General features: G+C 45.1%; 1 protein-coding gene across 4 annotated transcripts; it reads right to left on the minus strand.

The window, feature by feature from the left end:
- Positions 1–11,297: 11,297 nt before the first annotated feature.
- On the minus strand, positions 11,298–83,114 carry SLC29A1 (solute carrier family 29 member 1 (Augustine blood group)). Of its 4 annotated transcripts, none has more exons than XM_063124205.1 (15): positions 83,032–83,114; positions 42,177–42,295; positions 30,767–30,868; positions 28,109–28,190; positions 27,264–27,350; positions 26,218–26,369; positions 25,335–25,474; positions 23,993–24,127; positions 23,380–23,477; positions 23,005–23,101; positions 21,728–21,819; positions 21,479–21,584; positions 18,365–18,450; positions 13,191–13,390; positions 11,298–12,596 (listed from the first exon to the last, which is right to left on the minus strand). In XM_063124205.1, exons 3-15 carry the CDS (start codon positions 30,790–30,792, stop codon positions 12,485–12,487), a joined length of 1,413 nt encoding a protein of 470 aa, XP_062980275.1. In that variant the 5' UTR covers positions 30,793–30,868; positions 42,177–42,295; positions 83,032–83,114; the 3' UTR covers positions 11,298–12,484. The 4 variants fall into 4 exon arrangements, with proteins under 4 accessions (XP_062980275.1, XP_062980276.1, XP_062980278.1 ...); XM_063124206.1 differs by having other exon boundaries at positions 83,047–83,105; XM_063124208.1 differs by lacking the exons at positions 42,177–42,295; positions 83,032–83,114 and adding an exon at positions 73,422–73,535.
- Between the last annotated feature and the right edge of the window lie 29,972 nt (positions 83,115–113,086).

A 113,086-nucleotide genomic window follows, 5' to 3' on the forward strand; every position in this document is an offset into this window, starting at 1 on the left:
AGTTGTAAGCATTTCCAGCTCTTTGCACATGTGAATGCTTTAGCACAGTGGTTCCCAAAGTGGGCGGTACTGCCCCCTTGGGGGCGGTGGGATTGCATAGGGGGGCATTAAGAGGCAGAGGGGCAGCAGGGGGGTGTTCGGAGGTGGTCTTTTCCGAGAAGTGCCTCTCCAGAAGTTCTTAAAACCCAGGGACATTTTTATGGGAGAAGGTAGTTTGGTCCCAAGCCATATAGAGGAAGAATCCACGCATGTATTAATACCGTTTAAGAAGAGTCCTTTTAACGGTGAATTGAAATGTTTCAAAAGCACAAAAATGCTAATGAAGAGACATACCCTGCTTGGTGTGCCCTGCTATACTGCACTATGGAGAGTGGTTCAGAAGCTCCTGGTTGCATTTCCAACATCATATTTGGTGGAATGTGGTTTTAGTGTGGTCTGCCTACTTCTCTCCAAGCAAAGAAATCAACTCCAGATTATTAAACGCGGTGATTTAAGACTCATGTTAAGTGACTTTAAACCAGACGTTATGAAGCCCATCCATCACATTAAGAATTTACAGAATAGTGAGGTACTCTACCCTAGTTACTAAATGTGATATCTAATATTCTTGCTAAATTACTATCAGACTTTGAAAAGATGATATCACTGGATCACGTTAAATTGAATAAACTAAAAAATGTAATTAGATTTTGAATAAATATTCAATTAATTGTTACTGGTTTGAATGTTATTGTTATTATCTTCCTTAGTGGGTCATTGAAAACCACTGTTCTGAATAAAGATTTTTATAGTGTAGGGTAGGGGGCACTGGGCATGAGTTTGTGGAACCAAGGGGGCGGTTACCTGAAAAAGTTTGGGAACCTCTGCTTTAGCATGTGTCCATGTCTTGGTTAAACCCACCTTTCAAAACTTTCCAGCACTTTGATGGATTGCAATGCAGAGGACTCAAGTTGAAGCATTCACAAGAATATGCAAACTGGGTTTAAAAAAATAATAATCTGAAAATGTTTAAAATTAGACGCATGAAATGGTGTTAAGTCTGTTTTATATGCTTTTTATATATCAGTGTTGTAAAATGTGCTTCTTAATGACTAACAAATTTATTCTGCCATAAATTTTCGTGGTCAGTGTGGACAGAAGTTTATGCCAGAATAAATTTGTTAGCCTTGAAGATGCCACAAGACTCTTCGTTGTTCTAATTTATGTTGCTTAAATTGTGGGACCCACAAGATCATTCCCACTTAAGCGAAAAAGAAATCGATGGGCGGAAACGTGCAGGCGAGATGGACGATTGTCCCGCCTCCCTTTCCCCATCTTTTAATAGCCACATTACTAGAAATTCCCGGTGGCGGCCGCTGGGGATAGGCAAGAAGGAGCCTAGAGCTCTCACGACCTGAAAGCGCAAGGCAAGGAGGGGATCGGGGTCCATTTCGCTTTCAAATCACATCCTCTGCTTTGGAAACCGTGTTCCCATATTTCCAGGCAGGTATAAGCCCCGTCACGACTGATAAGGCATTCTGCACATGCTCCGGAGTGCTCGTATCGCTTCATACGCTTCAGGTTTGAACCCAATTATCTCCCAGGACCGGCTCACTGACCTGGTTGAGAAAACACGCTAAAACATCCTGCTTAACCACAAAATGGTTAATGGAATGCTTAATATATTCCCTTAAACATGTTGTGGTTAAGCAGCATGGTTTAGCGTGTTGTCTCAACCAAGCCACTGTGAAACATCCTCCTTCGCCCTGGTGCCTTCCAGCTGGGGTTGGACTGCAGCTCTGGAAGGTACCGGGCTGGGCAAGGCTGGCATAGGTCCTAGGAGTGGGGGCGGGGGAGCAGTACAAGACCAAAGCGGTTCTAGAAAGTGCTGCTCCGGAGAACCATTGATTTTGCCCGTCTAGCTTAGCGTCGCAAAAACGTAGCCCTTCTACGCACGCGCATTACCTCGAGCTGCGAGGAGGAGCCGCGGCGGCCGCTTCCGATTGGCGCGAGGCGTGGGGGACTATTTCCTGAGGTACTTTGTATAGCGGCGTAGGGAGACGGCTGTCTGTGCTGCGTCTCCTTCCAGTAGTTTCTACCGGAGGCTTCTTGTCCCCGCCTTCCCTGCTGGTGTCGTTTCATCTCCCGCCGGCTTTCGCGCCTTCCTTGTAGGAACGCAATGACGCAGCAGAGGTTTATGGCTCCAAGAGGAACTTAATCTGTCCCGTCCCCCCCACACCAAATCTTTTTCTTTCTCCCATAATAGTCCTGAGTCCACATTAGTAGCATTCCTCTCTGGCCCACCCAAAGATAACCAAAAAATGTGCAAGCTTTTGAGATCACCAGAGGTCTTGGTCAGAAATGTAACAAAAATGTTTTGTGGGAGGCGGGAGGCAGAAAAATCTGAGTTGATGGTGAAGTCACAGCGCCTGCATGACCGCAGTCCCCAAGATGAATGTGGAAGGGAGGGTCTGTCGACATAAAAAATAGGCTCTGCAGGTCATGTGGTGTTTACAGGTTGCACCTGCAGCTGCCTTAATAGAATCCTCCTGGGAACCAGAAAGAGGAAAATGTTGGCTTCCCCTGTAAATTGCTCACAAGCCAGGTATAAACATCCCACAATCCTTCGATTTTTGCTGTCCAGGTGGAACTGAAAACAAGAGGACTGGTTTGACATCTCAGTGGCCCTGAAACTCACCTGCATGGGCAAGTCATGCAGGTGCCCAGGATTGTTGTGAGGATGACATGGGACAACTGTACCCAGTCATGCACCTTCTGGCTACCCTGCAGTGGCTGGAGCAAGGGTGGGATATAGGGCCAAAACAGACATTTCTTTAAATGTGTGCTGGCAGCTATGTCTTCATTTTTTACTCTATAGTAGGTACAGTGGTCGCAGTCCAGAACATTAAAAAAACAACTTGCCTGCCATGCTAGGGTCCTGATCCAGATTTGGGGGTGGTGGTGGTGGTGGCTGTACCTACTCTACAGTAAAAATGAAGGAAAAAAGTAGCTTTTAAAGGTAGTGACTGGGTTCAGATGATCATTGGGGAAAACAACACAGTATGGGTGGTTTCCCCCACTCCTGGGTATACTAGTTGTGCAGCTGGCATTTCCCTTATTACCCCCACCATGTTGCAGGTTGCTGTGTCATCTGAACCCGTGGAGGGGGTGGTTTCCTATCCACCATACAACCCATGTCTTACAGTAGGGTTGGTGGGGTGGGTGAGAAGTCGTCCCTGCCGTATTGCATGCCAGGTTCGGATGACATGGTAACTAGCTATGGTGCGTGGCTAATTAGGGAAATGCAGGTCATACAACCAGCAGGAGTGGTGGAAACAACCCATTCTATGTTGTTTCCTCTGCTGATCATCCAAACAAGGCCAATGTCTATTTTGGCTCATAGATATTAGAAATAAAATATGCTGTTAGTGGCTGTGTTTGGCTTAATGTGTTCTGCAGGAGTGAGGGAAAATCTGTCTTCTCACTGCCATCCCCTAAGGCTTAGAGCTTAAGCTTTATATAACTTGAACTGGCATCTCAGAGACCCTAACAAAGTAAAAGGCAGGAGTGAGGCAGATGTGCTTTTTTGTTGTGCTTGTGCCCTTCAGAGAGCTCAGAAGAGTTTACAAAAATAATCCCAGTTGTATTTAGCCAGGTGCAGCAAGCTAGTCTGGCCCGGCAGGCCTGGCACATAAAAATCCTCGCAAGCGGCACCTGCTGAAATTCCCTCTTCAATATGGTACAGGCAGGAGCGTTGTTCTCTTTTGCATCTGGTGCCCGACCTCTTACTCATGAAGTATAATTATGAAAGTATGAAGATGGTAGAAGGAAGACACACAGCCATGGGGAACTGCTACTAAGTTTGTAGATTGACGCTGCCATTCCAGGCCTCCCAAAGAACACTCTATTGAACCCAATAGGACCTCCTTTTGAGTAAACACGCATAGATTGCTGGCCAAATATCGTAAAAATAGCTTTAAGCCCGATTCCATTGACATTCGTTGTCATAAAGCAGGGCCGGCCCAAGACATTTTGCTTCCTGAGGCAAAGAACAAGATGGTGCTTCTCCATTCCACCTACAGGAGCCAACTGGACTGGCAGTTGAGTATCTTACTTCAACACTGGGGGTGGAACAACGTCCTCTATCTCTTTTGAGGACAACAGCTAACTTAGGGGTGTTGGGCAGGCTGCCTGGAACACACAGCTAGCTCTGTTCTCCAAGCGAGAGGAATCGTCAGGGGGCTGCCCGCTGCTGCTGCTGCCACCCTCTCCACAGCATTCAGCATACGTGAGGTGACCGTCTCACTCTGCCTCATAGTAGACTATTTATTTATTTATTACATTTTTATACCGCCCAACAGCCGAAGCTCTCTGGGCGATTCACAAAAATTAAAATCATGAAGAGCATAAAAACAACCAACAATCTAAAAACACAAATACAAAATACAATATAAAAAGCACAACCAGGATAAAACCACACAGCAAAAATTGATACAGGTTAAAATATGGAATTTAAACAGCAAAGTTTAAAATGTAAGTTAATAGGTGTTAAAATACTGAGAAAATTACAGTGTAGGCGCCAGCCGAACCTCTCTGGGGAGCTCATTCCACAGCCAGGGTACCACAGCAGAGAAAGCCCTCCTCCTAGTAGCCACCTGCCTCACTTCCTTTGGCAGGGGCTCACGGAGAAGGACCCCTATGGATGATCTTAAGGTCCAGGCAGGCACATATGGGAGGAGGTGTTCCATCAAATAACCTGGCCCCAAACCGTTTAGGGCTTTGAATGTTAGTACCAGCACTTTGAACTAGCACTGTTGGAAAGCATAGTTGTGTGGCTCCTTTTTTCCTGACAAATACTTTTTATACTTTAACAGTTGCATGACAGATGCAGTTTTTCCCAGCACAGAAATGCAGCAATATGGAAATATGTAGTGGTTAGATTTCTGCCTGTCATGTAAAACCTACAACATTTAGTCTGGCAAATGGCAAGCTATGCAATTGATTGTGTCACAAGCTCTTGTCAGCAAGACTCGGTTCATCAGATGCCTACAACTGCTCTGCTACAGCCCAATCCTAGACATGCCTACTTAGAAGTAAATCACACTGAACTCAGTGAGACTTACTCTCAGGTGGATGGGTATAGGATTGCAGGCTACAAGTGGCTTGAGTGGTGTTGGGGTGTAATTCTGGAGTTGCGAATTGAGAGCACATTGAAGCACCTCCCATAAACCTCCATGATTGGCATGAGTTCCAGGGAATACAGATCTCACAAGAAGTGGTGTGATTCTGTGTTACTTATTTGTAAGGGTTAAACCAGGGACGTAGAGCGTTTTTTTCAGCCAACGGGCCAAATTGTATTTCAGAGCAGCTTTCTGGTGCCATCGGGGGAAACTCAGAGGGCTGCATTGGGACCCGAGGAGGGCTGGATTTGGCCCCCAGGTGTGAAGTTCTGCACCCCTGGGTTAAACGAAGAAGTGCCCAAAATTTATGGGAAGTTAGTGGGAAAATATGTTGCCCTTTTCCTTGCTCAGAAATCTTTTGTGCTCCAATTAGCTGTTGTCTTTTATTGTTTGTAGAGTCAGATTAGCGAGTTGAGAGGCTCTAGGGTGGGAAGAGAAAAGTAATTGCGAAGGGAGTAAATTGCTGCATGAAAAGAATCCAAACTACTGTTTTTTGTTATTATTGTTTTTTTTTACGAAGTCATCCCACCAACACCATGAGAGTAGATGAGCAGGCTTTTTATTTTTTCAGCTAATTCCAAACAAGATCTTTAGGTCATCCTTCCCTCCTGAAGCAACATAGGGCAAAGCGGGGGTGGGGGGGTATGAGAGAGTTGGAAACTTATATGGATGTGTGGCATTGGTGTTAAAGAAGAGGGGTGTGGGTGTGCGGACCTGCATGGGACAGTTATGTATTTGTCTTAGTGAATGAGAGAGATCTTGTAAATGATGATCTATCACTTTCCCATGAAAGACACCACGGGCAAGATTTTTGCATGGGAGACATTTTCTGGCGAGAAGGGTCATTTGCCTTGTGCTTGCAGTCTGATCATGGACATTACTGGGTGCTATCAGTATCATGGTACAGCACCACTTAGCTGCAATCAGACAACAATGGTCCACTGCTCAGACACAGTGCATTTAAATCCTTCTTGTTTGTAGGCATGTTTGTTAAACACAAAACAGAGGTGTCATGTTGTGTTTAGGTCTTGACCCAGCTCTTTGTCTCTCATTCCTGCTCTTCCTCCTCCTCCTCCTTTTGCCTTTCTCTTTTCCTTGCTGATTTTAACTATAAGCTGGAATTCCCAGCGGACTAGGATATTGATGGTGGGATATTTGGATTACGACCCTGTGCACCCTCACAGCATTCTTTTGCTAGGGAAATGCTTCCATTCATCTTGGGAGCCTTTTACAAGCATGCAGGGCCTTTCTTTTTCTTTCCTCTTCACTTGTGGTATATTAGAGCAAGGGTGGACAGAAAATGGATTGCTAGTTATTTTGGGCTTAACTCCCAGCACTTCCTGACCATTGGCCATGCTGGCAGAGGCTTCTGGGAGTTGAAGTCCAAAATCCTCTGGAGATCTATACCTTCGGCCCATACATGGATTATAGAGGCTACTGGGAGATAGGACTTTCTCCTCCCCTGGTCACAGCCTGCCCTCTTCCTTGTCCCGATCTGCTCTGGAGGGTCCCTCAAACCCTCCGGTGCAGATATTATCCCCACCTCGTTCCACTGATGGAAGCACTTTTATTGAAAGTCAACTGGATACAACCCAATGTGTGAACTTGACCAATATTGAAAATTTGTGTTCATAGATAATCCTATTTTGTATGTTTGATTACATGTGTGACTTCTGCTGGGGGAATCAAACCAAGGTCACATTTATTTATTTATTGCATTTATATACCGCCCCATAGCCGAAGCTATAAGAGAAAACATTTAAAAACAGTATACAAAAATTAAAAGCCACAAAAACATGCAACATTACTCTTAGCATGAATCTTTCATATGCTTTACCAAATTGTTTTTCCAGTGGTAACTTTTTCCACTGAAAGGGCTTCTCCCTGGTGTGGACTCGCTGGTGTATGAGGAGCTCCCTCTCCGTCCGTAGCTGCTTCCTGCACTCGAAGCACATTGGCCAATCCCCCATGTGGACTTCTTCGTGCCTCTGGCACCGCCGGTTCTTCCAGTAGCTTTTCCCACTGTACCTGCACTTGAACAGTTTCTTGCCCGTGTGGGTTTTCTGATGGGACTGGAGGTTGCACTTAGTGGTAAAATTTCTCTCACACTCGACACAGGAAAAGGGCTTCTCACCCATGTGAGTCCGCATATGTTTTGTGAGGGTTTTCTTGTAGCAGAAGCTGCTCCCGCACTTGGTACATTTATGGGGCCGTTCCCCAGTACGGATCCTCTGACTTGCACCAGAAACTCTTGTCACAGTTGCTGCACTGGTAGAGCCGTTCTTTCGAGTGGAATGTCAGCAAGTGGTATCTCAGTTTGCCACTGGTGGTGTGTTTTCCACACTTGGCGCATGCAAGTGGTTTCTCCCCTGTGTGAATGACCTGGTGTCTCTTCAAGTCCACCTGGGACTTGAACTTCTTCCCACATTCGAGACACGGGTAAGGGCCCAGGTGACACTTTTGGTGGTTCCGGAGAACTTTCGTGGAAATGAAACGTTTCCCACGTGTCGCATTGAAACGTCTTCTCTTCCCTGTGGAGTTTCTCATGCAGAATGAGGTACTGTTTCTGGCTGAATGCCTTCCCACATTTGGAACATGTGAAGGGCTTTTCCCCGTAGTGGGTGGTGGAGTGCGTGTGGAGGTTGGCCCGCTGGCTGAACCGCTTCCCACAGACCTTACATGGGAAGGGCTTCTCCCCTGTATGGGTTCTCACGTGCACTGTCAAGTGTTCGCTACGACTGAACTTCTTCCCGCATTCTCGGCACTCAAAGGGCCTTATTCCCTTGTGAATCTTCTTGTGAGTCAACAGGCTTTTCCGACTGCCTAGGATTTTCCCACAATATTTACATTTGCAGCCTCCCTTTTCCGTTAACTGGAATTCCTCTTGCTCTGGATCCTTTCTGAGTTGGCTGGACCATTTCCCATGCCTGCAACTCTCCTCCTCCTCCAAACTTTTAGGGTGGGTCTCTTGAGATCCTGGACTTTGAGAAGGTCCTGCTCCTTCCCCAGCAAAGGAGGGGCTCTGAGCACCCCCGGGTGGGTCCTCGTTGTACAACTCCTGCCCTTGTTCAAGCTTGGAAATGAGCTGAGGTTTGGCAGCCATGAGGCCTAGGAAAGCGAGGCTGGCGTAATTTTCACCCAACACATCTTGGTACAGATCCTTCTGGGAGGCCGACAGCATCTCCCACTCCTCACGAGAAAAAAGGACGGTGATGTCAGCAAAGCTCACTGCAACCTGCGCAGGGGGTCCTGGGCCAGGCTTCCTCACCCCCGTCCTCCTCCTCTCCATTTTGCAGGGGGTGGCAGGCAGTTGTGATGCTGCGCAGGTCTCGATCCGGGCCGGGGAGCAGGAGAAGCCCGGCGGCTCAAGTGCGGCCTTTGTGCTCCGCAGCCCGAGCAAGCTCCGGGGGGCAACTCTTGGCCGCTCCGGGACATGTGAGGCTACCTGACGAAGCCCAGCGCGCAAACTCAGCCCCCACATCTCCAGGCCCCGAGCTGGCATGGCGCTTGTTCCAGAGGAAGCTGGCAGGGCTGCGGCTGAGACGGCAGCCGGACGCAAAAGAGGCAGCTCCTTCCTGTCTAAAAGCTGTTTGTCAGGATCCTTTGGGGGTGGAATCCCCCAAATATAGCAATGATCTACGGACTCTAGGGAACCCCCTCTCCTTTGTCTATTGACTCCTACTAAAGGGATTTTTAGTTGAGGCAATGTGATGCTTAACCTGTCCTATAGCCTTTCTCTAATAGAAATCTCCAATGCCATTGCATTTATTATTTAGAAAAATAGTATTTGATGAATGGTCAGAATCTGATAATCCTGTGAAAGATGATTTGTTGCTGGAACAACAGTTGACCATGTTGAGTGGTGGTGTTTGTTTTTTGGAGATATCTTTTGGACTCCTGGTTCTTGGGGATCTTGCAAGCTGAACATTCATTCTCCATTCCTACATTGCGCTTCTCTCCGTCAGATCCTCATATTACATAAGACTGTCCCAGCTGCTTCTACCGTGTCTACAACTTGCTAAGCCCATCCACAGTACTCACTGGCCACTGAGAGGCTTGTGTACATGTAAAAGCACCAGTCATTTGTGTCAATAATGAATGTAGCCTGTGTGTTTTGAAGAGCGCAGGGCAAACACTGAGGGAAAGACAGTCTACTTTGCCAGAGATTGTGGCCGCTAATGGGAAGGAAAATGACCTCATCATTCTTCAGTTTCAGGTATTTTAAATCTACGCACTGCTGCTGTGCTTTATTTTGGTTTTATTTTATCTTTTATACAGTGGTTTTAAACATTTTATCGTGTATCATGCTGCATTTTATGGTTTTAATTGCTGTGAACCTCCCAGAGAGCTTCAGCTATTGGGCGGTATAGAAATGTTAGAACTAACTAACATACCTTTGGAACAGGAGGTGAAAATAGAATAATATGTCCAGGCAGCCTTGGGACAAGAAGAAGCAAAACTAACCAAACAAGCAAAAAGCAGAGGTTTCAGAGATAAGTAGCATTGGAAGAAATGATCAGGAACCAGAGTAAGGCCTGTTTCAATGTGGGGAAACCTATTGGAAGGAAGCCATGAAGACAGCAACATCCATTAACCCACAGCTACTAGATGCCATGTTGATACCCCCCCCCTTTTCTGGCTTACTTTTGAGCAAGTGGCTGAGGCTTGCCAGTCAAATGACAAGTAATGGAGGTGTAAACTGTCTTGCTAGCCTTTTTAAAAAATGAGTGTACCTGTAGTAGATAGAAGAGCTAGCTTGGCCTTGCAATATACACATGTGGCCAGTAGGTGGCACTCTAGCTCCATCATTACTTTAGAAGAGAAAAAATTCATAAAGGTTTTGTGGCTGAAAAGGGCTTTGCTTCTCATGGCATAGAGGCATTTATTTTGTCCCAACTGTCAACTGTGAGCCTTCCTGCTTCCTCCTGCCAAATACCGTACACCTCCCACCGCAGGCTCCAGGTTTTTGAGGGCCTTTGGGCAAGATACACCCTCAATGGGTGTCTCACCCTCAGTGATATGGGGAAAAATATTTTCCAGTGCTTTATTTTTCCTTGGGGGGAAAAATCGTTTCATAAATACATTAGTAATAACGAATGGATGGCAGTTGCAAATATTATATTAGGCAATCTTGGTAGCTTCAAAGCTGTGATTAACATTTTTCAGGTGATTATCCCTAGCAGGTATGTGAGAGAATATGTATATGTCATTGAAACACATGTATGGCTCAGAGTGAAAAGGAATAATAAATAGTGATAGTGAGTGGAAGAAAGTTCAAACTCTGTTGAAATAGATGAGCGGATGTCAGCATATCATGCACAGTCCTTTGGGTTAAAATTAATGGTTGCAGCCTTTCCCAATCTAGTGCCTTCCAAATGTGTTAGACTGCAACTCCTAACATCCCCAGCTTGCTGGACTGGCTGTAGGATGCTGGGAGTTATAGTTCAACATATTTGGAAGGCACCAGGTTCGAGAAGGCTGAAAGTCAGGTTGCTTACCTGTAACTGGAGTTCTTTGAGTGGTCATCTGTGCATTCACACGTTCTGCGCCTGCGTGGAGCATCAAATCGGGAAACTTCTATAGCTGAGCAAGTTTTGGCGGGATCCCTCCCCCACCGTCCCACTGGGCATGTTCAGGGGGCTCCTGCCCATTCCCTCAGTTTTTTCTCGACTGCCATTGTGGCGGGATTTGTTTCGAGACTCCTCCAACTTTTTGGCCTGCTGAGCTTAATCTTTCTCTTCTAGAAGACCTATTTTCTGCTTCCTTTTATTGTTTCATTTGTTTAAAATACTTGCTCCGCTATAGAAGTTTCCCAGTTCGATGCTCTGTGCAGGCGCAGAGACCATATGTGTGATGCACAGAGACCATGAAGAAGAATTAGGGGTGGGTACACAGCACCAGGTTGGCACCGCGTCCCTCAGAAACCCCAACGTCTCAGAGTCCGTCTTGCAGTTCCGTGCTTCCACCCCATCTTCCTTTTACCGTATCCAGCCATTTCTTCTTAGTAGTGTTGCCTTGTGCTTTTGTCCAAGTATAGGCTACTATTCAGGCAGCTCTTTTCATAAATTCCTCTATGCGACGGGCCTTTGGAAGTTAACTGCATTACATCTCAAGGTAACATTTCAAGTTCCAGGCATATTTAAAAAGTCCTACTTTTTAATTTGTCACCTTATTTTTTTTTTTATAATACAGGTCTCCTCCATACCCTGGAGGACTACAAGCTTTCTCTCTCTTAAAAATAATAATAATAATACTACATCACAAGCGTTACCATTTTTATACAGAGTACAAATAAAATAACTAAAATCCTGAGATTTATAATTCAAGGAGCGCAGAAGGCGAGCGGAGAAGTGATTGCAAGTGCCCCGGGCCTTTTCTCGCAACAACCAGGGATGGTAGTGTGGTGTGAATCCTCCCACCCCCGGGTCCACTTTAGCATTAGCTGAACTCCAAGCATAATATTGAAGAACGCATGATCTCCTCCGATGCTGCCACCTAGTGATTACCAGGGGCATGGTCAGCCTGTATACAAAACGGCACATGTACACGCACAACACACATTTACAATGGCAAAGTAATGGGGAGCAGTTCAAGGCGCTTTACCAATTAGAGCCCTTCAATGTCTTGACCGCTTCTACTTACACAAGCGCACACCCCCACAGTTCCACCAGTTATGGGCCTGGGCCCTCCTCTCCAGCTGGTGCTTATCTGATTTCTGTCCGTGAACTAGGCATGTCTTGGAAACAAGGTGGCTTGGGTGCACCAGATGTGCACCCCAAGTGAAGGACTACCTTCCAGAGGTAGGGCATGCCATCTGATGGATGGGGCTCTGGCTATTATCAATCCTTCTGATACCAAAGCAGATACTGATGATGTCTGGGGCGCATGGAGTGGATCCATATAACCCACAACAGGGTTGAGAAGCTGGGCTGAGGCAGAAGTGGCAGTGATGGGGGACAAATCCCTTTTGTGTGGCAGTGGAGAGTGCAACAATGTAAACACCCTCGAGCAGAAAGTCTTACACAGTCCCAGCTTAAGAGAACACACCGCGTGAATGATACTGAGTTTGGGAGGCAGAGCACAAAGATCCTGACTGCAATGGGAGAAGACAGCTGGCATAATGGCGTATTGGTGGAGGTGATTCCTAGCTGGTCAGTCTGTGCAGCGAGTGAGGCGAAGCCCCCCCCCCCCCCCAATTCCTTCAAGCCAAGAGGTACGCAAGTCAGCTAAGGCAGTGAGTTCCTGGGAAGCAGGCAAAAAATCCTCAACGGTGCTACGGGCTCTGAACAGGTTGGTGGCTCTGCTCCTCTGCCAATTGTTTGCGGTTAGACTGAATGTTTGAATGCGAAGGAGAAGATGGCCCCCATGGCCAGGCCCAAGGAGAGGAAGAAGGCCATGATGGTTCCAGCGGTCTCTGCTTCGTGGGACAGCACCTTCCTAGTCAGGAGGAGAAGAACAGCTGGTCAGCTCAGCAGCACCATCCCAGCGCTTGGCTGCACCCCTCGCCCAAGCCCTGCACTTGCTCGCATTCTTCCCTTCCCTTTCCTTGTTTTTTCCCTCTGAAATTTAGGAGTGTGAGCCATCTTGCATTCCCTTCTACCACACAATGGTCTAGCATTTTGCAGAGCGTGGATAATAGAGATGCGCCCAGATTGACTTAACCCTTGGGAAGCAACCTGAAGTAGATCCAGATAACTGGAAGCCAGGTCCGCTTAAAACACCCTAGATTTCCAAGTGGATTGTTGGGTGTGTGTGCGTGTAACACTAGTGTACATCATATGATCGGATAGTACAGACGCTCTCTTGCTATGCAGAATTCCCTGAAGCCATAGATAACCAAAAGAAATGGCTGCAGCCCCAGATGGCAAATGCTAGCCAACTGGTTCAGCAGCAGCCGCAGCCGCTCGCCCCAGCCTCCCACAAGCCCCATGCCAGTTCCCTTGGAGCGGAGGCAGAGGCTGGGAGAACAGGGCTCCAGCTGGACTTCCGCTGTGCCTTGCCCTCCTCCTCTTCCTCTCAAGTGATACTCACTTGGGTCCTAAGCACATGCAGAGGCTGGCCAGATAGCCGTTGGAGATGGCGAAGAAGATCATGAAGATGATGTACCACGCATCATGTCCAAAGAAGACAGGCAGGTTGTGGCGCGGCTGCACGTTACACAGCATGAAGAGAGGGATAAAGACCACACGGGCAACCACCATGCAGGGCAGCAGTCGGCTGTCCTTTCCGGGCTGCAGGAGACGAGGGAAGGAGAGAACCATTAGGAGCTGCCAAGGGGGTCCCCCTGAGGCAAACTGCAATTTCAGAGGAGAACGGCCATTCCTTCTTCAGGAGGGAAAGCCGGAGCCCTGCCCTGTACAGCTTTGCTTGGTTCGGTATAAGAGGGCTTCCTGCCTCCCTAAAGGTCTAAAAGTAATGAGGGGAACAAAGCACGATCTTCAGAGCCAAAGTTTGGTACGGGCTTTATCTGAAGATCTGTGGGAGCTGTCCCACAGGAAACATGGAAGGGCACTTCTATTACTATTTATATAGCAGTGTCCCCAGTAACGTAAGGGGGAGAGAGAGAGACAGAGAAATCCTGCCTCAAAGATCTTTGGCTGTTCATCTCTCTGAGGGCGCAGAATTTTCAGAGGGTTTCCCACATGTTCAGCTAAGTTTACTGATTTGCTCCTGTGGGCTTTATGTTTCTGGAACTACTTTTGGTATCTAATTCAAATTACACTTCCCAGAGAACAGTTTGTTCCTCTGACGTATTTCTTGGCTTTCTGTAGCCACAAAGCTGGGTCTGTCAGCCAAAATCCCATTGGCAACACCCGGAAATCACAGTGGTGGCAGGGCTGTTTCTGGCTATGCCACAGAGGTCGTAGAGGTCACCTGGTGGTTGAGGGCTTCCCCTCTTCCTTATTGATGAGAAAATTTCTCCCACCAATATGGAAAGGATCACATAGATCTCCTTCCTCCTTTTACCTGAGTAAAAATGACGGACTGACTGGAAGAACAGGCCCCCACCCACCCCCGCTCCGTCACTTGGGTCACTGGCAAAGGCAAAATGCTGAGCAATGATTCCACAAAGGCAATACAACTGAACAACTGGAGAGAAAAACATCCCAAAGAAAACAGCTGGAAAAGCCACCCATGCAAACATAGCGCAATGAGGAACAACATACCCTCTCCTCAGCTTTGGCAAGAGGACCTGGCAAAAGCTCCTCAGGTGTTGCAACATCCACAGAATATTCCAGAGAACTTGCTAGCCACTCTCCTTACCCTGCCTAGGTACATTTCAGCTAGTTCAAACATTTCCAAGAGAGTATTTCAAACCCCAGCTGGCAACAGCTCATCCACGGTCTAAATGTGAGGCACTTCCCAGCCTAGTTCTCAAGGGACGCTTTCATGGGGTGCGTCAGGGCTGAATGTGGCCCTTTGGGGAGGGTCAATTGCATGCAAAAGGCAGGGCTGGGAAAGATCTCTGCTGGGGACAATGGAAAACTGCTGCCAGTCAGAGCAGACGAAACTGGGCTAAATGGTCCAATTCGCAGCATAAAGTAGCTTCCTATGTCAACATGGGGCTTATTCCAGCCTCTTCACATCACGCAGGATTGAAATGGGTCAGATGACTCTTGTATTGCCGTCTTGTTTACAATCATTTGCAGAAAACACACACATTTTCCTTCTGGTCAGGGCTGTCATCTTGAGTGTGGAAGTGTTTTTTTGCCTCCTGCTCGGCTCCGTCGCTCAGGTCATTTACAGCTATCTGCTCTAGCGGCATCTTTCTGTGGGGTGGGAAACCTAAATATGCCTCAAGAAATTATTTAGGCTGATTTGGGTAGACGGTCCATCTCTTGTTTCAGTAGAGGTTGGAATAGGGGGTGCTTTTATTGTGTCCCTCACCTTTCAATCTCTGTAAGACTTACCATTTTATTTATTATTTTCTAACTTACTTAAAAGATTTTTAATCCACCTTTCAGAATGCATTGCCCTAACAAGGTGGCTTACAATATTAGAAAAGCATGAATATACAAATTTCAATTACACACATAGGACTAGCAGCAGCAGCAGCTAATGCTGACTGGTATTTATGTATCTCCAGGGTCTTTAAACAGCCAGCAGTGAGGAGGCCATATGTATTTCCCTGGGAAGGGAGTTCCAAAGGTATGTGTTCCTATCCCTAGTATCAATAACCCTACGGCTCTCGCTGGTAAGAGCTTGATCGAGTGAAACCATTCTTATGACCCCACTAGAATGTCCCAATTTCTCCAAAAAGGAGAAAATAACCACCCACAAAGGCAGAGTGACACAACGAAACAGGTCAGATTCTTAGCTCTGGGGAAATTTCCATTGATTGGGCAATGACATGACTGAGAACAGAATAAGATGTTTGGAGGATCGAGCTACTCCCTGGTTGCCAAATTAGCTCTGGTGCACTGGGACCTGGGCAGGCTTCTATCTAGATGTTAGCAACCTCAGTGTTGACCCTGCTGTGGTGCACAGACAAAACAAGCCTTCCTTTTGCCAAGTGAGGAGGCAGCAGGGAAATGGACCAGTCAGAGGAAAGGAAGGTGGTTCACCAGGCTCAAACCACACACACAGCCTGTGGAGTCAAACTTTCCACAAAGCTATTTTGGAAACATTCTTCTGCAAGTTCATCCTTCCACTTGGGATATGGGTGAGCAGCCAACATAGCTGATCCCAGCACAAAGGGAGAAGCAGAAAGTAGCACTGGGCTTGGCTTCCTACCGAGGCCTTTTGGTTCAGACTAGCATAAGGCTTCAGAGAATTGTACACTGTGACACACCTCTGCAAACAGTCTTACTCATATAATGGGGGAAGCAGGAAAGTCAGGGCTAACATATTGGCCTAAAGTGGTGAGCTGTTTCAAGGGGAGGCTAGGAGGAAGTGTATTGCTCACCATCCCCAAGAGAGCAGGTTTTCTTTGGCTTCTCTATACCCTCAGTCACAGACCTGGACCTGGACTGCTACAGGCCTTTCTCTGTTGACTGGCTCCTGTCACAACACCAGACAGGCCACTAATTGTGAGACTGAGCGTGGGCTTATTTAACTAGGGGTTTATAATTCACGAGGTGTCTTCAGCCAAGCCGCGTGGATGAGAGGAAAAACACGGGAGGGGTGTGTGTGCGTTTTATTTGGGCCAAGAAAAACAATTTAGTATCCTTGCGTCTTTTCTTCCCACTGCTGTGTTTCTCCTTCCTTCCACTGTTGCTCATGTCTTTAGTTAACCAGACGACCAAGTTTCAACTCCGGTTCCCTTCCCCACCCCTCTCTCCTCTCTTCCTCACTCCACAAACAAATCTGTCTGGTCAAGTTTCCTCTCCACAGTCTATGGCACCTTAAAGATCATGCAATGCTCACCTCCTTTTATCATTATCTGAGGATGATGGCCTCCCTCTGTTGTTCAGCCCCAGCATTTGGTATTCAGAGGTATACTGCCTTTGTCCATGGGGGTTCTATTTAGCTGTCATGACTAATAGACTTGGTAGACCCTTTTTTTATTACCTCTAGCCTTTGCTTGAATACCTCCAGCGAAAGAGAGCTCAGCACCTCCCCAAGGCATTTCGTTCCACTGTCAAACAGCTCTTCCGTTTAGGACATTTCTCTTAACGTTTAGCTGAAATCTACTTCCCAATAATTTCCTCCCACTGGCTCTACTCCTACCCTTTGGAGCAACAGAAAATAAGTGCACTATCTTCTGCATGGCAGCCATTCAGGTACCTGAAGACGGTTATCATGTCTCCCCTTAATCTTCTCTTCTGCAGGCTAAAAATACTCAGAGCTCATGGGTTTTCTCCTTCCATCTGCCCTGCCCTGTTCCACTGAAGGACAGTAAGATTCTTCATGGATGTGACATCCTAAACTGATGTCACTTAAAGAGATTCCCAAGACAGACTAACTCTTTGGTTAGGCCAGTGACAACTTTAGCAAGTTTTCCTTGGCCTATAAATGATTATCATGAAGCTGCCACATTTTATTGCTTCATCTTCATTCATTCATTCTATCTATCTATCTATCTATCTATCTATCTATCTATCTATCTATCGGTTTAGTTGTAATTGTTTATTAGTGATTTTAACAGTGATTTTTAAAATATTTCTGCATGTAAACCACTTAAAGAGATTTTATTCTATTAAACACCATACAGGTATTACTAACAAACAAACAGCAAAGACAATGAATGGGAAATGATAAGAAATAAAAGTTTAAATTTAAGCTGGTGGTGTTGTTATTATTAGGAACTGTGTTTATGTTGTTGTTTTTATTTCTGTGCCTTGCCTTTGCTTAACTCCACCTTACCTGAATGCCCCCATTCTTCTGTATTTTCTGCAATAAGTGCCTTTGCTGACTTTATTGTAATTTGGGCCCCACTTGCTTTTAAGATGAATGGAGGAAAACTGTTGTGTCTTTTGACCCCACAGAGCTAAGTGGGCCTGAATATTTCTGACAGATCCAATGGGTCCTGGGGTTCAGTCTGCCCTTTCTGGTACTGGGACAACTGAGGCATCTTAAGAGCTGCTTGAGGTTTTAAAAAAAACGTTTAAACACCAGTGAAAGCGGGCTGCTCAGAGGTCTGGGGCTGAAGGAATCGATTGCCCTGCAACTGGGCAGTTAATTCTAGACACTGAACCACCTGGTTACACTTGTCCCTCAGGATATAAAAAGACACGTGCCAGTCTGATAAGCAGTAGGGCTCAAAAAGGACTGTGAAGTAGAATTGGCTGCCTTCAGAAGCACCCTAAATATACACCACAATAGCAAGAGGCACAACGAAGTGCTGTGCGTTCTTCCTTCAACTCCTCATTTGTGATGCATTTTCTCTACAGGACTTTTTCTTGGTCTCTAATACAGCTATTCTTCCCTACTCTCTGCACGCAATGATAGATTCAGCTGCCTTTATTGGGAGGCAAAGTCTCTGGAGAAACAATACCACCCTTCCTCAGATGGAAAGGCAGGGGGTTTCTCTGCAGCCTGGCACAAAATGGAGGGAGGCGCTAGGAAGTGAAAAGGGAAATTCTGACTCTTGGTGCCTGGCTTCGGCCCAGTATCCCCCTTCACGTCTTTCACAGAACTCTAATTCACAAGAAGCTGCTCTTTTCATGATCTCTCTCCAAAAATGTGCCTGTCGTGGTGATGACTCCTTTTATGAGCTTTAGGGAAGGCGGCCTCTGCTTGGATATCGCAAACAGCTTACTCACCCACATAGTGACCGTGGTAAGGCTCCGGCCTGCCCAGTCGAAGACATTAAACATCAGGAAACAGGAGACTGGAGTGAAATATTTAGCTGAGGAGAGAAAGCAATGAAGAAGACATGTTAGCACCAGGATCTCTGTCTTCTGTAGTACTGAATAGAGCAATAAAGAGGGACAGGGGCTAGGCCCAGGCGAAGGGTACTGCAGTTCTATGAGGCGCATAACCTACACTCTCCCATCTTCCTCAAACATGTAAGTAGAGTCCTGCGGCCAGGGCAGAGTTTGTCACTTCGCACATTACTGTACTGAAGCAACTATGAGTCTGAAGTTAGTGACAAAAACCCAGCCCTTAAAGTCACAGGCAAATAAATAAATGAGTAAATCGGTAAGTTCAAACTGGGAACAGTGATAACGTGATGGCAAATGCAGGAATACAAAGGGCATCAGCTTACTGCCATCTTGGCCCTGTGGGGAAGAAGAAGGACTGAGGAGACAGGAGCAGGCAGAAGTAACATTGGGGCCTGCTCCTGCTGGACTCTTCCCCCCCCCACACACAGGGCAAACTGCCATCTTGGCCCTGTGGGGAAGAAGAAGGACTGAGGGGACAGGAGCAGGCAGAAGTAACATCGGGGCCTACTCCTGCTGGACTCTTCCCCCCCCCCACAGGGCAAACTGCCATCTTGGCCCTGTGGGGAAGAAGAAGGACCGAGGGGACAGGAGCAGGCAGAAGTAACATTGGGGCCTGCTCCTGCTGGACTCTTCCCCCCCCCCCCCCAGGGCAAACTGCCATCTTGGCCCTGTGGGGAAGAAGAAGGACTGAGGGGACAGGAGCAGGCAGAAGTAACATCGGGGCCTACTCCTGCTGGACTCTTCCTCCCCCCCACAGGGCAAACTGCCATCTTGGCCCTGTGGGGAAGAAGAAGGACCAAGGGGACAGGAGCAGGCAGAAGTAACATTGGGGCCTGCTCCTGCTGGACTCTTCCCCCCACACACACACAGGGCAAACTGCCATCTTGGCCCTGTGGGGAAGAAGAAGGACTGAGGGGACAGGAGCAGGCAGAAGTAACATCGGGGCCTGCTCCTGCTGGACTCTTCCCCCACCCCCCACACAGGGCAAACTGCCATCTTGGCCCTGTGGGGAAGAAGAAGGACCAAGGGGACAGGAGCAGGCAGAAGTAACATTGGGGCCTGCTCCTGCTGGACTCTTCCCCCCCCCCACAGGGCAAACTGCCATCTTGGCCCTGTGGGGAAGAAGAAGGACCGAGGGGACAGGAGCAGGCAGAAGTAACATCGGGGCCTGCTCCTGCTGGACTCTTCCCCCCCCCCCCCACAGGGCAAACTGCCATCTTGGCCCTGTGGGGAAGAAGAAGGACCGAGGGGACAGGAGCAGGCAGAAGTAACATCGGGGCCTGCTCCTGCTGGACTCTTCCCCCCCCCCCCCACAGGGCAAACTGCCATCTTGGCCCTGTGGGGAAGAAGAAGGACCGAGGGGACAGGAGCAGGCAGAAGTAACATCGGGGCCTGCTCCTGCTGGACTCTTCCCCCCCCCCACAGGGCAAACTGCCATCTTGGCCCTGTGGGGAAGAAGAAGGACCAAGGGGACAGGAGCAGGCAGAAGTAACATTGGGGCCTGCTCCTGCTGGACTCTTCCCCCCCCCCCCCACACACAGGGCAAACTGCCATCTTGGCCCTGTGGGGAAGAAGAAGGACTGAGGGGACAGGAGCAGGCAGAAGTAACATCGGGGCCTGCTCCTGCTGGACTCTCTCTCTCTCTCTCTCTCTCTCTTTTTCTTTCTCTCTCCTCCCTCCCTCCCTCCTTGACTCCTTTTCCTTGTGTGTCATGTCTTTATTAGATTGTAAGCCTGAGGGCAGGGACTGTCTTTTTTGCTAAGTGTAAGCCGCTCCGAGAGCCTTTTTTGGCTGAGGAGCAGGGTATAAGTATGATAAATAAATAAATAGTGACAGAGCGCATATATTTCCAGGCAGATGTCCCAAGTTTAACCCCCACAGAGGGATGGAGAAAAACTCCTGCTTGAAACCCTGGGGAGCCATTGCCAGTCTGTGTTGATAATACCGGGCTAGATGGACCAGTGATTTAACTCAGTGACTCTGTTCAGACGACACAGTAAGCCACGGTGGTTAAGCATTTTGAGCTAAACATTATGGCTTAGCGTGTCGCTAATCATGGTGGCTACATAACCAGGGTTTAAACATGCTCACTAACCATTTGCTGCAAAAAGGTTAGTGGCCTAACCCCGGCTTAGCATGTTGTCTGAACAGGCCCAGTATAAGGCAGTTTCTTATGTTCCTATGCAGGACTGGGTGGTTAAATAGTTTGCTCTATTCTTCCCCTTTTGTTCTGCATTTCCACAGCTTTCCATCACAGTTCTTCCCTCACAGACCCGCGCCCTCTCCTGAATTCTTCTCCACACGCCCCTGTGCCCTCACACCCTTTCTCTAGCCCACCTGGCTGTACCGTGACTACTTCTCATTGGTGCCGTTCACAATGGCCAGTCTATATAACACAGACCGATTATGACGGCTGCTGGTGATTTCCTTCTGCACAAATAAAGACTCTGATACGTTTGTAGAGTCTGGTGTAAAATAATGCATAATGTAAATGCAGATGGGTGTGGGCATAGACAAAAGGAACAGGACAACATGCAAGTTCTGTCCAAATAGGATGTGGAAAGCTAAATAGGAAGGGACTATTTAGTTTCCAGACCCCTGTTTCCTACCCTAGCCCCTGTCAGAGATCCAACTACTATTTTTCCCACAGACTCGCCTCCCTTCCAAACCCTCCCACTCTTGAGATTAAACCTGCCCGTTCTCTAACTAATTCTCTCTTTCTCACAGCAAATCTCCTACCCACAGCTTCTAGGGTTCCATCTCCAAGCACATGATGATGTTAATATTTGTTCAAGCGAAACAGATGTCAGCCAAGCCAGTTCCTGATGGGAAACTACCTGGGCGCCGCCATATAACTGTCTCCAGTTTTCCCGGAGGAAGAGTGTGTTACTCATCGGATGCAGTGAAAACCACGACCTGTCCACATCTCTCAGGGCTCAGGTGCCACGAGCCTTAGAGCCAAGCCACTTACGAGAGTGAGATTTCACTTACCCCAGGTCAGTCCTGCAATGGTCGGCTTCACAGCAACAGTGACAGATGGGAAGACCCCAATAGTGACGGTGAAGACTAAGCTGACGGAAAGAGCCATGACCCAGATCTGGAGAAAAAGGACAGAGTAAGTCTATGTCAGAACAAATCCAGCCAAAGAATCCCAGGAACCCTTCTCTAAAAAACAAACAGCCCCACCACATTTGGATGCAGAAAAGACCCATTTCAAAGCTTGATTGACAGCTTATGTACCTTTTTGAAGATGCTGAGGACTGAGGTGCTGTGGCCGGATGCATGGGAGGCCCCATTTGCAGCATGTTTGGATTCTACTCCATTGAGCTCCTCTGCAAAAAAGGAAGTACATATTTATTTATTTATTACATTTTTATACCGCCCAATAGCCAAAGCTCTCTGGGTGGTTCACAAAAATTAAAACCATAATAAAACAACCAACAGGTTAAAAGCACAAATACAAAATACAATATAAAAAGCACAACCAGGATAAAACCACGCAGCAAAATTGATATAAGATTAAAATACAGAGTTAGAACAGTAACATTTAAATTTAAGTTAAAATTAAGTGTTAAAATACTGAGAGAATAAAAAGGTCTTCAGCTGGCAACGAAAGGAGTACAGTGTAGGCGCCAGGCGGACCTCTCTGGGGAGCTCATTCCACAACCGGGATGCCACAGCGGAGAAAGCCCTCTTCCTAGTAGCCACCTGCCTCACTTCCTTTGGCAGGGGCTCACGGAGAAGGGCCCCTGTAGATGATCTTAAGGTCTGGGCAGGTATATATGGGAGGAGGCGTTCCTTCAAATAACCTGGCCCCAAACCGTTTAGGGCTTTAAATGGCAATAAAATGGTACATAAAAACATGAGGTTGACAAGAATAATCTCTTTCACAAATATTCTAACCCAGACTGGAACTGGACATTACAAGCATCTTACACCAGAATTGTACCTTCACTAGTTCTTGGGTCGTTGCCAGGCTTAATTCAAAGTACTTCTTTTAACCTATAAATCCTTTTATGGCTCGGGGTCCGCAGTGTCTAAAGTGCTCTTCCTATATATTCCTACTGTGCCGTTACATTATCATCAGAGGCCCTGCTCTGTGTGTGGCAAGTGGCTTCTTGTGAGCAGGCCTTCTCAGTGGTAGCCCCCCAGTTATGCAATATCTTCCCCAGAGAGGTTTACCTAGTGCCTATCCTAATGTATTCTCAGTGTCTGGCAAATACCATTTTTATTCTTACAGGCTTGTTAATGGTTGTATATTATTGCTGCTTCATTTGTATTCTTAGTGGTCACTGCCTGTTATGTTTAAATCCCTGCTGGTTTTAAATAGGTGTGTGTATGTGTGTGTGTGTGTGTGTGTGTGTGTGTGTGTGTGTGTGTTGCTTTTGATATAGTTCTTATATAGGTGGACACTGAATGAATAAATAAATATGAATAAAGGGAGGTTTTGATTGCTACTAAGTGCTGGGACCCACCAGCATTTAATTAGCTGCACGTACATCCTGTCTGGCTTTTACCTTTCTTGATGAGATCAACCTTGGTTTCCATCTCAGAGTGTATCTCATGGACCCGATATTCTGTCTTGTCCTTCATGGAGTAATAACGGAAGAAGTCCTGCGAAGACATCAGAGCACAGAGCTTATGTTGGTGTGGAAGGTAAAAACTACCATCCATCACAAGAAGGTGGCAAATGTGTTGGATGGTGGGAACTCTTCTGAAACAAAAACAGAGACTCCTTTTGGCTTGACCATACTGGTGGATCACTGACGGTGGGACGAAGAGTCCTCCTTCTTTTGCAAAATGGTACCCACAGGTCAGGAATGCAAGGATGTTTCCCTCTTGCCCACTCCATCCATCCATCCCAATGCCTTCAGAGGCAAGAGAAGACTTACCAGACGAGGCAACATAATATAGGAGCCAATGGCCACCAGGATCACCACGCAGGCTGTGATAAAGTAACCAAAGGCACTGTCTTCCAATTCAGAGCCACCTGGAAGGGGTTTGGAGAGGAGCAGTCACTGGGGGAGCTTCCCTCCCACATTTAACCTAGAATGGAGCAGAGGCAGCCACCTGGCCCTCCCCGGAAATTGTGTTTCTATTAGCCTTGAGATTCCTCTTTTGAACCAGGCGCTGTCTAGTTCAAACCTTTGCACAAACATAGGTCCAATTATAGACGAATTCCCAGAATCCAGGCCACCACCACTGTGGATGCCTGCAGAGCCAAGAGGTCTGAAGGCACCACAACCTCTGCCCTTGCCCTTCACAGGGACCACATCAATCAGCAGAGGCAGGTAGATGAGGGGTTTTCTAAGCTGCAGCAACTATGCTGCAGAGAAGAGAAGGTCCCTTGGGCACCGCTTTCCTTTGCCGGAACCAATATCAAGGGTTCCTTCTGACTTGACTGTTCACCCTTCCACCCATCATGTATGTGGCCCAGGCTGCCCTGCTGAAAGGAGACGGGTGTTTGCGCAGCGACACTCCGTGGAAATAGAGAGGATTACTTACTGGCAATAGCGCAGATCATGGCCAGGGCTGCAAACGTCCCTGCAAGGCCCTGTCCGCTCATAATCGGTGCTGTGTAGCTGGCAGGGAGGAGCCCTGCGAGTCCAAAGAGGCTGCCCTGGAGAATGGCACCAAAAGCTGTCAGGAGAAAAGGCAGACAGAAGAGCTTTTGCAAGGCAAGGGCAGGCCCGTCTGGTGCAGAGGAAGGTGTCCCCACCCAGGGCTGAGGGACAAGAGACTGTCTCAATATGGGTTGTATCATCAGAGTCTGTACACCACATTCAGCAGTGCCTGGGAAGAACAGATGCTTCCACATGCGCTTACAGTACGTCCTGCTGGCAAAAGCTGGAGCTGTAAGGGCAATGCTCTTCCCACTTTGACACTATTTCTGCCCGGGCCCTTCCCCATTTCCTGCTGGGTGGGAATTTTTCCACTCTCCGAAAAGTACCGGGATGGATACAGTCTCACACAGTACAGCAGAGGTGGGCAGACTTTGGGCTTGCAAGAGCTACATTATTCTTCACTAGAAACCCAAGGTCCATAAAGTGGAGCCAGATGCAAAATAGCGGCTCAGGAAGGTGAACACATAATTAGGGAACAAGGTGCTGCTAACCATACTCAATCCAGGAATTCGTTCTCAGTACCAGAACTGAAACTTGCATGCAAATCCTTTCATAATCAAATCTATTCCTGTTTTCTCCCTAGCTTTCTTGAGTTCAGCAGCCTAATTTAGGAATGGGGGGGATTTGTTGTTGTTGTTTCTAATGTTAAACCACTGAGAGTCAGAAATTGTAGATGATATTTTGCAAATCATCGATATATATACTAGTAGATCCCAATTTGCCTTCTGCCCACCCCTGGAGTAGAGTTCTGAGTACTCATCTCCTAGAAGCGGACAATTCTAAAACTACCTTTTCTCAGAATTTTGGTGATGGTGAAGGGTGTATGTGAAATGATTAGTTAAACACAAACAACCCAGAAAGAGAACGCATAGTTTGTTGTTGGGTTGTCAGTGCTGGATGGGTTGTTTAAACCACGTGTGTGAACTCAGAACTGTGGGTTGTTCATGGGTTATTTTGCCAGGTTACAGAGGCGGCAGCAAGAGCGGTTAAAAAACCAAAAATCTCCAGCTATTTGAGATACAGGGAGGGAGCGGTGAAGGAGGAGGGAAACAACCCTGGGATTGAGAAAACAAAGCATGGTTTGTTCAGTCAACTTCCAGACTAACCTTGTATTGGGAAACAAACCATGGGTTAAATAAACTATGGGTTAACCAGGCCAATGTGTATGTATGAATCTCCCTCCCACCCATACCAAGGCCACCTTACAATAGATCCCCACTTACAATTGATGAAGACAATCTTGACCATGGTAACAATGAAGAAAGGCAAAGGCTCCATGGAGATCTTGACTAAGATAGCAGTTATCATGAAGACCAAGAAGATGGCAGCCAGGCTGCATAGGATCCGTACCTGCTGAGGGATCCTAACAAGTGGAAAGGGATGGAGAGAAAAATAAAATAAAACCTCACTGTAGAAAACCAAAAAACCCACAGAGTTGTCAAAAACCTCTTCATGTGAAAGGATGGGCTATTTGCAGATCTAACAGAATTCAGAAAACGTGGCTCCCATTTCAATTCTGAAAGCATAATGAAACCTATTTAGTACTACTGAGGTGAATGAACTAAGGGGTTTGGTAGCCTCTATTTACATATAAAAACACCATCCAGCATGATCCATGTTGAATCAGTGAGTACTATTGCAGAGAATAGTTCTTATGGGCCTAGGAGGTCTGGGTGCAAATCCTTACTCAGTCAAGGTGAACCAGTGCTGACAAGTATTTATCTCCCCATTTCAGTTCCCTTTTATGTAAAACTGCAACAATGACTACCTACATCACAAGGCTGAAATCAATAAAGACAAGCAAATAACAGTGCTAATTTATTTATGATACCCTTGTTAGTATATAATTTTTACATTTAAATAAGGTGCGCCTACAACTTTGCTAAGTCACTTGTACAACGGGAAAACCAAAGGGGTATTGGGAGCTCTCATGACGCTCTTGAATTAGCTCATCTTGGCAGGGACGGAAAGGAGAGACTCCTTTCCGTTGAGAAGGCTCAGGTTGGCCTGGCCTGGATGCTACCAAACTATTGGGCTTGTGGGGGAATAGGGACAAAGTAGGAAGGAGAAGCGTGTGGGGCTCTTTTTTGGAGAAGATCATCTCACCTCTGGTGGATGAAGGAGTTGAGGCAGGTGAAGACGAGTAGAGGCAGCATGGCGCAGAGCGTCATCATGTTGTCGAATATGGATTGCAGGTATGAGGGGTGAGGTTTCTCATTTCCTGTAATGTTCACGTTAGCATGGCTGGTGTGGGAATCCTGCAGGTGATTAGATGGCAGGTAGAATCTGTCAGATGCTTTATGCGCAAATGGGCGCAAACTACAGAAAGTTGGTTGCACAAGTCCCACTGAAACAAAAGGGACTACAGTGTTTTGAACAAGGGTCAACACAGTGTTCCTGTGTCTTTTACTCTGGTCTTGCACGTAATCAAAGACTCTGGCTATAGCAGATCATCTTGCCAGAATTTCTGAAATGTTTGATACATGTGGCACAATTTTTCAGGAATAAAATGAAAGGCAACCTTTGTTCTTGTTTCTACCTATCTGTCTGCCCATCTACCTATCTCGTTCCTTATCCCTTTCTCAGCAGCATCCTTCCTGCAACAGTCAGATAGCCTCTCAGCATCCTGTCCTCCCATTTGCCAAGTCAGTCAGGGCTCAGGAGCTGGACTGTGCTTTCTGGGCAGTGATGATGCTTCTGTAATTTGTCATATCTCAGTTACAACGCAGGCAGCATCAGGGAACCCTGCTGCATTTCTACTCCCTCAGGATCTGGGAGGGTGCTGTTGCACTCCATGTCCTGCTTGTGAGCTTCCCGTGGTCAGCTAATTGGCCACTGTGTGAACAGAACTCCGGACTAGATGGACCCTTGGACTGATCCAGCAGGGCTCTTCTTATGTTCTTAGGATGTTGTCACTGACTATATATGGGCATCAGTGTTGCCTCAGGCATTCCCACTCCAATGGGCATAAAGTAGTGGATACATTCAAGGTACAGCTTAGGTTTTCAAGGCACACTTCAATCCGTCTCGCAGCAGGCTCATGTGCCTTGGCACAAGGTTACTGATCTAGGCCAATCCCCTGCCCTGATGAAGGCATCCAGCCCCAAACACATCTCCGACACCCTAATTGCTCACACATCCCCTGAACTTACATTAGCGGATATGAATTTCTCCATCCCTGTGACATTCATGTTGGCTGAACTGAGGGAGGGATCGTCCTTCAGGCGGCTGTTAAAGTACTGCAGAGAGTGGGCACAGAAGCGAGGGGGACAACGTGAAGCAAACCAACTCTGAGGTCAAGCAGTTGACTGCATTTTGCCAAGTTTCGCATAGAATAGGGCTTTGCCCCTCCCACTGTTATCGACACAATCACAGCACTGCCCCGAATTCCTGATCTCACAAATGCTTTCCACTTAAACTGCCCGGCCTTCCTTCATAGCCTCACTGTTGCACTTCTCCAACCCCTTCGATCTTTCAGCAGTTAGGATGTGGGAAGAATTTTTGGGATGCCAGTTGCACATGGCTAATGGGTGCACACCAGAGAAAGCTGGTTGCAATTACATGCCCCTGAAATTGAAGGGGCTACTAAGAACCATTTTGGTGCAATGACTGAAGTGATCCAGCATGGCTCTTCTTACGTTCTTATGATTTAGAGTTCACTACCCTCGATGGCCTTGTAGGCCCCTTCCAACTCTGCTATTCTATGATTCTATCAGGAGATTCTGGTGCATTTTTACTTCCTCCCTCAGGAAGATGCCACTGACCATATATGGACAGTAGCCTTGGGCCTCCTCACTCCAGTGAGTGTAGAGTGGTGGTTACATCTCAAGGTAGCTTAGCTTACCCTTAATTTCTCAAGGCACATTTCAACCCCTCTTGCAGCATGCTAGTGTGCCTTGGCGCACGGTTTGGGAATCATTGACCTGGGGCACTCCCTTGTCCCAATCACTAAACACATCTCCAACACACAAGTTGCACACACCTCCTCTGAACTTACCATTGTAGCTGTCATGAAAAAATTCCATGGCAAAAGTGTCCCAAGGCCGAGAATGAAAAAGATAAGCCAAACAGCCTTATACCTGCAAAGAACAGGGGCAATTAATGGGGACAAAGCTGGAGTCCAAGAAGGAGGATGATTTGTTACTTATTCATTTATTCATGGCATTTACAAACTGCCCATAATATATATCCCTGGGTGGTTTACAATACAAATTAAAAACAAAGACACAATAAAATCAGAAAGAAGTGCAAATATAAAAAACACCAAAAGCACTTTTAAAAACATCAGAGTAAATTACACAGTAAACCTACCAGTGTTTTAAAAGGAAATCAAAATGTCTGGGAGAACAGAAATGTTTTTGTTCAGGCCCTAGAAGAGTTGTAGTCAAGCAACATCTGGAGGGCCACATGGTCCCCACCCCTGCAGTAAAATGTCTTGATAGCATAGCAGGTTGATGTGGGTGTAGGAGTCCCTTGGATGTCAAGAATCGGGATTAGTGACCCCTGCTGCAGTGCTAGAATCAGAGACCTCAAAGTGGAGCAAGAGGCTGATCTCGGCCATTGCCAACACAAAATGTGGGGCATGTGCTCTGCCAGCCGACTCTTTTCTGTAGACAGCACATGGCAGGATCTTCCAAGTAGGTTATAAGTGGAGATGTCCAGGTGTGGAAAAAGAATCAGAAAAAATTCCAGTGGAAAAATAGGGCTGGGTGGGGGGAAACCCTCCTATGAAAAATTTTATCCTTTGGAATGATTAAATATTTTTTAAGCCAAGTTTCTACTCACTCAAAATGTGTAGTATGTACGACAATCTCCAGCATTATTGACTGATAATTCCTGTGTACATTGCAGACATATACAACATTCAAATCCAATATGCCTTTCTGCTCTTGGGCAGGGGTTGGCAACCTGTGACCCTCCAGATGTTGTGGCCTACAACTCCCATCAGCCCTAGCCTGAACAGCCAATGATAAGGGATGAGGGAAGTTGTAGGTCAAAACAGCTGAGGGCCACAAGTTGCCCACCCCTGTGCTAGAGCATGCCGCCATCTTCATGAGAGGAGTATACAAGGCCGTCAACTTCTATCTTTTTCCCTACTTCTGAGATGACAAAGCTAAAATATATGTGCTTAGGTAGCTTAGGGTGCAGCTGTTCGTAGAGGTGGTGTGGTGTAGTGGCTAAAGTGTTGGACTGGGAGTTGGGAGATCTGGGTTCTAATCCCCACTCAGCCATGGAAACCCACTGGGTGACTTTGGGCCAGTCACAGACTCTCAGCCCAGCCTACCTCACAGGGTTGTTGTTGTGAGGATAAAAATGGAAAGGAGGATTATGTATGCCGCCTTGGGTTCCTTGGAGGAAAAAAGGCAGGATATAAATGCAATAATAAATAAATAAATAAATACATTTCCCCTCCCCCCTCTCTCTAGTGATACGTATATGTGCAATTGCCTTTGCATAAAACTAAGGCGTTCATACTTTTGAGGCTGCAATCCTATGTTTGCTTCCCTGGGATTAAGCTCCACTAAACAAAGCAGTTCTTAATTCTGAGTAAACACGTATCTGTAAATTTAATAAAATACTGCAGCACTAAAAATTGTATATGCTAAGTTATAAATAACACATTTTATGTTGTTAAAGCATAAGTTTAGATTTGACATGGGATAGAACTGATTTTCCTGGCCCTAATTTGTGTCCTTGAAGAGCACAACGTTCAGCAATCACCTCTCTGTTTTGGAAAACCAGACTCCCAGGAGGCGGCATCCCGCTGCAATGGGCTCCTGCCCCCTGGATGTGCCCTTCAGGCCTTATATGGCCTCAACTTGTGGGGCCCTATTAGGAGCTCATGCGTTGTATAAAACACTTTGATATTTATTTACAATCTTTACAGACACGGTGATGTAAATTCAGTATTACTCTCCTTTCACTGCCGCCATACCCTTCCAATTTGATTTGTGAGCTTGCAGGGGGACATGAGTTGGCCTCGTACACAAGCAATTCCTGTGCTTCAGGGCTGGGAAATCTCTTTCAGCTCAAGGGGCCATTTCAATTTCAGAGAAGCTCTTGGGGGCTGCATGCAAGTGGCAGGCACAAAGGCAAAAGGCGTGGGTTCCCTTCAAAAAACAAAAACACCAGCATATTTTAGCTTAAAGCGCTTACTGCCAGTACTGTAGCCTTAGGAGAGGCATTTCAACCTTTTAGAAAAAGAAAAAGCAGATGATTGGCAGTCGGGGGAAAGGAGGTGGGGCCAGGGGAAGGAGGGATGGCCCACTGGGGTCCCTGGAGGGCCACATTTGGCCTGCGAGCCTGAGGTTCCCCACCCCTGCTGTACGTAGAAAACGTAGCAGTGGGGGAATGCCTGTGTAGCACCTGCCCCTATATAGAATCAACATCTTTCTTTCTGTCCCACTATGTCTGAGCCAGTGTGGTGTGATGGCTAAGATGTTGGACTGGGAGTCGGGAGAGCCAGGTTCTAGTTCCCACTTGGCCATGGAAACCCACTGGGTGACTTTGGGCCAGTCTCATACTCTCAGCCCAACCTACCGCAGAGGGTTGTTGTTGTGAGGATAACATGGAGAGGAGGAGGATTATGTATGCCGCTTTGGGTTCCTTAAGGAGGAAAAAAGGCGGGATATAAATGTAATAAATAAATAAATACCTGTCCTGGGGGCTACTGCCTGTCATTATGGCACCTGGGGCAAGCTTGTAGGACTCTCTTGAGTGTAGTAAATTCCCACTGCTTGATGTCACAGCTAGCTCCCTGTAGAGTCAAAGAAAAGAAAAACCAGTTAATGAGTGTTAGCAGAGAGCTAAGGGGAGCACAACTGCGTAGTTTGAAGGAAAATGTATTTCAGATTTTATTTGTTTTAGATGTTTCTAGTCCTCATGATCACAAGCATTAATATGCTGTTCCCTTGTTGACTTTTGGAAAGGTATATAATGATAAATGAAGATATATATATATATATATATATATATATATATATATATATATTGTACAGTTATTTTTTAAAAATGGTATTTGCTCGTGTATATTGGAACAGTGTTCTCAGCAGGGCTTGCTGTGGACCCGTCCCTTTAACTCTTTAAAGTTTCATCTTACTACCTGACCTGGATTTGATCCTTACGTACTTTCGTAAACTGCACATAACAGACTGATACCAGGCTGTTACACTTCCAGGCAAAACTCTGTATTCCCTTTCAGTGCCTTCCATCCCACATGCTCTACGGATCAAAAGCTCAGCATTGAATCAATAACAGGGGGAAAAGTGAGGTATAAAGTCTAAAAAGCTCTAAACAAATACAGCAATGGAAACATGAGTAAACAGAACCAAGAGTGGGGAAGGCCCAAGGTGGAGAAACCAGCACAAAGATGTCGAATCTGTGCTCAACAAGTGATCAGATAAGCTAAGTAGAGGTCAGGGAACAAAGTGGAGAAAAGCCACCATCTGACATGATATGACCTGGGAGAATAATCATCACGATGCAGCTAAGATAGATAAGTAGACACCAAATTCTCTTCCACCCTTGCAATATTTTTGGGTGAAGAGTTATGATGGAGATTTCTTCTAATCCATTTGTAGGTCTGAATCTGCCATTACTGTTCATAAATCCATGGTACTCACAGCCTATACACATCACAACGTTGTTACACTTTCCCATGCACAAGATGAAATCTGAGAACAGGAGGCATAGGGAGACAAGGGTCTGGCATTTTAAGGTATTTTTAATTTCTGCTCCTAACAAGATATAGCTGTTGTCCATTAGAACATAAGAATATGCTGGATCTGCACTCTGTTCACACAGTGGCCAACCAGCTATCCACCAGGAACCCACAAGCAGGACACAGGTGAAACAGCACCCTCCCGCCCATGTTTCCCAGCAACTGGTGTACATGGGCATGCTGCCTCTGATACTGGAGGTAGCAAGCACATAGCCATCAGGACTAGTAGCTACTGATAGCCTTCTCTTCCAGGAATTTATCCAACCCCCTTTTATTGGTAGCCATCCCATTCAACTTGATTTACTCCATCATTAAAAGTTGTTCAGAGAATTGTGTAAGTTGGATAACTTCTCATCTACCTTATCAAATCTTGAGATGCAGAAAGGCACCTCAGGAGATTATGAACAAGAGATTATGAAATCTATGATAATAAAGGGGGGATACCAAAATATTAGCTATGAAATGAGATTCTGCACTTGTGGTACAGGTAATATTGATAACCTTCCACATTGTGTGTGAATGTGTCCTTTTTATGCAGATGTAAGAGACAAACGCCTTCCCATTGTTCTTTACAATATTCATTTTTTTTCTGTCCCACAATATTTTTTTTTCATATTTCATAGGCTATAACCACATCTCCTCAGGTGGTGCACACACTAGCGATAGGTAATATGCAAATACCAGTTTTGCAAGAATGGATTTTAAATGGTTACATCTGAAAGCTGTTTGACTTCTATTTATGCCCAGCCCTATCTTGAGAATGTTTTAAAACATCTCTTACATGTAATCTATCTTACATGTTTTTATTACACTAGCAGAATGGACCCGGGTTTGCATGGGTGGGAATAGCCTTTAGGTTGATACACTGAAGCCTTCAAGCAAACTTACACAGCTGTCAGAGCTGGGCACATTGTGCCCACTCAGCTGAAGTGAAGCCACGCCCACTGACACCCCTCGGCACGGCCCCTGAGGAAAAAACATGCCAGTGGCAGTGGGCAAAATGGAATAACAGGCAGCGTTAGTGTCAGTTGGGAAAGTCCGTTATTGAGTAGATGCTTAGGCAGTTGTTTGGTAAGTAGGGATGGATGGATTCACCTCTGTCCCCACCACTGGGTGTTGCTGACTCCCACCCTCACCCCACCCCATAGCCGCCTGTGCCGCTGCACGGCCACTCGTCCCTTTATCGAGCCACCATTTTGCATAAAAATAGTGGCTCATTGTTCTTCGTAAAAAGGATAGTGGTTAGTGAGTTCACAAAAATTAGGTTAGGTTATTAGAACCATTCATTAGTATTCTTTATCAGATGAGTACTTGTTCTGGATGTAATTTGATACAGCAAAGCGTTCGAAGATATGCATCTGCCAGAGCTGGACACATGTATGCCTGGTGTAGCCCCTGGGAACAGCTCCGGCCATGACAACCCCCACAGCCCATTGAGGGAGGGGTCTGTCCACTACATTGCCCTGAGGGGGGAGGGCTGCCTAGCAGAAGAGGGGAGGCGCAGACATATAATTCTTTCCCTCACATTGCTTCCTCCTGGCTTCTAACTGTCTGAACTGCAGGGCTACGTCCTGGTTAAGAATATCTGCCTAAGTATGGTACTGCAGACTTCAACCTCACAGACACATTTAAATTAATTATAAGTAATGCATTTTAAGAACAAATAACCCTGAGGTGTATACACGTAAGGTCATCTTAGTCTGCATGGCAAGTTTCAGTTGTGTAGTTTTCATGGTCTTGGAAGACATACAAACAGTTACATGGAAGCAGAACCCTTTTAAAAAAATCGATTGACCAGGATTTTGTTTCAAGACAGTGAAAATTTTAACCCCTATACCCCCAAAACAATCCCAGATGGAGGTAGAACAAATCCTGAAAGTTTCAGAAAAATCGGATGTACGTTTTTTCTAGTCTATCAAGGACCTACAGACCAACACTTCCTTTTAAGAAGATAGAGAATAGGTATGCACTGCATTTCTGTGATTCTGGCAAGGCTTGTGCAATAAATACATATTTCATTTTATTATGGCATTTTTAGTGTACAAAGTGCTTTCCAGCCTTTATCTATCTCACCCTTATCTTGTTTATATGGCCCCATTAGCGGCTGTGCGTAATCTCTTCTTCCCCCTTCTTCTGCAAGAATAGCCAAGCCTCTCTTGGAACCAAGACTCCCATTGGCCTGATACAGTCCCACTAGAGATTCCAAGGCTATTGTTCTACTGCCTGACGAATGAGCACCTGTTACTCCTTTTCTTCAAGTAACCCAGACATCCCTCACCTCCTCCACCTAAATGCAATTTCTCTGCAAACACCAGCATTTTGTTGGAAAAATGGAAAGGATACTTTCAGCAAGTATCCTTGTTCCCATTTGCAATGTGATAGACTACAGTGGTGCAATGGTCACATTGGCCTGTACCCATGTCATCATAGGCAGCAATGGTATGCTTCTTTTCCTGTTCTACGCTATTTTTTAAAACTTTAAATGTTTCATTTTATAAAATAGGGGATGAACTTTTCTGCAAGTTAGCTTTCCCACAATTGTAATGTGTAATGCTACCCATGCTTATCTAAGTACTCCACGATAATGTGAGTAGGGTTTTCTTAAGCATCTGAACACTCTCTGTGGGAGAGAACACAAGTAGCCCTTTAAAATGTTACATGTGCTGAACACCCATGAGTCTATTTCTTATCCCAGCAGCAATGTCCCACCATTTTATTCTTTATGTTAAATAATTGTAGTTCTTTAAAACATTGGGTAGTATCCAAAATTAGTCTTACATAGAGTAGACCCATTGAAATGAACAAGATGTACGTTAGTCAAGACTAACTGATGATGATATTATTGTTGTTATTATTTTAGGCAGCCTTTCAGGGCAGGAGCCCTTCTAAATGTCACATTGTAGCCCTGAAATATACATCTCCTGTTGTTTGCTTGGGCTGTATCTACCACTAGTCCTAATTGGAGAATACCCATTGAAATGAATAGGACTTAAATTAGCCTAACATTGGAAACAGTAATTGTGTTTTAACCTGTTGGGTGTTTTATTGTGGTTTTAATTTTTGTGAACCGCCCAGAGAGCTTCGGCTATTGGGCGGTATAAAAATGTAATAAAATAAATAAATAAATAAATAAATAAACAAAAACAGACTTTTGGTTTTAAGCAGGCAATTTCATGCCCAGCCTCCCAACTCCCTGAGAAAACAGGCTATTACCCCAAGGCAAAAATATATTTCCCCCATCACTACCTTGCATTACATGAGTATGGTACAACACCCCACTGGTGCTAGATTTGGGCTGGTATTAGTAAAGTTCTAGGTATATATCCATTTTCCTCTATCTTGTGGAAACGACTTTCATTTTCAAGGAGAAGAAACGGCAGTCTTGGTATAGCAATGCAAAATGATACCACTGATCTCTTCCATGTCTCCAGCCCTAACATTCCTATATCTGAAGGTTGAAATTTCATAATTCTACAGGGCGTCAAGCAAAAAGTCAAGTCCCTCGGAAGCCAAAGAATGTTTCCCCTTGCTTTAACTAGATGTAAACAATAATATATGCCATGAATCACACACAAGCCTTCAGGCACTCCTGCAGAAGGCAAAGGTTGTTGATAAACTTGAAATGTGATTGCATTTCAGGGGAAAGCAAAAGGGACACGGACACACTGTTTTTCAGCTTTCTTTTCTTTGCTAAAAGTACAGATCAAGGGTACCCAAAATCTGACTCAAACGTTTCTCATTTGTGAGTAAGCATTCTAAAAAAAAAAAGCCACAGGGAAACAGCATAAGGGCCAAAGCAGTTTCAAGGAACCGTAAACACTGTTTGGATGAGACATAGGGCTTTCACATGTTATTGAAAGGATTTCATAGTAGGCACCACCAAGTGTTTCTGGACATGTATTTAAATGGAAAACCATAGTGTCGGAACCACACCACCCAGAGATATAGGTGCAGCATCCCCATGACAGATCCTGTGAATGTATACCAGTTGAAAAATATGCGGCCATGCTCATGGGAATTACTGCCAGGAAATTGCATCCATATCCGTGAACAGTCAGGCTGTATGTTTTTATGCAAAAGTACTAACCAAAGGCAGTTGGCGGAACTATCTAGAGCCCCTTCTGTAACTTGGGAGCTGGCATTTAATTTACCCAGCCTGGTTCTGATGCTTTTCCCTCTTTGACTGCTTCATATATTCCAGTGTGTTCCTCTAAAATCAGATCCTACGGTATCTCTCGTTCCGCACTCTCTCAAACATTGCTTCAAGCTATACTTGTATGTGTATATTGTATGTTTTTGTGGGTTTTAATTTTTGTATATTGTTTTTAAGTATCTTAATATTATGCAAAGCGCCCAGAGAGCTTCGGCTATAGGGCGGTATACAAATGCTAATGCTAATAATAATAATAATAATAATAATAATAATAATAAGTAGTAGTAGTAGTATTTCACAGGGGAAAACAATCAACCAGCCATCATGACCTGACCAGCTTATGAGCATAACACCCCATGACCCCATGACTGCTAAGAGTGTTTCTCCACTCTATCTACAATGCTGCCCCCACCTCCGTTGCAGAAAGAGATTCCAAATGCAGACCAAGCACAAGCGGACTTCTGTTTCACAGTCACACTAGCTAATGAGATGAACAGACGCAGATGAGAAACTGTAAAAAATGGTAACTGTAAAAAAATGTTCTGTCAGAGCATGCTACAAACGGGGGCTGATCAAAACTTATAGCACAGAGAAAAGTTTGCAAAAGGCTCTTCCTTTGCTATGTTGTTTGCAAACATCAGCACACCTGTGCCTTAAACGGAGCACACATGAGAAAAGCAAACACTGCACGTACCTGAGTATAGACAGCTGGTCGTGTCTCAGGTTGCTGAGCCTAATCCTGCGCTAGGAGGCATATATTTGAAGGAGGCAGGACTGTGCTCTGCCGTCCTCTTTTGGGGAGTGGCGGGGACCAAGCCCATGTCAAGAGTCACAGCAGCTGGAGGGCTTGTCCTGGCGTCTGCGGTCAGAGCAGTGTCCGGTTGCCACATCTGGTGGGTGGCTTGAGGTCACTGCTGAAGTAAGAAAATCAGATTTTCCAGACGGGACCGGAACTTCAGCCGCAGCAAAGGCTGCCAGGGATTATATGGGAATGGAGGAAGTGTGGTTCTGTCAGGAAGGATAAGCAGGGTTGCAGGATCAGCTGGGGCGGGGCGCGGGGGAGCTAGCCTTTGCTCATCCCTAATAGCCTCCTCTTCTCTCTTTCCCTATCAAAGAGGAGAGAAGCTGCATTTGCTACATGTGACTTGCGCTGCTCTGACGTGGCAAACCCCGTTCCCTTTTAGAAAGGCTTCTTTGCCCCTCTGCTTCGTTACACTCCTCGCCCCCAACTTGCACCTCTTCTACTGCCCCAGATTTCAACAAGGCCATGAGTGCGAAACTAAGTCACAGGCGAGAGGATAAAAAAACTCAAAATCATCATCAGCCACACAAGTGAAATAGTTCTGTGGGCATAAATCCAGAACCAAACCCTCTTTGGAAAGGGTGCCCATGGGTAAAAGGCAATAACAGACCTACACCATGTGCTCTTCCTGATTGCATTCGTCACACACCTCTGTAAAGTTTTTCCAAAGAAAGCTGTGTTTTGTTCATAAGAAATGAGGCAAAGTTAACAACCGGAGAGCGGGCTGTGGTGTGTGTGCGGTGGTGGTGGTGAGGGGGGAGGGATCCATTTTTTACAAGCAACGCTACAATAAACATGAGTAATCCAACTATCACAAGAGTAGGGTAAAATAAGCCAAGGGCACACAGCCCCCAGAATTCTGGTAGTTGTTCAATAGCAAATGGCTGTATACAATCCTGAACTTTTGGGTGACTCTACAAAATAACCAAGTAATTCGATAAGTCTTTAGAACAACAAACTATCCTCTTCGGAATTGGAAGTCAATGGATAGAGCCAGCTTTCTCAAACAATTCTGCAATCAGCAGCTGGGGGAAGCTGGTTCTCTTTCAGCAAAGGAGTTTGCAAAGCCCGTTTGCCAGTAAGTTAGTTTGTGGAAATTTATAGTGCTGTCATAACATCAATGTAGTAATTCTGGAACATTTGATTGGCCTTCCCGAGGCCATGCCTGGGCCTGTATGAAGAGGAACTACAAAACCCCTTGCAGGACCTTCAGGAGAATGGGGTATCAGGGGACTCCGGCAATCAGGGCCTTGTCCCTTCCCCAAACCAGTAAAAAATAACCATTTCTCTTCCCTAAACAACATATCAAAAATAGGTATCTTGCATGGAACAGATAACATTTTTCAAAGCATCAAAATGTTTTCTAGCTTCTCTTCTGAATAGGAAGCCAAAGAGAAGGAGAACATCAACAGTGCAGGAAGAAAAATGTTTTGATGTTCAGAAGCAATTCAGGATAGTAATGAACATCTCCTGGTATTTGTCCCCAACGTCTGGTATATCCTACTGGTTCCGTCATGGCTAAGAGCCACCAACAGATGCAACCCTGGCCTGGAGAGCTTACGTTTAAAGGCCCAGCTACACCATTACATGAGTAACGAGGCCCTGATGGCTACTTTTTGTAAAGTAAAATAGCTTTTGGAGAGGGCAAATTTGACCACAGAAATGTGAGTGTGTGCATGCATGTATGATTAGCCCTTGGCTCACTATCCATTGTTCTACTCCAAATTGCACTCCCAAGAGCTGTGGGGTTCTAGATGTGTGTTTCCCCACGAAATAGATGTTCACCCACAGAAAGCAGCAGGAAGGGAGGTAATCTGGAGTAAAAACATGGGTAGTTGGAAAAGTGGTGTGTGTGCATACTGTATATGTGTATTTATTTATTTAGAATATTTTTGGTTCATCACTTCACTCAATGACTGGTTCAGACAGCACGATAACCAATGGTGGTTTAAATAGTTGACGGTTGGTTGTTTAATCCACCTTGGTTATCGTGTTGTATAGAGGGAGTTTTTAACCAACGGATGGTTATTTGGCTGAAATAACCAATGCAAATAACAGACACTGTGCAGAGTTGGCTATTTGAACCACCATTGGTTATCGTGTTGTGTGGAGGGCACGTTGATTATTTCCTTGGCCATCGTTGGTTATTTCACCAGCCACAGAGTCACAAAGCAAGAGTGGTCAAGGCAGTAGCTGCCACTCTAGTCCAGCTGGCAGGATAGATTTTTGGCAGCAATAGCTGATGGGATACTAGTGGGAGGACCATGGAGGAGGAGAGAGGGCAGGGATGAGTGAGTCAACTCAGCATGGACGAATAGTCAACTCAAGGCTGATCCTAATCTATACCACGGTTGATTATTATCATGTTGCATGGGGAGTACCTCCTAGATAAACAACTGTCAAGTTATTACCATGCTGTTGACTATCGTGTGTCTGAACGCAGCCAATGACTGCTCCAGGCAATGGTGAATAAAAATACAAAGGTACATAAAAATACAAAAATTTGAAAACATATTTTAAAACCAAGGATTAAATTATAAAAACAGAGAGCAGCATTAACTATTAAAAGATCAGCATATATGTAATTATATCCATGGGTTGGATTCATGATCTGGCTTCCGTGGGCAGGAGTGCTCTGCCTCTGCCCAATTTGGGGGGTGTTCTTCTCCCCCTACATCATAGCTCCTCTTAATCTGCAGGATCCCCTGACCCTCTTGTAGCATTGTCAGAGATTTCAAACCAGGCAGAATGGAAACTGAGGCCACAGCTAGACCTAAGGTTTATCCTGGGATCATCCAGGGTTCACCCCTGCCTGAGCACTGGATCCCCTGTGTGTCACCTAGATGAACAGGTTTGACCCCTGGACGATCCAGGGATAAACCTTAGGCCTAGCTATGGCCTGAGACTTACTAAAACCTGTGTTTTTCTACATAGCCCTACCCTGGTTTCTGTTTCATGACCATGTTAGCCAATATGACCAGCAGACACAACCCAAGAACAGGCTTACTGGCAACAAGACACAACAATAATATAACATACTGTGACACTATCCTAGAGATGTTGTGTTTTATAGGCCAGCCTTCCCCAACTTGATGCCCTCCAGATGTTTTGGGTTTCAACTCCCACCAAACCTAGCTAACATGGCCAATGGTCAGGAATGCTGGGAGATGTAGTCCAAAACATCTGGGCCCCCCGCAAAGTTGGGAAAGACTGCTGCAGACCATCTCATCAGATGAAGGAGGTGAATTGTATAAAACGCTAGATATTTATTATGAGGACAACATTTAGCTGATTACTCAGTGACATAAAAAAGAACCCCTTATCAAGCAGACAACCGTACCTTTAATTTTACATTATTTTTAACATAGATAACAGGTGTATAACCTCAGGCCCAGGGGCCAAATCCAGCCTGCCCAGATTGCCATGGCTTTCCCCCCCCAACTACTGATTGGGGGGGGGGAAACATTTGTGTTTTTGTGCAGTGTTTTTGTGTAGTGTTTTTCCCCTGCTAAAGGTTGAAATGCCTCACCTAAGGCAGTAAGGGGTTTAAGTAACTTTCTCTAGTGTTTCTAGGGTTTTGACCCTGACACTTTTCCCTTTGGCCCCGGCATGCAGTCCCTGAGTGCTTCTCTTAAATGGAGCGCTGCCATTGGGCTGAAAGAGGGTTTGCATTCCTGATACTTATAAAAGCTGCAGGCGTTAGATGAAACTTTGGACAAGGCATTCCCTCTTCTCTCACGTAAGCCTCTGCTAAGATTGTGCTTGTTGCAACACCATTAAAAAACAAGGGTTTTGTCTTTGAAAACAATCATTTCAATCATACGCAGATTCAGTCTGCAAATTAATCAACTAACATATTTTAACTCATGCACCTAATTGACTAAGCTTTCTATAATCAGGTGACAGTCCTAGCAGTGTCACACACAGGGGATGAGGTACACCAGAAGACAAATCAAGGTAGCAAGGTAAGAAGCAGCAGTGAATCCTGTACACATCTACTCAAGAGAAATTCCCACTAAGTTCAATGAAGCTTGTTCCCAGGTAAAGTGGGTACAGTACTGCAGCTAAAGACTGCCCAAAAAAGAAGAAGGGAAGAAATGTCATTGTCAGCTAGTGAGCTAGGGGTGAAAATCATTGGCATGAAGATAATAAAAATTGACATAGTTAGAACACTACCCTTACTATTGTGCCTTACTTCAGGAGTAAGCAGAAAGTAGATCTCTAGAAGTTTTGGCTCAGTGTTCCTGACCGTTGACCTTGCTGGCTGGAGCTTCTGGGAGTTGATGTCCAAATTGTCTGGAGATGTACCTTCAGCCCATCCTGGCCTTACTTGAACTTACTATGTTCACCCCTTATGCCCACCCCTGCCTTACTATGAACTTACTATTATTACTAATCCATAAATTACTTGACAGCTAAGGTAACAAAGCAGCTTTAAATTGTGAGCTGGAAGGGAATGGCAGTGCCACCACCAGAAGAAGACGGGAAAGCTGAACTCCTGACCAATGTGCAGCAAATTTATTAAAAACAGCACCTCAAAATGAGTGAGAATCAACAAAACCATGAACCATGCAACAGAGTTCTGAAAACGTACTTCGGTTTGCAAAGCAGCCTTAAAAGTTCTAGTCAGTTGGATGAGGAAGAAGGCCCAAATCTGATGTGCAAGAACCCAAGAACAACTAAAGAGGGAGTTTAAGGCAGCCATTACAGCTCAGACTAAGTAGCTCGAGCAAGATTTAACAACATTATGGGCTGCTATAATCAAACCCCTCAAGATCACATATTCGGGCTAATGGAAAAGCTGGACAATATGAACAAAACTGGAGATGAAGCACTTGAATTAGGAATCAAACATCTCTATCAAAGAGGGGAAAATCTTAATACAGACCTGCTCAGTGTAGAAGTCCTGGAAAATCAGAACAGAGGCCCCAACATGATTATCCAAGGGATCCAAGAATCCCGGGAAAAGCAAGTTCTAATAACCTTCCTGACAAAATGGTTTTCAAAACTCTTTCCAGAAAGTGAGCCTGACAACAGAGAACATGCTCATAGATTTCTAGCTCCCAAATGATAAGCAGGAGGAAATCCTAGAGACATCATAAAATACAACATACTCCACATTGCAAGAAAACACAAATCCATTGAGTATTAGGGGGAACAGGTTATGTTCTTCCAAGATCTGTGGCCAGAGACACTATGAACTAGAAAATCGTTTAGGTACTTTACCAAACAACTAAGAGAAGCTGGCATCCAGTCACACTTGGGATTTCCATTCAGAATCATTGTTATGCCAGATTAGGGTGACCATATGAAAAGAAACAGGAGTCCTGTCCTCCTTTTCATATGGTCACCCTATGCCAGACGACACAAAGCATGTATTATATACCCACCGTGAAGTACAAACACTACTAGCACTCTTTGGTCTTGATCCCAGAGAAGATGGATCCTAATTCAGACGAGGATGGAAATACGGATAATGAAACCAGACGTAATCCTTACAGTTGATTACCTGGGGCAGGGGGGGAGAGAAAAAGAAATTTCCAGTCAGAAATGGTTTCCTGTTCAGGGAGCAACAGGTCTCTGACACCTCCCTGATTTAAACTAAATGAGAGAGGCAAGAAACAAAGAACAACAGAAAAGATCTTATAAAACTGTAAGACTGGAATTAAAATCTATATAATTAGTGGAGAAAGGAAAGGTTTACAAAAACTGGTTAGGTTAGTAAGAGGATGTCATAAGAAAAACTTATTGGCATTAATATGTGATGAGGACAATTTTTAACCCTGGGCTGCAATCCTATACATACTTACCTGCAAGTAAGCTCCATAGAAAACAATGAGACTTACTTCTGAATAGATATGCATATGAGTGCAGTGTTAATAAAGCTTATTTTGTGTCATTTTAAATGACTTGACCTATAGATAAACAGAGAATCCAGTACCATGCATTCAACAAGCAGGCTAAAACAGTCTTGTTTTAGTATTGAAATCAGCTCAAAGCAGGTTACTAAAATCAAGCAGTTATTTAATATGGGCTTTTTTTTTTTTTAAAAAAAAAAAGCTATCTTACAACCCCAGCCCCCAGCCCTGAACCCTGCTTTCTCAAATTCACTGGTATCCAGAATGTTTCTGAGATAAAGAAGAACCAATGTTTTGATAGAACCTTCAAAAGGATGCCCAAACACCCAGAAAATTACTGGACTTTCCTGTCTCTTTTCCCTTCCTTCATCTTGTTTTTAACCTGTTAAGTACACATCTCTGCTCTGCCTCTTTTGATGTCCTTCTGCAAGAGGAGATACTATGATACGAAGAGCACAACAACCCTCCATTTCTGGGGATAAACACAGAGGGAGAAGACAAAGAAGAATTTGACTGCAGATGTGTCATAATTTGTAACCAGAAGTTTCTTTTATTTGGCACTAAGGTGTTTTTTTTAAATCTGATGTAATCAGGCCTGGTCTATGCATTACCTAGCCTTCCCCAATCTGGTGCCCTTCGGATGTAGATGAAGTACAACTCCTACAGTCCTTAGCCAGCATGGGGAAGACTGCTCTACCACCCTATGGAGCAGCTCCACATGGAGTCTTCCCCTGCTGTCACCGGCCAAAATGTGCGTCAGAAAACAAAAGCAAAAAGGAGTGATTGGTGGTAACTAGGGATGGGGGAGCAATTTGTTCAGTTCCCATTTTAATGCAAACCTACCTAATTTCATACTTTAGAATCGCTGTGCGAACTGAACTAAAGATATCCTTCAAACCTTGCATTTTAAAAAATATTTTGTAATGGAGCTTTTCAAGCAAAAAATGCTTACAAAAATGTGCACACTAAAGAAAATAATGTTCAAATATGCATTATATTAGGGGAAATGCTTACAAAATGTGTGTAATGGGCAAAATGCATAGAAAAATTTCACATGGTCTCTGTGTAAGCCACTCTGTAGGCTCCTTCATTCTGAGTAGGGGTGATTAATGAGGGAAACATAGAAATGAACATTCCTTCTCTGCAATAGTCCCGAAGATGCGAAATGCTCCCTCCCTGACACCAGTCTGTTTTTGGTGTAGGCCACAGATCACAAAGCTCTCAGCAGAAGTTACAACCCTTTCTACTCCAGCTTTATTACCTGTTGTTCATTTCTAAAAGAAAAAAAGTGTCATGGTTCAACCCTCCCAGAAGTCACAGCTTCTGACTAAGGAGTCTTGTCTTGTGTAGAAGTAAGCTGTAATTACTGACTGTTGAGGGAAACACTCTATATGTTCAGAGGCACTCATCTTTATCATTCTTTCACAAGTTCCAGGGCAAAGATTTTGATATTAAAAACGAGTTCCAGGGCTGAACCCAATGTATGCCTCTGCTCATTTCAGGAAGGCATGAAGAATGAATATGGTGACCCATGGGGGAACACAGACATTTTGCTCTGCAATATAGCATCCATTCAGCTCTTCTTTCCCTCTTCCACATAAGCTGTTGCAGCTTCATTCACAAGCACTGGAATTACTTTTGGGAACTGCACGTGTAGCAAAAAACACCGAGATGAGTGGAAAGGGAGAGTACGTTCTGTACATCTCCCACTCTCTGTTATCTCAGTTGTCACATGGCTTGGGGAGAAGGTGTGAAGCTAGGCTTTCATGGGTTGGGATGTGCCTTGGACTTTTCCCACTATCTCACAAGTGCAATCTTAGATAAGAGAATATCCCTTGAACACTGTCCAGAAGAAGGGATATAATTTCCATCCATTTTAGAATGTAAGAAGAGCCTTGTAATATCAGACCAAAGGTATCAATCTAATCCAGCATTCTGTTCCCACATTGGCCAATCAGATGCCCATGGTAATCCCACAAGCAAGACGTGAGCACAATAGCACCCTCTCCACCTGTGTTCCCCAGCAACTCGTACACTGCTTCTGCTATTGATGGTCGTATACAGCTATAAATAGTAGCTATTGATAGTCTTATTCTCCATGAATCTGTGTAATCTCCTTTTAAAACCATCCAAAACAGTGGACACCACCACATCTTGTGGTAACAAATTCCAGTTTAACTGTGCAATGAATCACCATAACAGGAAATGATGGTTAAATGATATCACATTCACTATAACACTATAGTATGTGCTCTTGTGAGTACTTATTCATCCACCCTCATCCCTCTGCTCCACAGGTTTGAAATTACTACACAAGCAATTAATGCAAGAATACAAGTGTACCCTGATTCCCCAGTTTTAATCCATTAAAACTGGTTCCAAGGAGGCTATAGTACTGGCAAAACACAATGAACAAAAGGGCGGTCAAAACCAGGTGTTTGAATTAAAATCCAGAGTGGTCCATAGTACGTTGCCCTGAGTTCAGGATATTCAAATGACAAGGCTTACATTGTGCAAGAAAACATGACCCACTTAGGTTGTATTTTAATGTAAAAATAACTTTTATTGTAAATGCGTACAGAATTAGACTTTCCTTTACCCCTTTTCCTTCTTCTTATATACAGTGATGGCACTACATAAAAAAAAAATATTGTTACACCAGCTGCCTTGATTACTGACCCATCATAATACGTCATATTCCCTTTGAGGGCAAAGCAGGGCCAATTTACATGGCTAATTAACTCCATGCCTGTTTTACAAACACTACTTGCTTGTGCTGTACTTGCTAGACTGAGCTTTTAGGCATCTAAACTCATTTCCCTGTAACGAAGATGTAAACCTAAGGCTCCCAGCAGATTACACTCCTCCAAATGAAGGCAAATTTGAGCCTCCAACTGTACACTTTTTGCAGGAGGCAGCAGGCAAAGCACAAACCCAGTGAAGATTCTACCCTGTAATCCTCGAATGGGCCCCATCAAGCAAAATGCCAGAATGAAGTGAGACTCCCCTTGGAACGGACCAGCCGATATGCCGCCAATATCCACAAGACTAATGGGCTGCTTGGATCCTTTTCTCAAGCCCCGAGCATATATACAATTGTCCATCAGAAGGAAAATCCTGCACAGAACTTTTCAGCGGCTGAAATTCATTACACCTGTAATGGCCTTTCTTACTACCATCAAAGCAAGCACTTGTACCTGGCCCCGTGTGCCCCTTATCCTGCCTCTTGCAAACACTGGGGGGAATGGGCCAATTGGCCAAATCTCAGCTTCAGATCCCAGATCATGCAGCTAGAAAGAACAGCCTCAAGTTACAGGAAGCCAGATTCCGGCTGGACATCAGGAAAAACTTCCTGTTAGAGCACTACTGTAAGGAAGGGGTTAAGCGTACTCAGAATTACTGTTTTTAGCAATTCATTCTTGTTCATTGTCTGTTATAGAATTGCAGAAGTACCGCTTATCTGTCCACCTGGCCGTAGGCGGGAAGCCATCTCCTGGCTCCGTTGAGGCGAGGGAAGTGACCTTGGGGCAATTTGCAACTGTAAAAGAGAAACTGGCCCTTCCGGAGGGAGGGGGAGGAGTAGAATAATGAGGGGCCTTAAAAAGTCTACCAAATCTGAAGCCAGTGCCTGAGCTGAAGGACACCTGGCTGCGGGGAAGTATATTCTGTAACAAATGTTTTAGTTTGCTGGTATGGGGTTCGGGGTTTATGTATCTATTTTAGTAGCTAATCTGATGTAAATGCTTGCCTCTTACCCTTCCTATTTCAATAAAGGATTGGGCTTAACCCTTTCAAATTGAGAGCTGTGTGCTTTATTCCAAGATCTGTGCAAAATCCAGTGGGCAGCCGGTTTGGCTGAGTGTGGTTTCCTTTACAACTACGACAATGGAATCAGTTACCTAGGGAGGTTGTGGGCTCTCCCACACTAGAGGCATTCAAGAGGCAGCTGGACAACCATCGGTCAGATATGCTTTAGGGTGGATTCCTGCATTGAGCGGGGGGGGGGGGTTTGGACTCGATGGCCTTATAGGCCCCTTCCAACTCTACTATTCTATGATTCTATGAAAAGTGTTGTGTGAACTCAGCCATACTCAGAACACAGGTGAGGTCTCTGTTTTATACATCCCTTAGGCCAGGGGTGGGCAGAAGGTAGATCTTCAAATGTTTTGGTCTTCACCTCCCTGAAGTCATTGCTAGTGTGGTCAATGGTCAGGAGTTGAAATCCAAAACATCTGGAGATCTATTTTCTACCCATCCCTGACTTAGGCTACATATGTTAAGAATTACAATAAAAAACAACAATCTAGGAATGAACCAAAAAGCAGCTATCTAAGCCAAATCACCTGCCTATGGCAGTTTGCCTAAGATGGATAATCAGCAGGGGGCCCCTTTCTGAGAACATGGCCAGCAAAAAAAGCTGTGATAAGACTAGGTTTTACATAACATCTTTTCTACGGAGTCATAACCCTGAAGAGCTTAAAGGTGGCTCACTCAAGATTAGTTATTGCTGATCAACACCCCCTTGACACTCTTTAACCACCGTCTCAGTCAAATTCAACCAAGGTTTCAAATGGGAGGATTTGGGGACATGCTTTCTATGGGTGGAAATCCTAAACTGTGCTGTTAAATGTGGGTAATAGGCATAGTAATAGATACAGCTGCTTTTTGGTTTGTTTACGTCTTGATTCTACACAGAAATAGAATGCCTGAATAGGACTATTAAAGGGCCAATTCTAAGCATGCTAAGACAGGGAAAAATCCTATGTAGGACTTTTTTCTGTCTCAACATACGTAGGATTGCCCCCCAAACTGCCTTATACTGAATCCAGTAATTCATTCGACCAGGGGTGGAGAAGCTCAGATCCAGGAGCCATATCCAGCTCTTTTGGGGTCCCAATCCTGCCCTCTGGGATTCCCCAGAGAACCACTAGACCATCTACCCCTCATATTCTCTTCTCAACTTGGCAGTGGTTCTCCAGGTCCCAGCTCTGTAACCTGACATACTTAAAACAACAACAACAACAACAAAAAACAAAACAAAAAACCACTGAGGATGCCAGGGATTGAACCTGGAACCTTCCACGTGCAAAGCACATGCTCTACCACCAAACTATTATCCTGTCCTTCAAAGAGCTCCCTCCTGCCCCAGGGTCTACAAGGCCCTCCAGAGGTTATGATGATGATGATTATTGTTATTATTATTATTCTTATTTAGAATATTTATATACCGCTCCCCATTGAAAAATTTCAGAGCGGTGTACAAGGTAAAATGAAAATAAAAACAGAATAAAACAATTAAAACAAAATTTAAAAGAAGCAATAACAGTAATCCAAGGCTGCATGTTAAAGAAAGGCTTCTTGGAATAAAGATGTTTTCAGGAGGCGCCGAAAGGAGTACAAGGTCGGAGCCTGCCTGACCTCCAGAGGCAGGGAGTTCCACAGGAGGGGCGTCACCAAGCTGAAGGCTCTTCCCCTGGTGGACTCCAATCGGAGGATGGATCTATGTGGAACCACCAGGAGCAGGCCCTCGGATGACCTCAGTGACCGGGCAGGTTGAAGGGAGAAGGCGCTCTCTCAGGTATCCTGGTCCCAAGTTGTTTAGGGCTTTGTACACAAGAACAAGAACCTTAAACCTGGCCCAGTAGCGAATAGGCAGCCAGTGCAGTTCCCTCAGCAGAGGAGTTACATGCTGGAAAGGGGCAGCTCCAGACAACAGCCGAGCTGCAGCATTCTGCACTAGCTCCAGCTTCCGGAGCAGCTTCAAGGGCAGCCCCACATAGAGCGCGTTGCAGTAATCCAATCTTGAGGTTACCAATGCCTGTATCACCGTGGTCAAGCTATCCCTGTCCAGAAGAGGCCGTAGTTGGTGAACCAACCGAAGATGGTAAAAGGCACTCCGAGCCGTGGCGGCTACTTGAGCCTCCAACGACAGAAATGGGTCTAAGAGTACCCCCAAACTACGAACCTGTTCTTTCAGAGGCAGTGCAACCCCATCCAGAACAGGCAATGAGCCTGTCTCCCGGACTCCGGAACCACTCACCCACAATGGCTGGAAGGAGCAGGGCTCTTTCTGTGATACTATGACATAACATCTCCAGTGAAACAATTTCCACAGGGGTAACATGTTAATTAATCAGTTGTAGCAATCTGTCCTGCTTGTGGGTTTCCCATGGGCAGCTGGTTGGCCCCTGTGTGAACAGGATGCTGGACTAGATGGACCCCTGCTCTGATCTAGCATGGCTCTTCTTCTGTTCTTCTGTTCAGTGGGAGTGAGCATGGGTGCTGGTTTCTGCACACCTGCCCACTTCTACTATGATAAATAGCCCAGGGATACCCCATTCCTGGGTTGTTTATGTGATGTCCGAACCTGGAACTCTTGGTTAGAATGTAAACTTTTATTTGTGAATACCAAGATTCTAATCCTTACTTGCCAATAGAAACCATTAAGATGAACCATTCATATTTGGCGAAGGCTTAAAAAATGCAGGTTGCTTACTTGTAACTGTAGTTCTTCGAGTGGTCATCTGTGCATTCACACTTAATGGGGCTCTGCGCCTGCGCGGAGCCTCAGTCGGACTTTGATAGCTGAGAACTTTTGGGCGGGAACTCCTCCCCCACCGTCGGTGCGTATATATGTGGTGTTCCCGCCCACTCCCTCAGTTTCTCGAGACCGACGTCAGTCCTGGGTTTCGGGAGAAAACCATCATCGGTATTGACAGAGTTACTGACACCGAAGTGGGGACGGTGGGGGGGTAGTGTGAACGCACAGATGACCACTCGAAGAACTACAGTTACAGGTAAGCAACCTGCATTTCTTCTTCGTGGTCTCTGTGCATCACACTTAATGGGGCGATTAGCAAGCAGACTTACCGGAGGTGGGTAGGTGTCGTTATTGCAGGATGGACGAGAGGACCGCTTTCCCAAAGCGGGTAGTGGATCTTGCCTGGACATCCATCTTATAGTGTTTGATGAATGTAGAATGCGACGACCAGGTTGCTGCTTTGCAAAGGTCAGCGAGGGGAATTCCTCTAGCGAATGCTGTAGAGGTTGCCATTCCTCGTGTCGAGTGGGCCTTCACGTTAGCTGGAAGGTCCGTTTTTGCGATCTTATATGCTAATTGGATTGTTTGTCGAATCCAAGCAGCGATGCGTTGTTTAGACACTGGTTCGCCTCTCTTTGGTTCTCCATAACAGATAAAGAGTTTCTGTGTGGATCTGAAGGCTTGTGTCCTGGCCTTGTAGAAGGCAAGTGCTCTACGCACGTCTAATGAGTGTAATTGTTTTTCTAGGTCGGAGGCCGGATTCGGGGGAAAAATTGGCAGATGTATCGTCTCGTTGACATGAAAGTCGGATGCGACCTTAGGGAGGAAAGAGATGTCCGGGCGCAAGGCTACGGATTCCTTATGGAATATCAGGTAAGGTGAATCGATCCTCAGCGCCGAAAGTTCACTAACTCGTCTGGCTGAGGTGATTGCTACCAGGAATGCCACCTTCCAAGAGAGATATTGCAGGTTGCAGGATGCCATGGGCTCGAAGGGCTGAGAGGTAAGTATCTTTAGGACTAGAGGTAGGTCCCAGGGAGGGGCGCGTTCTCTAAGCGGAGGTGTAAGGTTGTTTAAACCTTTAAGAAAGGATCTCATTAGGGGGTGACAAAATAGTGTGTACCCCTCCACAGAAGGGCGAGCGTCCGATATGGCTGCCAAGTACACCTTAACTGATGAGGGTTTAAGTCCCGAGTTAAAAAGTGTTGTTAGGAATTGAAGCACATATGTTATGTGCCCATGGAGTGGGTCAAATTTGTGGACGGATGCGAATTGTTGAAAAGCTTTCCATTTGGAGGCGTATGAGCATCTGGTCGAGGGTCTCTTGGAGGCATCGAGTATTTTTTGGACGTCTGCCGGTATCAGGGGTGTTTGAGTACCCTCCATGCCGTGAGTTTGAGAGTTTTGAGATCTGGGTGGTGAACCCTGTGGTTGGTGTGGGATATGAGGTCTTGTCGGAGTGGTAGGTTGATGTACTGTCCCCTTGCTAGGCGGAGAAGCGTGTGGAACCAGGCCTGGCGTGGCCACCACGGGGCGATGACAATCGCCTCTGTGTTTTCCCTGGTCATCTTCGCCATTACCCTCGTCAAGAGGGGAAATGGGGGGAACAGGTAGAATAGTGTCCCGGACCAATGAAGGGAGAATGCGTCCCCCAGTGATGCATGGTGTTGTCCCCTTGAGCAAAAATTGTCGCAGGCAGCATTCTGTGGGGAGGCGAATAGATCTATGGTGGGTTGTCCCCATTTGAGGAATATGGAGCGACGGATGTCAGTTGCCAGCTCCCATTCGTGGGACGTCTTGGAAGAGCGGCTCAAGGCGTCTGCTAAGGTGTTGTCTACTCCTGCAATGTGTACAGCACTGATGCGAATGTTCCTGGCCATTGCCCAAGTTAGAATATCGGTAGTGAGATTGACAAGGGCTGGCGAATGCGTGCCTCCTTGTTTGTTCAAATGCCAGAGGACTGATGTGCTGTCTGTTAGAATTTGTATATATTGATTCTTTATGTCTGGCTCGAATGCTCTCAAGGCTTTCCAGACCGCGAGGAGTTCTAATATGTTGATGTGCAGGCCTGCATCCGACGTGGACCATAGGCCTTGGGCTTGTAAGTTGTCGCAATGGGCTCCCCATCCCGTGAGGGATGCATCCGTTGTGATGGTTCGAGTGTGAGAGGGTATCAGGAATGGGGTGCCCCGGTTTAGGTTGGATAGGTCCATCCACCATAACAGCGATTGAGCTATTGTCTCTGGGAGGCGAATACGGATCCGACGGCCGTCAGAGGTGAAATTGAAGACCGTTGCTAACCAGAGTTGTATGGGTCTCATTTTGAGTCGTGCCCATTCTACTACGGCTACGGTGGCGGCCATATAGCCTAGAAGCCTCTGGATGGTGTGTGCGGTAGTGTTTCTGTTGTAAAAGAGCGTTGTAGCTAGAGAAAGAAGTTTTATGGCTCTGTCGTTGGGGAGATATGCTCTCCCGTCTCGAGCATTTAGTTGGGCTCCGATGAATTGTATAGTTTGGCAAGGCTGGAGATTGGATTTTTCGACATTGACGCATAGGCCTAGGGTGTCTAGAAGTCGAAGGGTATAACTTACATCGGATTGAAGCTTGCGTTTCTCGGTTGCTGCGATTAGCCAATCGTCGAGATACGGGTAAATTTCGAGGCCTTGGGTTCTGAGAAATGCACATACGGGTGCCATGCATTTTGTGAAAATCTGAGGGGCAGATGACAGGCCAAATGGGAGGACTCTGAATTGAAAAACTTGCGCGCCGATTGCAAAGCGAAGGTACTTTCGGTGGTTGGGGTGTATATGGATATGGAAATATGCGTCCTGAAGATCGATGGATGCAAACCATACCCCTTGTCGTAGGAGGGGTAGGATTGATCCTAGCGAATTCATTCTGAATTTCCTGGTCGAGATGAAGTCGTTTAGGGGGCGCAGGTCCAAAATAGGACGAAGTCCTCCATCGCTTTTGGGTACGACAAAGTACCTGGAGAAAAACCCGTTCTTGAAAGGGATGATGGTAACTCTCTCTATTGCTCCCTTTTGGAGAAGAGTGGAAGTCTCCAGTTCGAGGACTTGTGTAGGTGGAGTGATCTTGACGAGTCCTAGGTACGGGAGTTTGTCGAATTCTAGACGGTAACCCTTGGCTATGATGTCTAGAACCCATGCGTCTGTTGTTATGGATGCCCACGCTCGATGGAAAGGGGCCAGCCTGTTGCCAAACTTCATGTGATTGTCAAAGATGGCGCCTTTGTGGCGGGTCGGTACGGTTACGAGTCTGGCGCGGTTTTGGCAGCTGGTATTGTTTCCTCTGCTGTTGGGTTTGGTAACGCGGAGTACGGTCTGAATATTGTTTGTTATAGTAGGTGTTTTGCTGTCTGAACCACTTGCGTGGTCTGCTAGCACTCTGTGTCGATGGTTGACCGATTCCCATCTTTTTTGCTGTTGACCGAGCCTTTTGAATGGAGTCCATCTGGTCATCCGTTTTGGAGTTAAAGAGACCTTCACCATCGAAGGGAAGTTCCTCTATCCTGGTTCTGGCCTCCGGAGTGAGGCCAGCTGAGCGCAACCATGCGTGTCGACGTAGAGCTATGGAGCCGACCATAGACTTGGCGTGACAATCCGTTTGGTGTCGGGCCGTATTTATCTGGTGCCGGGAGAGTTTCATCGCTTCGGACTGGAATACTCTTGCGAGTTCCCTTTGATCTTCTGGGAGGTAGTCGCAAAGGGATCCCATTTTGTCCCATAAAAAGGATTGATACCTCGACATCATTGCTCCATAATTAGAGACACGGAGGCCCAGGGCTGCAGTGGAGTAAAGTTTCCTCCCGAGGGCGTCGAGTTTGCGGCCCTCCTTATCTACTGGGGCGCTATGCTGCCTGTGAGTCTTGCCCTGTGCCGATTCCACAATTATGGAATTGGGGCAGGGGTGTGAGAAAAGAAAAGATGCATCTTTTTCCTGTACTCTATACATGGATTCGAGACGTCTCGATGCTGACGTGATGGTCGCTGGAGTCTCCCGTGTTTGGTGAATGGTCTGTAGGAGAGCAGGGAGCAGTGGGACCGAGACTGGTACTGCGGAAGCCGTATAGATTGCGTCATAAACCGGGTCTTTGACTTGCTCAACCTGTTGCTGCGCATCGATGCCCAGACTTTGGGCCATGCGGAGTACTTGGTCTGAGAAGATCCCGAGTTCTTCAGACGGTAAGACTCTTCCCTTTGTCTGTACCGTGTCGGTTGGCGACGGTACGGATGGAATGGGTGAAGCAGTTGATGATGAGTCAGATTGATAGTCGTCCTCTGACAGAGGAGAGAGTTGTCTGGTGGTTCTTGGTGGAACCTGATGTCGGGCCGGAGGAAGAGGTAGAGGCCGGTCCCGTGGTGGAGATCTCGTCACTCTTCGAGAGGCTACAAGGGATACTCCCCTAGGAGGAACCGGTGGAGGTGGTGTGGGGTACCTCGGTCTCGGGGAGGAGGATGGAGGCTCGTAGTATCTGCCCTGGTATGTGAGGCTTGGATGCTCTGGGTATCCCCTCCAAAAGTCATAAAAGTGATGGCTTGGGGGAGGGTAGTGCTCGTAAAAACGGTCCCAATCCCGATGTGGTGACCTAGAGCGGGCACGGTAAGGATCCTGCTCTCGGAGTGGATAATATTGCCCTCCTCTGTCCCTTGAGTGGGAATGCGAGGGTGACCTGACCGATGGGCTTGCACGGTTGCGAGTCTGCTGCGGGGAATGTCGGTCCCGAGGGGAAGCGACATATGCCGCTTGATTTGACGGTACCGGTTGGTCTAGCGAAGCCTCTCTAGTTCGAGTAGCCGAGGCTGGGGTTCGGCTTTGAGGCGGCATGTCCACAATTTCCCCTTCCGATGCTGTCGAGATAGGCTCGATCACCAAGGGTGGCAGTGGAGACCTTATTAGTACTCGGATTGGTGAGTCGAGTAGCGGGGGAGGCGGTGGCAGCGTCTTTGGAGTAGGGTTCCTGCCCTTATCTTTCCTTTTCTTAGGGCGTGCCTCGGCTGGAGGTTTAGGCCTCTTAAGCCTTTTTTGCCAGCTTTTTTGCCGCGGCTTGAGCCGTAGAGCCCCCAGAGGTTGGTGGGGCCAATGGCGGATTCATGGAGGTGGATGCAGCGTTTTCGTCGATGGACGCCATGTTGCAAAGGCGACCAGAATCCACGGCCTGTAGGGCTTTTTGCCACAGGAGGGATTTTAGTCTGTCTGCCCTGTTCTTTCTAGCTTGTCTTGAAAAAGACATGCAATACTTGCAAGACTCGATGATGTGTGCCTCTCCAAGGCACAACAGGCAGAGAGAGTGTCCGTCAGAGGGCGGTAGTTTGCTGCCACACCGGCTGCACTTTGTAAATGGGGCCTTCGGGGCCATGCGCCCCAGGTCGCAGTGGGCGACTGCAACCTATTTAATTTGTCCACTCTTTTCTTGTTTTAATTCTAGGTAATAAGAAGAAGAGAAAAAAGGAAACGGAGAAGAATAGGAGAAGAGGATCTCAGCAGTGGTGAGTATAAAGAACTCTAGTCCCGACGAGGCGAAGGCGACGGCGGTCGAAGAGGAACTGAGGGAGTGGGTGGGAACACCACATATATACGCACCGACGGTGGGGGAGGAGTTCCCGCCCAAAAGTTCTCAGCTATCAAAGTCTGACTGAGGCTCCGTGCAGGCGCAGAGCCCCATTAAGTGTGATGCACAGAGACCACGAAGAAGAACTAAAAAGTGTTTAGGGCAAGGCCTTTAGTGTAATACCTTTACTGCTTTTTAGTTTGATTTTTTGCGACACTCAGTAAAACTATAGTGTGGGCAAACTATGGCCTGTCAAGAGCAATTTAAGACAATTCACATTTTCTTCTCTTCCTCCTCTCTGACAGGCAAATATTTGGAAAGAGGGGGTTTCAGTAGGGTTGACATTGCTTTTCTTCTCCAAGAGTTAATAGTTGATGGACATTTCTGCCAACACGCAGAAATATGACAGGAACTGCTATCAAGGAAAAAATCTGCTAAATTTCATGCAACTGTTAAAAGCACAGGAACCTTGCCAGGAACAGGTGGTCATCCAAGTAGTCCACATGTTATTTAAATAGCAACGTTTTACATCAGTGGTTCCACAACCCCCCAGCTTTTTTTGCAGTTTGAAATGCCTTTCCTCAGGCTGTTCTTGGCAGTAACAGCTTTAAGCTTATTTATAGGCTGACATTTTGCGTGTGTGTTGGGGGTATCTTTGGCCCTGCCCACTTTGGCCTTAGCACTGCCCACTACTGGAATGCAGCCCCCAGGCATTTCTCTCAAATTGAATTTGGTCCTCAGGCTGAAGGAGGTTCCTCACTCCTGGTGTAAATGGTGCTTATGAGCTCAAATGTGCTGCCCGCTGCAGGAGGAAAAGATGGGAGGAAGCAGAGAAAAAATGGAGAACAAAAGGAACTGGGCGGCAGATGGGGGCAGAGCACACAAGGAAGTTAGGAAGGGCCACATGACTCCCTCTAGAACCATTTTGGTGACTTCCATTTCTTTTACTTTGCCAGCCATTTTCCACCTTGACCTCCGTTGCTTGCATTGTAAAGAGTGGTATGGCAGTAACATCCCCATCTCCAGAGCAGGGAGTTCGTTTACAAATGGAAGTTGCGAAGCTGAGCCAGGAGAGGCTGAGGGCATTTTCCCAGGGTCCGTCTCAGGCTCCGATGGCTGTCGGCTGCATCAAAGAATAAAAGCAAACAAGGCCCCTTTGTCCCAAGGGGAGGGAAAGGAATCTGACTAGGGCCCAGGTTGCTGACTTGCTCCTAGTTCACAGAACCTCTTCCTGTGCCTCCATTGCAGCAAGCAAAGCTTTTTGACTCACAGGATGGTCTCAGTGGGCTTGGTCACATGGGAAGGTTGTCTTGAACTCATACTGTTCCACAATACTGCAGAGTAAGCAATACAGGCCCCAACTAAGGCTTTCATAAAGCTGTGTATGTTCTGTGTAGGGATGTATGGATTTTGTTAAATCTGTTCTGGCTGTGTCACACGTTATCTTATGGGAGAAAATGCACATTTTCAATTGATTTCCCCACCCCCCTCTCCGTATTTTTCAGATTTTTGTATGACTAAATTTGTGTACAATTCATAAACTAAAAAAAAAAAAGATCTGTAAGTCTGTGGAATAACCAGCCTGCTGCAAAATCTGCAGGTTGGAAAAGAAAGCTGAACTGATTTGAACCTATTGCAAGTATCTCTGACATCCCTGGCCATGTGGATTCAAAATCGCCCAGAAACACACTTGATTGCCAATTGTGTTTGGCACTGTGCAAAAGCACAGAATTCATGCCATCTTCAGAGGCCCTACAATCCTGCCACATTTCATTGTAGATAACAGATAGATAGATGTTTGTTTACTTTTTTTTTTTTATTACTGCATTTATATCCCACATTTTCCCCTCCAAGAACCCAAGGCGGTGTAAATAATACTCCTTCTCTACATTTTATTCTCACAACAACCACCCTGTGAGGTAGGTAGGGCTGAGAGTCTGTGACTGGCCCAAAGTCACCCAGTGGGTTTCCATGGCCAAGCGGGGACTAGAACCCGGATCTTCCGACTTCCAGTCCAATACTTTAGCCACTACACCACACTAGCTCTCAGATGTTGCTTTGATGAAGGGCAAAACTGTAAGCACTGAAGACTTAAGTAGTCATGTGGGAAACAATGGTTCCTTGAATGTATGTAATGTCCCAGATTTTTTTGTGGTTGAATCATAGCATTAAGGTGAGCGTGCGAGAAAAGAAGAATAGGCCTTGAGAGCCACTGAGAATTATACAGAGTACTTCTCCAAAGCAAAAGAGCTTTTTGTTTACACCACAGATGTCTTACTTGTTGGACTACTACTTGCTATAGATGGGCCACAATTAAGAGATTTAGCAAGCAATCCTATACATGTCTACTCAGAAGTAAGGCCCACTGAATTCAATCAGACTAATTCCCAGATAAGTGCATAGAGGATTGCCGTGTAAATGACAGTGCAAGCCACATCACAAAGTGTGTTTTTGCTTGGAAACAATGACTAAGATCAAGTGTGTAGGAAATAATGGTCAAGTCACACTGGTGAATGGTCTGCGACACATACACCTTCCTTAGAACAGCAAACAAAGGTGGGGAAATAACTGCAAGAATGGAAGAGAATGACTCCCTATGGGCAAAATTAGGAAATGACACAATGGGAGGAAAGTTGAATTTCTTATCTTCATAGATCTATATAGATATTTTAAAAATACTATAGAACCCTGATTGTGGGAAACTTTGGGGGAATGTTAATATGAATATCACGTGGCTTCTGTGTATGTAAAAAAACCTTGTGCTGCCCACCCACTGTCCCATCTGCAAAGGTTGCTGTAAATGTGGTCCTTTAAGCCATTAATTTACAGGTATGTAGAATGGTTATTGCCAAGAATATCAACGGTAAATAGTAATTAGTAGTCACAATGCAATGTTCTGCATGTACAGTCAATATATTCCAATGCACACATTCCTGTGTATAAGAGATGAATTGAGTCACATTAGGCGGCAGCAGCACAGTGTGTGGCTCCTCCATCATTGTACAACAGTTGCATATAACACCCATGGTTTATTTAATGCATGTTTTGCTGTCCTAACTAAGGGTTGTCTGACAGATGATTGAACAAACTATAGTTTATTTTCTCAATCCTTGGGTTGTTTCCCTCCTCTTTCACCCGCTCTCTCCCTGTATCCCAAATGCCTTTGTGGTGCAGTAGTACTAGCATGACGAGAGGCATGGTTTTTTAGCACTCTTCCCTGTCACCTCTGTAGCCTGGCAAAATAACTCATGGACAAGCCACGGTTCTGGGTTCACACGTAATGACAACCTATGGTTTAAACAACCCAGAGTTCACACAACCCAATAACAAACCATGGGTTCTCTTTCTGGTTTATTTGTGGTTAACAAACCAGGGTTTGTTAGTGTGGCTGCATAAACACATCCCAACAAACCAAGCTGCAACAACCCAAACCAGGGGTTAACATTAAATGCAAATGAGGCCAATGGGTCAAGAGAGAAACTCTTCTATTTAGTTGTGGGTGAGATCTGGGACTTACCATTACACATTGCTTTGCACACAAAAAAGCCTGCCATAGTGTAACATGTGAAGTGGTACTTTGCTTATGTGCCCCGAATATTATCTCACAGACCCAGGCATGTCTCCAATTATCAAGTAACAGATTTAGCAGCAAGCATGTGACCAATCCTGTTTGGAACAGTAGGCAGGGAGCTGCTATCCCCAGATATTGGAGGCTGAGGTATCACTTCCCATGGTGTTCACCCATATTTGTTTTGTCCCTTTCTTGTTTCAGGTGGCCAAACAGGTTTTGAAGGTTTTTGAAGCAATATAAAAACCTTCACCACCAGTTTGCCAGAGGTGGAATGGGATTAGAGTAAATACCACAAGCAGCTGCCCCTTTATCAAGCAGCGTTCAACCCTGGAAACAAACCTATCCTGTCTGTTTCTAGTCTAAGGATGTTTACAGACAAGGCTTTTATTGTGCAATTGGCCTGCCTCAGTCACATTTTATGAGGGGTTCAGAGGTTATTGTCTTCCATTTGTAGCCCTTCCATGTTTTCCTACCACTTCTTCCATCACTTCTTACCTCAGAAAATCCGTTAAGGAGAGTAAGAAGAAATAGCTGCACAATGGGTTTTTTTATGGGTAGTGCTAGGATCCATCTGTCTGGAAACATTTGAAGTCTCTGGCAATTTGTTCTTGTGCTTTTATTCAGAAGGCACAGCTGAGAGTTCCATATGGCTGTAGCAAGTATTTGAGGTACCTGAAATACAGTGCAATTACAGCTACTGAAATATAGCAATATTTCAGGTGGAACAGAGAGGTTCTCATGCTTAGAGCCCTTGTCCCTTATGGGTAAGCTACCAACCACTGTACTGAAGTGGAAGGCATCTGTGCTCTGCAGAGATTTCTGCACCATTCCATGTCTCTCCTTCTTGCTGATATTATCTCAGTCATGTAAACAAGAAAAACACACACATGTAGCAATCAGAACGAGGCAAATATATTTATGCAACAAAACAAAACCACAATTCTGCAATTTGCATGGCATTAGATCATTCATTTCACACCAGTGGAAAGGCACATGCGTACACTGTGCTCTTTTACTCCAATTACAATGCAGAGATTTATTCACGTTAAACCAAAATACTGGTTGGGGTGCAACATAGCACAATTTTTTTATGAACTTCTGATGTAAAGAAATTGTGGTGCCCGGTGTCTGCCTCTTGCAAGGGGTGCGACTCAGCAATAGAGCCCATGTTTTGCATGCAGAAGGTTCCAGGTTTGATCCCCAACTTACCCAGGGAGGGAGGGGAAAATTCCTGGAGAGCTGCTGCCAGTTCATGCTAACAATACTGGGCTAGATGCACCAACGGTCTGACTTAATGACCTGGTTTACACATAATACTAATCCATGGTTTATTTATGCCACAGTTCCTTGTCCTACCCAGCTTTTGTCTGGAAGACAAACTGCAGTTTGTTTTCTCAATTGCTGCACTATATGTTTCCTCTTCTTTTCCTGCATCCTTCTTGTATCCCAAATGCCTTTAAGGCACTATAGTACTGGTATATCGAGTGACTGATTATTTTTTAACCACTCTTGCATGCCGCCTTTGTAGCCTTGCAAAACAACCCATGATACTGGCTTCACACATAATGACAACCTATGGTTTAAACCAGGGGTCCCCAACCCCCGGGCCATGGACCGGGACCAGTCCGTGGCCTGTTAGGAACCGGGCCATGCAGGTGAGCTGCTTTCACCCACCCACACCTACCCCAGCGTACCTGGGCACGGGGTGCCATCTCGCCTGCCCAGCCGAAGCAAAGCCAGGACGCTAGGGTGGGGTGGCTTTGGAATGGGGCGCCCAGCTAGAAACCGCTCAGGGAGAGCGACTTCTGGGCGCGCCGTTCCGAAGCCGCCCGCCCCAGCGTACTGGCTTCGCTTCGGCTGGGCAGACGAGAAGCCAGGACGCTGGAGGGGGGGCGGGGCGTGGGGCTTCCCAAAACCATCCCCTCAACACCCCCCCAGTCCGTGGAAAAATTGTCTTCCACGAAACCGGTCCCTGGTGCAAAAAGGTTGGGGACCGCTGGTTTAAACAACCCACAGTTCACATAACTCAACAGTACACCATGAGTTCTCTTTCTTTATTATTCATGGTTAATAAATCAGGGTTTGTTAGGTCACTGGGTTTGCACATCAGAACAACCCAGAATTCGACAACCCATACCATGAGTGATCATTATGTGCAAAATGAGCCACTATAATGCATCTTCCTATGTTCCACCGCACCTTCCTCCATCTTCATAAAGGCACAGCTTCTCATTCAGCTATTTTCGCTGCCCATCTGCTCCTTTTCAGCTATATTTAGGAGACATCTGGCCTTCTCGGATTCAGCCTAGAGGCCACTTGCAGCCTTGCAGCTGGTTCCAATTTAGAGGGAATGCAGTCAAAGCCACAAGGCAGAACAAAACGTTCTATGTGCTAAAAATCACTTCCCAGATTAAAAAAGAAAGTACCATGCGGCTAGAAGACAGAGCTGTAATGGCCATGATTTGACAAAGAAGACTGACAATTGGTTTGATCAATAATTATCCCTGGAAGAACATCAGCCAACGTAAAAGCTGGGATTTATGGCTTCCACTCCACCCAGTTCATGACACACGCAGGCCTAAAATGTAGGGTCTATTTCAGGCCAAGCTACCCAGTCATCCATTCACACTGCACTAAACCAAACCTTAAGAAGAGATGAAGTTAATGCAAACTGCGAAGAATTAAGCTCGTTTAGCAGCGTTCATTCCAACTTCAAGTCCAAGTTCATCCATGGATAGGAGTATCAATTATCAAAAAGAAAGAAAGGGAATAGGGCCAAGCATGAGAGGAGATAAAGCCCCTGAGAGGAGGATGTGAGACAAACTGCCAAAACTCTGACAAACACCCCAACAAGATCATCAATCAACACAAGTGGAGTGGGAAAGGCTAGAGGCACAAAGGAAACTATCCAGGATACCTTTGGAATCTGGGCTAAGAAACTGAAGTGACCTATCAAAACCTTCTTGTCCCCACCCCAGAATTTGAAGAGTCTAAAAGGCCTTCTAACCTATTTCAGGTTAATCCATTTACTAGAACCCCAGAGATCAACCTGTGCAAATGGGTGTACAGCAGGGGTGGGCAGAAGGTAGATCTCCAGATGTTTTGGACTTTTAACTCCATAAGTCCCTGCCAACATGGTCAATTGGCAGGAATGCTGGAACTTGAAGTCCAAAACTTCTGGGGATCTACCTTCTATCCACCCCTGATGAAGAGCAAAGACCTTGAAATGACTCAAGCAAGTGAACCAGGCTACACATTGTAGAGGAAGCTTTTTTAAAAAAGCTAATAATAGACTACAGTGTTTTATAAATAAATACATAACATCAAAGACAGTCCCCTGAGAACTTTGAAAAATACTTCGAGTGGCCATGAAGCTTTTCTACCCTACACATTGCCTAGTTTCCTTTAACCCACATTACTAACCTTCTGCTACTGCCTTCCTTCCCCCTTTTCGTAATTGTTACTCATTGATAGCTTTTTTTTAATCTTACCTTTCCTCTAAGGAGCTCAGGGTGGTATACGTGGCTTCCCCTATTCTCCTTTATACTCACAATAACCCTGTGAGATTGGTTAGGCTGAGAAGTGGTGACTGGTCCATAGTCACACCCTATGGGCTTCATGGCTGGGTGGGGATTTGGACCCAGATTTCCCAACTTCTAGTCCAATCAGTATACCAGATGGGCTCTTCTTACTTCATTGCCTTGTACCATCCCAGTCCTTTACCAAAAAACCCCCAATAATGGTCTAAAATTACAGACTCAAAATAAATAATACAAATTTAGGAAATGTGTGTATATACACATAACATGCTGTGTGCAGAGAACTGGCTAATGAGCACTACAAATTAAGACTATCTCCTTGTCAGAGAAGGGTGTGGGGTAGCTGCATTTTACTGCAGAAATTCGCAACCTGTCCTCCACATTGCTGGCTGATAAGTGAAAGACCAGCTGTAGCTTACAAGGAGCTGAAGAAGCAAGAGAGCCCCCAACACTTTAAACTGTAGGTGCCCAAACTGTATTCTCTTGGTGCCGCAGTCCAAAGGTATGAATAGTAATATAAAGTTCTGAGTACTCAACCCTTTCGTTAACACTACCAGGAAAATGCAATTTTAAGGAGGCTGCTCAGAATATTAAAAAATAAGGCTTCTGAAACCAGGGACAAAGAAATCAAAATTCTGGGGGAAATGAAATGAAGGAACACCTTAAGTTAGCAGTATCAATAAATAAGTTACTTGCCTGTCTGCCTACACGTATCTACATTAGTCATTTAAGGGTGCACATTTAAAGATGCACATAGCAATGTGTAATGAGTAGAGGTGCTTCTTCACTTGTCACACACAACCAGGTAAGTGGCTACTTACACGCATGTAATAAATTATATTTCCATACGTCTTACAATCCATAACTTTTATTTGCTTACTCCATGGACCCTAATCCTGCTCTTCTTTCCAAGTAACTCACCGAAGGGCACAAGGCCTTCCCAGGAGTCTCCCGTTGAGGTGCCAGCTAGTCCCAAACCTTCCCTAACATCCGAGATAGACTGGAGCAGCCTTCACTCTATTCTTTTGAGCACCAGAGCACCAGACTCCTCTCAGAGCAGATTTTCCTTTAGTTCTTCCCATAGTCACAATAGTTTGTAGTGCAGGAACATGCCTGGATGTTTTTGTGTGATGGTGACTGCTAGCTGAGCCCTAATAGCTCTCTGGCACATAAGAGACACCATAGAAGAAGTTTTGTGCTTGTTTAGACACTGAAGAGATTTAATGGTCTGGATTCTGTCTTCACAAAGGGATCTTTCAGCAAGAGAAGTAAGACCTCCATGGAAGGGTAAACTTACACAAACAGTATGAGTGATGACTAGCCCCACAGCTCTGAGGCAGAAATACCCTCAGAAATATTATCTCATCCTCAGCCTGCTGCACCTGGCATCTGTTTCTACACTCAAATTAAGTTGATGTGCTCTGTTATTTATACAGCAGAGCAGCCCTAAGGAAGATGTCACAATTGGCACAGATATGCTGGCTGGATAATATCACCAAAGATAGGCCAAGAAGAACTTTAGATATTGTGCATGCATTTCTCCACCACCCCAGGAAGAATAGGGGGGGACGACTGTGAACAGATTGTGCAAGGGATCTTTTCCAAGAGAAATGTTGGGAACCACTGCCCTAGCTTCCCAGTAGTAAATAAGGTACTACACCAGCCTACCCCTATCTGGTGCCCTCCAGGTGTTTTGGACTACAACTCCTGACCAATGGCCCTACTGGCTAGGACTGATGGGAATTGAAATCCAAAGTGCCTGAAGGACACCAGGTCGGGGAAGGTTGCACTACACAATATGGAAGTGGGGCTTATTCTTGCTCAGAATTCACATCATCTACAACAGACAACCAAGACAGAGATGTGGGAAAAAGCCATGAAATGGAAGATGAACAGGTGGAATAGGGCTTGGTTAGATGGCAGTAGAAGAGCAGGTCAAGTGAGGCTGGAGGTGTTGCTGTGAGGAAAGCTATTGCTCACGTGGGTCAGAGAGGCACTTGAAAGAGGGCACAGAAGTTCCTCCAGGCATGAAGTGAGAGAGGAGAAAGTATACGCCCCATAAGCTGTTATTGCAACCACCACCAGCTGGGAACATAGCTCCATTGTTAAAGATACAGGATCACCCAAAGGGAAGGGCCATTTATACAGGTTTGTAAAGCAGCAGTTAGTGTGTCACAGTGGCACTTTTTGTGGCAGAGCTGCTTCTCCATTAGCTTATCTGTATCCTAACACACACACACCTTTTCTTCTCCCATTAAAAGCAACAGTAGCTGTGCTGGCCATAAAACACACACATACCAAACTACATGTTAGGGTAATATCTGTATTAGACTAGGTAACAATGCCAAAAATTAAATTAAATTGGGGAGTGACTAATGTTGAAGCCATGGAGTCTTACCAACTAACATGATTAAGAGTTCTGGAGAACTCAAATGTTTGCACACTATTTTTGACCTCTGAGACTTTTCTCCCATATGACACAAATTAAGAGCTGGCTTGAAGGCCTTTTTACAAGTATTAGTTTTGGACATTGTCTACTAGAAAAATTGCCTTCTCATTTGTGGAAGTGGAATCCAAAGGAAGGACATCCAATCCACATGGTTAAGCCATCTAGAAGGGCAGTTTTTACTTTTTAAAAACACACACACCAGTTTTTTTTTAATGTATGCTGCTACTTTATTTTCCCCTACTGGTGTGCAATATTATGATGACCCTTAAAGAGTTTTTCAGAGGATTTTTTTCTGCATCATTAGCTGCTTTGACGACCATCTGGTCAAAAAGCATCCTATAAGTTGAATGAAAAACATAGCTTATTAGTAGACCACATGCTCTGCATGCATGAGAACACAGGTTCAACTCCTAGCATGGGAAAGATACTTGCTAGAGTCTTTGGAAAGCCACAGCCAGCTGATAACAGCACTTGGCTATTTAAGGTATTTCTATTCCATCTTTCCAAAACTGAACTTGCAATCCAATTGCCTCGATCAGCCTTCCCAGATCTGGAGCTCTCCAGATGTGCTGGATTACCACTCCTTTCATCTGCAATCAGCATGACCAAAGTCCATGCTGGCTGGGGATGGTGGGAGGTGTAGTTCAACATACGTGAAGAGGCACCAGTTTAGAGAAGGCTTGTCTAGACAGACCAAAGACCTGGCTATGGTATAAGGCATCTCTTTGAACTGATATGGATGAAGAAGATATATCCACCAGTCACTCTTATAAACTGGATCTCTCAGTTACCTTCATTGTTCCATGGCTTGGCTGCCCATTCCAGGCAGGCTTCCTTACTAACACCTTTGCACTAATACTTCCCTTCAGTGCCAGAGAGTTTACTGTGAAATCCCTTCAAGAAATCCTTGCTGCATTCAAGGCCGGCAGTCCCAATATCCTTCCCACACCTGGTACTGAGCATTGATTGCTGCCCATCTGTGCGGCCCTCATCTTTATCAGCTATTTATAAATATTGGTTGCCTCCTGCTATATACTGAGTAGCATCAAAACAACATGGACACAAGTGTTCTTGCACACCTCCCATTCATGGCCACAAGGTTTGCTCCATGCCCAGTAGGGCAGGGATACAGAACCCCAGGCCCGAGGTCCCAATCCAGCCCACTGACAGTCCTCAGAAAGTCTTGCCTTCTTTCCCCAGTCCTGCCTCGTTTTCCCTAACAACTAATTATTTGGTCCTTTAACAGCTTTTGTACAGCTTGCCCTCGCCCCCCCCCTATTTTCTAAAGCTTAGTTCCTAGCTACAAGATCTTTAAAATAAAATATGTTGGTATTTTGGAGAGTCTGGCCCTGCCTCTTTTACCTTTGGCCTCACCCACCACTGGAATATGGCTTCTCACATATGGCTTCCCTTGGGCTGGAAGAGGTTCTGCACCTGTGCAGTAGATGTTGCGCTCACAAGAAGCAGGGCTGCATGGCCACAGGTAGGCTTGGGGTTTAACTTATACAGTGTTTGGAGTTATGCATGACATCATTAAAGAAATTATGCTTCTTTCATCATAACTCTATCTGTCTCTGGGGGGAAATATTGAAGAGTACTGGGCCCAGAGTGCAGCATTAACATATGGAAATTGCTGTAACAAGATGTGGTGACAGCAGAGTTAAAAAACACAATCCTGGTGTCACAGGGTAGCGCTTCTAGATGCAGGCAGAGTTGGGGTAGCAGTTCAAGGGGTCTTGGATCACCAGGGAGTCCAAAAAACACAAAGTGCTGGATGGGCCGAACACTGGGGGTTGCATGTTGTTTCCAGCATCAACGCTGGGCTGCTTAGGACATTTTAACCCTTAACAAACTGACACCAAATGCTGGCAATTAGTCCTATCGCTTCTGAGCTCTGGCAGCCTGCCAACGCTGATCTCTCACTCTCATGACCCTGCACTCAGTTGGAGTTGGAGGAGCCTCCTGATCCCTTCATCCCTGTCAACTCTGTTAGAGGGGATTCACCTGGGTCTTGTCTGCCCCCTGGAAGTAAGGGGTCTTGGTCCTACATGGCTGCTAGTACCTTCCCCAAGATCTGCTGGAGCTTGCCCTTCCCCTTCTGATGAGAAGTCTCATGACACACATTTTTCTTACCAGCAGCTGGGATTGCTGTGAAATAAGTTTCTGTAGGTGCTGAAAACTGAGAGTCCAAAGGAGTTGTCCAGTGTGTTGGGAGTCAGACCCCATCTCTGCCTTTTATTTGTTCTTTTCAGGTTACTTGTCCTTTGCCATGCTACCCATGGCAGCCATTTTGTGGTGGTGCCCAGGACAGTTTCTCAAATTGCCACATGTGCCCATGGCCCAAACAATTTGCATACACCTGAGAAAGAGCATTGGTCTAATCCAGAAGGGCTCTTCTTCTGTCCCTATGCCAAAGTGATGCTTCTGTGATTGCTTCAGTCTCATATTCCCTTCATTTCACAAGCTCAGTTCTAAAAAGAATCAGAGGTACTCCATGCACTCAGCTGGTCTCAGATACCAGCCTTGTTTTGCCTGGATTTTGGCACTTTTTCAAGATGGCAGGGAAAGCAAGAACAAGACACCAAGCAACTATATGTGTGTGACCAGGCAAGAACCAAATACTATTCTCACCAGGTTCTGTGCCAACAAGTCACAGAAGGTGTGGTCAGTCTGAACGTGACAAGAAGTAGGGAAAGCCTATTGTTGAATCAGGTGTATCTGACATCACCTAACTGGATAAACAGCAACATTGATTTTGCCAATTCTTGTCAGCTTTGAAACCTGGGAATTCCAAAGATTTAGCCTTGACAAGATCAGTGTTATGTTGGTGGAATAAATCCAGGCTCCCATATCAGTTGAACTTCGATAAGATGCTGGAGGAAATTTCCTGAGTGTAAAAGCTGCTTTCTTCTCTCCATGTCAGCCTTTCCCAACTTGCTGGCCTCCAGATGTTTTGGATTGCAACTCCCATCATTCTCAGCAAGCAATGCCAAGGCTACACTACTGATTTAACTGTCCTGGTTTAATTCCCAGGGACTTGCCACTTTGGGAGGGGCAGAAGGCAAACATTTCATAATTTGCAATGCCGTGAAGGATCCGGAAGGGATCCGGAAGAACATGGAAGATGGGGGCGGGGGCGATTTGGCCTACTTGAGCCCTAACACAGCCTTCCCCAACCTGGTGCCCTCTACATGTCTTCTATGCTGGGGGTTACAGTCCAAAACATCTGGAGGGCAACAGGTTACAGACAGGTGCCATAACAGCTTATCCCGGAGAAAGGCATGGCTAGAACCTTAATAGATGGACTCTTGACAAGGGATAATTATATACTGCATATACTGCAACACAATTGTAGCTTCCACTTCTTTGAACTGATTTCAAATTGCTTCCGCTATTATACCTTCCCAAAGGAACTCTCAGTTTAGTTTTCATAAAGGAATAGAGTATTCTGAATTAAACAATCCTTCCAAGGCCACGACTATCTGGGGGGTGGGGGCAGTAGAGAGATATAGTAGGAGAGATGTTAGTTGACAGCTGTACTATAGATATACCTTAAATGTGTAGTAGTAATGCACCAGAAAAATGTACAGACGTAATAACAAATGAAACTTGGTTAAGAAATCCATTGCCATATTGCAATTTCTTAGAACGGAATTCTTTCCCCATCTTTCTTGCTGCAAATGACTCCAAGTTAACCATATTTTACGTAAAGTACTACTTGTAAAGGGCCTTTCCATTAAGTACTAGCATGGGAGGAGGATGGAGCAGGCCAACCATCTGGTATCCACTTCCAGGAATATACACATGATAGTTGATAGCCATTGGGTCTAAAAACTAAGTTTCCAGAAAGACTAGATGGGTTTACACAGGCACATAATTGCAGCTAAGTACCAGCAATTGCTCTTGCATTTGCTGACACCTTTGACAGGAAGCCCAGCTGCTCTTGAAACAGTGCATAAGAAATGACCAAACAGCAGACCAGAAAGCATAATCCTGTCTCCAATGCAGCAGCAGAAGACTCTCTCTCTGTCTCTTTTCTCCTTTTTAATATAAGCAAGATGAAACTGCACACTGGCTAAGATTTAAGTACTTGTACAAAGTGCCCTGGCATTTTCCATGCGCATAAATAGTCTGGCTTCTTGCCCTGACAATCTTTATTTAAAAAGCAGTTCCATCATTATCCCGGTGGGGTCTTCTCAAAGCAACATGTTCCACATTCAGAGGAAAACCAGCTTTAGCAAGCTTCCACAGCCACCTCCTGAAACAACCTGACATATTGTATTTTTTTATTTCTTCTCTAGATTGTGAGCTGTGGTCAGTTTATAAACAGCAACAAAGCAATTACAGATGCTTACCAGGAAATGAGAAGCCAGCGGGAGTCAATTCCAAAGAAAATTTCACATAATTGACCAGGAAAGGTGACTTGGGTGGATGGCAAAGCACACACGCAAAATGTGACAAACCCATGTTTGATTTTTGATGCAAGAAACAGAAAAGCAAAGAGTTTCTGCCACCTCCAATCTAGGCCTTCTGGTTCCAGATTCAGAATTAGATGGAATGGTTTGGAAAACAACCAGCTCAGCACAGTATTGGAAAGACCTGTCCTAAAACTAATCTCGCATATCTGTTAAACAGAGACCTATTTATTTACAATATTTATAAACCATCTTTTAGGGCAAATTGCCCTCATCACAAAGTGACTTCCATAAAAAAACTTTTTTTTAATACAAATCAAAAGTATCACAACAATAATCACAAGAACAGCAATAAAAATAATATATGAAACACTATATATTGTTCAATTTAGTGTACCAGCCCTTCTGAAGAACCCCACTATGAAGCCTTCTTCCTCAAGTATTACCACCAGCAGCCATTCCAGCAGGCTGTACTGAGAGTGAGAGAAGAGGGTGCTCAGGGTATTCCACCAGCCTTGCTTAAATAAATAATTTTCACCCTCTTCCTTCCCCATTCCTTTTCCCTTGTGTGTCGTGTCTTTCTTTAGATTGTAAGCCTGCTGCAGGTAGGGATTGTCTTGTTTAATTGATTATATGTAAACTGCTCAGGGAGTCCTTTTGTCTGAGGAATGGCATAAAATAAATAAATATTCAAATAAATATCAACCAGCAGAATATTTAAAACCAGCTAAGCCACAAAACCATTTTAAACCCATCTAGATTTATTTATTTATTTATTTTATTACATCTTTTACTGCCCAATAGCCGAAGCTCTCTGGGAGGTTCACAAAAATTAAAACCATGAGGAACATAATAAAACAACCAACAATCTAAAAATACTGGAAGAACATTTAAATACCAGTAAAAAAAAATCAACAGGATCACCAACCCATTTAGATAAAGCAAATCTGAAATAAATAAGTCATTACTGCCTGCCTGAAGGGACTGGCCGGCGAGACCACATCACGCCAGTCCTACAACTTCATTGGCTGCCAGTCCAGTTCTGGGCCTGATTCAAAGTGCTGGTACTAACATTCAAAGCCCTAAACGGTTTGGGGCCAGGTTATTTGAAGGAACGCCTCCTCCCATATGTGCCTGCCTGGACCTTAAGATCATCCATAGGAGTCCTTCTCCGTGAGCCCCTGCCAAAGGAAGTGAGGCAGGTGGCTACTAGGAGGAGGGCTTTCTCTGCTGTGGCACCCTGGCTGTGGAATGAGCTCCCCAGAGAGGTTCACTTGGCGCCTACAGTGTGCTCCTTCCATCGCCAACTGAAGACCTTTTTATTTTCTCAGTATTTTAACAACTAATTTAACTTAAATTTAAACTTTGCTGTTTTAATTCCATATTTTAACCTATAACAATTTTTGCAGTGTGGTTTTATTCTGGTTGTGTTTTATATTGTATTTTGTATTTGTGTTTTAGATTGTTGGTATTTTATGCTCTTCGTGATTTTAATTTTTGTGAACCTCCCAGAGAGCTTCAGCTATTGGGCAGTATAAAAATATAAGAAAGAAAGAAAGAAAGAAAGAAAGAAAGAAAGAAAGAAAGAAAAGAGGGTAGAAGAATCTTTACTGGAAAGGAGTTGGTCCACCACCAAAAAAGCCCTCTTTTTCATGCCCACCAACATAACTGATCTCAAGGTGGGCACGCAAAGGCCTCTGAGGCTGACCATAAACCATGAGCAGGCTGAGATGAGTTATCAGCGCTTCCCAAGATGGGCTACCTTTCTTTTATCAGATCCAAAAATATAGACCAGTTCTCCCTGCAATGAAGCCAAAGCCAAAGCCAAAGCAAGGCTTGCTGAAGCAAGAATGTGTGGCTTCATTCACCTTTCAAAATAGACACCGCCCTGAAACTTCTGTGATCTATTTGAGATAATAAGTTTAGATTAGACATGATTAAAAGGGTGTTTGCAACATGAGTTCCCTCATTACAAGGCTTTTACACCAATGGCCAAGTGTTGATGTTTTGCCCCATGAAGACGAGGTACCAAAGAGATGCTACCAGGCATATTGGTGTGATGAAATGATGGGGTTCCACCCACCTTCTGACAGGTAACAGACACTTTTGCCTCAGCTCTCTTGCCCCAATACTTGGCTTCATCTTCACATTATAAATGGGAGGAGCAGAGCAGCCACAGAACTAGCTTTCTGCAGTCATTTGGTACTGTGTCACATTTATGAAGATGGAGTCGTTCATTGCTATGAAAAACCTAATTAAGGAACCCTTAGATTTGGGTGCAGCTGCTGAGATTGAAACAGAACCTTTGTAAGTGTAGGACAGTCTTCCCCAACTTGGCCAAGTTGGCTTGGAATTATGAGAATTGCAGTCCAACACATCTGGAGGGCACTAGGCTGGTGTAGAATATCAACTTCCTAAGTGAAAGACTATTTAGATTAACAGCGTGTGGCTTTTGGCAAGCGCGCCACAAAGTATGAGCCAGTGCTACCCCAGCATACACTGCAGGACCAAAGCAGCATCTTCCCCGTGCCTTCAGATGATTTTACACTAGCTTACCAAACAGGGAGCAGTGCAGCGCTGGATAAGCAGGCAGCAATAAATGGAGGAGCTAGTTCTGAGGACAAAAGGATGGCTTCCAGCCTGTCGTACCTTGAAGAGTGGAAGGTGCAGACACACCAGTTTATCTCAGCAGATAATCTTGGAGGGCAGACAGGACCAGAGTGAAGGCAGAAACAAGGAGCAGAGTCAGGTAAAATGATGATACAGCATGTTTCAGCAAGTCCAGAGTGACAAGCTTTTATTAGGGCTGGCAAATAAAACTTGCCCCCACAAGGCATCTAGGGGTGCTTAGACAACCACCCTCACATGTTGAAAGCATGAGGAGGTGGGAAATGTTTTGGGACACCACATGATGCCGCTCCATACATGTACATTGGTACGTGCATAGGTTTTAGGGACACAAGGCACAGTTGTGGGTTCTTGTAGTTTTTGCTAAGATTTAATTAGAAGTACTCTGGAGGGCTTTGGGCCTGGTTGGCCTTTGGCACGTTACAATCTGTGTTAAGTGATCTCTTGTCAGTGTTCTCAGAGCAGAGTGTGAGGGTGCCTCTACTCCCCGTAAGCCACCTGCTTGCCTCGGCAAGAAGCTGTCTGTGAGAAATTGATGTAAAGGGTGGAGGTTTGCAGAAGGGTCACCCAGATTGAAGCGTCATCTTGGTGGACTGAGTAGTGCCTCCTGTTTGTACAAGAGCAAAGCCACTGTCTGTCAAGTGGTCTGGAAGAGGCCTACGCCTCCCTCTTTCAGCTGGTGCAAAGGTGAGGACTCTTTGCTAAGAACATTTGTACTGCATTCCCAGAAAACCTCCGTTTGGATCCATCATTGCCTGAAACTCTGGGGGCACTCTGCATATGCTCCCTCCTAAGTGGAATTTCGGATTACTACGAATTTGCCATGAAAAGTTTTTCATACTCTTGAACACTCATTTGTTGTGTATTGTGTCTGTTTGCTTCAGCTCAGTGCACTGGCAGACTGGATTTGATCATTGATGATTAGACCTCTTCTCTCCTCTGCCTGGACTCATGCAATAAGGAGTTAGCTGTGCAAAAGCTGTGGAACGGAACTCATTTCAGGGTGTACCTTCCCCGCATTCTTGTTTAAGCTGTGACCATGTTCCCTTTGAGTTCCCAACATATGATCCTAGTCCAACCTAGTCCAACTTTGGGCGGTTTGGCCTTTCAAGAACTTGATTGCCTGAGAGATCATGTCAGAAATAATCCCCCTCCCTTGTCTGGGTTAGGAACCCATGTATGAATTGACACTCCCTTGTGTTCAGAACCATGGAGATGGTAATGAGAAAACCATGCTGATGGGGATCTCGGCACGGTAGCAGTGATTAGTTTTTGACTGTTCTGGAATTTCTTGGGAGCCTATAGCTACTGACCATGAGGTATACGATTTCTGAAGTGTATAACCATTATACTTTGCCATGGGATTTCCTGAAATAAAGAAGTCTTGCTGATTTTGGCGTCCTGCGTCAGTTTGCCAGAATATGTGCTTGCCTGAGGGACCGTGGGACCTGACAATACAGCATCTTCTCATGCACCCCAAACATGCAGATGGTGAGTGGGAGTGGCTGCTGGGTGCGGTGGCTGAGATAGCTCATGTGGCCTCCTTCAGACTTTGAATGCATGTGGGGAGAGGTCATCTGAACAACCACCACCCTTCAATAAGCATGGTTTGACAGAGCTAATGCTGGCAACTTCATAAAACCATCTGAAGATCCCTTACCCTCCCTTCTGGGGCACACACACTGCCTCTAATTTATTGCTATGTGCATGAGTACAATTAGGCAAAGCTATGTTGTTTTGAGGTGGGGTGCTGATCTGGGCATAGCCTAAGCATAGTTGGCAGGAATGGTGTTCTGTTCAGTGTAGCAACTGGCACATAAAAGCAATTAAAACAGGCTCTTGGGATTTCCAGGCATCACTAATGCACGATGACTGTACAGAGGGACATGAAAACCCCACCCATGCCCCTTGTCTTTATGTGTATAATGAACACCACGATCCTTCCCAGTGATTTAGAGGATCGGTCAGCTTTCACACTTTAAGTCTATGAGAGAGCTCAGCAGTAACTACATTAAAATATTTGTTCCAGGACTCCTATGACTCATTGATTCGTTCAACTAACCTCTATATTACATCTTGTTCCTTTTCTACCCCCAGCCCCCGCACCTTCTGCGCTTCTTGTTTTCAAATGGGCTGGGGCTGCCCATTTGGCACAATGGTGGCAAAAGTCCTGCAAGGCAAATAGGAGGTGAGAGTACTGCAAAACTGGCAGCAACCCGCAGCCCCACAAAATAACTTATTGCCTGGCATAGTGCCTTTCCTAAGCAGTTAGCTGGACAAAAGGTCCAATTCTAGTCTAAGTCTGAGGGCTGCCTGTTACTGCAAAAGGGATAACATTAAAAATGACATCCACAGATAAACAGGCAAAAATCAACATGCACACCTGCAATTCTACATTGCAATGTGTAAGGCAACTACACATTTCCCCACCTTGCGTACATCACAGAAATGTTCAATGGGCAGCCAGTTTTTTGAGGGGCAGGGAAGAATTGTGTGATGTAGCAGATGAAAAGTTAGATTAGAATTATGGCGATTTAGGATCCAATCTCCACCTCGCCATGACTGAAATGTTTTTGGCCAGGGTACTTTTTTTCAGCTTAACTTACCTCACAGGGTCATTGTGAGGACAAAAGCAAAACACCACGTGCACATTGCACCTGTGCTCCTTGGGAAAAAGGAAGACAAAAATTTGAGATAAATATGCTTGTGTCTCCCTAAATTCATTTCTGCTGTGTGCATGTACTTGGGAGAAAAAAACCTTAGGAAGCAATTCTATACATGTTTTGACAGAAAAAAGTCCTACAATTCTTAGTATGCCCCAACCAGCATGGCTGGCTGAAAGGATGCTGGGAGGTTTAGGACTTTTTCTCTCTAAACAGGCATAGAATTGTGTGGTTAGATGCCTCAACATTCTAGGTAGAAGTGGATACACTAAGCTTTGAGCATGTGTCTTCTTCTACTCCATTTATTTCAATTATACTCCAACTTTGATACATGACGAGGTCTTAAGCATCCAATGCATAGTTCCGCCGTTCCTGGTAATACTACTACCCCACTTCCCCATTTGCAATTGCAAGTCCCTTCTTTTCATTCACTAAAAAACTGCTTCAGAAGTCTCTTCCCTTGAAAATGGGACATCTGCCAATGAGTTGAATCTGGCATTCCTCTCCCTGTGTCTCTTACTTATTTCTGCTGTATGCATGTGCATAACCAAGGAGAGGTGTGCATGTGAACAACCAAGGAGAGGTTTCTCATCCATCCTTCCGGTTCTTGGAAGAGGATTAGAAAGGGAAAGAAAAATACCCCGGATAAACGATTGGCTACGAAGGTGGTGCCGACGTGAGAGTTTTGGATTCTGGGACCATGGGCTATGCTACTTGGAAGATGGACTGCTGGCAAGGGATGGGTTGCACCTCACAAGGGCTGGAAAGAATGTGTTTGGCCACAGCATGAAGAACTTGATCAGGAGGGCTTAAACTGAATCTTATGGGGGCAGGAGATGTAAACTTTGAGGCAACAATGGATGAAGGCCCATGCACCACAGTACAGAGAACAGCTCCAATAGTGCCCCAAAATAGTGTCCGCAACAATGTAGGAACAAAGACAGACTATAAAACGCATGGTCTTCGATGTCTATATACTAATGCCCAGAGTAAGGGAAACAAACAGAACGAACTTGAACTTTTATTACATGAAGGCAAATACGACCTGATAGGTATAACTGAAACTTGGTGGGATGACTCCCATGACTGGAATATAGCAATTGAAGGATATAACTTGTTCAAAAAGAACAGAAGAAATAGAAAGGGAGGCGGAGTTGCACTATATGTTAAAAATATCTACCCCTGCACAGAAATACAGGCAGAGCAGACTGGGAGCCCCATCGAGAGCAACTGGATTAAAATTAATGGGGCAAGGAATAAAAAGAACATGATAATCAGAGTCTACTACCGACTACCCAATCAAGGAGATGATGAGGACAAAACGTTTGAGAAACAAACTGCCAGTGTTTCAAGGAAGTGTGATGTAGTAGTGATGGGGGACTTCAATTACCTGATACCTGTTGGGAGACAAATACTGTCAAAAGCGGCCCTTCCAAGAAATTCCTGACACGTGTGGGTGATATCTTTCTCCTACAGAAAGTGGAGGAAGGAATTAGAGGATCGGCAATACTTGACTTGATATTGACCAATAGGGATGACTTAGTGGATAAAGTGGCAGTTACGGGAACTCTGGGGGAAAGTGACCACGTCATACTTGAATTTTTGATTATAAAGGAGACAAAAGCTGAGTGTAGCCATACACGTAATCTGGATTTTAGGAAAGCTGATTTTAATAAACTCAGAATTATGATAAGTAAGGTCCCATGGCAAGTGAGCCTAATGAGAAAAGGAGTGCAGGATGGGTGAGAGTATTTAAAAAAGGACATTTTAAAGGCACAATTACAAACAATTCCAACAAGGAGAAAAGATAGAAGACAACAGAGGAAACCAATGTGGCTCCACAAAAAGCTTAGAGATGACCTGAAAACAAAAAAGGATACATATAGGAAGTGGAAGGAAGGCCAGGCTACAAAAGAAGAGTACAGGCAGGAGGTACAGAAGTGCCGAAATGGAGTCAGGAAGGCTAAAGCTGAGAATGAGCTGAGATTAGCGAGGGATGCTAAAAGCAATAAAAAGGCCTTCTTCAGATACATGAGTAGTAAAAGACAGAGGAAAGAAATGGTGGTTCAGCTGCTTAATGAGGATGGCAAATTGATAACAGATGACAAAGAAAAGGCTGAAGTGCTCAATTCCTACTTTGGCTCAGTCTTCTCCCAAAAGTGGGTCTATAACCTCCCTGGAAAAAGTGAAGCAGAAGTTGAGGGGGCAGGATTGCAGTTTGAGATTGATAAACAAATGGTCAAGGACCACCTACTTTCCTTGAATGAGTTCAAATCTCCAGGGCCCGATGAACTGCATCCTAGAGTAATGAAGGAGCTAGCGGAAGAACTCTCAGAACCACTGTCGATTATCTTTACAAAATCATGGAAGACGGGAGAAGTGCCGGACGACTGGAGGAGGGCTAACGTCCCTATCTTCAAAAAGGAGGAACCTGGGAACTACAGACCAGTCAGTCTGACATCCATCCCTGGGAAAATTTTGGAGCAGATCATAAAGAAGTCAATCTGTAAGCACCTTGAAAACAATGCAGTGATTACTAGAAGCCAACATGGATTTGTCAGGAACAAATCCTGTCAGACTAATTTGATCTGTTTTTGATCAGGTAACCTCCATTGTGGACTGTGGGAACGCTGTGGACGTCATATATCTTGACTTCAGAAAAGCTTTTGACAAAGTACCACATGACATTCTGATTAACAAACTAGCTAAAAGTGGGCTAGATGGAACAACTATTAGGTGGATCCACAGTTGGCTACAGAATCGGACTCAAAGAGTACTTATCAATGGAACCTTCTCAAACTGGGGAGAGGCAACGAGAGGGGTGCTGCAGGGCTCAGTCCTGGGCCCAGTGCTCTTCAACATTTTTATTAATGATTTGGACGAGGAGGTGCAGGGAACGCTGATCAAATTTTCAGATGACACCAAATTGGGTGGGATAGCTAATACCCTGGAAGACAGAAACAAACTTCAAAGTGATCTTGATAGGCTGGAGTGCTGGGCTGAAAACAACAGAATTAAATTTAATAGGGATAAGTGCCAAGTTCTACATTTAGGGAATAGAAACCAAATGCACAGTTACAAGATGGGGGACACTTGGCTCAGCAATACTACAAACGAGAAAGATCTTGGAATTGTTGTAGATCGCAAGCTGAATATGAGCCAACAGTGCGATATGGCTGCAAGAAAGGCAAATGCTATTTTGGGCTGCATTAATAGAAGGATAGCTTCCAAATCACGTGAGGTACTGGTTCCTCTCTATTCGCCCCTGGTTAGGCCTCATCTAGAGTATTGTGTCCAGTTCTGGGCTCCACAATTCAAGAAGGATGCAGACAAGCTGGAGCGTGTTCAGAGGAGGGCAACCAGGGTGATCAGGGGTCTGGAAACAAAGCCCTATGAAGAGAGACTGAAAGAACTGGGCATGTTTAGCCTGGAGAAGAGAAGATTGAGGGGAGACATGATAGCACTCTTCAAATACTTAAAAGGTTGTCACACAGAGGAGGGCCAGGATCTCTTCTCGATCCTCCCAGAGTGCAGGACACGGAATAACGGGCTCAAGTTAAAGGAAGCCAGATTCCAGCTGGACATCAGGAAAAACTTCCTGACTGTTAGAGCAGTATGACAATGGAATCAGTTACCTAGGGAGGTTGTGGGCTCTCCCACACTAGAGGCATTCAAGAGGCAGCTGGACAACCATCCGTCAGGTATGCTTTGGGGTGGATTCCTGCATCGAGCGGGAGGTTGGACTTGATGGCCTTATAGGCCCCTTCTAACTCTGCTATTCTATGATTCTATGATCAGCAACAGATCATATGTGTTGCATGCAGAAGGCCCCAAATTCAATGGTCAGCAAATATCTCCAGTTTCAAAAGGCTCTTGGGTAGCAAGGGCTGGGAAAGATGGAGAGGGACTGTAGCTCAGTGGTAGAGCACATCGTTTGCATGCAGAAGGTCCAAGATTCAATTCCCAGCATCTCCAGGTAGAGCTAGGAGGGAATCCTGCCTGAAACCACCCACTGCCTGAAACCATCAACAATACTAAGGCTAGATGGACCAAATGTCTGGCTTCCTATGTTCCTAAAGTAGCTTCTGTAAGGAAGGGGTAAAATCATACTGGGAATGGCTGTTTTTTAATATGTTAAATTATTTTATTGTTATGGTTTTAGGAGCGGAACAGATAAGCGGCCAGCTGCATGGGGGCATTCTGGTACATCCTGGAACCGCTTGGGGCAAGGCCGACCGGCCTTGAGCGAAAATTAACATCTCAGGGGAAGGTGTGAAAGATCTTTGAAGGGAGGGGGGAAGGAGCGAGAAAAAGTATCTATAAAGAGTATGCTTTTGAAAAGGGCTTTTTTGTCCTGAGCTGGCTGACCTCATGGCTGGGTGATGTATGAATTGCAACTTAGTTTTTAGTTTGCTTGGTCTGGGTTCTTATATATATATATATATATATATATATATATATGCATGTTTTATCAGTTTTGAAATGCTAATCCTGTATATCCTACCCTTATCCTGAATAAAATTGGGCTTAACCCTCCAAACTGGGAGCTGTGTGCGTTTGTTCTGGGGATCTGTGCAAAATCCAGTGGAAAGGCCAGCTTTGCTGTGGCGTGCTTCCTTTACAGCTTCCTATGTTCCTAAAGTACTCCCCTGATTGAGAGCTTGAAGACCAGCTGCCAATCAAAGACCTAGATGAAGCAATGGTCTGACTCTGTAAAAAGGCAGCTTCATATGGATGTACTATTGGTGTAGAAAAGCCTTCCTCAACCTTCTGGATGTTTCGGACTACAGTTCCCATTGTCCTTGCCCTTTGGCCATGCTGGCAGGGACTTATAGTCCAAAGCATCTGAAGTGCACCAGGTTAGGGAAGGCTGCTGTAGGATTTGCCCTTTACTAATCATCACTAGAGTTAATCCATTTCTGTTACTGCTGGAAAGATCCAGCAATATTTCTGGACACTTCAGAAAAATAAGCTTTCAAAAGGGACACTATGAATAACTGCAGGATTCAACTTAATTATTCTTCTTCCAAACAGAAATAATTGGCAAAACATCCATCACAAGCAGCACTTTCTAATACACCTTAACTGAATACATGGGATGATGTAACAATATTTTTCTCAGCATTTGTTATATTTCGCTGGAACTTTGCGTTCTCATGACATGGAAATGAAGTGTTATGAGTGCAGGTCGAAGAAAGTAATGTATGGCATGAACGAAGAGCAGCCTAGTACAACTGAGGGGTGTGTGTGTTTACTATTAAACTTTCCTTGTTCTCTTATCTCCTTGTAGTTTGCTTCTGGGATGCTTCCAAAACAGTGCTTGCTGCTGCCTAGAGCTTTGGGCTGCTGAGACACACAAACTAACTAGCTGTTCTCATCCCATGAACGTTATCATATCACCATCTCTGTTTCTCTGCTGCTACTACATTTATTTACCATCAACTGTGCTAGGAATTGCAAAAAGCAAAATGTATAGAAAAAAGTGAAGGTTAAACTAGGTGGAGTGTTAAATACATTTAATTTGCACATTTCTTTAACTGCAAATAGCAGCCATTGTGAGTGTGAGTGTGTGATAATTACAGGGACTTCAGGGGGGATGGAGATTGATCCCATGCCTCCCCTGCTGTGGGCCTAACAAAAATCCCTATTGCTCTGCTGAAATTAGGCTTTTTAAAGCCTCCATTATTGGCCTCTAAAGGCATCTTTAAAGCCTCTGTTTGCAGTGTGGGAGGAAGGAGAGGAAATTCTAATCTCTTATCAGACATAAAAGGCAGGGACTAAATGGGGAACTCCTGCAGGCCTTACCCAACCCACAAGCAGGAGGTTCCCCATCCATTTTATGTGGTGAATTCTGTTTAAGGGTTTTTAATTTGCTGACTCTGTTTTCATATTGTTTTATTGTGGACTGTGGTAATTTCATTACTGCTCTGAGTAATGCAAATACATCTAAAGGGTGGGATATGAAATCTCTGAACAAACAATTGCTTTGAAAACGATATTTAATGCCCAGAGCTTTGAGTGGCTGCAGAAGCACTAAATAAGTAGTTGCTCTCGTCCCATATAAGGTATATTTAATTTATTTATTATTGCATTTATATCCCACCTTTTTTCCTCCAAGGAACCCAAAATGGCATACTTAATCCTCCTTCTCTCCATTTTATCCTCACAACAACATCCTGTGAGGTAGGTTGGGCTGAGAGTCTGTGACTGGCCCAAAGTCACCCTGTGGGTTTCCATGGCTGTGTGAGGACTAGAACCTGGATCTCCTGACTCCCAGTGCAACACGTTATTTAGTGCCCAGCATGCTAGGACCTGCACAGCCTAAAGGGCTAAACTATACCTCTGCATTTAATATGTAAATTTCTTTAAACAAAAATAGCGAGTGGTGGTGGATAATTATTGGTGGGGAGGTAGAGATTAACGCTTTCCCAATCTGTTATGTCAGGTGACCATATGAAAAGGAGGACAGGGCTCCTGAAACTTTAACAGTTGTATTGAAAGGGGAATTTCAGCAAGTGTCATTTGTATGCATGCAGCACCTGGTGAAATTCCCTCTTCATCACAACAGTTAAAGCTGCAGGAGCCCTGCCCTCTTTTGCATCTGGTCACCCTAGTATAGCTACTGCAGCTTTAACAGTTTTATAAATTGCCTTGATTGATCAGCTAAAAACTTTTCTTTTCCCTATAGCCTTCAAATATTGAGTTTGTTCTGACTCTATACTGTTAGCTTCACCCTACACGGTGCCTGTTTACACTTCCCTGTGCCTGTTTGCATTCTCCTTCCCTCTTTATTGTTTACTACAACTTATTAGATTGTAAGCCTATGCGGCAGGGTCTTGCTATTTACTGTGTTATCTGTACAGCACCATGTACATTGATGGTGCTATATAAATAAATAAATAATAATAATAATAATAATTTTTCAGTAAAGGTGTATAAAAATGTTTTAAATAAATTAATAAACCACCTTCGGCCATCTAAAACAGTTTTACACCTTTTCTCTCTTGATGCCTCATATGCCTGGGATGGAGATCATTTCTCTAACTTGGGGAAAGGATCTTTAGCTCAGTGGTAGAGCACCTGCTTTGCATACGAAAGGTCCCAAGTTTAATCTGCGGCATTTCCAGCTAGGGCTGAGAAAAACTTGTCCGAAATAGTGGAGAGTCGCTACTAGTTAATATATATCAGCCTTCCCCAACCTGGTGCCCCCCCAAACATGCTGGACTACAACTCCCATCAACCCCAGCTAGCATAGGGATAGCGGGATGTGTAGTCTAACATATCTGGAGGGCACCTGATATAAACAATACTGAGCTCGATGGGCCAATGGCCTGACTTGGTAAAAGGCACCTTCACGTGAAAGATGGTCTACAACAGTGGTTCCCAAACTTTTTCAGGTCACCGCCCCCTTGGTTCCACAAACTCATGCCCAGTGCCCCCTACCCTACACTATAAAAATCATTATTCAGAACAGTGGATTTCAATGACCCACTAAGGAAGATAATAACAATAACATTCAAACCAGTAACAATTAATTGAATATTTATTCAAAATCTAATTACATTTTTTTAGTTTATTCAATTTAACTTGATCCAGTGATATCATCTTTTCAAAGTCTGATAGTAATTTAGCAAGAATATTAGATATCACATTTAGTAACTAGGGTAGAGTACCTCACTATTCTGTAAATTCTTAATGTGATGGATGGGCTTGATAACGTCTGGTTTAAAGTCACTTAACATGAGTCTTAAATTACTGCATTTAGTAATCTGGAGTCGATTTCTTTGCTTGGAGAGAAGTAGGCAGACCACACTAAAACCACATTCCACCAAATATGATGTTGGAAATGCAACCAGGAGCTTCTGAACCACTCTCCATAGTGCAGTATAGCAGGGCACACCAAGCAGGGTATGTCTCTTCATTAGCATTTTTGTGCTTTTGAAACATTTCAATTCACCGTTAAAAGAACTCTTCTTAAACGGTATTAATACATGCGTGGATTCTTATGGCATGGGACCAAACTACCTTCTCCCATAAAAATGTCCCTGTGTTTTAAGAACTTCTGGAGAGGCACTTCTCGGAAAAGACCACCTCCGAACACCCCCCTGCTGCCCCTCTGTCTCTTAATGCCCCCCTATGCAATCCCACCGCCCCCAAGGGGGCAGTACCGCCCACTTTGGGAACCACTGGTCTACAACAAGTATGGCATTCAGACGCCTCGTTGCCTGTACCTTCCCGGAGCCTGACATAACACATGTAGATCATCTAGTTGCAGCGTCAACTCTAATGTTTCCTACACTGGAATGACTTTATCATAAATATCTTTTATATGGACTTTTTTTAGCGGAATTGGTTCAAAGAAAGAGAACGGTTCTCTCATACACACTTCAGAATTTCCAAGTACTTGAGTCATAACAAGTGGGTGAGGGGGAAAGACCCGCAAAGAGACCTCCCCACCTGACCCCCTGCATCTACTGGAACATGACAGGTACTGGCGGGAAAAGCCCTCCCGCCCCCACTCCATGCGTCTCCTGCCTGCCGCCGCCATTCCAACCCCCCTTCCCGCCTTCGGAACTCCCGCCAACTTTTGACCGGCGAAAATAACTCGAGCGCCTCCCTCGCCGCCGCATTTTAATATGAGGGTGGTGGTAGTTGCGGGGTAAATAATCACACGACTGGTTAGGGTCCACGGCCGGCCAAGGCTGCGCTGCTCCTCTCCTCGTGCCGCCTCCTAGAAGAGCGACAAGGAGGCGAGCAGCCGACCTCCCTCCCTCCCTCCCGCGCGCCCGGTCTTTCGAGAGGGCGCCAGGCAACTGCCGCCCGGAGCCGTAACAGGTGGCGTCCAGAAGCGTCCATCACTCTCCCGCGCTCCCATCCGAGGGAGACCCCGGAGAAACCAGCGAGGCAGACGCGTGCTGCCCCGCCAGCGGCCCTGAGAGACGCACGTACACGCGCGCCCCTCTCCGCTGTACTGGCGACGGAGGAAAGCGATAGCTGGCGGCGCCTCACCTCAGCCCAACTCACCAGCACCGGCTCCTCCGCTCCCGCCGTGCTCTTGCTTTCTCGGCTGCCCGTGGCCTCGTGGCTTTAGAAGGGGCTGGCTCGGCCGAGGCGACCCCGCCCCAAAGTAGAGAGGCCCTCCCTAGGCCCCGCCTCTGCGCTCCTCCTCTCCCGCCGTTTTGCTTTAGCCTAGCCGGCACCCCTCTTTCCTGACCTTGCCGCGCGCCCTGCCGACTTGTGCGCCCCCGCCCCACCCCCACCCCCGGTGGCTGAAAAATTCGCGATGACTTTCAAGAGTCCTCCGGGGATGAAATCCCAGGCATATTTTATGAAGGAGTATGATGCCCTCACTGGGAGAGAGCCGGCATGGTTGCAATGCGGGCTCGGATCGCTTCTCCTTCCTGATGGCTATTGTCGCTAGGCGGTGACTGCGCGCCCGTCATTCTCTCGGTCGAGTCCACCTCGCAGGATCGTTGTTGTTGTGGGGATAAAATAAAAATAGCTCCGGCTGATGTCAGTCAAAGCTCTAGGCAAGGAGATGGGGATATAAATGCGAAAAACTCATACTGCCTTTAAATAAACATGTCAAGGAGCACACACCTACAGACTGCAGTCTATTTTCTTGTCCATTTCAATGTACTAGTATCCTCAATCTTGCAGCCTTAGTTGTGCATTCTCCTTTCTCCTGGCTCTCCCTCCCTGGCACCACTTCCAGCCAGCCAAGCGCTTCTCTGATGCTTGTTGTTGGCACTGGGTATAAGTGATTGACTGCCCCGCTTCTAATTGACACGCATTTCACTCTGGCTGGTTGCTCTGCCACCCCTCCCTCACTGCCTCTAATGATTTGCTTTCTCCTCAAAATGCTCCAGATTCTGCAGTTCCTCAAGCCAGGGAGACACTGCTTCCTTCACACACCCTAGACAACAAAATGGGTCACTTGTATTGGACAGGACTGGCTCTGAATGTTAAGTAGCTTCTGGAGCCTTATGCCACACACAAACGCCTCTCCCCAGCTTCCTTCATAAAACGCATGCTGCCTTGTATGCTTGTTAAACAGGGAGAAAGCGATGCCAGAGTTTATTTATCTTTACAGAGATGTGCAAAGTCAAAGATGAGCCCACTCCGCTGAGAGACAAACTCACTGCTGTATTGAGTGATGCAGAGAGAACAGTGTATTTTCTCCATTCAGGATCCTCACTGACTGCCAGGGCTTACTCTGAGCTAGGGCTCATCAAGACAGTCCCAAAATCTGTGGACTCAGCTCCAAAATACAGTTCCAAGGTCAGGGCTCAGCATCCAAGCATGTGCAAAGTGCACCTCCCTATATGGAGCTAGGATTCCAGGCAATAGTTTAAAGGGGGGGCTTAAGTCAACAGTTCTTAGAGGAGCAAAAATAAGGTCCATCATGAAGCTGGTAAATAAATGACTCTACTGCAACCACTGGTTGCCTGATGTCATATCCTGAGAATTTGTAGCCCTTTATTTGTGAAAAATGCCACAGCCCAAAGGTGGTTCTAATAGTATCTAGCAAATCCATGGCAACAAGACAGGATATTCTATTGGGAGAATGGAATCCACCAAGGGGGTTAATTTCACTTTGTGTTCCCTGGGAAGGTATTTGCATTTATTTATTTATTTATTATCTATCAATTTACTACATTTCTGTATCACCCAATAGCTACTATTTCTTGGTGGTCCACAAAAATGAAAACCATAAAATACAACATGATAAAAAAAAACATTTAAAAATAAAGTGAAGGACTAAAAAGCCTGGGGAAAATAAAAAGGACTCTATGATTCTATGAAAAAGTCCCCAATGTAGGTACCAGCCGAGCCCCTCTGGGGAGAAGAGCATTCTACAGATGGGGTGCCACCACTTGAAAGGCCCTTTCCTTAGTAACCATCCACCTCACCTCATTTGGCAGGGGCACCTATCAGTTGGGGGGTCTGAAGATGAACTTAAGATTCCAGGCAGGTATGTGTGCGTGGGGGGAGTTAGACGGTCCTACTCACATACTGTGAGATGAGGGATACAGAAAAAAGGCTAATCAGAACTAGTAGTGCAGTTAGCCAATTTTAGACATTGAACTTAATGGTATTTCAGAGGGTCTGCATTAGGGGGCCCTGCTGTTAATTCTATTAAATGAGGCTCTGGACATCTACCCCTGAATCCTTCTGACAGCACTGCAGAGCAGAACTGTTTCTACTGAATCTCATTCTCAGGCCTTCACTATAGGTAGCATTCTCAAAACGGAGGTCACAACACCAAGTGCAGTCATAGATTTTCTAGATGGAGTCATTGCAAGTCACAGAAAAAATAACTACTGAAAACTGCCAAAGTTAATGATCATGAAATTGCACTGAATACTGTTATTGGCATAAAAAGCATACACATTCAAGAGAACTACAAGTCCTCCTTTGAATCCGGGTGTCGGTGGAAATGTTTCAAAAGAGACTTAAATTTCATGGTATCAATCATCCATGGATTCCACTCACGAACTCAAAGTGAAGGAAACACAGTATTTGCCCAAAATAATTATGTTCACTAAAAATTTTGGTACACGTAAAAGCTCTTCTAATCTTCAAAGCATGAAAAGTCGTCATCTCACTAGCAAGAGACACAAGAAGTTCCAAGAAAAGGAATTAATCACTGAGTACCAAGTCTTGAATTCATTTGTGCTAAAGCACAGTAAAGTTAATCAGTTATAGAGACAGCTCTACATATAGTGCAAAAATAATAAGCATACATTACATTCCCCACCTCCTTTTTTAATTCAGAATCATTGTATGAGAGAGAAACTCCTTCAAACAATCTGATCCATTCAGCACATTCCTGTCTTGGGGGAACTTGATGCCAGAATTTGGAACTAATTAACTTCCCTCAAACTAAGGTAAATAATTCTGGGTTCTTGTGGAAATATCTCTTCAACTGGAAATCCGAAGCAGCAGTATTGGCCACAGCAGCCATTCACAGGCCACAGCTAGACCTAAGGTTTGTCCTGGGATCATCCAGGGTTCGCCCCTGCCTGAGCACTGGATCCCCTGTGTGTCACCTAGATGAACAGGTTTGACCCCTGGATGATCCAGGGATAAACCTTAGGTCTAGCTATGGCCACAATGCACAACTTGGGAAGTAAATCCTGTTGAAAATCAACAGGATTTACTTCAAAAGAAATGGATTTAGGAAAGAGGTGCAAAATACTCTTTAAATCTCACCCTGCAAATTACAACCTTTAGCAGTATCCAAAATCAGAAATGAAAGTTACGTTGGCATAAATGGATGATATTAACCTGATTAAAATAATCTCAGGTCTTCTATTGGCCTTGCAAACCTCTCCAACTAATTCAACAAGGGAAGCAGTGCTGGTGAGGAAATGTTTGGTGCGCACACCCACCACTTCTTATATCTAAATGCCCCCCCCCCAATTCCTATTAGCTCTGTCAGAAGGCGGGGATATTTCCTGTTCATTCAGGGCTTATGCCAGGATGTTTACCTAGTTTACCTCGTGCCAGGATGTTTGTGTTACCAGTAACCACTGCACTGTAAATAGCCAGTGTTAATAGTGTGATTCTCACTTTCTGCATTTAATTTCCTTCTGACCTCACTATTTACAATTCTTTCCCCACCCCCACATATGCACACACACAAAATCAACATGTCCTGTATAAAAACCTGAAACTCTTCACAATGCTCCATTCATCTGATGAAGTGGATGTTAGCCCAGAAGAATTGTGCTAGCCTTTAAGGTTCCACAAGAATCTTGTTTTTGCTGCAATAAGACTAACATGGCTAACCTTCTGGAAATCATTTAGGGCTGTTCCGCCCCAAATGCCTCCACTGCTCTGAGCACGTCCCGAGCCCAGCTCTTGTGGAGTTGGTGCCAGGGGGTCATTCTGCCATGGATGCATGACTCTGATAACAGGGAAAGAAGTACAAACCCTCTGGTCATTAGTGACCATTAGCCAGGGAGCAAGGCCATAAAAACCAGCCAAGCTAAACACTTTGTCCAAGAGAGTTGTGATGGTGCAGAAAGAGGAGATCAAGAATAAAAGGGAGGTACTTGACATGCTTTGGTTGGAGGGAGAGAAGGGAGCATATGCTGTGGGGTGGAGAAAGAAATGGAGAGAGGCATAAAAAAGAAATAGGAGAGGATGTGCTACAGGATGCAGAGGAAAAGGAGGCCGATAGAAAATGGGTTAAAAACAAAACACTTTGCTAAAATGGAAAGAAAATTGTCTTTTCACAGGTAATGATAAGAAATAAAAATGTCCCAGAGAGTGATACACATTGTGCACCCCTATTCTAGGATATGCTGCCATTGACCAGATTTTCCACATTTTCTCTGCACCAATGAGGACTAGAAACCTAGGGCCAGAGTTGTTGTGAATATTTTAATTAAATTTGAAATTGCAGGAAAATCAGTAGGCCATATGGAAGTGTTTCATCAGCTACACACATTCCCAGACCTTGTGTCCTACTGGGAGATATTTCATCTCTCCTTGTCCTGGGGAGATGGAGGAGCTAGGAAACAAGCAGTGTGACATGTGGGATTTCTGATAGGTTAATAGCAATGCCCCCCTACACACACACACACACACACACACACACACACACACACACACACACCTACCTACCTGCAGGCTGTCTCCCCATTTGTCCTATAGTGGGATCAGCCAGTTGCACTGTTTATAAAGCATTCACTAACAATTAACAGAAAAGGGGGGAGGGAAGACACAGAGTTCTTATAGAAATGAAGCTGTAAAAGGGAGTTTCCAACTCATTATTATTATTATTTATTTATTTATATAGCACCATCAATGTACATGGTGCTGTACAGAGGAAAACAATAAAATAGCAAAACCCTGCCACATAGGCTTACATTCTAATAAAATCCATAGGGGAACAGCAAGCATCAAACAAGGCAAAAAGAAGCAAGGCCATAACATTGTGTTGATGGCTCATTTGTCAATAAAAATAAAGAGAAGTGGCAGCAGCATCACTATAAAAACATCAACAATTAACTGGTGTCTCATTGAGGAATGTTTAGCTCCAAATCATACATCAAAAGTACTGACTGTCTAGCAGTAGCTACATCTTTTTTCATTTTTATTCATGAGTAGATGCAGGAGGACTGATCTCGATCAGGACCCTCACATGGGGGGAGATAGAGAGCCTTTTAAAATCTGAATTGGGGACTCTACACCTACTGTAAACTAAGAATGAAAATAAGACATAGCAGCTAGACACACATTTAAAGTGATGTCTGTTTTGGCCCTTAGAACTGCGATCCACACAGCAGGGGAAGCAAAACAATGTTGTACTTGTACCAAGAACGCCTATGTGAGATAGACCAGTAGGCCTGCCTCATGCTACTTATTTACACATTTATACCCTGTCTTTGATTGTTAGCACTCCCAAGGAAGCTCAATAAAATAATAAAATAATCATAACAATAATACAATGAATATTATATTCAATATTAAAACGTTAAATACATAATGAAAATCAACGATTGCACAATGACAAAAGCAGCAGACAAAAACAGAGTTCAAACCAGTTCATCCACTATTTAAAAAAACCAGGGAGTGTCTTTGACATAAGACGAAGTTCCAAGTAAGCCTCCTTGGAGAAGAGCCTTCCAGAGAGAGGGCAGCACAATCAACGTGACTCTCTTCCTCTGGTTTCCACCCACTTGCTTCAGAGAATGGCAGCACCTGGAAAACGGCTTTCAAAGATGAGCTCTTTATGCAGGCAGGTTCATGTAGGTGTAGGTGATCTTTCAGGTACCTAAACCATGTAGGTTTTATGTATAAAATATCAGCACTTTAAATTGTGCTCAGAAGTGTTATAGTTCCCATGTGACCCTCTCTCACTAGTCACAGCATGTCCTCACATGAAGGTGCATGGGTGTTAGATCATGCTATGTGGTTTGGGTGTTCAGCCTAAATCAGGGATAGGCAACCTGGTGCCCTCCAGATGTTTTGGACAACAATTTCCATGAATGAGGCATCCACCTATTTGAGAGACTGAATTAATTTGGACTGTATTGATAAACAATACCTTAATCTCCACTTAAATGACAAGAAACTGATAGCAATGAATGCTGCTACATAAGGAGATCTCTTCAATCTTTAAGAATGATACTAATGATCATAACAGTACTCATTAATATATGGTGTTTGCAATAACCCCCTTCTTAGCTTCGGCTATTGGGCGGTATAAAAATGTAATAAATAAATAGATAAATAAATAAATAAATAAATTCTTATCTTATTTGTTTTGTGTTGCTGACATGGTGAATTGCTGGAATGTCAATGATTTTCCCCATTACAAGGTGGCAAATCGAACTCTGAGCAATCCCTATGTTGTATGCATGAGTGTAAGGCAAATTAAGAAAGTTACAGGTTGAAACTGTATCTTGTGGGCAACGAGACCATCCCATAAAGTTCTGCTAGGTCTGGCTGGGCTAGATCCTGGGTGCTGCTGTTGAATAGCAGAGCCTATACATGGTATATCTGCCCTCTGCTGGGGAAGTTTGTTAATGGAAATGCACCTCTCTTCATCCTACTCAGTGATAAACTGGCAGCCTGAAGCCATCATCCAAGCTTTCAAAGTTGTACCTTTAAAATTAGAACGGGAAAATAGTCCCTAGGGCTTCAAATGCACCATCCTCCAAACAGGACATCTTCCAAATAGGACATTATTGTATCCAAGAACTTCCAACAGAGAGGCACCCACAGACAATGAATCCTGCTATCTGAATGACAAAGACACACAAATACACGCCCATCCTTTGGGATGACATACCAAGATCAACCCTGCCTGAGGCAATGGTATTTCTTGCTACTGCTAGAGTTGCTGCCTGCAGAAGCCCTATATGGGCACTTACAGCCATTTTGTGGGAGCCATAATTTCCCCTGTACTGGAACAAGCAGGAATAATTAACACTGCCTCGATAAGCCAAAACAAATCTTCATTGTGGCTCAGACGTCAACCCTGTGTGAGGAGTGGGAGTACAGGGATGTGCAGCCATGCACATTCCACACAACTTCACGGCATGATTCTTCTCACAAGAATCTCTGTGGTGTGTACAGAGAGCAAACATGAGGTAAAACTAAGTCAAACTGAGTCTTATGGCAGCTGGTGACATTATTCTCAGGAAGCTAATAGCTTTCTTTGTTGGGTTCTCTAAATACAAAAGTGACTGAAATCTGAACAGTTTCAGTTCACTTTAATTTTTTTGAATTTATTAGTCTTATACATCCTATTTATTAGCCCAAAGATACAATGAGGTAAAAACGGTTCCCGTGTTCATCAGCCACCTGACTTCCACATCTCTTCTCATATGAGGAGTCTGCTGGCATGAGCCATGTGACACTGGGGCCTCAAATTCACATACATTTATTATATGAACTTGACAGTCACAAATTGTCTCAACAGGGCCAGCCCTATCATTAGGCAGCATGGGACAGTCACCTCAGGCAAGAGTTGCTAGGGGTGGGGAATGGCAGTGAGGTGTTGGAGGGCGGAACTGTGTGTACCACGCAGCCTGTCCTGTACCCTCTAAGCTAGTTTGCTGCTCTCAGGTGCAGTGGAGGATATTATTTTATCGCCAGTGTTGAAACAAGATTCAATTGCCAGTCCTACTCCTCCCAAGCTCAGTTCTCACGCACTGACTGTGATTTGTTTCAAATTGCCCTGATGGAAGCAAAAGCTGCTATAGAGTTCCATCACACTTAATTTTTTTCCTGGAATGTATCCGTGATTTCCACCTCTGTTTCATTAGCGCATCAAGCGCTGGTCACTTTCACGTGCGTGCGTTCTTGCACTATTTTGCCTTGTTTACCTTTTCACCTGCGCCAGCTCACGCTTCCTGGTATTGCCACTGTGCTCACTCCACTCCGCCCCTTTTCCCTCCCCCTCCAGTTTATTGGGTCTTGTGATGATGGCTGTCTACTGTTTTAATGATTTAGCATCTGATCAATTAGACGCTGATTCTGCCTTTCAAGGGGGAGAAATAGCAATGAGAAAGCAATGAGAGTGTGGTTGGAGCAGCGGAAGTACGTTCGTGCGACTTAGCACAAGCCCGGTCGTTCGAGAAATTCAACACACCCTCCTCTTTCGTCAGCAAGACCACCCTTCAATGCAGACGGCCCCAAGAAGGGAGGTTCTGCGACATAGTGTGAGGATAGCAATACAAGGAGATGGAAGGGCGGTTTTATCCCATGTAGAGAAAAAATGCTGCACTTTCCCCACCCTAGAAAAACATGGAAAATGGAGGGGAAGAGGTGAGATGACTGCAGAAAAGGGACAATGTCATGTGAGGGTCGCAGGGCAAAATGGTAAACAAGGCAGGACAACAGTGTGATAAAATGCTGGTGTGATGGAGCTCATAGACATGCTGCAGCAAACAATTACACCGCCTCTCTCTGCATGAGGGGACATTCACTCAAAACATTCACCACACAAAATTGATGAGGAAAATAAAAACTTCATGGGAAATTTACTGTGTCATAAAGTTAATCCAATACAAGAGCCTCAGGCTATCCCAGCAGCCTTTAGTACTTCCCCTCCACCATCACTGATATTTCTCCCCACCTAATTCTCCCTTTCCTTAGAATTCTTCCTTGGCCTCTCCCCATTTCCCTAACGTCATCAACATACACTCTGCGCCTTCTTTCACTAATGAATACCCTTAATGACTCCACTTAACCCTCCAAGTCACTGGCTAATGGTTACTGAGTAACAGACTCCTTGCTCCTGTACTGATAGATGGCCAGATGTGATGCAAGAGGGCAGCCCACCCCCTCCTTCAGCCCCCTCAGCAGACACCTTGATAGCACAGGTGCTCCAAGCAGAGACAAAGCACTACTTCTATGCAACACTATAGAACAGCCTTCCCCAACCTGGTGCCCTCCAGATGTTTTGGACACAACCCATGTACTGGCTATATATAGTAATAACAAATAGCAATAAAACATACTGTGACAACACCAAAACATTTTTGTGTTTTATAGACCAGCTTTCTCCAACCTGGTGCTCTCCAGATGGTTTGGACTTCAACTCCCATCCTCCCCAGCCAACATAGCCAACGTTCAGGAATACTGGGAGTTCAAATATATATATATGGAGAGCAACTGGTTGAGGAAGGCTGATGTAGCAGACTATACACGCTCATTAGTGCTCGGGGGGGGGGGGGGAATTTAAGATGAATTGGACCCTGTCCTAACCTATTCGTGGTAAATATTCTGAGAGTCGGCCTGATGGTCCAAGTCTCCCCTCTGTCACACTTCTGCTGCTCTCCAGATATAGCCAGTCCAGTGTTGCACAACGTAAGGCCTCCAGGCCAACTGCAGCCCTGTGGGGGAATTCCGAGTGCCCATTGTTTGTGGCCTTTTCCCACATCTTCATGGGCACAGCAAGACCAATGAAAAGGGGACGAGGATAGGAGAGCATCAGTATGATGGATGGCTGCACCGCCCGTCCTCTCCCTTAATTCTGAAGCAATCAGGACCCAACTAAACTTCACAACCCCATTTATATCCGAGCCTCCCCCTGGTGTGTGAATTGTGAGAACGGAAGCCTTGGGAGTAGTTGCCACTGAATTAATAGGATACAGATAAGGCAGCAAGCGGTGGTGGAGAGGAACAGAAACAGAGCAAAACTAGACTGAAAGGGAGAAAGGCAGAGATGGGGGTGTGCAGAAAGATCTGTGGGGTGGGAGAAGAGAAAAATGAAGGGGGTTAGAGGTGGGGGCACAGAGAGGCCTGTACTGCTGCAGAGAGAAGAGCATGCACAATGAAATGAAGAAAGAGCGAGCAGCTGAGAAATGGAGCTTGATAGGGAAAAAGGGGGGGGAGTAACAGATGGGGGTGCAGCCCCAATGGGGATGCCTTGAGAGAGAAGACGCCATGCACTATGAGGTGCAGAGAGAGAAGAGAGCGTGTGCTAATGAGAGGAGAGGGAAGTTCAACAGAGTGAGACCTGTAGTAGTAGTAGAGACAGAGAATAGCAGCGTGGCCCTCGAGTCAGAAAAAAATAAAATAAAAGTGGCCTTCAGAGTGATTTGAGTTTGGCATTCGTGAGCTAGATCAATAATAGGAAAGATATACATATACAAACCTCCTTGCACTTTGAGCCTACAAGAAACTTGGCTGGTTACCTTACTGCCCCTATGTGTCCTGGGGTGTTGGCAAAACAGGGCGTAGACCAACCTGCTCAGCCAGTGAAATGTAGCTGGAAGGAAACTGCACATATTTCCAAGGTCACTGGGACCATTAAGCTGGTGTGCGGGAGCACCAGCTCCTTGGAAACTGGAGCCAAGTTCCTGAAAAGGAGCAGAGCTCCAGACAGAAGAGAGTGTCAGCTGGATCTCAGCCAAACATATATATCATGTGGAGGCCAAAGACCAGCAGGGAGTGAAGCTTCCACCAAGAACTAATGCAGAGGCACTGCTGTCACATCATCAACCTCACCTATACATGCGTATTGAGGCACACGTCTCCCCTTAAGGCTTTCACTTAAGGCCAAGTAGCAATATATCCAAGTCAAAAATAAAACAGCCCATTCACTTTCAATTAAGATGCAGTTAAAAAGAGCTGAAAAGAGAATCATTGCTAAAAGCAAAACAAAACGCTCCCTAATCCATATGCACTTGTAGCTAAGTTTGCAGCTCTTACACAGAAGGCACTCCACCTCTAGCGAGACGTCTGGATCTAGGATGAAACCTCTGATGATTCCTTCAGTCAGAAGACCCAGGCATGGCTGTATGGCAGGCATTCAGGCATTTGTCCTCTGGCTTATGAACTCTCTGCAGCTCCTAGGATCTGCTGGGAAATGTTAGCAGCAACAGTAACAGACTGCATGAAAGGACAGGCTGTGCCAGTAGTAGGGCTCTGCCAGTCGCATTTCTCTTGTATCTGAGTAATAGTTCACAGCTACCTTCTCCAACCTGGTGCCCTTCAGATGTGGCTGGGAATGATGGCTGGGAATGATGAAAGTTGCAGTCCAACCCATCTGGAGGGGTCCTGGTTGGGGAAGTCTTGTTTAGAACGTGGCCTGGCACTTGATCACTACTAAGCTTGTTTCACTGATAATGCACAGATAGGCCAAGGAGTAAGGACAGGCCTCTGAGACATGGCACCTCATTGAAGTTAGAAATGATCAGGTCCCCTTATTTCAATAATAAAAGAGTGTGACATTTATCATTCTCAATCATGTAGTTTAAGAAATGATGCCTGCCCAACATGAAGGATTCATGTCCTTTAAGGAGGTGAGAAAGGTGACATCAGTAACTGCAGCCTCTGATTTGGGAAGACATGGGCCAGACTTACACTTCATGTCATATTATTATTGTTATTATTAATAATAATTTAATTTATATCCTGCCTACATACAGAATACCCTAGGGATCAATAGGATCCCATCAGAGCGATGCTCAGTGGAGACTGGTGGTTCCGATGTCACTGGGGAAGTGAATCCACTCCAGGTTTCAGTCAGAGCCAGTCTGAACTCTAAAGGAGCTCTCCAAGGTCCTCCTTAGAGAGCTCCTTTGGAGTTCTGACTGAAACCTGGAGTGAATTCACCGTCTCACTGACACTGGAGCCACAAGCCTCCAGTGGTGATGCTATATCCCTCTTGGAATTGTGTGTAATAGGAGATATAAATACACATCTGTTGTGGCAATACAGAATAAAAAGCAAGAAATAATGCTAGAAAAGCAGTATACGGAATACGTAATGTACCCCAACAGTCATAAGTGCACTTCAATACCAATAAAAAGAACTAGTCGAGATCTAGCCCTACACAGTTCACAGCATGTTGTTTATTTTGCCTCAAGGGGGTCACACAGAATACTGCCAGGGGAGGAGCTGATTTCAATAAACACTCACATGCTTTGCATTCATGCAGCCTGTCCACCACCCCACCCTCACACAAACAAAAATTCTAAAAGGTTGAAATGTGTTTCCTACAGCTTAGTTACTAGCAGCAAGAGCTAAAATATGCAGACATGTTTGGTTTTTTGGCCCTTCCCTTTTTGCCTTCGCCCACCCCACCCCACTGGAATTTGTCCCTTGAGGGCTTCTCCAAAATGGAGTCCAGCCCTCTGGTTAAAGAGATTCTGCACCCCTGGCTTAACACATAGCTTATGAGTTGTGCTGCTCCCACTGGCAGATATGAACAGCTGTGGCATGAAATTTCAACATACTGAAGGAGCAACTACGTGGCAACAATTTGCCTTGTCTACCTGTCCGTAATGTGCTTTACTAATGGCGCAAATAGATGAGGGGAGAGAAGGATTTTCATTGGGAAACTAACACAAGAGGAAAAGGTCACATCTTCTCCTCCACCCAGTGATCCCAATCTGGATCAGGCCCTACCATGGCTGCTTGTTGCAAAGAGGAGAGGCGTTCACACATCTCCACCATATTGTGCCGTTTGGCCCTGATCAGTTCTTTGAAAAGCTACTTGAGAAGGGGTGCCCAACAATGCAATGTTGGGAGAAGCCATACTTCTCATGCAGAAAACCAGAGCCAGTGTGGTGTAGTGGCTAAGGTGTTGGACTGGGAGTCAAGAGATCCGGGTTCTAGTCCCCACTCAGCCATAGAAACCCACTGGGTGACTTTGGGCCAGTCACAGACTCTCAGCCCAACCTACCCCACAGGGTTGTTGTTGTGAGGATAACATGGAGAGGAGGAGGATTATGCACGCCACCTTGGATTCCTTGGAGGAAAAAAGGCAGGATATAAATGTAATAAAATAAATAAATAAATATCCTCCTTATGCAGTGCTTTGCTGAGCACCTTGGCCTAGAAGGTCTCATCGAACAGCGCATTTCAGAAATAATCTGAATAATCAAGTCCACTTTATAGCTTTACTCTACAATAAAATGGGACTCGACATGCTTGGTGGTTCTTAGTGGTGCTGAACTGAATGAACTACCTCCCAAGACTTCAGTCAACAAATCCAAAATATTTCTACTGAGATCTTGTAAAGGGGGCAGATCCCCGCAGGGAACAATCTTAATGAGATCAGGATGTGTTTACTGCTCAGCCCATGGAAACTGAGGCAAAACTGGCAACAGCCCAGGGAAAGTTCACTTGGATTCACTGGGCAAGGGTTTCAATGCTGAGGAAAGCAGAAGAGAGGCAGGCAGCAGAACTGGCAATGATCCCAGAAAAGGAAATCCCAAGAGGTTCTCAGAATTACCTTCGTATCTGTCACAGGTATAGATGAGTCTGTCATCTTACCTCTACCTTAACTGGGATACCTCATGGGATTCCAGGTCCTCTAGGTTTACCAAAACCCAGATGAGGCAATAACTGTCTCAGGATGCAGGCGCATTTCCCAATTTCCCCTTGGCAGCCAGTCTACCCTGTCCTATCTTATGCAGGAAAATGATCACCATGATTAAAATGTTTTAGTGGCAAAGATCTCTTTCCTGAAGCGGTGCCTTCCAGACTCGGCAGCTACAACGGGATGTTTTGCAACCTGAACCTAAGCCCAACATTGTGTTCCAGTGTTTCAACCCTCATTTCCCCAAAAGATAAAACCTCTCCATCCCTCAATATGCAGTGGGGTACTGGTACATTTTGAAGCACAGGTGCTCATCATAACAGTCCCTGCACCTATGTGCTCAAGAACAGTCCAAAAATGCAGCCAGCTGTGTTGATCCATAGCAACCAATCAGTTCGAGCACTTTACATCTCTGCCAAGAGCAGGTCTTTTGAAAAGTGAATGGGTTTTAATTGCTTACTCAAGGCGGCAAAGCATTTTGCATTGCAACAGGGACTAAGGGAACAATCCTATGTCGCCTAGATAGACAGCATTTGGGGGTAACGTAGGCTTGTTTGGTTTCCTGGCTCCAAGATGGTAGACAGGGCTTTGAGCTGGGACCAGAAAACCCCTCCCCCTTGTAGCCCCTGCAGATAGAACCATGCCAGCTACATTCCATGCTCACAAAATGGAGCACTTAGACTTCATTTTATTACATTTATATCCCACTTTTTTTCCTTTTAAGGAACCCAAGGCGGTGTACATAATCCTCCTCCTTTCCATTTTATCCTCACAACAGCACACACACACACACAAACACACATCCAAGCTATTGTGAGAATTGCAGCTAAGCTCAGAAGGAACAAGAAAGTCTGAAGCGGTGGTGTTTGTACATCAGTGTCCCTATTAAATAAAAAAAAGTGTTGGGGCTGTGTCCTTGCAACTCCTGCCTCCACTACACCACTGTCAGTATTCCTGAATATACAAGAACATGCACAGATTAAACGTGGGTCTTTGTTGTCCATTACCAACAGAATGATACTTACCTGAGCTTAAAGACAGCTTTCATAGGACAGTTCAAACAAGGATGCCACAAGCCATCTTCATACCCATAATAATGTATTTGTGCATTATTTCCATAAGAAAGTTTTTAAAATTATAATTTTATTGTATTTCTTTTCAGAAGCACAATCCTTGTACTTTATTCACCACTACCACTTGTGCAGTACTTTCAAGTCTCTGAGATGCTTCACATGCATGATCTGGTTGCAATCCTTACAACCCTGTAAGGCAGCCTTCCCCAACCTGGTACCCTCCAGATGTGTTGGCTGCTCCTCCCATCATTCCCAGCCAGTGGTTGGGAATGATGGAAGTTGCAGCCCAACACATCCGGACGGCACCTGATTGAGGAAAAACTTCTGTAAGATAAGTCAGAATTATTATCCACCATATTGCAGATCGGGCACACCTAGCAAGTTCATGACAGATGTGAGATTCGAACCAGGGACAACACAGTACGTCCCCAATGATGGCATCAAGAAGTGATGCACTGCAATCCATGCCACACTCTGCTCTGTCAACAATAGTCCCTGATTAATCCCTATTTATTGCTCTACTTCCTGATGCAAAATTAATACAATTCTTTCTGCCAAGGCTGAGGCGGCCTGCTTTAAGTGGCACCATTAGAGTGCAGGAAGCTTTCCATCACTTAGTTTATTATTGCATTGTAATCCCCAAGGCAGGCATCACTTGGATTTTCCGCCTCAGGCACCGAGATGTCTTGAATTTCTTGGCTTTCCCAAGAAATTTCTTGGTCTAACATCTAATGTCCCTTTTGCTAGCTATGATCTCACACCTCACTTTTTGTCATCTGTAAGCTGATTTGGAAGCAAAGACACCCATTCGCCATAGACAGGTCGCTCATTCCTTCAGAGAATGCAGCAGTGGGAAACACAGGCCCTGCACACATTCCCCACCCCATCCTCTTGTGTGCTCCTCAGCTGTAGTGGTAGCAAAGCAGCAACAGCAAAAATAAATAAATGGCGGTTTGCCTCTGAATTTCAGCAGCAAACTGCTTGGTATCAAGTCACACTTGTCCTTTCTAAGGCTCTGTAGTGGTTTTGATAGGGAATCAGATTTTCTTGTCAGTTTGTCACTGAAATTCAGAGGCAGACCACCAATTTTTCTTCTGCTGCTGCCATGTTGCCAAATTTGCATGGAGTGGGCCCCAGACCTCTCAAAGTTGCCCACCCTTAAGCTAGCTCATCTTCTAGATATAATCTTGCCTAACTTCCCAGAACTCCAGAGATTTCAGTTTTCTCCCTGGCTACATGATTTATTGTCAGCGTTCCTCTCACTTCTTTGACAACGGGTGTTTCCAGATGGAGAGCCCCTGGTGCTACCACTCAGTAGGCCTTGTGCAGCTATTCCATCTTTTCTCTCTTGGGGTGCAATCCTATGGGGATGCTTACAGCCATCCAATGTGGAGGAGTGGCAGCGGAGTGGCAGCGGAGGCGCTGTTCCCACTCTTCATTTTGCCTGGACAGTCTTTACTGCCTATCTAGCCGTGGCTCTGCAGAGTGGGAGGGAAGGAGGCAGGAGAGGCCTGGGGATACATCATAAGCCGGCCTCCTAAGTCCCCTCCCCTCCCCTGCAGCACATCCCCTTCCCTCCTCTCCAAGGTTGCTCTCACAAGCTCCGGGAGGCAGCCAGCACGGTTCTCTCAGTGCCAGCTGTGAGGGGGAGGGGAATGGAGAGCTCAAATTCCTGGCTCCTAGGTCAGAGTGTTGCCTCCGACCTTGGATCCAGGAATTCAAACTGTCCTATGACACTTAGACTTTGTCTAGGGGCCATAGGATTGCTACTTCCATGGATTTTTTTTTTTTTGGGTGGTATGAGAAAAGAAGTAGTGGAAAAGGTTGGGAGGGTTACAAGCTGAAGATGAAGATGAACGGACCCCACTTAAAATGCCACAAAGGAGGCAAGACAATGGCACCATAAAAGCCTCATTTGGAAGCAAGGCATGTTACACAAAAGCAAGCAATGGGGGTATGAGTGTGACTGCAAACAAGAGAAACAATTCAGAACTAGTACATCAATGGGATCCAATACTTAGTGGGAGGGAAAGCATGGGAGGAGGGCATTGGACTCCTCCTAAGCTCTTAAAGAGAGACAGACAGACTTTGGATAAAATATCTGATGAATTAATTTTGTGCACATATTCAAGAATCTATTTTAAGGTTTTTATTATGCTAGCATTTGACTCCAAATAAAATAAAATAAAAATCTGCTAATACATATAGGGGGAGATTATAATGAAACACATAATTTGAATCACGAGTGATGTATTTGCACAAAAATGCAAATATTTTGGAATAAGGTTCTACCCGAAATAGAAGATTACAGGTCAATATATTGTTCATGATACCAGACTTAATATATTTAGGGTGCAATCCTATGCATGTTTAGACAGAGAAAAGGACTACAACTTCCAGCATGTCCCAGCCAGCATCTTACCTGGGAGTAAGTTCCATTGAACTAAGTGGGGCTTCTGAGTAGATGTCTACAGGATTCTGCTCTAAGGGACCCTTTAAACATCATCAACAGTATGGGAACTGCTTTTCCAACTGTGAATTCCATGTGGCTGAGATAACATTTAAATAACTCCAAAAGCTAAAGGTTGCTAAACACTGGGAAGTGAATCTTTGCCATCATTTAAGAAAAGATATATAAGCAAAATAAATAAATAAATAAATAAAAAATCTGGGAACTACTACTGGGAAAAAATGACATATCAAGTTGAGATATTCAAAGTGCCAAACTACTTGGAAGAGTTTAAGACTAAGTGGTTCCTGGGTTTTTAAATAAAATTTGGTGAGACTGTAATCCCAAAAGCATCAGATATCTGTTCTTTTTAAGTTATTACAGGCACAATCCTATGCATGTTTAGAGAGAGAAAAAGTCTTACAACTCCCAGGTAAGACATGCTGGCTGGGGAATGCTGGGAACTGAAGGACAGAAATGTCTAAACATGCATAGGAATATGCCCTAAAATGCTTTCTTTGAGCAATGCCATTTGTTTTCAGTCATCAAGAAATATTCACCCTTTATTTAGTATTTGTAGTTAAATACTATTAATGTTTCTAGTGATCCTTGAACACCCCATTAATGGAAACAAATAGAAGACTTTTGTTATAATTGTTTGGAATGAATCCAGAACAGAAAGCAGAATTCAGAAAACAGACAGCCCATAGAGAAAAGACCACCAAAGAGCAATGTGTGACCATGGGCTTCTCGTTGAGCCAATGCTGAGGAATTAAAAGCAGGAACAAGCATGACAGTCTGACTTCTCCCCTGCTACTAAATCAGGGTGGGCAACACACAGCCCATGGGCCACATGAGGCCCATCACCACTGAAATTCATGGTGGTGACAAATAAACTGGCGACCTTTTTTGTTTTGTTTTTTACTACTGAGCAGTAAATAGGTCAAGTTTAGCTTGCTTACAAGTTAAATCTGACCTATTTGCCACCAATTCTTTTTTTTGCTGGTGGTAGGAATATGGTAGAAGTGGAGCCCGTGGTGGTAGAAATGTGACCCATGGGAGGGGGAAATGGCCCCCAGATGACCCAAGGTTTCCCACCTCTCCACTAAATAGACGTGATCCATCTTTATACTTTGCCACTGGGAAGAGAGAACAGGAGCCCCAGACGTTTAATTTGTTTTGTATGCATTCGTCTGCTTTGCATGTATTGTTTTTCTATTAGTAGTTTTCTAGTACTGTGCTGTGATTCAACACTTAAATAAACAAAGTAATTTGTGAACCTTTAAACTGGAGTGCACAGTCGCTCCTTCTCTTTCATTGGGATCTAAAAGAACAGGTGGCAGCTATAATCACTTTCCAGGGGACATTACAGCCTTACCTATCTAATCCACGCAGACACCTTGAGGACCAGAGAGGAGATCTAAAGAACGAAGTACATTTTGACTTTAGAATGCAAGAAACTAAAACAACTCAGGGGGGTGCCTTTAGCTGGAGCAGCCCTTGAAGAGAGCCAGAAAGCAGAACTCTGTTGCTAAGCAGACGGAGGAAAGGGGGAAAGGAACTGTGCCATTCCCTGACAGGATCAAGGAATCACATGAAGCACACGAGGGATTGGATTAAATGGCTTATAGAATTAAGGGCTTCCAATAACTAACCCACTGGAAATGGTTACAGCAGAGGGCCGTCCCTGCGTTTTGAGACTATTGTTCCAATTAGCATGGATCATCATTTTGATACGATGTATGACAGGAAAAGTATTTTCCTATGACTGTTTCCAGCTGCTGCTGCTTGTAGCAACCTGGGCACGTGCAGGTGCTGCTATGGGCAAGAGTTAAACTTCTGGCATGCCCCTGTGAACTATCCTCTGTGACGGCGTTCTCAAAGCCAAATCCTGCCATGGCATTGACCTTTTGCACGATTTAGGGAAGTTGCCCTCCCACGTGAGGCAAAATGGTGAGCGTGGCATACCAGGGGAATATGCACTCTGTCCGTGCCCCCACACTTTCCATGCAGGCTCCAATTATAGGAACTGAAAGCCCGTGGGAACTGGCACATGTGATCTTGCTCTGACTAGCTCTCAGTCTGGGTGTTTCTCTGAAGGCAAAAACTGTGAATTAATTTACTTTTAAGTAATCCCACCGACTTTAACATGACTATTACAATATACACGGAGTTTAAAGTATAGACACTTTCTAGTAGATAGAGAGAGAAAAGGGAAATCACTGCTCTGCAGAACGTGACTGAGGCAAACAACAGAAACTTCTTAGAAAGAAAAACAAGTTTTATCAATTGAGCACTTTGCTCTTCTGCCCATTTCTGCTATTTTACCTATCATTTATTTTAACACATAAATTTTATATGTATAACATAGATATACCTTCAAATAGGTTTCCAGGATAGGGCAAATGGGGTGTGTATTATTTTTTATATTCTCTTCAACAATGATAAAGTATAAATAAAATAAGCAGTCATGCAATTATGTAAGAACAGACCTGCCAATAGTTAGCACAACTGACTTTAAACGTCTGGGAAAATTTTAGAAATTCTCTGCCTAGCACCCAAACAAGAACAGCATAGGCCCCAGGTAAGTTTCAATGGTGGCGGGGGACCGTCGCCATGGCATCGTCTTCCCAAAGAACATGGGCTGTGGGAAATAACAGTATTTTGACCTACACAGTCACATGACGGTTGTTCTTTGTAATCTAGTGAATAAAAACTATGAATTCTGGTCCCAGACCAGCCATTAATTCATTCTAAATTTTGTCATATTGAATTCCTTTTCTGTAAAAAGGGAACAAGTGTGGCTTTTCTCACAGGAATTTTTTGACAATTACTGTGATTTTTTTTTAAATTATTTGTTCTGCTTAAAATATTCATTTTTGGAGAGATTAAGTGGGAGCAGATGTTAACTACTATCTGGAGTTCCCCTCCAAGAAGAATGGTCTACCACCCATGCCCTAGGGGTATCTCCCTAAGGAAGGATGAATCCACAGGTCATGTTTGGGTCATGTGTCTGAAGGCAGTTTACAGAGTTGCAGAAGCACAGATGTAGTCTGAACATTAGACCGGAATGCAAGAATTAATGAACTGGGGTAGTGAATGATACTACCCTAAGACAGCCTTCCCCAAACTGGTGCACTGAAGTTGTGTTGGACTACAGCTCCCATAATCCCCAGCCAGGTGCCCTAAGGATAAGTGGAAAGAATTCTGCATAAAAAAAGTGGGACAAATTATGTATTTTATACTTATTGTTGTTCCCCGCCTCGACCCAAACGGAGAGGCCGGTAAGAAATACATTTATTATTATTATTATTATTATTACTGTTTCTACCTAAAATAATTTTTAAAAATTAAAAAAGAAAGAGCAGAATACAGTGAGAGAAAGAGAAGTATATGATTCAACCCTGTCTACTGTTGCTCTGACTGCAGCCATTTTGCCTCTATCTCCACCCACTGCCAGCATATTGCTCCCAGAGATTTCCACTGATGAAATGTATTCTTCAACAGAAAAAAAAGAAAGTTGCCCACCCCTGCCCTAACAGGTATCCAGGTGCAATCAGCCTTTTCCTAAAATGCCAAATTGGGAAGGAAGGTAGCAGTAGTTTGTAATATTCCACTCCATCTTTCTCTGCGGTCAAGCCCAAACTGTCAAGAACTCGTAGACGGAGTAGCTAAAAGCTGTCAGCAAGGGAGTCCCCAGTTCAAATCCTACCCAACTGTGAGCTCACTGGATGGTCTTATGCAAGCCATCCTTCTCAGTCTGAAGTCAGGTGGAAAATCCGAAAAAGGAGAGAATAATCCCATCCCATTTTACAGGGCTGACTTTAAAGACCATTTCTGAAGTGCTTTGGAAAGTCAAAAGCGCTACATAAATGCCAAGGGATCCTATTATTACTGCATCCCTTTGGGAGAAAATATTGGCCATTGGTACAGTGAGCTGGACATTTCAGAAAAGGTGTACAAGAGAGCCACTAATGATGGACATTTCAACCAGTAAGTAAATCCAGATGCTGCCACTTGTGGAAGTACTCATTCAGCTCGCTGCTACGTTTTGGACATCAAGAGCTCTGGGATTATTTTTCAACTAGGGAAGGAGTCCATGGAGTGCCATGGCTTGCAATGAATAGTACCAGTGGGTATTAAACGTTTCCTCACCTGCTGTGCTCACTCTTCTATGCTTTCACAGAAAGGACGGTGGCCGCAGGGGTGAGGATTAAGGCAGCTTTATCCTCACACAACTGTGAAAGTGGCAGCACTTTGCAGGTTTCAACTTTTGGCCAGCTTTCCCCAACAGCAGTGGTGGCTGGCGGCTCCCATGTCACTGGGGTTTGTGTGTGAATCCACTCCGAGTTTCCCTCAGAAGGGTAAAGCAGCTATCTACGATGCTTCTGCCACCTGCTTCCACTGCCCAGCCTGAGGCATTGGACTATAACTCCCATCATCCCTAAATTCGGGGGGGGGCTGTAATCCAACACATCTGGAGAGCACCAGGTTGGGAAAGGCTACCTTAGGCAACGAATAATCCTAATTCCTTCACAGGCAGCAGGTGCAAGTCAAGGGTGGCAGCCGAGCAATTCACTTGCTGCAGCATTCCTGCAAGAGTTTATTTTATCCAGGCTATAAGAGGCCAATAGAGGAGGTACATGCAGCTGAGTGGCAGGTTACATCTGTATGATACCCTAACAATCGGATAAACACCACAACTGCAGCAGTCACAATGGGCATGAGGGGTGTTGAAAGCCGGTCCCCTCCCATAGAAATTTTCCAGTTCCTAAAGCAGTGCTCCAAGTGCTGGTCCCTTTAGAGTATGCACACCCACGCACCATATCTCATTGAAAAAGCCACCTATGATATGGATTTACCTCCTTGTACATTGCCAGTAGTAGTAGTTCAATGCTAGTTCCCAAGAATGGGATCAAAATGACAGACACTTCATCTTTAGTGAGAATCTGGCTTTTTTTATAGACATTAGTCCATGAAAGCTAATGCCATAATACACTTGTCAGTCTTTAAAAGTGCCACAAGACCCTTTGTTAACAACAACTATCACCTACCAAGAAACAGCACAACTGGTTACTTCTTCCCATCTAGCTCAAACCACAGAATCCAGACTTATGCATTATAAATTATCCATATTACGCACATATATTAATTATCCATATTAATTATATCTATCTCTCCATCTTACTGGAGAGCATTTCAGGGTGGAAGCTTAAACAGCGCAAAAGAAGCTCATAGGTGATTTTTCACCTTTTCCCAACCTGATGTCCTCCAAATATGGTGGATTACAACTCCCATGCTGGTGGGGAGGATGGAATTTGTAATCAACTCATCTTGAGGGCATCAGGTTGGGGAAGGGTGAGGAGCAGAGAGACAATTGTCTTGCAAATGAGCATTCTGGCCACTTTAAGCCTCAAGTGCAAATTATGGGTGTTTTCACAGAAGAGATCATCACCATGGCTGCTGTCACCACCATTCATTTGTTGCCTGGTTGTCACCAATCAATCTCTTTAGGTCAGATCTCCTAACGTCATCTGCGTAGCACTCATCTGCGTAGCACTCGGAACAACAGGGACAAAAGAATAATGCATCTCTTTAGCAACATGCATCTTTCAGCATCTTCATGAACACAATCGTCAACCCTCTTTGCCAAAAACAGTCTCCCAGCCTGCTGCTGAAGCAGGGAAGCAGCCTCACTGCGCAAAGGGGGGAAATTCGGCAGAGAGCGCACCAAGGACCTTCCCAAGGTCACACAGCAAATCAGCAACTGCAGTTCCATCTGCTGTGCTGACGACTTAAACCTGCTTATTTTCTGCACATTGGGCCAAATGACATGCAATGGTGGTAGACCTATTGGTTTAAAACACATTAAAAATGGGGCCAGGAGGCCACCAGAGGGCAAGAGAAGCCACAACAGCATCCCCCCTCTGCTGCTATGGAACCATTCAAAGCACAATCTCTGGGTTGCAACCAAGCCATCCCATTGATGATTTGCATCTTCTTTTCCTGCTCCAATTGGCCAAACATGGCACGGTCCCAACTCTGAGTTAGATGCTTATGTATCATTGACCTGGGAATACAAACAATTTTCCTGCACTATGGGGGTTGCTCTGGCTCTTCCAGGAATGATGAAAGCAAACGGGGGGGATTAGCATGGCATTGGCCAGCGTGTAACCACTCCGCCGTGTGCTTAACAGATCTGCATGCAGAGCTGTGACCTTGAGAAAGTGCAGAACTGTACACAGACCCAGCCCTGGACAGTGGACACCAAGGACAAAGCAAGCGACGAACGCTGCCCTCTGTTCACCTGTGTGGCATCCTGGCATGCACAGATGCCCTCCAATCTTGTTTATACCAAGATAAAAAATACAAGGGAAAACACACGCAGGCTAAACGCACAGGCCAGATCAGTCTTCCCAAAACTGGTTCCTGCCAGATGTTTTGGATGACAACTCCCATCAGCCTCAACCAGTAAGACCAATGGTCAGGAATGCTGGAAGCCAGCATTCAAAATATCTGGAGGGCACCAGGTTGTGTGTGTGTGTCTCGGCTAGAGATTAGATGCAAAGGTACACTGCTTAGTCAACAGTAAAGCTTGCAGGGAAGATGCCCCATCAACCATTTCTTTGTACCAGAGTCCAAGCAACGTCTCTGCCTCCCAGCACAGGCATGCCACACCTAACAGCATATTCTTCACATTTGCTGCTCCGTATTATTCAGCTTCATCCATTCAATGGATTAGAATCAAGCTGCTGCATCAGACTTATTTTTTAAAAAAAATCACAGGGAAAACCAAATCAAACTTTCATTTTAGGGCCAGCTAGTCGTTAGCAATGCAGTATGGACATTTTTGAGCAGCAGGCCAGAGCCCCTTACATGGTAGGATCCTAAGGCAAGTCACCCATGTAGGTTTTTGAGAGCACACTCTCTTCCTAGCAGGCCAAAGGAGCATTTCCTCAACATCAGGCCCATCCATCGATCACCATGTCAACTGGTTTCGTCTGGAGTAGGGACGTACGGATTTTGTTAACTCCGTTCCACCTGCATCTCGTTTCAACTTCCGCACACTGACAGAATCGGATTGAATTTTGTTCTGCTTGTGCTAATGTGCATTAGCACAAGTCCTCCCCCACTCCAAAGTGAGAAAGTGGTCCACAAGTCTACAGAATCCGTGTGACTCAGAAAAAGCAGGTCTGCTGCAGAAACTGCAGTTTGGATTCCTAGAAGTCTGAACTCATTTGAATCCCTTCAGGATGTCTCGAACATCCCTAATTCTGAGCATCACCAGTAGATAGTGATTTGTAGGGCTAATGGGCGGCTTCTCCAGCCAAATCAAGAAAGAACTTTGCCAGAGTCAGGCAACTTCACATCTTTACTCTTTGCATACTGGCTAATCAAGATCGCCTCCTTGTATCCCGCAATAATTATGGCACAAGAGACCCCTCCTCACCCTGGGGGTCCTAGCGATTAATATAGGGGTGCAAAGCGGGGGGGACAGCTTAGATTAATAGGGATCCAAAGCCCCCACCCCGCTTCTTCCAAAAGCAAAGCACTGGGGGCGGGAGGAGGCGAAGGGCAGGACCATCCAACGCGATTGTGAGTCCAGCAGGCCCGGCGAAAGAATTCGCAGCCTCCCTCGCCTGCTCCGCCTGAGTAATGACCTGCCTTCAGGCACACGCACCAAAGAGGCACATGTTGCAGCTCACTCAGGCCGGATTCGCGCCAGCTGACTTTCCGGGGAAACAGCCTGTGCCAAGAAGCAGACGAAGGCTCCAGGATCAGGTCCCACCCTGCCAGCCGCGACTTCGGGCCAATGAGCTCCGCGCTTCGCTTGCCCGCCGCCAGAGCGAGCTGCGCGCCCGCCCCCAGCAACCCGGGGCAGAGCAGAATCAGCCCATTGGGGGAGCAGCGCGCTGCTGCTCTCCCCCGCGCCCGAGAGCTCGGCGCCTTCCCCGCCCCCTCTGTTTACAACCTGTATGCGGGCTCCCTCCAAAGAGAGCGCGGCCGAAGAGGGACGCCGAAGCCTCGCAGCGCGCTCCGTCACTCCTGCCTACACGCGGGCTGGGGACTCGGTTGCTCGTCACCCTGCTGGCTCCCTCCAGTGCTTTCTCCGCCCTCTCCCGCGGAGAACTCTCCCGCTTGTAGCACGCTGCTCGCTCCCTGAGCCCGACGAGGCTCCCTTCTCTTCGGCTGCCTGCGGAGCACTCACCAGGTCCTAGTGCTCCCAGGAGAGAAGTCCTGTGGGATCGCCGCCAGCAGCAGCAGCAGCTACCGTCCGAGGGCGCTTGCCTGTCCTGGCGCCCTGCGCGAACCTTTACGAGAGGCGGGGCCCACTCTGGGACACGCGCATCAATAAGGACAGGAGCGCCCTTGAGCACACGCAGAGTGTCTTTCCTTCCCACCCCTTAGGCTTCCTACAGTAGGGAACTGTGCATTTAACAGTGCCCCATTGTAGACAGAAATGCGGGAGGTGAGGCCAAGAGTAGCCCCATCTTCGCCTGCCCTTTACACGCAGAAAAACTGCACACGCTGAATTCATGTATTGACGTTCTCTTCAATACAGCATAGCAAGGGTGAAAAAGAAAAGGACTTCTCCGTGGTGCCTTTAAGGCAGGACTTTGGGGCAAATGTCTAGGTAGGGGCCCGCTTCACAGAAGGATCTATCAGACTGATTTGGCTCATTTTTGTTTTAAACTGAAGTCTGAGCAATGTAGACGTACATAAAATTTCAAAAGCTTGAAAAAATTCAGAGCTTGAGCTTTAATAGCAGTTTTTTTCCTGTGCCGAATAGGCAGGACAGCCCCTCCATGGGGGTTATAACGGACAGCCCTGCTTGGCCAGTCAGTGTGGTGCGAAGGCAGGCCTTGGCTACCGCTGTGCAGTTCGGCTGTCTGTCACTGACAGCGGGGAGCAGAAACAGGATGGAGGTGGCTCATGGGGGTATGTGAAGGTGAGGTGGGGCCACGCTGAATGCAAATTTTAGAGGGCGGATTCACTGTGCATGAGCCACATTTGTAATATTCATGAGCCCCTCTGTGGTGAGGGGGCTGAGGTGCAAAAAAGTGGGCACGACTCCTAGTGCCCATGGTGACATGGACTTTACACTAGCGTAAAGAAAACCTACCCACCCTTAGAGAATTAAGTCCAAAGTAAAATGACCAAGCTGCGTTCCTGGGCCTTCCAGGACAGTGTGCATCATCTTCCATAGGGTCCCACCAAGGGAATTAAAATGGGGTCACGCTCCAGCGAGATCCACACATGCCTGTGTTGTCCTTTGCCCATTAAAACACAAGCACTTATGATAATGCAATGGGGACTCTCGCTGTCCTTGGGCATGGGACCTGAGAAGGGGCCACAGTTCAGCAGCAGAGCACAAGCTCTGCATGCACAAGGTACCTGGCTCAGCTCTCCTTGGTGTCTCCAGGTAAAGGATCCCAGGAACAGAGCTGCCCAAGGCCCCGGCCAGAGGCCTTGGAGAGCAGCTCCTGTCAGGGTAGCCAATAGTGCCTGAGATGGACCCCTGGTCTGCTTAGTTCCAGGCAGTTCTAGACCCTCAACTGAAGCAGCTTCTACGGAAACTCAGCAGGTGAAGGGGGGAAGTGTAGCCCTCAGGGCTGGGGTGGGCAACTTGTGGCCCTCCAGATGTTTGGGCCTACAATTCCCATCAGCTGTGGGCAAAAAATCATCTGGAGGGCCACAAGTTGCCCACCCCTGCTCTTAGGTCAAATTGCATTGAGAGCAAGTTCTCAGCTAAGCCAGATGCTGAGGCAGCCATTTGCTCATCCTGAGTCAAGAAACTAGCAGCCAAGTGTCTTAAAACTGCTAACAAAGGGCAGATCCCCCTTTCCCCCACCATGACCTTTCACTTCCTGTTTTCACCCAAGCAGGCTGCAGTGCCTGGTGTAGTAGTAAGTAGCTCTCTCTTACACTTTGAAAATGGGGAAATCTGCCTTGCACCTCTCAGCAAGAAATCCAGAGCGGCTTGGTTCTGGAGGTAAGAACAGGATTGTGGAATTACCAAGCAGAGGTGCCAGGATCCGAGCCTGCCCATTAGTCTTATTTTCAGCCATGGAAACACTGCTCTTCCTTCATTCCAAATATATGAGGACAGGTGGTGGGAAAGGAAGGAATTTTGCACAAGCTCAGGTGGACTTTTATTATATCAACTATTTGAGAAGTCAGGCCTAATACCGAAAACAGATGCCAGCACTGAACTTTGGTGAGGCAGCCATGACCAGGGATTTTGCCTCAGTATATAGGAAGCTGCCTTCTACTCAGTGGAAGTCGAAAAAGCCAGAGGCAAAGGGGTGAAAATGGAGATGTGGTTCATTAAAAATAATTACCAACATGTTTTGGACGCTAAGGTCCTTCCTCAGAGTAATCTAGAAGAAATAATTGTGTATACACACACACAAACACACAATTATTTCTTCTAGATTAATTATATATATAATTATAAGGACAAAAAGTCATAATCGTCAATTCATTTCAGTATACATCAACATGTTAGAAATTGTAAATGGTTACTAATAAACTTTTTTTTAAAAAAAAAACTTTTTAAAACATGATAGTAAGAGGCTTAAAACAAAGATTATTTCTACTTTATCACATATATGAAAGTGAACATATTTACTCAAACCTTTTCATCCTATGTCTAGATTTACCCCTCCAGATAATGTGAAACCCTGTTATCTCCTAGAAGAAGGGGTAAGTCTGGGTTATCTAACTCAAAAAATAATATGTTTACTTATGGAATTCGGAGCCTAGAACTCCCTTATTTTACATATTACCAAAAAATCATAAGGGAATCAATCAATCTACCTCCTGGGAAACCTGTAGTCTCAGGCAGTAATTCAGTCTTGGAACTCTTATCCAAATATGTGAGGTTTTTTGTGTGTGTGTGTGTGGCTCCCTTTGTGATACATTTAAAAACATGTAAGAGACTCCACAGACTTCATTAAGAAACTTATGGAGTTGGATAATACTGATCTTAGTGATGTAATGGCAACTTTGGATGTCTCCTTTCTATATATGAACATTCCACAAGAGGATGCACTGATATGTATAGAGGTGTTAGATTCGAGAGAGAGAAAGATGCTGCCTACATATTATATTGCAGCTATTCTTGAATTGATCCTGTCAAAAATTATTTTTCATTTCATACCCAGTTTGCTCGGCCAACATGGCATATCTATGGCTCCCCAATGGCACCAGAATTAGCATGTCTCTATATGGGACATTTTGAAGAATTGTATGTATATTCTGTGGATAATCCATTCCATTAAAGGATTAAATTTTGGTGTAGATACATAGACAATGTATTTTTCATTTGGCAAGGTAACATGGATGAATTGAGTTCCACAAATGGTTAAATGCTAGAAGAGAGAACATCATATTTGAAATGACCTGAGATTACTACTCTTAATAGAAAAGCTACAGATTGGGATAAACTTCATAGTGGGGTGTAAAGAAAAACCTTATATGGATTATAAAAGAACTAGGAATATAGGCGATTGGATAGTCAGGAGTGACACATCAAAACAAATTACTAATAACTATGATAGACAACCTGTCTTATCAGGACTAGGACATTTTCCCTGTGGTCATTGCAAATATTGTGAATATTGTTTGAAACAAATATTTTGTGCATCCAACAGATGGGGAAAAATACACACTGAAGGATTTCACAACATGCAATACTAAATTTGTTGTATATGGCATACTTCGTCCCTGCAACAAACTATATATAGGAAAAACAACAAGGAATGTCCTCAGAATAGGAGGACAGCTTATCAATATTAAATGTTAAATTGTGGGAGCATCACTAGTACAGCACTAGAAAGATAAATCTCATAAGATAAGAGATCTCTCATTTTGGGCAACAGAAACAATAAAGAAAAAGACTGATACAATCCATTTGGAGAGAGAGGCAAGGTGGATTCTCAGCCTAAGTGCAGTTACTCCCTTCAGCCTTAATGAGTCTCTTGATCTTGTGGTACTGCTTTGAAAAACAGCTGTTTCCAATTATTTAATGTAGGTTTAAATACCCAGTGTCTTTTCCTGTAATTAGCAAAGCATAGGAGACTGTGTGTCAATAAGAGAATTGATATCTCACTTTTGTTTGTGTAATATGTTTACTTTCGTGTATGTGATAAGGTAGAAATAATCTTTATGTTTTGAGCCTCTTAATATCATGTTTTTTAAAAACAAGTTTCTTTGTAAGCATTTACAATAACTTCTAACATGTTGATGTATACTGAACAAATTATTGTGATTGACAACATTGACTTTTTGTGTGTATATATAATTTCTTCTAGATTACCTTGATGAAGGGCCTTAGGGTCTGAAACGCATTGGTAATTATTTTTAATAAACTGCATCTCTGTTTTCACCCCTTTGCCTCTGGCTTTTTTAGATTCCTTCTTGGGGTTCCTTCCTTTTTTGGCTTCTACTCAGGGGAGGCTGGTGGCTTTGATTTCAGAAGGGGTTGCAAATCCGTTCTGCGTTTCAGTCAGAACCAACCAGACTCTAAAGATGCTATTCAAGGTGTCGTTGTGTCCGTCTATAAAAACTGCCACGAGTAGAAAAGAGATTAATCATCATCATCATCATCTCAACTGCTGAGCTATGGGGGTCCCTCTCTGAAACACCATAGTACCTCCATTTCCAAGGACATTTCCTACTGTGGCAGCCAGGTGGTGGTGGCATGAGGGCATGTACATTTTTTCACTTGCTAAGTCATCTTCGGACCTTGTCTAAAGTAAAACTGAACAGCAGTTCAGATACCAATGCATAAGTGACAAGAGAACTGGCAAATTCAGGGTGCAATCGTATGCATGTTAAGACAGAAAAAAGTCCTACAACTCCTGCATTTCCCAGCCAGAAAAAGTCCTACATCTCCCAGCATTCTCCATGTTGGTTGGGGAATGCTGGGAGTTATAGGATTTTTTTTCTGTCTAAAGATGCATAGGATTGCACCCTCAGTATTCTAACTATGCAATGCTCTGTGGTAGGTAATATTTATTGGACGAAGCACAGGAAACGCATGACCAAAGAGGAAAAAACGGCAAACAATCTTGATTTTTCATGTGACCGATGTGCTCCCAATGCATAAAAGCCAGCAGCCACAAAAAAAAAAAGGCAAGGATCATCCACAAAATAGTTATATGGAAAAGTCTGGGCAGTCCAGATCTGTCTAATATGGTGCAGTACTGCCATATATTCTGGGCAGCTGCTTGATCTCAA

The sequence above is a fragment of the Elgaria multicarinata genome, chromosome 4, assembly GCF_023053635.1.
Source record: "Elgaria multicarinata webbii isolate HBS135686 ecotype San Diego chromosome 4, rElgMul1.1.pri, whole genome shotgun sequence".
Lineage (NCBI taxonomy): Eukaryota > Metazoa > Chordata > Lepidosauria > Squamata > Anguidae > Elgaria > Elgaria multicarinata.

Excerpts from the sequence above, each read along its gene's own strand:
- SLC29A1 (XM_063124205.1), bottom strand. The coding sequence starts at position 30,792 with ATGACAGGCAGTAGCCCCCAGGACAG. Across the intron at positions 27,351-28,108 it reads TTTTCATGACAGCTACAATG|TACTTTAACAGCCGCCTGAA; the intron begins GTAAGTTCAGAG and ends CACTCTCTGCAG. Across the intron at positions 25,475-26,217 it reads AACTCCTTCATCCACCAGAG|GATCCCTCAGCAGGTACGGA; the intron begins GTGAGATGATCT and ends TCCACTTGTTAG.